Source organism: Triticum aestivum, chromosome 4B (genome assembly GCF_018294505.1).
Source record: "Triticum aestivum cultivar Chinese Spring chromosome 4B, IWGSC CS RefSeq v2.1, whole genome shotgun sequence".
Taxonomy (NCBI): Eukaryota; Viridiplantae; Streptophyta; class Magnoliopsida; order Poales; family Poaceae; genus Triticum; species Triticum aestivum.
This window is the reverse complement of record NC_057804.1, coordinates 142,842,063-142,984,810: the sequence shown is the minus strand read 5'-3', so window position 1 is coordinate 142,984,810 and position 142,748 is coordinate 142,842,063. Positions and strand designations below refer to the sequence as shown.

The window sequence follows — 142,748 nt, the reverse complement described above, 5'->3', positions numbered from 1 at the left end:
TATGTCCTAGTATTTTAGAAAATTGATTTGGTCCAATTTTGCAACAATTATTTGGTAGTTCCTTCACAAAAAAACCTCCTTTTAGGCACTCGGAAAATGAAAAATGGTTTTTTCGTCCAACGAAAATGAAAACTTCCTTAGGCAACATTGTTTGCCCTTCCAATATGCACCCTTGTGCATAGTATGATATCATTTGAACAAACTATGCCATGAATGTGGCCATAAGATTGATCATTTGGCTTGAAAGCCATGAATCTTCACACTTGATAGCTCGTTTCTGAGAACACTTTTTTAAAATAATGACCGTATTACAAGTTTGTTATTTTTCCTGGGAACTTGGCCACATATAATGACACAATGCGAAGGTTTCCTAATTTTTTGAATTTTTTTGAATTTTTTATGCCCGTTTCAAAATGCGGTCAAAACGGCGGGAATGACCGTTCCTAGCTAGTGGTTGAATCTTGGAATTTTTTTGGCGTTTCTCTGATTAAATAGGTACTTATGTACCTAGAAATGATTTTTGGAAAAAATAAATAGCAAACTATGAGGCACCTACAGTTCAAATTTGACCCGCTTCCAGCTGAATCGGCGGGAATTTGTCTTTTTCACCAGAGGTGGATCAAAACTTTTTTCACACAACCATTTTGTCAATTGTGCATTAAATATGTCCTAGTATTTTAGAAAATTGATTTGGTCCAATTTTGCAACAATTATTTGGTAGTTCCTTCACAAAAAAACCTCCTTTCGGGCACTCGGAAAATGGAAAATGGTTAATTCGTCCAAAGAAAATGAAAACTTCCTTAGGCAACATTGTTTGCCATTCCAAGATGCACCCTTGTGCTCAATATGAGATCATTTGAACAAACTATGCCATGAATGTGGCCATAAGATTGATCATTTGGCTTGAAAGCCATGAATCTTCACACTTGATAGCTCATTTCTGAGAAAACTTTTTTAAAATAATTACCGTATTACAAGTTTGTTATTTTTCTTGGGAACTTGGCCACATATAATGACACAATGCGAAGGTTTGCTAATTTTTTGAATTTTTTTGAATTTTTTATGCCCGTTTCAAAATGCGGTCAAAACGGCGGGAATGACCGTTCCTAGCTAGTGGTTGAATCTTGGAAGTTTTTTGGCGTTTCTCTGATTAAATAGGTACTTATGTACCTAGAAATGATTTTTGGAAAAAATAAATAGCAAACTATGAGGCACCTACAGTTCAAATTTGACCCGCTTCCAGCTGAATCGGCGGGAATTTGTCTTTTTCACCAGAGGTGGATCAAAACTTTTTTCACCCAACCATTTTGTCAATTGTGCATTAAATATGTCCTAGTATTTTAGAAAATTGATTTGGTCCAATTTTGCAACAATTATTTGGTAGTTCCTTCACAAAAAAACCTCCTTTCGGGCACTCGAAAAATGGAAAATGGTTTTTTCGTCCAAAGAAAATGAAAACTTCCTTAGGCAACATTGTTTGCCATTCCAAGATGCACCCTTGTGCACAATATGAGATCATTTGAACAAACTATGCCATGAATGTGGCCATAAGATTGATCATTTGGCTTGAAAGCCATTGATCTCCACACGTGATAGCTCGTTTCTGAGAACACTTTTTAAAAATAATTGCCGTATTACAAGTTTGTTATTTTTCCTGGGAACTTGGCCACATATAATGACACAATGCGAAGGTTTGCTAATTTTTTGAATTTTTTTGAATTTTTTATGCCCGTTTCAAAATGCGGTCAAAACGGCGGGAATGACCGTTCCTAGCTAGTGGTTGAATCTTGGAATTTTTTTGGCGTTTCTCTGATTAAATAGGTACTTATGTACCTAGAAATGATTTTTGGAAAAAATAAATAGCAAACTGTGAGACACCTACAGTTCAAATTTGACCCGCTTCCAGCTGAATCGGCGGGAATTTGTCTTTTTCACCAGAGGTGGATCAAAACTTTTTTCACCCAACCATTTTGTCAATTGTGCATTAAATATGTCCTAGTATTTTATAAAATTGATTTGGTCCATTTTTGCAATTCCAAGATGCACCCATGTGCACAATATGTGATCATTTAAACAAACTATGCCATTCCAAAATGCACCCTTGTGCGAAAAACACAAGAGAAACAAATAGAAAAACACAACTACATAAGCTTGAAAAAGTATTTGATGTGCTCCACATGTGCTATGATTGTGAATTATAAAATTGATGTGCTCCAAATTTGCAACCAATATTTGCTAGGTTCTTTATAAAAATATCATTTTGGACACTCGAAAAATGATTCTCTTACAAAAAACTCATATCTTAGAGCGCTTTTTTAATGATATTAACAATATTCCAAGTTTGTTATTTTTACTGAAAAGTAGTTCATATTTGGTGACACAATGCGAAGGTTCTTTATTTCCATATTTTTATAAATTTCTTAGGTAGTCAAATAACAGACATGATTCAAAATCTTATTTTCAATCGATTATGACCAATTTAAATGGTCTTAACATCATCAAAGGGGATACTCTGTTCTGATTGGTCTAAAATCAGCTCACGCAAATCATGGCTTAAGCACCGTCGGATGCGCCCGGATCCAACGGCAGCCCACGCCCCCCTCGTCTCTCTCACCCCCTCCCGAATCACCCTCGTCCTCGTCCACCCACCCACCCACCCACGAAACCCTTCTCCCAATCGCCGCCGCCGCCTAGATCCAATCCAAGTCAGAGCCCCCGGCCTCCTCCCTCCGGCGGAGCTCGACCCCCACCCCCCAAGCGCCGCTGCTCCACCCTCTCCCGCGCCCCTCGATCCCAGATCCCCATCTCCAAGTCACCCTCTCCCTCCCTCAGATCTCGATCCGCCGCCGCCCACCATCGACGACCCTCACCATAGACGAGATCGAGCTCCTCCCTCCCTCCCGTTCTCCCCTAGCCTTATCCACTCCGAGCCAACCAACCACCCACAGAGAGTTCCACAGTTGGTTTAGGGTAGCAGCAGAGATGCTGTGGTCCAGATCGCGGGGTGGTGACCCGGCGGCCGGAGAGCGGACTGCTGGGTGTCGCTCCGGCTGCTCTCTCTCCGTCAGCGCCACTCCTCCGCCCCACGGTGGCGACCTGAAGCTGGTGCCGACGGACGGCACGGTCCACGATGCATCCACGGGAGTCGACATCCAGGACCGAGGACGCGGGCTGCACAGGCATGGCATTCCGGTGGAGGTGAGCCGGCCCACGACAGCCGATGGGTTCGAGGAGGCGAGCGTGGCGCGCGACGGGTACCACCTGCTTCCTCCGCTGCCGCGCCACCCGTTGCTGATGCGGGGTCAGATGGCGTCCGCGCGGGCAGGGTCCGGGCAGTCGGCAGCGTTCTGCCTCCCAGCGGTGAACGGGCTGGTGGCGTCGGCACCGACTGGAGGGCGAGCAGGCGGCGGCTCGCCATCAAGGTCACCCCACCCCCTCTTCGATCTGCTCTTCCTCCTTTCCCTTCCCTTCCCTAATGCGCGCCATTTTCTTCCTCATGCAGGCAGGAGGCCGGCAACACGGTGGTGATGACACCAGCGTTCAGCGCGGACAATCCCTGCTTGATTCGGACAGGCTCGAGATACACCCATCCCTCGGCTGTGCTGCTTTTCCCCGATTTAGGTAAGGCACTCAATGCCGTCTTCCACTCTCTCTGCTCGAGCTCGCCAGGCACACCTAACTAGACTACATCAAGAAGGTCCTCGACGAGAAGGAGCAGCACATGGTCAATTGCTTAGGCCAAGACATCTTACACTGTTTTCCTAGCTAGGTGTAGAACACATTGCTAATTGTGTGCAAGTTCAGTAAAATATTGCTGGATCTGCTGGACTGAACTGCATCCACGTACATAGTCAAGACAAACCCTTGACCGCCCACAGAAGAAGTGCGAAAAAATTACATGAACAACCCAGATCCAGTGACACATTGCATTAGCCAGTCTCGATGTGCAATCATATAATATACTCCAAGCATCACACGGTACACTGCAAAATGGTCTATACTCTTTTCTGAACTAGGGGACTCTGACTGAAGTGGGCTAACTGAAACCGATTTCCGTTGCCATCATACAACATGTGGTCTATACTCTTTTCTGAACTCAGTGACTCAGACTGAAGTGGTGCTAACTGAAACTGATTTCCACTGTGTTTCAGGCGCTGAGCAACGGGAGATATAAGAGAGTGTGGCACCACACCGTGGTGAACTCGGACAGGCCGAGGATGTTCATCGCCTCCTTCCTCTGCGCCATGGTGCTGCTTCTCCCCGACTTAGGTAAGGCAATCAAAGCCGTCATGGGCACACCCTCTTGTCTTAGGTTTCGTCTGGTTAACCATCGGTGTTAATTACTACTGCTCATGAGCCTTGTAGTATCGTTAGTGATTTTGGGAATTTATGTACTGATGTGCTGCTACTTTTGGAATTATTGCCTGGTGTATGTCTGAACAGTACTGATGCGTTTGCAGTGCGTGAGTGTTTTTCTTTTTCTTTTTTGACATCTTGTTTGTGGTGCCTGAATCTATACTGCTCTGCTTGGTTATCGTATAGTCTAGTAGTATATATCCATTTGCTGTTACTGGATTCCATGTCTAGTGTTTTTTACTGTTCAGATGCTTTCATCCATTCCGGCTGTACTTTATGTGCATACTTATTCTACTAGCAAATTCTCTGTAAGAAGTAGTTCAGGCTGCTGTGATGCGAAAATGAGACATATGTGGCATTGCCATTTTTTAAGCTTGCATGTTGTAGCTAATTTACCTGTTGATCAAATATACACATCCATATCCCTGCAAGTAATATTTACATCCATGCATATATCTGCATATCATCCATTGTGATCGTACTTTATGTGCATAGTTAGCATGTCCATATAGTGGCACCACCGCAGCAGCAGGTAGTCTGTCCATATCCACCTCCCTCTCCCTCTGCTCCCAATCCTTTTTATTAGAATATACTGTGTACATTCTGAACCCCATAATGTGACACAAGTATATGCACATGCTATGGTTTAAGTGTTGCTAGTGTATGGTAAATAGGTTGAGCACCCACCGCTATTTGATGCTATTTTGTTTACGATTCTGTTCCTCTATGCATGTAATCTCCAGATCATGCTCAAGCATACACACACGGTTGATTTGCATGGAACGATTACTACTAACTAAAGAAGGAAGCAGACTTCTTCACATAAAGGAAGACGTCTGTTTTGGTAATATAAACAAATAAAAAAAGATTGTTTGCATACAATTAGATCATTCTCACTTATTAGTTGATGAGTTCAAAGTATGTAGAATTTTTAGTTCTCTGGTTATATTATAGTCAGAATTATACCGTGTGCATGATTTTATCCATTGCTAGTACTATGGATAGAGCTTTGTGTGTAATCTGGAGTTGTTCTTGTTATTGTTCTATCCATTTTATTGTTCTATCCATTTTATTATACTGTGTGCATGATTGTTCCATTGCTATTGCATGATTTTATCCACTGTTCGCTCCAAACTAGGAGCTTGTTCTATATTATTCTATAATGAATCAACTAATAATCTGGAGTTGTTCTTGTTATTGATTGCTGGTACTATGGATAGAGCTTTATGTGTTTATCATTCTATAATGAATTGTCCTTTACTCCATTTTACTCCAGTTTTTCTAATTCTTAGCTGATTCATGTAACAGGGCGATCATGGAAGGCATGCAGTCGTTCTGTTAGCCCAGTCCTGACTATGGCCGTCCAGTGAGTCCGGCATTTGATCTCTATCGAAGGATCTCCATGTTGAAGAAGAAAACACTTGTAGAGCTTGTAACATTACTTGGAGAGCTTGTAAAGTACTGTAGAGCTTTGCATTTGTAGAGCTTGCAAAGCATTGTATATGTTGAGCTTGTATTACGTGTCATTTGTTGAGCTTGTAGTGAATCTGGCTATGGTTATTTGAATTATTATGTGTGCTTTCTGCTTGCCTATTTAAATACAGGTTATTTTCTTACTATGAAATTCAAATATAATGTCAAATTGAAATATGAAGAATCTGAGCCTAATAGCTGGGACCCATTTATCAGAACCTGACAAGTGGGACTTGTTTGACTAATGGACCCATTTCATAAAAAAAGAAAACTAAAACTGCTGGTACAAAAAGGCCTTGGCCCAGAAAATAAAAAGGCCGAATTGTAGGGCTTGGCCCGTGTAGTTCACCAAAATTAATATGAGAAAAAAACACAAATAGGCCGAATTAATGGGCTAGGCCCATGTAGAAAACCGAATTGGACCGGGCTGAATCTTGTGCCACATCAGCTTGCCATGCTGGATGCCTACGTGGCCTGGGGAGGTTGCTAGTGACCAAAACGCCACAGTAGGAATATTTTGGTCGTAAATGTCTTTGACCATTCGAGAAGAAAGGTCGCTATAGTCAGTTTACGACGCCCAACTTTTGACCTTCTGTTTTTGGTCACAAAAAGGTCATAAATGGAAATTTATGACCTTTCAGTGACCAATAGTGGTGGTCATAAGTTGACATATTTCTTGTAGTGCATGTTCGCCTCCACACCTCCAGGCCAGCTACCTGGTCTCGTAGAGGAGTGAGGATCTTAACCGGCTGGCTTCCTCCACAACGCCCACAAGGTGTTCCACAGTTTGCCCGCAAGAGGTACACATGGACTCCGACGATGAGTACTTTTTTCACAATTTCATTTACGGTTCGGATGATTCTTCATCCGATGATGAGGATATTATGGATGATGCTTCGGTCTTCCATGACCACCTTAGTAGGCTGTGGCCGATCTTCAGGGGCTCGATCCTAGGGCATACTCTGGCGTTGAATTACAACTAAGAGAGAGCGGCCATTGCCTACTTTGGAAGGACGACTTCGAGACCCCTAAATGGATCTTCAAACACCACCTATTCTGGCACCGTTTCCAGATGGCTAGACATGTATTCAACCGTATCCGGGAGGGGATGGTGGCATACAATAACTATTTTGAGTGCAAGGAGGATGCCCTGGGAAAGATTGGATTATCCTCTTATCAGAAATGCACTACAGCTATTTAGATGCTTGCATACGGAGTACCCGGCGATCTCATTGATTAGTATGTCTGAATGAGTGAGTCCGCGTGCCTAGAGTCCATGTACAGGTTCTGCAAGGCTCTGGTAGCAGTGTTTGGCCCGAAGTACCTGAGAGAGCCAACTGCTACAGGTATAGCCCAGTTGTTGGCGATCAATGCTAGTAGAGGGGCTTTCTGGGGATGCTTGGTAGCATAGATTGTATGCATTAAGAGTGGAAGAACTACCCTTCCGCTTGGTAGGTGCAGTATAGGGGCCATGTCAAAGCTTGCCCTATCATACTTGAGGTCGTGGCTTCACAAGATCTTTGGATTTGGCATTCTTTCTTCGGCATGGCTAGATCTCACAACGACATCAACATGCTTCGGCGCTTGATACGTCTCCAACATATCTATAACTTTTGATTGTTTCATGCTATTATAGAAATCTTGGATGCTTTATATATGTAATTATATGCTATTTTATATCATTTTTTGGGACTAACCTATTAACCCAGTGCGAGGTCCTCTTTTTTTGCTTGTTTTTTGGCTTTTCAGAAACATAGTACCAAACAAAGTCCAAATGCATTGAAACTTTACGATGATTTTTTTGTACTAGAAGGGACCCTAGAAGGTTCGGGAGGAGGCCAGAAGACATACGGGATAGTCATGAGCTCACCCAGCGTGCCCTGGGGGTGGGTCGCGCCCTTTGATCTTGTGACTCCCATGCGACACCGTTTGACTTTGACCTAATTCCATCTCTATAAATTCCCAAACCAACAGAGAGCCACCCGAAACACTTTTTCCGCCGCTGCAAGCTTCTATTCTTACACAAATCCATCTGGAGGCCTTTTCTGATACTCTGTCGGAGGGGGAATCGATCATGGAGGTCTTCTACATCATCCTTGTTACCTTCGATGATGCGTGAGTAGTACACCACAGACCTACGGTCCATAGCTAGTAGCTAGATGGCTTTTTCTCTCTCTTTGATCTTCAATACAATGTTCTCCTCGATCTTCTTGGAGTTCTATATGAGGTAATCTTCTTTTGTGATGTGTTTGTTTGGATCTGATGAATTGTGCATTTATGATTGGAATACTTATTGAAAGTAATTGAGTCTTTCCTGAACTTTATTATGCATGATTTTTATAGCCTCTAGTGAAAACTACCTTAATCATATTATAAAATACAAAAATACCTTTCTACAATTTATTTACTTTTATTTTATTTGGAATTTATCTATCTATCTATCTATCTATACAAGATTTAATCCTTGCAAGTAACGAGCTCAAGGGGATTGACAACCCTCTTGCCCGTGTTGGGTGCAAGTATTTTCTTTTGTGTATGTAGGTGTTGTTCATGAGGCTTTGCGTGATTCTCCTATTGGTTCGATAAACCTTGGTACTCACTGAGAGAAATACTTATCTCTATTGTACTGCATGTCCCCTCCTCTTCGGTGAAAATCCCAACACAGCTCACAAGTAGTACCGCTCTTTGGTGTTTGCAAGGCTTGCAGAAGGCAACTGCCCGGAGGTCAATGTTGAGATCGATGGCCACCACTAAAACAAAGGATACTACCTAGCTGACGGTACCTATTCTCAGTGAACTACTCTTTTGAAGACAATCCCCAACCCTGTAGGAGAGAAGAGTGAGATATTTTCCCAAGCATAAGAGGGTGCTAGAGTGGATGTGGAGCGTGCCTTCAGTGTTCCCGAATCTCGTTGGGTCATCATTTGGTATACTCCTAGAACTTTGAGCACCAAGAAGTTGTGGGAGGTAATGACCACTTGTGTGATCATGCACAATATGATCGTAGAGAACGAGCGTTCATATGAAATTTAGGATCAAGGGTTTTAGTTCCAGTGAGACAATGTTGTGCCTAAGCATGGAGAAGCGGCATTGTTTGCACAGTTCACCGCATTTCATCATCAAATACGTGACTGAGAAACTCACATTCAACTTCAAGATGATATGGTTGAGCATATGTGGGCTCACGTTGGCAACCAAAAGATGTATCAGATATCTTTTCTTTCAAATGCATTTTTTAAGGAGAATGATCCCCGGACTCTGCATCTTGGCGATGCATGCAGTCACTTTATTAATTATTCACAAAGACATTACAAAGTAATACATTAGCAAGTCTGAAGCCACCATCTCGGCAACATCTGTCGCTACTCCTATCCACTTAATGAAGGGGTGCCGAAAATCCGAGCCAAATACCAAACAGACTTCGCACTAAAGCCTAACATCTAAAGTCAGAGGCCCCAACCAAGCCACAATGTCGTGTCTGGGGCACACACCAGTCAGGCGCACTCTCAGAGGCACCCACCGCGTCTTCCACCTATCCATCGTCAGAACAGGAACTAACGCATCGACCTTGCTGATGTCTATTACACAACCTTTCTTCTTGTGTAGACTCTGTTGGGCGTCCAAGCGCGAAGTTTTGTAGGACAGTGGAAAACTTCCCTAAAGTGGATGACCTAAGGTTTATCGACCTGTGGGAGGTGTAGGATCAAGATGCTCTCTCAAACAACCCTGCAATCAAATACAAGAAATATATTGTGTCCCTGACACACCCAATACAATGCCAAATTGTATAGGGGCACTAGTTTAACAAAGAGATGGTGATACAAGTGTAGTATGGATAGTAGATATAGGTTTTTGTAACATGAAATAATAAAAAATTAAGGTACACTACAAAAAAAGACACATTCGTGACATTTTGGGCCGAACAAATTTTTTTCTGTCATACTTATGACACTTCTATGACAATAATTGTGACAAAACCCGGTATCATCATAGATGTGGTGGGCTCCTACTTCTATGAAAAAAAATCATGATAGAAAATGGGATTTTCATCCTGGGCGGGCTGAAGACACAACTGCATGACATTCTTTTAGCCGTCCATGACGGAGAAAACTGTGGTAGAAGCAAGGGCGAGGAAAATATCGGGGTGTTCCCGGTTACAGTGGGTGGTCGGGGCCGAGCGATGCACGGAGGTTTGCGCATTTCTCTCATACACGCATGCGCACGGGTGCGATGCATTGGGCTCTAACTGAACCCGAGCGAGGCGTTCGCCTACGGAACCCGAGCGATTGCACTCTAGGCTAGGCGTTACTGAACCCGAGCGATCGATCGATGGCTGTTAAAACCCGATCGAGCGATTACTTTGCTACTGCTGCTAACTAAAGCCGATCGATGCTGCCTTTGGATGAACAGTGAGCATTGTTGGGGGGTAGATGAATAGTTCCTGGTGGGGGGTTGGATGAACAGGACCCCGTGGTAGTAGAGGTCGTTGCCGCTGGATGAACAGGACCCCGATCGAGCCGGTTGGGGGTGGATGAACAGGACCCCATGGAGGGCTGGATGAACAGGACCCCATGGAGGGCTGGTTGAACAGTAGCCGGTGGAGAGCTGGATGAACAGTAGCCCGTGGAGGGGTGGTTGAATAGGACCCCGTGGAGAGGGCTGGTTGAACAGTAGCTGGTGGAGGAGCGCGCGGTGGAGGCTGGATGAACAGGAGCCCGTGGATGAACAGTCGCAGGTGGACGCTGGAGGAGGTCGACGGTGGATGAACAGTAGCCCATGGAGGCTGGAGGAGGTCGACGGTGGAGATGAATAGTATTCCATGGAGTCCCGTTTTGAGGTACGCCACCCCCTCCCGATGAACAGGACCCCCGTTTCGACCGTAACGCTCCAACACAAGTCCATTTCCTCTGTTTTGTGGTATGCCACACCCCTCCCGATCAACAGGACCCTGTTTCGACTGTAGGAGGTCCAACAGAAGTCTGTTTCCTCTGTTTTGCGGTATGCCAGACCCCTCCCGATGAACAGGATCCCGTTTTGACCGTGGCCGGTCGAACACAAGGCCGTTTCCTCCGTTCTACGGCATGCTAGGCCTCGTTTCCACCGGCTGTTCCGCCCAAGCCCTCCAGATGAACACGACGACGCATTCCGTTCCGACCCAGCCGGTTGGCTTCCCATCAACATGACGATGATGCAGTTTCTCCATTCCTACCTAGCCATGTACATAAGCCCTGGCCATACGTATGCGCGAGTAGGCGTTCAAGACCCCGCCCGTATGTATGTACGTGGCCGTATTTTCTTTCTTGCACCCTGGCCGTTGTACGTACGTGTACATGCTACGTGCGCGCCTCTACTACGACGCGTGCGCGCCTCTACATAGACCACTATGTACGTACACGTTCGCGACCAGAATGACAACGCTACGTATGCTTCGACCAGGTGGGTCCCGACTGTTAGGCACTTCCTTGCGTGAGAAGATGTAGCTGGTGGGTCCCAACAGTTAGGGGGCGAATCGTTTGTTTTGCCCGTAATATGGACGCACTTCTTTGCATGTGAAGATGTAGCTGGTGGGTCCCACTAGTCAGGGGGGAACATTTTTTCCGTGAAATACGGTGGCCCGTCCGGTGTGTCCTTGCTGTCAGGTGGAGGAATCATTATTTTGCGCGTAATAAGGAGGCACTTCCTTGCTGTGGCCATGGACCCAGCTGTCAGCCTCTCCACGTACAGTACTCTTCTGATGAAAGTCATTCCTTGACCATGTTGACCACACCGCACTGAGAGCACCAGGGCGATGGACGACGGCGAGGCCTAGGAAGGGGACGACATGGAGCCGGGGAAGACTCGGCAGTGGAAGCCCGCGCGGAGAGGAGTACGAGGGTTCACTGGTTCGGCCGCGGTGTGAGGCTGTCGTCGCCGCAGAATAACAGGGGGTGTGGGTGAGTAGAGGGATACCTTGGCCAGTGGTGGGAGTAGTAGGGGCGGTGAGGCCTGCGTGGTAGCACAGCCGACCACGGGAGGCGGGAGCAGACGGTCCCGCCGGCGCTGGATTTTGCGGCTGGAGCAAGAAGATCATAGATTGAAGAAACACGACGATCGTTGGATTGACAACTAATGGTTACATCTGCTAGAATCGTTTGTTGACGTATATATTAACTAAAAAAATCTTGCATACGCGCCAACTTAATAGGCCCACAAGTCAGACCATTCCCTATTTTTTTAATAGTTTATATATAGCTCATTGCAACTTCTTATGCAATTTATTGCATTCCGTTTTTTTTTGTTGGCTAGGGCTAGGGTTAAAAATTTAAACGAAATTTCGCATATTTCTGTGGGTTCCAAACTATTTTTAATACCAAAATGTCGAGCCAGATTTAAAGTACTTTGAAGATATATTTAAATAAGGTTAAAGCCTAGTGAAATAGGAATCTGGAAATGTGAAAAATTCAGAAATTATAAAGTAATTGCCAATTTGTCATCTGTTTTTATATTTACAACCCATTTCATATTACTTTCAAGATTTGTAGGTGTTTTGAAAGAGTTGCAGCCCATCAGGGCGTAGAAAAAAAAGTAGGCTTGGATTGGGTATTCTTCAGAAAAAATAAACTGGGCTCATTTTCACAAAGAAAAAATAGCTGGGCTGGTCATATGGTGATCATAAAATATAAGCCCGGGTTAGACGGGCCACATCCCAGTTGATACCCTGCTCCATCTCAACAATAACAAATTTTTTTTTGCTCGAGCAGCTACGTCCTAGGTGTCAGTCGATCTTGTGCCGTTCTCTTGTCTATTGACTATATACGCTCACAATGTTGTGGGTCCCAGATGTCAGGAAACCACTAGGAGGAAGTATTTTCTTTTTCCATACGCTGACATGGTGGGCCCCTACTGTCATCCTCTCCACTTACTTTTGCTGATTCCTGTTGTTTGTTGACCATGTTGAAAATGCGAGAGGGCGGCACCGCGGCGAGCGCACCAAAGCGTGCGGAGGACGACAACAAGGCCTCGGACATCGGCATTAAGGATTTAGGAGACGGTGGGGCAGTGATGTGTGCGCTGAGGTGCAGCCAACCGTGGGAGGCGGAAGCAGGCAGCCCCACCGACGCTGGTTTGGTTTTGGCGGCTGGTGGAAGACATGACTGAAGAAACACGACAAATTTTAAAAGCAGCAGGAGTGCTTAACAACCTTAACTGAAACCAGTAGGGGCACTTAACAACCATAGCTGAAAGCGGTATGAGTACTTATACAGGTTCAACCATACAAAGCACGCCCGAACAGTGCTACTTTGCCTACAGTTAATGAAGGGTGAGGCTGCCAAGCCCGAGGACAAGGCCCAGGCGCCACCCCGCGCATCCACAACATTCTAAAAGCAGCTTCATCTCGCAATGTGGTCAATAAACAGGATATTCGCTTTAGAGCCATGGAAAAGCAGGAACATAATCTTCTGTCCTATTCTCCAAGATGGACGGGCCTTCATTATTTGAGACCACCCATGAATAAGTATCTTTTCACCTCCAAGGGGAATGGAGTAGGTCGACATAAACATCATATTGTGACCAAGCGCAAGTCTGACCCGACCATGGTCAGGCATCTGTATAGGAACAATAGAACTGGGCAGTTTCTGTTTCAAGAAGATCAAAGTTGTAAAGCTGTGTATAAGCAATAGTTTATGAACAACATATATAACAGAAAACAGCTCGTACCATAAGTTTCTCGACACAGTTGGACCTGTTCAACGAGTGCAGCAGTGGCACACATATCCCACGTGGCCTTCCACATTGAAACGCCCCACAAGGACCTCAAGACGATCAATAAAGTGTAGGAACTTGTGGATGTCGTCCCAGTCAACTTCAGTGCCATCAGTAACAGCCGAGTTCTTACAGAATAACAAACGAGCAGCCTGCTTAACTCTGAAAAAACCTACACGTGCCACCAATTATAAGAAAATATTAGTTAGAAGTAGCATCTTCGTGAGAGATTCGTTGCTACTTCTAAAGTTAAATTGTGATTAGTTAGACAGAATAGGTGGATTAAGAAGTAATCGAGGCAACAAGCAAGAACCAGATACAAAACTAACATGGATGAACAATTGGAACGACGTCGGGGTGGAAGATCGCAGTGAAGATGAGACCAGGTTCTGCTATTTCCATCAACATTCATGCGCCAACTTTCAGTCCGTAACACTTGAGAAAGTTTATCCAAGTTCGGCCATAAAAAAAGCAGCGATCTTCTTGGTTCATGAACCCAACTCGGAACTTATATCCATGGCTTGTCTTCACTGTGACCATTAAACTGGTGTATTCAGTTATGGCAAGGCCGAGCATCTTGAGTACATGTGTTCTGGCAGAGCAAATAATGCACTGCAGGAAAAATAATATGAGAACACAATGTATTCCCTATCCAAATCTAGAAATAATTTCCTCCTTCACGTTAGTGTTGACCATCGTACTAGTACCTTTTATCCAAATATAGCAATCCAAATTTCCAAATTAGTCGACAGCATGTTCAAAAAACCCCACCCTCCCGGATAGAAAAGAGGATTCTAGGAACATACTATGCGCGTTTTAAAATCCCGTGTTAGGATGAGAAGGAACAAGTGTGGTGTCTCGCTGAGGGCACAGAAACCTGTAGGGTCCTTGCACTTTGGGCACTGCAAATGAAACACACTAGATTCAGTAGGAAGAAAAATGCATCAACGGTGGCGGCTGCCATCCTAGGATTACCCGCGACCAAGGGACTTGGATTTATCGGGGATGGATGAAGAATTCATACCTGGTTCTCCATGAGAAAACCCTATGCAATCGCCAAGAGGGGTTTTTCTCTGAACAAGTAGACAAGGGAGACGGGGATTCAGGACCAGTGAAATCTTGCCGCTTCGTCCGTCCAGCTTACTGCTAAAGCTGGAAAGGTGGGGGTTTTTGTGATTTGACGACTCATTGGGCATTACTGCGGCGCTATGACCGGGGTGTGTCTACCGTGCAATTGTGACATCTAATTTGGTGCATATGGCACATGGACCCCATTGCTAGATGCCCCACATATCAGCGAAAGGAAGTAGAAAGACAGGAGTAACTAGTTACACATAAATATATCTTTGACAGAGAGATACTCCCTCTGTAAAGAAATATAAAAATCTTTATATCACAACTTTATACATAAGAAAAATCAAGGGGTATATATAACATATATATATATATATATATCTTTTATATCACAACTTTATAAAAAACAGAGTTTTTTAACACACTATAGACGAGTTGGTGATGATGGTGTGCCTGCCATCCTGAAATATAGGCCGTCTGATTTATATCTGACGGATAGGAAGGAAACTATGGTAATTTTGCAAAAAGGTACCCACACACCTCTCCACATTTGCAAATAAGGCCTTCCCTCGTTCATCCTTTTCTCTCACAAGATAAAATACTCATACAAATGCATCTTGATGTTACATGCAACGCACAGGCATTATGGGGGTTCAGTTGAGAATATAATATTCAGACAGGCTCATAGTTCTGGACTTTGGGCCACAGTCCGGTGGGCCTACATGTTTGGGGGACCATGTGTTCTATCTCAGCACTTTTCATATTGCAAGCGATCGATACGTCGCTGGTTTTAGATGCTGTCGCAAGGCGAATGCACAAAATTGAATAAAGCACGGCAGCTGTTGGAATGAAATCGAACGACAGTTCCTAACCAGCAATCAGAGGTGCAATTCTATCAACAATATACCATGTGATAAATAATACTGTCGTACTACTTATACACACAGGACACTTGTTTCACCATGCCAGATTATTACATCAAAATCTCTCAGAGGATAGATCAGTTTGGCAGTTGTGTGCTGCTACTAAAGAATTTCAAAGTTGATTTGGACCAGCTCTCCTTGCCGAGAAAGTTCGATTTTGACATCATCCCCTACCGCAAGATATGATTTAGATTTGAACCTTGACCATCCTTTAGCATCAATCATCATGCGACCATCCTTTGTACATACGGTATATTGAGCAGGTTCATTCACACCAGGGTTGCGCATGGTAAGAGAAACTTGGTCAGATCGCCCGGATTGTTGAACAACTCCCTTGTTGCTCTAAGAATTCTTTGTTTGCAAACAAGAAGACATACACAAACACTTAGATCAACACAGTGAATCATGTGAAACAACATGGAAAGAAAAAAGAACGAAGCACTTGGGCGGCCAATGCTTACAAGAAGGTGGACATGTCGGTTTTTGTAAGGACTTTGATATACGATGTGTGAACTGCAGCCCAGTCTGTTGCTGGTGCAACTGCTCATTCGTTTGCCGCTGCACGGGCCGGAGTACATGCAAGTGCAAGTGTTGGTGCAGGTGCTAAAGCCGTTGCTGGTGCCCGTGCCGGTGCGACTGGTAGTGCCGCTGTTGTTGCCGGAGATGGTGCTCCTTGTAGAGCTAGTGCCGGTGTCAGAGCAGGTGCCAGTGTCGATGCCCGATCCTCTGGTAGATCAGCCTGATCCGCTGACGCGGTCGGTGCCCAATCCTCAGCTGGACCAGACTGAGCTGTTGCCGCTGTTAGTGCTAGAGTAGCTGCCAGTGCCCGATCCATTGCTGAACGTGGTAATGATGTGCGAGACAGCGACGATCGTGTCTGGTCTGCTATGATCAGCTTTCTAACTTGACTAGGCTCCGTGACCGTGATCCAGTTTTTTTCTTCATTTCTTTTAAACACGAGAAGGACTAATTGTGGTGTTTTCGTTAAATCAAACTGCAGTTCATCATCGGGATTCAGCTTGTACTCAGACAACAGACTGATTCAATTTTTTCCAGTAATATAAGTGATGGGTAGTGCCTTTGTTACTGACACGACATAAGAAGTGAAACTTGGAAAAATAGCCATCGTAGAGCAAACCAAACGATTTATTCTGTGATGAATGTCACATGGCAAAACCTGCATCGTAAAATTGTAGGAAAAGAAAGAAAACATGACATTAAATTAATAAGATTTAGACAGTAAATCAATAAGATTAACTTGATGTGACACGAGTGAATCCTTACGAGGAAATCACTATGTTGAAGTACTAAATAGAAGATTGATCGTCCAAGTACGGGTGGCATGCAGGGCCCCCGCCTACTCCCACAAGCGGCATAGTTCAAAGGTCGTGACAAATCGTGTGGACCAAACATCCATGGGACTGGAAATCCTGGTGGGTGCGATAAACCCTGCAATGCATAAGATATTGGAGTGTAACCATAACTGATAAACCGTCCTCACAAAAAAGATGATCTGGATACTTCAAAATATACAGACTGAATTGAGTGGACAGACATTAACATAGACTGTTCTCAGGACTCACCACACACCAAAAGCGGCAGTACTAAACAATACAGGGTTCACAAACACAAATCAAGTACTGAATAATAGTACTTACTACAGACAAGCAAAGTTGCACTAATTAAACTCTGAGACTATTTCTTGCCACCGACCTACGGGATGAACCCCGCATAACTGACTAGGCCATGGACTTCGTGAGAGATGTCTACCTGCACCATCACCATCTCGTCAACCTTGGAGAACCTAACAGAGTGGTCTTTCCACTCATAAACATGATGATGAAGACAGGCCGCATCAGATTTGTCGGGAAGCTTTACAAGAACCACACCCTTCGTAATCGAAGGCACAGCCAGGAAATTGTTGTGGTCAAGTACAGCCTCGAGAACACGCCTGACAACAATGCTACATGAAAACACTAGTTCAGGACACGTGGCGACAAGGACACAACAGCTGGATAGTTTAGCAGTAGAACTCATCCTCAGGTCTTCCAGTTCACACGACATGACTTTGAGAACTTCATTTCCACCGCGGACCTGGTTCTAATTCAAACAGAAACCATATTTTATTACTACCTCCGTTCAGAAATATAAGATGATTTTCGATATTATACTCCATATATGACTACATATACGCACAGAAATGAGTGAACAAAGACACTAGAACATGTCTTCAAAGGCATGAGAGCAGAGGGATTACTTGCAATATCCATAACACAAGTTACTGAGGCAAATATACCCTCTTCAAAGGTAGCATTGATGTTCATAAAGTACTCCCTCCGTCCCAAAATTCTTGTCTTAGATTTGTCTAGATACGGATGTATCAAGTCACATTTTAGTATTAGATACATCCGTATCTAGACAAATCTAAGACAAGAATTTTGGGACAGAGGGAGTAGTTGAAAGTAATCTATAAGAAATCAGTGTCAACCTCTCGCATGTTTTGGTCAAAAGAGGAATTTAGAACCGTCATTTGGCACACAAAAATCACATGCAAGATCACCCAGAAAGTTGTACTACTAGTACTAGTACTGCGTGTTAGATGAAAAAACACGATCAAGATCGAGAAAAAGATCGTCAAGAAGAGATATTACCTGGACTTGCTTAATGAGGGATCCCGGAGAGGGGGGCTTGGACAGGGCGATGGCTTTGAGCTTGTCTGCGGTAGTCTCGGCGGGGTGCTTGCGCTTCTTCGTACCATGAGCCTCGACGGTTTTGGCCAGAGCCATAGACATCACGTCGGCCGGTGCTCCAGCGTCCATCCAAGAGAGGAAGCTGAGAGAGAAGAGTGAAATGAGGAACGAGATGAGGGAGAAGCGAAGCGAGTGGGGGTTTTCTTCAAGAGAGGAAGCTGAGAGAGAAGAGTGAAATGATGGTTGCTTCGTCCGTCCAACTTACTGCTGGAAAGGAGGGGGTTTTGTGATTTGACGGCTCATTGGGCATTACTTCGGCGCTTTGATCGGGGTAGTCTACCGTCACTCTACTACGGAGTAATTTAGTGCATGGCTGGTGGACCCCGATGCTGGCTGTCCCACACGTCGGCGAAAGTGAGTAATTTAGTGCATGGCTGGAGGAGGATCCGCACGGTAGAGCGTGTCCACTGTTTTTCTGAAGAAAAAAATGATTACAGCAAGCGTTTCCACTCTTACGATGGAGGAGTGCGAAACACGGCAGCCATTTGAACATACACAGTGCTCCTACTACTAGGCATGTGCAGTGGTTCATACGTCAGTACTACATAATCTTGTTGCTAGTGTAGTAAGATATGACGATAACAAATGATGTTGTGCGCATGTCAACTATATGAACAGTAATGTAGTAACATAGTACCACTTTTTCGACTGTACGGTCGAGAATGAACGGTGAGATCAATGTTAACAGAACTAGGTCTACAGCGCACAGAGATTACGGTGCTACAGTACTCCACGAAACATGAACCATATGAAGCACGAAACAGTGTTAGGCAGGGTGTATGAAGGGTGCACGGGATGGGAGCAAAAATTCCCTTCTCGGCCCACTTTTGGGTGTTTGGGCAGAGTGCATGAAGGGTGCATGAGTGAACACTAGTAGGTTAACACAAATACACAAAGAGGGACCAACTATATTGAGATGAGAATGCAACCAAACACACCCACACGCTTTGTGCTACAATGACTGTTTGATCCAACGGTCATGTTGCGACGAGACATGGACATGCCCATGCAGAAGGCGCCTAAACACCACTGAAGTCCCTCTGATTCTCGAGGCGCATGATGTTGGTGATGCAGGGTGCAACCGCCCACAGAGCCCGCTCCCGGCCGACGGGAGCCAGCTCGTCAAAGACGGCGTCCAATGGCATGAATGGATTCCGGTGATGGAGCCTGAGAGGATTCGCCCGACAACAGCGACGGCAGCCCACAACCTCTCCTTGTCCAGCTCGGCACCCACCATCGCGCGGAGACGGCTCAGCTCCTTGGAGATATAGGTGAAGAAGGAGACTGGGTCAGTAAGCCATAGCTCGTTGAAGTCGACGGGGTGGTCGAACGGGTTTAGCCCGACAACCGGCATGGTTGCGCTGGCACGATGGTAGGCATCGCGAAGCCGCAACACGTGCGTGGCAACTTGGTCCACCAAGTGGCTGAGGCGATCCTGGACCTCGTCACGATCAGCCCGCTTGCGCTCCAGCCGGCTCCCCGGACGGCGTATCGTATCTCCCGCTTTCTACAGCAACGCTGCCGATGCCTCGAGCATCTATGTGGTGGATGCCTACCGCTTTTGAAGCTCCATGAACTCCCGGACATAACAGAGGAGCATGGCACTCCTCTCCTCCTTGAGCTCAAGGAGCTCCACGTCCTTGGCCCTGAGCTTCGCATCTTTGGCTTGGAGCTCCTGTGTCAGGCACCTCACCTCGGACTCCGCGATCTACTGCGCCGCCATGGCACCAGGTAGAAGCAATGGGGAGAGGAAGCAAAGGGGGCGAAAGGGCTGAAAGGCAATGCAATCTATGGGAAGGCGGAGGGAGCCAGCTGAGAAGCGGGGAATCTTTTGGTTTTCACCATGGGAAAACACCAGTCGACGACTTCTCACATCAGGGAGCAGTGGGTTTTACAGGCGGAGTCATCGTGACTAATTGCTGCCGCGCCTGCTCCCATCAATCAAAAAATTAAAAATCCTGCCGCGCCTGCTCCCGTCAATCAAAAAATTAAAAATCCTGCCGCACCCAAAAAACTAGAGCAACGTCGCGGTGGATATTTAAATTTACCTGCCGGCAAGGAGATAAAAAAGGGGTGAAAAAATGTGGCGGCGGCCTAGCTAATCGGTCGCACTAGCCCAACTAGCTAGCCACCGTGCTTCACTGATGTACTCGGCGGGAAAGGTGGTCTTTCGTGATTTGACGACTCATTTACTTGCTTCGGCGCTACGACCGAGGAGGACCCAGAAAACGCGCGGTAGGGCGTCCCACGTCTCGGCAAGGAAGAATATATGCGTGCACCACCCAGGAGGACCCCGAAACCATGCGGTAGGGTGTGCCACGTCTCGGCACGGAGGAAAAATGTGCGTGTAAAAATATACTGTATCAGACGTAGTACCTATGGTTCGACCTCGGGACCCAGCCAGTCGGTCGAAAACACCCCACTAGCCACATAGCTTCATCATGCTAACGTGGCACGGAGGATAGGTGTGGTTAGCTCCGTCTCGACCAGCCACAACGTCTCTTGTTCTAGGCGATTCTTCTATTTTCCAAGCTTTTTTTAGTTATAATAACACCACGGCAAGCTAGCGCCGCTCTTCGTGTGTGCCCGTGCAAAGGTTAGACGATGGAGAGGAGAGAGAGATCACAGACCTGGGACCCACCAGTAAGTGAGTCAACGGTCATGCACGTGTTGACGAGGCACTCCCTCTACTCTACTCAACGTAATACTGTATAAAATCAAGTTATGGGACAAAGCCAACAACCGTTGTTGTTTCAGGCTATCGACTTACGCTTTGTAGTCCAGGTTGCCAGTTCGAATCTCGTCTTTCAGATTTGTTAGTTTTAGGTCCAAATTTGATTAATGACAAGTGGGACCCCCGTGTGTTGTTCCGATATTTCAGTGTAGGATGGTTTTTTTGAACAAACACTTTGCGCGGTTAGACAAGTAACGGCACGAGTTACACGTATTTTGCAAGTTTACGAACAAAAATGACAGCGGCATAGAATATCACATCCACCCCGCAGCTTAGATGCTATGGTGATACGAGTTTTTACATCGTTGGAAGTGAGATCCAATGGCTTGGGAGTAGTCTTTGTAATTATGCGCAATTTCCAAACTCTCCAAAGGTTTTTTTGCAAATAAAACATTCAGGCCTCGTGTGTGCCGCTGCATCTTGGATCCAACGGCTCCCCGTTGCTCATATTAGGTGCTCCCCGTAGCTTAATTACCCGCTACGGTGATACGAGCATCTAGGTCGTATGATCAGTGATCAGATGGCACATGCGTAGTACTTGTACTTTCTGCGCAATTCCCAAACTCTCTCAGCCGTATATTGCAAAAACATTCAAACCTCCTACTGTTGGCCGTTAGATCTCATTGAACTTGTATCACCATAGAATCTACGGTGCGGGAGCACCTCATATTCTCCCGTGCGAGAAAACATAAGGTGCTCTCGCAGCTTGGATGCTACGGTGATACGAGCTTCGAGGTTGTTTGATCTGAGATCCAATGGCATCTGAGCAGTCTTTGTGCTTGTAAGCAGTGGCCGAACTCTTTGGGGGCTTTTCTGCAAAAACCATTCGAACCACCGAGGAGTTGTTGGGTCACAAATCCAACGGCTCCGAAGAGCTTGTATCACCAAAGCATCTAAGGTGTGGTAGCACATGATATTCTTACATACAGGAGAATATGATGTCCTCCTTCATCTTAGATGCTACGGTGATACGAGCTTCGAGGTCGTTGGATATGGGATCCAAGGGCATCTGAGTAGTTTTTGTACAAATTGTGTGCAATTCTCAAACTCATCAAGGTTTCCTGTAAAAATATTAAGACATCATGTGAGCTGCTATATCTCAGATCTACAAGCTCCAAGCAACTCGTATCGGCATATAGCATCTAAGGTATGGGGGCACATGATATTCTCCCGGGGAGGAGGGGTGGGGGTGCACAACCAATCGGTGTTTGGGAGGGTGGGGAAAATATAATCTAAACAACCATAAACAGAGCTTCACAATTTTATCTAAGGTCGAGGGGTAAACCCCCGACAATCTACATAGCTCCGCCTAAACACAACATTTGCATGTACTGTAGTACTAGACTTAATATTCATGTTTCAGTTTCCTGTTCATTTTAAATATTGAACCGAGGACCATGCATGTCTTACATTTTACTCCCTTTGTTCCTAAATATTAGTCTTTTTAGAGATTTCAAATGGACTGGCACATACGGATGTATATAGACATATTTTAGAGTGTAGATTCACTCATTTTGCTCCGTATGTAGTCACTTGTTGAAATATCTAAAAGACTAATATTTAGGAACAGAAGGAGTATTTTTGAATTCGTGTCATACATGCATGGTTTGAAAAAATAGATGGACTATACTTATTGGATTGTTGTTGTGTTCGTGTGTGTGTGTGTGTGTGTGTGTGGTCATATGCTTGATACATACAAAGTTTTCTCACCACCATATTGTTCATCTTTTAAATTTGAATTTGCAATGAAAAACTTACTAGGGATACCATGAAATGTGAAATCCACGTTGAGATCACTATATCACAAACTCACTCTAATTCAAGAACTCGTCATAAATCAATTACCACGTTGAGATTAGTATTTGCAAGGAAAATACGGGCATTGTAATACACATAGATTCGTTCGGCAATTTAAAAGATTCCTTTCGTATTCTCGAATGGTAGGACCCAATGGCGTACCAGCCAGACCTTGGCTCGTGTTGATCCTAAAAAAACGGGCTCGTGTCCTTCTGGTGGCGTGCGTGGTATGCACATTAGGCAACCCCAACCAGACGAGCCTCCGCGTTTCGAGTCGAAATATCTGGTGGCCAGAATTCCAGCCCTAGGAAATTCCCCTTGTGTCCCCGGTCCATAATGACTACCGATGAACAATGGAGGGATGCTTTAGTAACTATACAATGTTACCTACCGTGCCGAGCACGGTTCAATTCCCTCGGTCGCCGCTCCCCAAGGTCACCCGTCAACTGCATTGCCTAGTACTACTACTACTACACCAGGATGAGCACAAAATTGAGCCCATTTGTTCGTGCCTAGTACTTGAGTTAATATATCAGGCAATGCACTAGTACAGAGGTATTATCCTTTTACTCTGTGTATATAACTTGTCTGAAGTCTAACTATGCAAAATGTTTGACCAAATCCTTTCTTAAGAAATACAACAGGACAGATGTATGGCTTGAAAATTTATTGCATGATGCAGGTTATGATATTGTTTCGAATCCTGGATTTTAAATTTCAGAAAATCCAAAACTAACAAGAAATTCATGAAACTGAGCATGGTCACGTGATATGGCACAAATATTCCTTCGTAATTTTTTTATTCAATTTGAGACAAGCTGCTTATGACAAGTTGCACAAACGAAGAGCCAAGGTATTTTGGAACAAAGACATGTCACGTTAAGGTGAACGCTTTCACTATTGAAACCGTGGGCATTTATGTGCCGCCACGAGTCCCGCTTCTCATCGGCAAGTGCCGTCCGAGCAAGCGCGTGAGTCGACGGGAGGCGTGCGAGCAGACCACTGCACAGGCTCACTAGGAGGCAAGCCCTTTAACCAGGCTCTGCCGCCCACCTTTGTCCCAACTGCTCCCACTTTTAATGTCGCCAGCGCCGCAGTTTAAAATCAACCCTGCACTACCAGGTATCGCTACAGTCTTCTCTCTTCCTCTCTGATTCTCCTGTCGTCTACCTCCAACCAGCCTGACCTAAACATACGCCATGCCGCATCACGATGGTCTGCCCTTAGTCTTCCAGTTTCCTAAGGAAGACACCCAGCCGGAGTCTCAAGAACATAAGGCGCTTTGGGACGAGCTTGAACCGGCCTTGCGGGAAGACGCCGCGCCTGTCCCCGCTCCCGTTCCGGCTCCTGCCGCCCCGACTGTGCCAGCGCCCATCCCCATGGCATTGATGGTCTGGGAGCCGCACATTGTCACCGAGCTTGATGCCACGGGGTTCCACGCGGTCCCCGCCGACTTTCACATGCCCGTGCACCTGCCAGCGCATGCGCCTTCGCGTGCACTGTCGCACATGCCCGTGCCGGTGCCCGTGCACCTGCCAGCACATGCGCCTGCGCATGCATTGACGTGCGCGCCCATGCCAGTGCCCGTACACACGAATGTCTCGGCTGCGCTGTTGCCAACGCCTGTCCCCGCGCGGGTGCCAGTGCCCCCTCAGCGGAATGGATGGCCGCCGTCGATTGCTTCCTTACACTAATGCCAGTCGCCTCCTCCCGCCAGTTGACTCGCTCCTTGAGACCGAAGTCCAGAACATTGTGGCCTTCCTTGAAGCTTGGACCAACGTCCAGGAGTACGCCAACAACGGCGCAAGACGCCATCATCACCGTCGCCGTTGGTCAGTGGCCCGACAAGACACAGAGCACGGCATAGGAGCCGCTTCCCACCGTAAGATGCCACCGCCGCCGCTGTGTAATATAAATTTGCCATGAAAAACATTCGGATTGCCATGCTTAAAATCCGAACGTTTATCATTTCCGTTTATTTTAGATCGACCATCATATGAATGTAAAGTCGGAGTCAGACTGAATGAAATCTATGGTTTGATCGATTGAATGTTCTGTTAGAGCCGTATCAAATTAAATATAAAACATCATCAAGCCACATGTATTCCTTATCATCCAACGACCTAGACTGCTTCAATGTCGAGCGCTCAACACATTTAGCGTGCAGTTAATTTCATGTCAAAAATAGTGCTAATCACATAATAACACGCAAATAATATCCTACTTAATATCCGCATGCACTTAATATACTTCCAAATTAACATGCATTGCACGTACACATTGACTAGTGCTACTAGTACGTGAAACTGGTGCCGTAACTTGTGAACACGTCTAGATATGGTCAACGACAACATCGCCCGCGAGTTCTTCGTGTTTGCCCGTGCGTCTAAACGCAGAAGGGGAGGAGAGAGAGAGCACACATGGAACCCACCAGTAAGTGAAGGTGAATAGCACGTGCTAACGAGCCGGTCCCACTAATGTACTAAAAATAATATTACATGTTATCCATTAAATAGGCTGTGGTAATATAAAAACATTATATGAACAAAGGGGGGTACAACAAACATTGTTGTTCTACGTATGTTGCCTATTGACGTGCGGCTTGAAGGCCCTGGTCGCATGTTCGATCCTCGTCCTTTATTTTTTAATTTGTATATGGGTCCAAATTTGTTTCATGACAGGTGGGCCCCTCGGTGTGTAGTTTGTAGCACTTTAATTTGTGGGTCGAAATTTGTTCCATTCCAAGTGGACTATCGGTGTGTAGTTTTGTAGCTTATTTATAATAATTAAAGAGAACAACAGAGTTTTTTGCAATAATACCATGGTGCGACGTTGAAGGCGAGAAAGGACGTGCGAGAGAGCGATGACCGAGCCAGAGGGAAATCAACTGGGGGAGGTGCGGGGGTTGCAACGGTGTTTGGAGTAGTTGTGGGCCGAATGCTACGAAAATATAATCTAAACCGACCGGAATAAATGCCTACACAAATTAATCCAAGGTTGGAGTGCCCCTCGCAATGTAAATAGCTCCGGCTTTGCGAGGGATGGAGAGGTAGCTTCAATGTGTGGAAGATACGGCGTGAGAAACCGAGGTCAATCGAGAGACATATAGATAGAGAGACAAAGTGAGTGTGGTCCGACATTCATTGAAAAGATATATATGCTCTGGAGAGATATTGTTCGATTTAGCTTTTGGGAAGGGTGAGGGCTGTAAGATAGAGCTTGAGAGATGATCCAGTCACAGACATGTAGATATATTTTGTGTGTGGGAGGAAGCAAGGTCAATCGATTACATATATAAAGGGAGAGAGATTGAGCGAGTGTGGGTCGTCGTGCAATCGAAAGAGTGAGACGGGTTGGCGAGAGTGACCTAGAGAGACAATGTGCGTGAGAGAGTATACAATATGAATATGTCGAATTGGGCTCAAACATTGAGATATATCGTTTGTGGCCGAGAAAGAGCGAGGTCAATCGAGACATAGAGAGAGAGAGGGGGGAGAGAGAGATTGAGCGAGCGTGGCCCGCCATGAGGTCGAAAGAGTGGGGGAGGCTTGGATGGACTGACCTACATAGACAATCTACATGAGAGAGTATAGAGTGTGTCAATCAAGGAACAAACAGGGAGATATATCATTTGTGTGTGAAAGAAAACGAGGTTAATCGAGACTCGGATAAAGAGAGTGAGATTGAGCGAGTGTGGCCCGCTGTGCGGAAGAAAGAGTGAGACAGTCTCGAGGGAGTGACCTAGATAGACAACGTGCGTGCGTGCGCACGAGAGGTTGGGGGCTAGATAGGCAATGCATGTATCTAGCGCGAGAGGGTGGAGGAGGGAGAGGGAGAGAGAGAGAGCTCGGCATGGGGTGCAATGGCGGGTGTGTGAGGTAAATACATTTGGTAACAGAGTGGAAAAAGGGGGTTGTGTAGTTGAGAGAGTTAGAGATCGAAACATGGAGAGAAAGAATGAACATGTGTCGGAGACTGATAGCTTCCTAAGGTGGTTAGGAGAGGAAGATTGACTGATACAGGAAGTATGTAGCGTCTGTGCCGGGGGGTGGGGCTAAAAACAACATTTGAATGTATATAGTACGAGACTTAATATCGATGTTTCAATTCGGTGTACATTGTAAGATTTGAACTGAGGACCATGCATATGGGTAATTATTTCGAATTCGTGCCATACTAGGCTTGGAAAAGTTGACATTGACTCGATTGTTGTGCTATTTTGTAGGTCATATGTTTGAATCCATCCAAAAGTTTTCTCACTACCATGGTGTTCATTATATATGAATTTGTATTAAAAAGTAGCGTGGATACAGTGAAATGTGAAATCCACGTTAGAACTGGAGATCGCTATGTGACACACACACTCTAATTCAAATAACTACTTATGTGACACACACTCTAATCCATGTTAGTGTGGATACCGTTTAATTTTTTTCAAATAACTACTCATTAATTAATTTATAGTATCTTGTTTCAAATGACTAATTATTTTCAAGGAAACCATGGGCATGGTAATACATACAGATTCGTTTGCAAATGAAAGAAGATACGTTTGCATTCTCAAATGTAGGCGTGCCAGGCAGACCAGGGTCGTGTCGTGGTGGTCGCATGTGTTGGACGGACGCTTAGCACCCAGCCACTCACCCCGTCCCTCCCTCCCCCCCCCCCCAAAAAAAAGGACGACAACAAAATAAGTTTGCGCTTCCATGTTTCGGATTGAAATATCTGGCGGCCCCAATTCCAGCCCTGCAAAATCTCCCTTCTCCATTGTCCCCTTTCGCGCCCAGATTGCTCAAATCCCTAATTCGCCGACAACCCAAGCAAAGTTAGAATTGCCCCTCATCTCGTCTCTTTCCCCACCTCTGTGCCAGATGACGACGACGAAGACGACGGTCGCGCTTCACCACTGCACCGGAGCTACCTAATCTACGCCCTCGTCCACCGCACTGGGTGGTCCACGGACAACGTCGGCCACCGCAACCGACGTGCCTCACAGACACCGACTTCCACCGCATCAGATGCGCTTCACCGACGCCGTCTCCCACCTCACCGGGGCTACTTCACCGAGCACATCGTCGCACCTCCGCCCTCCGAGGCCGTTGGGGCTTCACCAACGGTCTCGTCCACCACATCGTAGCGCTCCGCTGCCAGTCAAGATATGCATCCGTGCGGAGCCAGCCAGCGCATCACCCTCAACGGCTCTGAAGTGACCCGCACTCTAGCTAGGCGAGCATGCCCAAACGCCGGCCCGAACTAGGTATCCACACATCACTCCCTTGTGCACTGTTTCGACGATGTTTGGATATCCTTTCACTGCTCTCTTAGCTTACATGCCTATGCAAATCTGACTTTAACTCTTATTTCTTCTGGAGATATCATCTAAACAAGCAAAACCATTTTTAGCGAAGCATGACAGCGCTATGGGATCTGGTACACATCCTGCATGCCCGTATAACCTTGTAAGTATATGTCCTCCGGTACAACAGCAAGGTCGATTCCTCTTATTTGATCAACCATTCGCCGTGTCAAAAATGCAGAGGGGGTGCAAGGAGCACAAGGCCTGCACATCCAAGCAACTGGTAACATGGACTTGTACATGGAACATCCCAAGCGCAAACAGAGCTGTAGTGAGCCTGTACAATGAGCTAGCGTAAGTCCCTGCATTTCATTTAATTTATACTGGCATGCGTGTATAAATTGTGTGCGGTGGCGGATCCACGAATTCAAGTTACTAGGGGCGAACATTTAACTTAAAAAATACGAAGGCACTTGCACTCCAGAAATCAACATAACTTGAGAAATGTGAAGCTACATGCACTTTGAAAGCCAGCTAATGATCCAAAGTAGTTCAGATTATAAAACACTAAATGATGCAAGCACCAAAAAACACAAAATGCAACATGGTGTACAAGGACTACAAACATAGTCTGTACCTGCTTGAATTATTCGTTCTCTGGCGGAAAATATCGAAGTGTAATTGCACCTATAACCAGTGCGCAAACTGCATATCAATATATCTATCCTGCACAAGTATGCCAATAGTTTCAAACAACAGATTAGAAAAGTATTTATGCTACGTTGTCATGATACGGGGACTTTCTGGTAGATGGCCTCGACGTTTCCTCAAGCCATGAAAATGTACTATAATTTGCTTGTCGTCAATGCCTACAAATCTCTATGTCTCTCTCAACATAGCAGATCATCGCTAGACACTAAATCCTTCAAAGGGAGCTTGCAAAATGCTTGCATTAGATTCCTCATTAGACACTATATGTTCATCACCAGGAGCATGTAAAATGTTTGCATCAAATCCTTCATTAGCAGTCTATTCATTAGACACTTCAGGCTCAAGAACAACATGAGCTTGTATGTTTGCACCAGAAACTTGATTAGATACATCAGATTCAGTCATTTCAGTATTGATTGGGGGAGATATAAAATAAGCAGAAATTGGTTTCATTTTCTCATAGATTCCCTACATACAAGCAGTTTTACAACACCGTCAGGTTTAACTATTGGCCAGAAATTGAATAGTTTAATTAGATATAATCAGGGATGTGATGTACCTGCTCGTTGCACATGCTATTCTTGCAAGCTGCGACTGTCCGTTTGCACAAGCTCGATGCCATGCCCGTGTTGCTGCCGCTGCCTCCCACGTAGACTACACCCAGGGTTGGATCTTCATCTTCTTGTCCTTCCGTTCGCTTGAAGCCCAGCGACCGCCCTCCAACGAGGGCGCGAGGAAGTGCTGTGTCGGTCTATCCAGCGATGGCTAGGTTAGGAGCGAATCAGACTGTAGGCTGGAGCGAATGAATTGGGATTTTCCTGCTCTTGATCGATATGGGAGGCACTCGTTTGGGCCGCGAGCCTGCTATAGGGACTGCCTTGCACTTATGTTATTGTCCCATCCAAATTGAAACATTTTTCTTCATCTTTTACATTGACTGCTCGTGCGTTGGGATGAACAAAACTAGCTTGGGCCAACCTGGACGACTCAAACTAGGTGCACACTTTCCACCCACCAGAGGCAGCCGCCCATGCCAGCCCCTATGGTGGCATCGCCCCTTTTTGCATGTATGATTGGGGTAGTGAAGAATATTCCAGTGGCGCTTTTGATTTACCCACAGAATGGTTGAATTGCTTGTTTCTATGAACTGAGTTCGCCAATAATGTGAAGGATGCCAGTCTTTTCATCCTATCATAGATTGCTTAGATCTTGATATGCCAAATGTAATCGCATGAAATATACAGTAAAAGCCAGTGTGATGTGTGTGGCTACAACTACTCTGACTACATGTCCTCACATAACATATCAAGGACGCACCATCTTACCAGATTAACCATTCGACTTACCAATGCAGTGTGGGAAGAAAGAAGTATTGGGACTGCGTATCCAAGCAATTGATGCCATAGCCTCCTTCGTAGAACCTTGTAAGCAAAAAAGAAGTTGCATTGTGCATGTACAAAGAGCTAGCGTAAGTTCAGTTACCTGCTTCTCAAAATTTTAGTTAGCCACTTATTGCAAAATTGTTCAATTATGTTGCCTGGCTTAATTTAGTTTGCTACTAATTACATAATGCCATAGCCTGTTAATCCTATTATAGATTGCGCCTATCTATGTGTTTGATTGTAACGCCCCGGATGCAACTTTCCATATTCGTAACTCCGACTCTTGCCATTTCCGGCTATGTGATTTATTATTTCCTCCATGGCTGGGTTTTTGTCTCTTGTTTTGCATTTTGTTCTTGTTATGCATCTCGTCTCATGTCATCATCTGCATTTCATCCGCATGTTTTTCAAAACTTGCATCCGTTCGGGTTCCGCCGGTTCTCTCCGTTGTCCGTTCGGAGTCCAGACACACTCGCACGCGCCCGCGGCACCTCCGAAATATTATTTTATTAGTGGCATAAAAATGTTCTCAGAATGGGTTGCAACTTGTCGTGCGGTCTTATTATAGTGTAGACAGGCCGCCTGCCAAGTTTCATCGCATTCGGAGTCCATTTGATAGCCCAACCGTCATCCGTAGCGGCACCGTTGCCGGTTTAATCGTCGGACGTTTTCGGTATCCGGAGACTGCCGCCGGGCTGCAACCTCTCTTCTCTCCCCTCAGCCTAAGCCCTCTCTTCGCAGCCCACTTAGGCCTACCTAACACCCCCTCCGCTCCGGACCGTCCGATCGAGATCGAACGGCTCCGAAACGGAGCAGAAACCCCCCTAACCCTAGCCCCTAGCCTATATAAACACCTCCCCATGCCATTTTTGGCCTTCTCCTCCCTCTTCCTCATTTTCCGCGCCCCCCAGCCTCCTCCCGCCACTTGGCGCCGCCGCCACCGTGCCCCGGGCCAACCAGAGCGCGACACGTCGCCTCCCAGCACCCCGCGGCCAACCCCAGCGCGCCATGTGTCCTCCCCTCGCCTTTCCACCGCCGCAGGCCCTGTGAAGCCCATATGGAGCCCGCGCCAGGCCCGGATCCTGCAGCCGCAGGGCGCTCGAGCCGCCCCGCTCCTCCCACTCGATCAGGGGATCGAGAGCGCTCGCCCGAGCCGCCATGCTCCTTCCTCGTCCCCGCCTCCGGCCACGCCGCCGACGATCGCCGGCACCTCCAGGTCACGCCGCCGGGCCCCCTCACGCCCTCTCTTCCTTTCCCCCGTCCTGCCTTCTCCTCTCTCTCTCTCCCTCACCCGTTCTCTCTCTCTCTCCGTGGACAGCGCCGCCGCAGGAGCTCCCGTCATCGCCCGGCCTCGCCACCATCGGGAACGGATCCGGCCGGACCCGATCCGCTCGGATCTGGTCGGGGCCCCTCCCGCCTCGCCTTGCAACGTCGGCTCCTCTCGCTGGAGAGCCAGCCACTGCCGCCGCCATGTCTCTGCTCGGGACGAGCAGAGCGCAGCCGCCCGCTCGCGTTGACCGCGGCCCAGCGTCGCCAGCAGCCCGATCCAGTCGGCCCGCGTGGGCCTCCCCAGCGCCCCGGCCCAGCCAGCGCCAGGAGGGCCCAGCCTCCTCTGCGGCCTGCCCGCACCGCCCTCAAGCCAGCCGGCCGCCTCCACCCGACCTGGGCCTCAGCCCATGGTGAGCTGCCTCCAGCCCAGCACGCTTCCTCACCGACCCGGGCCCAGCCTGCAAAGTGAGCAGTTTTCCCCAGCCCAGTTCCGCCAGATTCAGCCCACGTGTTTTTTTTTCATGTCTGCGATTTTATCATTTATCCCAGGATTAACAGATTTTCAGAAAAACCCTTGAACCTCATGCATGTAATAACTAATTAACCGTGCATCGGAATTAAACAAACTTTACATGTAAATGCTCAGAAAATTGTGTAGATTAATAATATGCCATTTTCACCCATGTTAAAATTGTTTAACATGCTGTTTGTGTTTATTTTGCATAATGCCATGCTAAAACGATTTATTTCATAACTAAATAACCGTAGCTCGGTTTCAATTAAACTTTATATGTAAATGGGGTGGAAAAATGCCTAGTTTAACATGGTCCACTTTATGTTTCTGTTTAACAACATTAAAATTGTGTTTAGGGCAGAACAGTACCAAATTCATTTTATGCACATGGGGATTTTCCGGACTTGTTGTTTGTTACTTCCGGCCTCATTTAAATTTGCCTAGATAGGTAGTTTCATTATGTTTCACCCCCTTGCCATGCTAATAACATTTAATATTGTTGGGTACATAACCGAGAGCAAACTAAATAATTGCATGTGGTGTTTTGTCAATATGCAACTCATTGCATATTGAGCTCCATTTAATTTGTAGTATTGTGTGTTGCAGTTTGCCATGCCATGCCTCTTTAAACCGGACATGCATCATACTTGTTTGTGCATCATGCCATGTTTATGCTTGTGCATTTACCATGTTGTTTGTTTCTTTCCGGTGTTGCCTCTTAGTTCCGGTAATGTTGCGATTGTGAGGATTCGTTCGACTACGTCCGCTTGTCTTCTTCATGGACTCGTTCTTCTTCCTAGCGGGATTTCAGGCAAGATGACCGCTACCCTGGATCTCACTACTATCATTGCTATGCTAGTTGTTTCGTTCTATCGCTATGCTGCGCTACCTATCACCTGTTTATCAAGCCATCCCAAATTGCCATGAACCTCTAACCTTTGACACCTTTCCTATGCAAACCGTAGTTTGGCTATGTTACCGCTTTTGCTCAGCCCCTCTTATAGCGTTGCTAGTTGCAGGTGAAGTTGAAGATTGCTCATTGGTGGACAGGATTTGGGTTGGGATATCACAATATCTCTTATATTATTATAATGCATCCATATACTTGGTAAAGGGTGGAAGACTCGGCCTTTTGCCTAGTGTTTTGTTCCACTCTTGCCGCCCTAGTTTCCGTCATACCGGTGTTATGTTCCCGGATTTTGCGTTCCTTACGCGGTCAGGTGATTTATGGGACCCCCTTGACAGTTCGCTTTGAATAAAACTCCTCCAGCAAGGCCCAACCTTGGTTTTACCATTTTCCTCACCACCACCTATCCTTTCCCTTGGGTCGGCCAACCCGAGGGTCATCTTTATTTTAGCCCCCCCCCCGGGGCCAGTGCTTGTCTAAGTGTTGGTCCGAACCGAGCGATATCCGGTGCCCCCTGGGCAACCAGGGTCTATGCCAACCTGACGTCTGGCTCATCCAGTGTGCCCTGAGAACGAGATATGTGCAGCTCCTATCGGGATTTGTCGGCGCATCGGGCGGCTTTGCTGGTCTTGTTTTACCTTTGTCGAAATGTCTTGTAAACCGGGATTCCGAGTCTGATCGGGTCTTCCTGGGAGAAGGTCTATTCCTTCGTTGATCGCGAGAGCTTGTCATGGGCTAAGTTGGGACACCCCTGCAGGGTATAATCTTTCGAAAGCCGTGCCTGCGGTTATAGGCATATGTGAATTTGTTAATGTCCAGTTCTAGATAACTTGACACCAGATCCGAATCAAAACGCATCAACCGCGTGTGTAGCCATGATGGTCTCTTTTCGGCGGAGTCTGGGAAGTGAACACGGTTTCTGGGTTATGTTTGACGTAAGTAGGAGTTCAGGATCACTTCTTGATCATTGCTAGCTTCACGACCGTTCCCTTTGCTCTCTTCTCGCTCTTATTTGCGTATGTTAGCCACCATATATGCTTAGTCACTGCTGCAGCCTCACCATTTTACCCCTTCATTTCCCTTTAAGCTTTGCTAGTCTTGATACCCATGGTAATGGGATTGTTGAGTCCTCGTGGCTCACAGATTACTACAACAACAGTTGCAAGTACAGGTTCATGTGATGATCATGACGCGAGAGCGATGCTTGCTTGCGTTGAGTTCTTCTTCTGCTTCTTCTTCGATCCGGGGATAGGTTCCAGGTCGGCAGCCTGGGCTAGCAGGGTGGATGTTGTTTGAGTTTCTGTTTGTGATTCATCCGTGGTCGGATGATGCTCTTATGTATTGTGATGTTGTATTCATGTGGCATTGTATGCCTTATGTATGTATCCCCATCTATTATGTAATGTTGATGTAATGATATCCACCTTGCAAAAGCGTTTCAATATGCGGGTCTATCCGTGGTGGGACCTTCGAGTTCCTTTTGGATAGGGTCGCATATTGGGCGTGACATTGATACTTACTGTTAAGAATTACTTGTTTGCCTGAACTTAAATAGCTACTTGTTTGTTTAACTGCTTTGCTGCTGCAACAACCGGTTACAATGATGTTAATAACTACTTTTCAGCATCCAATTGAAACTCTTTAATTCCTTGTTTGTTTAACTGGTTTGCTGTTATAACTCCTAGTTGAGATGTTTTTGTAACTTCAACTTTTCTGAATCTAATCGGAACTTTAATGGCAAAACAGGTTAGCCCAAGATCAAAGAGCAAGGTCCCCATGGACGTTGTATCATCCCACAGCAGTGGCACCGGCCCAATCGTGCATTATGAATTGCCAACTGTTGATGCTCTAGAGGCTAAACTAGTGGTAGAAAGAGATTCTGCTTCTGCACTTAGAGATGAAGTTGACATGTTGAGGAAGCAAACAACACAATCACAAGCAGTACTCAAGACAACCATTAAATATTTGGTGGATTTCAAAATGAAGCAAGCTGAGACTGACCGCATTGTTAACGTCCTGAAGGAAAAAAGGAAATTAAATTCCCACTTGGTAAATCATAGGTGAAATGTTCTTTCCATCGTTGAATAACCTTTGTGTTGTTTGTTCATGTAATCAATCAAACCATTTGTTTTAGAGATCATGTAATAATTGTTTTTTGTTTTTTGGTTTGTAATTTTATTTAAGCACAAGTCTGTATTAGTTGATAAGACTCAGAGACATTTCATTTTGATTGTTGTGCCAGACCTACAAATATGTTGGCTGAATGTGCATTCAGCAATAATAGTAGTATAGATGGACCATAAGTGGCACGCATCGAAAAGGGCCAAGATGTTGTAGTAGCTTGGCTAAAAAAGGATGTTGTTCTAGCAAAAAAAAGTACAACGATCTGGCTTATGTATGCTAGTTGATATTATTGATCCATATACTCTATAAGTGTTTATATGTCTGTTAGTTATGTACATTCTTGGTTGATTGACTCGGTATTTGAATCTTGATACATCACTTGTGTACATATCTAAATGGGAGTACACATTATGCTGCATGTGACATTTGAGTTGGACATAAAGTGTTTCAAATATTCGAATTCACCTTAAACTGGATTCTAGCTTCTGAATTTGAGTATCGGCATTTGTAAATCATATTCATATATGACAGTGGAATACATCTTTGTTGTGCTTTTGAAGATATATAAAAACACATAGAATGATTTATAAAGATTCGTAGAAGAATACAAAATGGATTCGAATTTAGCTGCCAGGGTAAACATGGATGCTTCTTGTCCCAAAATTCGAAAGAAGCGACAACATGTCCACTCCCACGTCGGCTACCTGAACCCAAGTGTTTGGGAGATGGAAATTACCGTCTACCCATTACACGGACAATCCATCGGCCCGATTTCCACTGCTCTCAATAGGGGTAGGTTAGTAATTTCAATTAGATGTGACACGACCTCCTCTGAGCCCATTCCGACATGGTGGGCGACAAACATGGGTGGCAAAACACATTTGATTCAAGCTCGTCCGAAAGACCTCTATTTCACCCTCCATTTCCCCTTCATACACGGTGGGCGGCAAAACAAACTCGACTCGGCCGAAATCAATGTAGGCAAATATTTTCAATAGGGGCAGGTTTGTAACTTCACTCAGACATGACACAACCGCCCTACCTGTCAGCCCCGTTCATACACCATGGGCGCCAACCACCCTCTCCTCCCCTGAAATCGCTCTGGGCAAATATTGGCGAGATGCGAGATTACCGTCCTATCCCCAACCGACGAGACGTCCAAATTTTAAACGGGGCCTAAGTTCATAAATTTCCCATATTTCAGACAGGCGCACCCCAAAAACTTGGTTCCCCATACCTCTCCCTCAATTTTACCATTCATACATCGTCCGTGCTAAAGCACCATCCACACACCAGCCTCCTCCATCCGCCACCCCATCCATCGCCGCCGTCCTCCACCCCATCCAGCACCACCTTCCTCCACCATGTCGGAGCACCTACCAAGACCGCGTCGTCCACTGCTAGAGATGGACGTTTCTCATCCACAGCGACAGACCAAGAGCCTTGCATCGCGTCCTCTCACTTCATCGGCACCGTCGTCCTCTTTGCCGGGGTCGCTCACACGACCTTCTCTTCCACCGCAACGGGACTTATCCACCGATGCACCCGTCTACCGTTGCAGATCTGCTTCAACGCCACCGACAGCCATCGCACCCCCAATGCCTACATGACACCGCAAGAGAGGTGATACTTCATATCTCCTCAACTTTTTGATCTCAACCAGAAAATAGATCGTAACTTGGTTGCTCTACTTTCTTTTCAGCTCTTAGAATTTAGTTCTTAGTTTGAAGCAAACAATGGATGCTAAATATCATTTCCCCGGTTTGCAGCTTCAAATCTGCCATGGCACAGTCCTAATACGGTTTAATTGATCATGCTTAGGGTTTAATTGATCATGTTGGTTCCGTGGCGGTTTCTTTAATAGAAATCGGAGGGGAAACCCTCATTTTCTAAAAAAATATGCTTAGGGTTTCCCCCTTTTATGATCACTATACAATCAGAATACGTGCTTCATGTCATAATAGCACTACTCCACCCATCAAGCTAAACAAGCTTAGTTATTCAAATACAAATCTGACATTATTAAAATAGAGTCGTTTAATTGGTCAGCTAAATGTTCCTAATTTAGTTTCAAAAATGCATGTACGTCGCTCGGGTGTGTATCTCTACAGGGTGCCCACGGTAGGCCGCGGCCCACCCTGGGATTTTGGGTCGTCCCAGGCCTCGATTCCCCTCTGTTGTGTTGCGCGCTTCTGATCTCTACTTGCCCCAGCCGCCTACCTCGCTGGCGACTTGCCGTCCCCGGACGGCATGATTCTAGGAGGAGACGTCGGACTAAGAGGTGGTCAGGAGCCGCTCGCCCAGCATCGTCACCGCTGCCCGGGCGCGCCGCCATGCCTACCTTCCCAGTCCGTTCAGGGCTCAGGAGTGCAGCAAAGCCAACCCTATTTATCCTGAGATACGTCCTCAACACTAAGCAGCCACTCCTGATCACCCATTTTCTAATTGATTCATTACTCATTAGGCAGGACTGTCATTAGGGTTTGTTGTGTGCTGAGTGCTACCTACACTTAGTGGTTCAGATGTATTTCAGTAAACTTTAGTACCTGTAAAGTTTGTAGGGTTTCAAAATTCCGGCCCTAGGAACAAACACTAGTCATTTTGGATTGTTGATCGTAGTGACATTGACCCAGATTACTACTGCAAGCCAGGTTTGTTGACAATTTTACTTGTCTTTCTTACTCATTCGATATAATATTAAATTATTCACGTCGATTAGTTGCAAACAATAAGTGCTAGACAAACTTCTTGATTCAGATTTTGGACGGTCTCTTACTGCAGTTACAATTCTGCATACTTGTCGTAGTAAGCTCATAAGTAAATGATTGATTCACTACATCTATTCTTGCCTTGTCATATTTGTTGTCAATATTCTTTTAGGGTGGACCACCCTGTTTCAAAATACTGGAACCGTAGACATGAGTGACTAGTATTTCTATGTGTGATCTCTTCCATCATGTGTGGGCAACGAACACTACACTGTATAGAAAGAAAGTGTCATTTCCAGCTTTTACATAGGCTTAAATCTTTTACATGGAATACAATCTGCCTACTTGCTTTATGTCGCACTACCAATACTCCACCCTTGAAGCTAAACATTATTCCACTCATAAATTCCTTAGTTTATTTGTTCAAATATGAATTTGATATGATTCTAATGTTCCTACTTCAGTTTTGAAATGTGTGTCTGCCTGTTATAGAGACATAAGGGGTTTGTATTTCTGTGTGTGGTCTGGTCAGCATGGTTGGGGGTGAACTTTGCATACGCAGGGGTTTATAGGGAGACACTCTTTGAGTTGAATCTGCAATGCAATCCTGAAAGAACATGCAGTGCCCCCATGTTTGGTTTTGGTAATTGATGACCATCTCTATGGACTAATGGTTGCCTTGAGTTATATTTGAAGGGTTTGTCCATAGGCTTTTCTTGGAGTCCATTTGTTGGTTTCAAGGAGAGTTTGTGATGACCAAGGTGCTATTAAGGAATTATCCAAAGATTGGTCTTACATCATCTAAATGAGATCAAGACTAAGTACATAGAGTATTTCAAGTTGATCAACACACAAAGCGTAGAAGATGTACCGAGAGGGATCAAGCGGTCCCATGGTATGGTAAGCATTGTCAATTATGCTTTGTGTACTAACCCATGGTCTTTGTGAGAGTTCTATGTGGGGTTAGGTTATCTTCCATGGGCTTGCGTCAAGAGGAAGATCACATACAACCCATGGAGGATGACATCAAATCAAGGTTGTGTTGTGCAAGTTCAAGTGGAGCATCACGAAGAAATCATGCTTTTAGCTTGCGGTCCATTATGGTACCAATGGACTTGTGAAGATGTGCCAAAGAGTGGCTCACCCATAGTGGAGTATGGGGGAGCAATCAACTAGTCTTCATCGAGCGAATGCAATCAAGAAAGGTGGTCCAACTTGAGGGAGTCAAGATCGTCATCATCTAGCTCAAGTGGACTTCGTGCAACTCAAAGGTTTGCCCTTGATAGATTTTATATTTTACCGGTCTCATGGTGATAGTTTGGAGACCGGGTTATAGGATCGATAGCCATACTATCAAGGGGGGCTCTCAAGTGAGTAGCTTGATCGTATCGTTCGTCGAGAGCTCAAACCGTTGCATCCTTGCATCATGTTTCTTGGTTCTTGTTTTATTCTCTTTGTGAGTCTTAGAGCTTATGTTCATCTTGATGACAAGCTTGAGTTCATCGAAAATGGAGTTTGCATGCGTCTTCTATGATGTTTTCGGTGTTGGAGGTTTTACCGGTCTTATTCGAGGAAGGGTTCTCATCATTTTATTTTGGGACTTTTCTCATTTGCTTATTATTGGTATTTCTATCAAGATTGTTTTAGCCCTTGTTGCTAGCTTTCCAACAAACTTGGTTTCGTCAAATTTGGAGTCCGTTTGCAGAAGTTGTGGTAGTTTTGGTGTTCTGAAAAGGCTGCAGCGGTACTACCGCGGGTAGCAGCGGAAGTAATTTTTTACTACCGCTCTTGGGAGCGGTACTACCTCTTGGAGCAGTACTACCGCGGCTACTTCCGTGGCTACTTCCGCTCGTGACCAAAAACTCGTCACAAGTCCAGCGGTGGTAGGCACGGATGTAATTTTTTAGTACCGCTCGCAAGCAGTAGTACCGCTACCCTTAGCAGTAGTACCGCTAACCCTAGCGGTAGTACCGTGAGGTCAAGCGGTACTACTGCTCCAATGGTTCTTCTGGCCTTTTTGCCTCCTCGCTGTTGTGTTTCGAAGGGGTACTACTGCCCTAGCGGTAGTACCACTCCTTGGAGTGGTAGTACCGCTTTGTGCGGGCTGTGAGCATAACGGTTGGATTTTTTCCCACCCATAAAAGGGGGTCTTCTTCTCCATTGAACCTTATCCCTTGAGCTCGTGTTCTTCCCCCATTGTTGACCTTCTTAGAGCTTGCTAACTCTTAATCCCTCCATGGATTCTTACTAGTTTTTGAGGGAAAAGAGAGAGGAGATCTAGATCCACATTTCCACCAATCACTTTCTCCTCTATGTGAGGGGAACTCCTTGGATCTAGATCTTGGAGTTCTTGGTGTTCTCCTTCTTGTTCTTCCTCTCCTTTTCTTCCCTGGCATTAGTTGCTTCAGTGGGATTTGAGAGAGAAGGACTTGGGCACTCCGTGTGCCCTTGCCATTGCATTTGGTGCATCGATTTGAGTTCTCCACGGTGATACGTGAAGTTAGAAGTTGAGAAGCTTATTACTCTTGGGTGCTTGGTGCCCTTGAGCTTGTTCCTCTTGGGTGCTTGGGCGGCCTAGACGGTTGGTGGTGTTCGGAGCTCAATCATTGTGGTGTAAAGCTCCGGGCAAGCGTCAAGGTCTCCAATTAGGTTGTGGAGATTGCCCCGAGCAATTTGACGGGTACCGGTGACCACCCCCAAGGGTTGCCAAAGTGTACGGGTTCGGTGACCGCCCCCAAGGGTTGCCAAAGTGTACGGGTTCGATGATCGCCCCCAAGGGTTGCCATTTGTACGGGTTCGGTGACCGCCCTCAAGGGTCCCTTAGTGGAATCACGGCATCTTGCATTATGCGAGGGCATGAGGAGATTACGGTGGCCCTAGTGGCTTCTTGGGGAGCATTGTGCCTCCACACTGCTCCAAACGGAGATTAGCATCCGCAAGGGTGTGAACTTCGGGATACATCGTCGTCTCTGCGTGCCTCTGTTATCTCTTACCCGAGCCCCTTTACTTATGCACTTTACTTTGTGATAGCCGTAGTGTTCCTTGTTATATATCTTGCTATCACATAGTTGTTTATCTTGCTTAGCATAACTTGTTGGTGCACATAGGTGAGCCTAGTCGTTTTAGGTTTTGTGCTTGACAAATTAACCGTTAGGTTTATTCCGCATTTGTTCAAGCCTAAACCGTGATTATTTTAAAGCGCCTATTCACCCCCCTCTAGGCGACATCCATGATCTTTCAATTGGTATTAGAGCCTCGTATCTCTTTGTTGGGCTTAACCACCTAGAGAGTAAAGATGTCGACTAGCTCTGACACTCTTAGTTTCGATGGCACAAATTTTGATGTTTGGGTAATTCGCATGCTTAACCTCTTTAGGGTCATGGACCCAAATTTAGAGCGAATTTTAGATATGGGTTTTTCTCCTCCAAAGGATCCCCAAAGATTATCTTTAGAGGATGAGAAAAACTCTTATCTCAATGCTCAAGCTTCTAATGTGCTTTTTGATGCTTTGAGCAATGTAGTTATATTTCAACTCATGCCGTTCCGGGATGCTCATGAGTTATGGACAAAGCTTCAAGATAAATATGGTGTGTCCAAGATTTGTGGGTATGATTGTTCTCCCTCCACCTCCGGTCGTATTGTCTTCTCAACTTCTTCTACTTCACCTACATGTGGTTTGCCACAAGGTAATGATATGGTGAGTAGTGTTGGTCATTGCAATGATGATAGTATGCTTACTGTGGATGATCCTTAATCACTATATTATTGCAATGCTTCATCTTTGGACTCTAGCACTTCGAGCACTCCAAATGTTTCACATGCTTGTGTTGATAGTCCTTGCATATCATGTACAAATTTCTTGACTAAATCCCATGATGATATGCTTGCTATGTCTTGTTGCCATGATAAAAATGCATGTATTTCCTCGAGTTGTTGTGCTAACAATGTAGAGGAAATCCAACACTCCATGGAACAAGATGTGGTCTTGAATGGTGCTTCAAGGGATCCTACATCATCATCTATTGCTTTTTGCCTTATGGCTAAGGCGTCAAAGGTATCTCCTACTTTGTACCCCATTATGTCTCTTGATGATTATGTTGATGCTAATGATGATGAGGATAATGATGAAGAGAATGATAATGTTGCCTCCTTAAAAACTAAGGGGGAAATGATTTTTAAAGCTCTTCATAAAAATTAAATTGCTCGTTCCAACTTCATGGAAATAATGTCCATTGCCATTGATGGCAAGAAATACATTGAGGAGTTGGAATCTCATCTAGAGGAGCATGAGGTCACCATTGAGAAAATGGAAGCTCATGGGCGTGATTACGCTAATGAGAATGCGGACCTCTCTCAAGCTCTTGAACTTGAACAAACCACCAAGGAATATCTCGAGGAGACTTTTGCTCTAGAATTATCTAGAGTGAAGGAATCTAATGATAGAGCTCTTGAGGTGGCCGATGTTTTTGAAACTAAAAATGCTAAGCTTGAAGTTGCTCATGCTAGACTCATTGAGGATTTTGAGCACCTCGAAAATGGCTCAAGGGTCATCAAGGGTGAGCTCATCAAACTCACCGAGTCTCATGCTCAACTTAAAGCTTCTTATTTAAAAGAGCTTGCCAAGTTGCCTTCTCCTCTTGTTGTTAATGATGATGCCTGTGCTACTAATTCTATTACTTGTGAAGCATCCATTTTGAAGGAGAATGTTGAGCTACGGGCTCAACTTGAGGTGCTATCTTGCAATTATGGGAAATTGGAAGAAAGTCATGAAAATCTCTCAAGCTCTCATGATGATCCTCTAGTATCCCATAGTGTGCTAAAGATATCTCATGAGGCCATGATTGCTAAGGTAACATCTAGTGAGCCTCATGTGGATACTAGCACTACTTCTAGTCAAAATAGTATATTGCCATGTGCTAGTCCTTGTAATTCATCTACTCACAATGTTGGTACATCTTGTGATGAATTTCTTTCCTTGCCTTGTTGCTCTAACGATGAAGCTTATACTTCCTCTAGTACTTGTGTTGAGACTAACCATGTAGAGGAAATCAAAGAGCTCAAAGCCCAAGTCACTTCTTTGAAGAAAGACTTGGAAAAGTGTCATGAAGGGAAATCCACACTCAACAATATCTTGAGTGTGCAAAAAATCCCCCAATGACAAAGGTGGACTTGGATTCAACTCCAATAAGAAGAAGAAGTCCAAGATGAACAAAAAGAAGGGCCAAGAACAAGTCAAGAATTCGGCCAAGATTGTTTGCTTCAAGTGCAAAGTAGAAGGGCATCATGTTAGATCTTGCCCATTGAAGAAGAAGGCCATTAGTGTCAAGCAACAAGGGAAGAGGGCACAAGTTCAATCTCATGCTCAACCTCAAGTTGAAGAAAGGCCACTTCCCAAGAAGACTCAAGCTAATGCTTCTCTTGTGGAAAAATCAAGTGAGAAGAAAGTGAAGAGTAGACGTTGCTACTTATGTCGTGAGAAAGGTCACGTCGCTTCTTCATGCACTAATGGTAACTTATCCAACCCAATTATTATTGATGATATCTATTCTCTTGGGAAGGATAAGGTTGGCAATGTGTTTGCCAAGTTTGTTGGTACTCAAAGTGGTGTCAAGAAAAGAACCATTTGGGTAGCCAAGCCTATTGTGACTAACCTCTTAGGACCCAACTTGGTTGGGGACCAACAAGCTCAAACTTGATCAATAGGTGTTTTTGGAGGTCATTGGAGACTTGTCTACATTATGAATAATTAAGGGGACTTCATCTTTCTTGTTGTCTCAAGCCAAGTCAATTGGGTTGTCAAGCTTCTATCTTATATCCAATGTGCCTCCTTGCGGTAACTTATACTTAAATTGTTTACATTGAAAGTTACTTGCACCTTTGCATGTTTTGGTTTCATTCCTTGCATGTGTTTGTATATGTTGTTCTTCCAACTTGATTATCTTGAGCAATCAAGTTTATGTATGTTGGTTTGCACATCATGTACGTGTTGTGTCATGCGTTGAGCCTTTTGCATCTTGTTCATTTCTTAGTTGGCTCTTGTGAGAGATTAATGGAATATCCCATTATGGGGAAGTGATGTGCTTTGTGCACCTCACAATCCTATATATGTGTGTACATGAGTAATACCATCTAGTATTGATATTTCAAGATTATCTAGTCGCTATGTGGTATGTCTTCTCATGAGAAACTCAAATTCCAAATTGTCCATTAATTATCTTTTGTTGGATCGTTATTTTTCCTCTTGTTTATCTTTAATTGGTATCACATTATGGGGGAGTAATATGCTATGTGTATATTACTAGCCTAGAAAATGTGTACATTTGAGATATTTTCACCTAGAATTGATATTGTAAATTATCTTGTTCCTAGGTGGAATGTTAGCTCTACAAGTTGCAATTTGCTTTTTGTTTGGTGTGAAGATGATGTCGGATATCCTTGCTATCTACCACCGGGAATTATTTCCAAATACTCCTTGTCTTTTGACAATTGGTACTCACTTATGTGTGGTAGAAATTATTGATCATCTTTACATTGGCCTGTGCTTTTATTTGCTTTATCTCTTGCCTAGGATTGTGTCAACTCCCATTGTATTCCATACCACTTGTGGATCTTGTTAATTTCTTGACCTTGTCTAGTGTTTTCTAGATATAGTGAAAGTGGTGATCCCACCTTGTGCATTTTGTATTCAAATGCAAATTCTCTATAATGCACTAGTCTTGGGGGAGCTATCCTATTCTCTATAAAACACTCATCTTGTGATCCTTATCAAGTGTGTGTTTGTGGAAGGCAAGCCATTTCTCTTTGGTACTTTGTACCATCATGAAACTTTGTAGAGGGCTTGGTTTGTTTGGAACCATTCTCTCTTTTGGGAGTTTGACGTCTTTCTTTTTGAGTGTATCAATGGATATCTCATTCCTTGATGTATCTTTTATGGATATCCTCCAAGTGTTGATTTATTCATTTGGTATCTTTTCTTTGCTTGGTATTTCTTTGTCTTTTGGTCTTGGTTCTTGAAAGTCTTGAGCATGCATATTTACTTCTTGGAGTTTCTTTGGCATGCTTTCTTTCTTTGACCCAATAGATAGGGGGAACTCCACCAAGTCTCAAATTGGATGAGATGTGCATAAAATTCATTTCCTTCTCTATATGCACATATTTACGTGGAGTTTGTCCTATGTATATTGGTGTTTCTAACTCTTTGGTCCCAATGAGTTTGGGTACCATTTTGTTTGTGTTGTTGTTCTAGGAACAAGTGGAGATGCATTGGATGCTCGGCTCACTCATAAGAAAGGTGTTGTCACCATGTGCTTATTGGAGTCAAGCTAGGATGATCAATGAACTACTTTGTACCTTCAATTGGTATCTACTACATCCTTCCAATGTTGTCTCGGTAACAAGTATCTTCATATATCTCATGCACACATTTCTTGCATCAACCTTGTGTAGGTTGTATCATGGCATGTTATCCATTCTTTCTTGTGATACTTGTTTCCTTTCTCAAAGCATCCCAACAATGATGTCTTGTTGCTAGTTGTGATGTCTTTGATGTTCGTGTGGTTGGAATTCATTTATATACAATAATACCATATCTAGCCATGTGCTATGCTCTCAAGCAAATATCTTATTGGTATATGTATGACTTCCTTTTGGATATCTTGTTCCTTCATGTTGTAACTATTTCGGGTGTACATCCTTCTTTGTAGATATATATCATCATGATTTCGTCTACCTAGAACATTATACACTTGAGAGAAATTACATCTCTAGATGATATCCTTTCTTTCATGTCCACCTTGTCTCTCTTTTGTTATTTCTTTGGTGGCTCCGTGAAAGCTTTTGCCTTGAGTGCGTGTCGTATCTCATTGCATCTTGATGCACTCTTGTGTGGTGAAGATTTTTTTTCCTCATGCTTATCTATACGAGGCTTTTGCCATCTTAATTGGTATCCCTCGTCTTGATGAGGACTTCATCTTCTTTCTTCACCATGGGTGGTCGCAAGCTTTGTTGCTAATTCTCTTTTTAGTGAGCTTGTGAACCCATTTGCTAGTTGGGTGTGTGTGGGGAGGACATGTCATGCACCATGTATCTCATTTATCCAAGACTATGTTGATGCTTATGCTCATCCTTACATTAGTCTTCTCAAGTGCATTGCCTTGACTCACACACATCATTTTGATTGATCACTTTCTTAAGTTGCCTCTTTTACTTGTTGCTCAACCATGTGTTTGTTCCAAGTACTAGGCTTTGTTTCCTATATGCTCACTTGCACTTGTTGTAAGTTTCTATTAATTTTGGGGGAGCTATGATCCTATTTTTTGCACTTTGTATCCAAATACAAATAGTCTTATGCGTGCACAAATCATGGGGAGCTTCTCTAGTTTCTTTAGAACACTCCTTTGCTCATATCATAATATCCTTTATTCATGTGGGTCGTAGGATCTTTGGTCTAGTTGGTTCAATTGATATCCTTTGATTGCTTGCTTCAATTGGTATCGCTTGATTGCTTGAGTGCTTGTTTCTCTCTTTGTTATGCCTTTGTGGCATATCATTCTTTTGGCAATCTTTGGGCCTCAATATAGTTTGTCTTCCACCAAGTATTTACCGTTGGATATGTGTATTGCATTCCACTCTCAAGTTGAGAAATACACAATTTATGGAGGAACACAAGTTATATTGGCCTTCTAAGCCTTTCGCTCATTTTGGCAATCGATGCCAATGGGGGAGAAGTTTCAGAGAGTTTTGTGGAGAAGTTTAGAGAGTCATATCTTCTTGCTTTGGTTTTGTTCCTAAGCTTTTGCATCTCATGCACATACATTATTGTTTCATGGTATGGTGATGCATAATTCCTTATATAAACTCTCTTGAAAGTGATTGTCATCAATTACCAAAATGGGGGAGATTGAAAGAACATGCGGTGCCCCCATGTTTGGTTTTGGTAATTGATGACCATCTCTATGGACTAATGGTTGCCTTGAGTTATATTTGAAGGGTTTGTCCATAGGCTTTTCTTGGAGTCCATTTGTTGGTTTCAAGGAGAGTTTGTGATGACCAAGGTGCTATTAAGGAATTATCCAAAGATTGGTCTTACATCATCCAAATGAATAGAGTTGGAAAGATTCAAGGTTGATCAAGACTAAGTACATAGAGTGTTTCAAGTTGATCAACACACAAAGCGTAGAAGATGTACCGAGAGGGATCAAGCAATCCCATGGTATGGTAAGCATTGTCAATTATGCTTTGTGTACTAACCCATGGTCTTTGTGAGAGTTCTATGTGGGGTTATGTTATCTTCCATGGGCTTGCGTCAAGAGGAAGATCATATACAACCCATGGAGGATGACATCAAATCAAGGTTGTGTTGTGCAAGTTCAAGTGGAGCATCACGAAGAAATCATGCTTGTAGCTTGCCGTCCATTATGGTAGCAATGGACTTGTGAAGATGTGCCAAAGAGTGGCTCACCCATAGTGGAGTATGGGGGAGCAATCAACTAGTCTTCATCGAGCGAATCCAATCAAGAAAGGTGGTCCAACTTGAGGGAGTCAAGATCGTCATCATCTAGCTCAAGTAGACTTCATGAAACGCAAAGGTTTTCCCTTGATAGGTTTTATATTTTACCGGTCTCATGGTGATAGTTTGGAGACCGGGTTATAGAATCGATAGCCATACTATCAAGGGGGGCTCTCAAGTCAGTAGCTTGATCGTATCGTTCGTCGAGAGCTCAAACCATTGCATCCTTGCATCATGTTTCTTGGTTCTTGTTTGATTCTCTTTGTGAGTCTTAGAGCTTATGGTCATCTTGATGACAAGCTTGAGTTCATCGAAAACGGAGTTTGCATGCGTCTTCTATGATGTTTTCAGTGTTGGAGGTTTTACCGGTCTTATCCGAGGAAGGGTTCTCATCATTTTCTTTTGGGCCTTTTCTCATTTGCTTATTATTGGTATTTCTATCAATATTGTGTTATCCCTTGTCGCTAGCTTTCCAACAAACTTGGTTTCGCCGAATTCGGAGTCCGTTTGCAGAAGTTGTGGTAGTTTTGGTGTTCTGAAAAGGCTGCAGCGGTACTACCGCGGGTAGGAGCGGAAGTAATTTTTTACTACCGCTCCTAGGAGCGGTACTACCGCTTGGAGCAGTACTACCGCGGCTACTTTCGTGGCTACTTCCGCTCGGGACCAAAAACTCGTCACAAGTCCAGCGGTGGTAGGCACGGATGTAATTTTTTAGTACCGCTCGCAAGCAGTAGTACCGCTACCTTTAGCAGTAGTACCGCTAACCCTAGCGGTAACACCATGAGGTCAAGCGGTACTACTGCTCCGATGGTTCTTCTGGCCTTTTTTCCTCCTCGCTAATGTGTTTCAAAGGGGTACTACTGCCCTAGCGGTAGTACCGCTCCTTGGAGCGGTAGTACCGTTCTGTGCGGGCTGTGAGCATAACGGTTGGATTTTTCCCCACCTATAAAAGGGGGTCTTCTTCTCCATTGAACCTTATCCCTTGAGCTCGTGTTCTTCCCCCATTGTTAACCTTCTTCGAGCTTGCTAACTCTTAATCCCTCCATGGATTCTTACTAGTTTTTGAGGGAAAAGAGAGAGGAGATCTAGATCCACATTTCCACCAATCACTTTCTCCTCTATGTGAGGGAACTCCTTGGATCTAGATCTTGGAGTTCTTAGTGTTCTCCTTCTTGTTCTTCCTCTACTTTTCTTCCCTGGCATTAGTTGCTTCGGTGGGATTTGAGAGAGAAGGACTTGGGCACTCCGTGTGCCCTTGCCATTGCATTTGGTGCATCGGTTTGAGTTTTCCACGGTGATACGTGGAAGTTAGAAGTTGAGAAGCTTATTACTCTTGGGTGCTTGGTGCCCTTGAGCTTGTTCCTCTTGGGTGCTTGGGCGCCCTAGACAGTTGGTGGTGTTCGGAGCTCAATCATTGTGGTGTAAAGCTCCGGGCAAGCGTCGGGGTCTCCAATTAGGTTGTGGAGATCGCCCCGAGCAATTTGACGGGTACCGGTGACCGCCCCCAAGGGTTGCCAAAGTGTACGGGTTTGGTGACCGCCCCCAAGGGTTGCCAAAGTGTACGGGTTCGGTGATCGCCCCCAAGGGTTGCCATTTGTACGGGTTTGGTGACCGCCCTCAAGGGTCCCTTAGTGGAAATACGGCATCTTGCATTGTGTGAGGGCGTGAGGAGATTATGGTGGCCCTAGTGGCTTCTTGGGGAGCATTGTGAGAGAGAAGGACTTTACTTTGTGATAGTCGTAGTGTTCCTTGTTATATATCTTGCTATCACATAGTTGTTTATCTTGCTTAGCATAACTTGTTGGTGCACATAGGTGAGCCTAGTCGTTTTAGGTTTTGTGCTTGACAAATTAACCACTAGGTTTATTCCGCATTTGTTCAAGCCTAAACCGTGATTATTTTAAAGCGCCTATTCACCCCCCCCCTCTAGGCGACATCCATGATCTTTCAAATCCATAGATAATCTGACTACTTTTTATGTTTTCATGAATCTCAGATTCTGAACAGCATCATAATGATTATGAGCTTGCGCGCATGAAAAGAATAAAGCAGAACAATGCCATGGCTGTCAAACTTGGCATTAAGGGACTGAAATCAAGTCTGGATGCAATGCAATGCAAACACTCTCCACCTACAGTTTCATGCTCAGAATATGATCCTAACAGTGATTCTGAGCTAGAGGGAGACCTAAGTCAATGTAGCTCCCTAGTGGAGGAGTCAGAGGCAGATGCCCTATCTTATTCATCCATCAAGGTGCTTGCTCTAACTTTCCAAGGTTATATTGGTCGCACATATCTTGCAACTGATGCTTTGCATTGCTTCTATACTTTGTTGCACTGCCATTAGCTTAGTTTACACATCGTGTATGTGAATACGCCCTGCCTATCCATTTTCAGTACATATTCCATCTGTCATCATACCATATTTATCCATTCAAATGTTGTTCTTGTGTATATGACATTCAAAAGGAAGAGGGCAATTGCTGATCGCAGAGGAGCACAAGCAAAGTATTTGGAAAAGGTAGTGGCACCTGATAAATCAAATAGCCCATTAGGTGTAGTTGCAATATCACCTGACCCACAAAACACCCCAACTCTAGCAGACTCTTGCCCTACTACACTGGTCATTTCTGATGCCCCAACTCAGCTGACCCCAACTGCAACAAGATGATGCCAGTTGACATAACACCAGCTCTACGATGCAAAAACCCCATTCCAGCAAAGAGTACACCAAATCCAGTTGCCAAATCCCTTTTCGAACAAGAGAGAGCCCCAATTGCAGCAAATAGGACCCCTGCTCCATTTCTTCCCAGTTTAGAAGAGGAAGCTTATATTGTTGTCAGTGACTTTGTGCGCATCTTTCCTTCATGGAAAGATTATACCACAGACACAGAACAATTTCCAGTCTTCCTCCGCAACTTACGCATAAGTAATGTACTAATGTTATTCATGGTAATTACTGCATATGTTTCTGTTGACAGAAGACACAATATTTCATTCTTTTAAATAGGAGAGGACCAAACTGGATTGTGAAGATGAGAAAGGGTTGGTTTCGCTTTTCAAGCACTCATTGATGAAGTATCGTTCCTACCTAAGGCAAGCGCACTTTGATGGCAAGCCTCTAAACAAAGTTGTTGTAAAGTCTCCGGTGCTACATTTATCCAACGGTGACTGGAATAATCTTGTTACGCATTGGTCTCGTCTGCAGCGTAAGGTACTGTCTGTGATATCACATCATAATTTGAACTACATTTCTGCATTGCCTTAACGTCTCACTTGTACCAAAACTGTTAGCAAAAGAACATTCATTCTCAAGGGATCACGGAATCTCGCAACTATACTGCACAATGCATTGCTCTTGTGAGTACCTCTTGCCCTGTATGACCATACTTACTTTCATAGTTGTTTGATTATGTAGCATCACTGCACATGTTAGCCTTGTTATCGTCCATTTGGTGGACATTATAAGATCTGTATGGACTCTGAAATAAATTTAGGATCAACCCAATGATTTTGAAGAGGTTTAGCTCTGCAGTCCTCTTGTAAGGACTGAACGTCGTCTATCACTGTACTTATATTAACAGCTACTCCCTCCGTCCCATAATATAAGAACGTTTTGTACAGTACACCAGTGTTCAAAACACTCTTGTATTATGGAAAGAGGGATTGGTTCATTGTGTAGCATTCTGCATCTTATCTCCCTCGCTCACCATTTACTAAAAAAGATCAGATCTATATTTAATCTTACCAAAAAGTAGAATACACAGACAATGCTAGTGCAGAAGTGTAGCCCATTGCTCTTGTCAGTACATTTTGTCCGGTAACGCTTGTACTTCTAGGGATTGGTAGTTGATTATGTAGCATCAATTTGCATCTTATCTTCATTATCGTCCATCCCTTCTAGTATTATCATATCTATAATTACTCTCTACAAAATGTAGAGTACAGGCAATGCTTATGACGAAGATTCTGTGCTGAAATTCTTGAGTTATCCTTCCCTTGACATGGAGAAGGGCATTATAAGCCGGTGTTAACTGTTAATGTAAGTCAGTCCTTCTAAAGCCTTTATACTCAATAGCTGTTTAATTTGCTCATACTCCCTATCGTTTACTGTTGTTTAGTTTGCTGTTTCTATCAAAATGCATGTTCGCAAGAACCGTAAGTTCTAAGTTTTACTTGTAAAACCAAATTCCTTATTCATACCATGCACATTACTAAATACTCCCTATATGTATGCTTGTTTTTGTGGATCTATAATCCAGTGTGTGGTGAACCAGCCCACGTTTGCACCTTGTCATCTCCTGTTTTATCTTACTGATTTGGCTGATGATATGAACAACATGCCATGCACATTAACCAAAATAGATACAATGATTGTCTTTGCCCTTCATCTATGCTTGTTATGTTGACATGGTAATCCAGTAGTGTGGTGAAGCTCGCCGCATTATGAACAATGCCAAATTATGCTATTGATATTTTGAACTTACTCTTTATTTTCTAATTTGAATTTGGATGGAATTGACAACATAGTTATCATCTTTCTTTATACACGTGCAAAACCTGTCATCTCTCTGCTTGTTTCAGGGTGATATGCCTGATGGCATGCACAAGTCTGCTGAAGGCTGTGAGACAAACCCAACATATATTGCAGCAAAGAATGCAAAACATCTTGAAGATAGCGAGACAACCCCAAAGTCTTGTCTTGATGCAGTGTTCAAGTTACTTGAGACTAGCAGTCGGACAAGCTCATAGATTTCGTTGTCTGAATCAGTTCGACTTCTTCAGTCCCAAGTCCTAGCAGAAAGGCATTCTGCAACTCAACTTCGACTTGAAGTCCTATCTCTAAGAAAGATTGCGGAGAACACCAATGAGAACCTCATTGCTAAACAGCTACATCTGGAAGCTATGACCGACATGCTAGGCCGGTCTCACAGCCTTGCTTAGAAGCTTGTGCAGGAGTTCCCGAGCAATGCTAACCTTTCTTGAACTGTCTTTGAAGTGGTCTCGGTTCAGTATTATTTTGTTACGCTGCAATGGTGCCCAGTTTTTGTAATCTGCTTCTTCGTTGCACTTTATGATCACTGGTGCCGAACTTCGATGCCCAGTGGATGTAATATACCATAAATCCTTTATCGTATAGTGTAGGTTTATTCTTAGTTACTATGCCGTAATTTCTTTATTGTATAGTGTAGGTTTGTTCTTAATTCCTACTAGTTACTGTCGTCATTCGCTATCTGAAAAAAGCTGATGTACTCGACCGGGCCGAAACATTCACCTCTAATGGGCCTGGTTTTTAGCGGGCCATAATTGGGCCAACCTGCAACTTTCTTGGGCCCGAATGATTGTGGCCTTCACACTTTGCGCCAGGCCCACAACTTACTCCGGCCTATATTCGGCCCAAATTTTAGTTGGGCCGTTTGTGGACCCGGCTCTTAGTTTGGCCCAGGTAGCGTTGGGCCATTAACAGGCTGAATATTCTACTGGCATGTTACAACCCAGATGAAACCATGGGCCTTTAGCAGGCCTAAATGCATGTTGGGCCTCAATTTTCACTAGTCGTCGACGGGCCTTCAGCAGGCTGAAATATAGACCGGGCCTCTTTGGGCCCAGTTATATGACGGGTCGTTACCAGGCCGAAAGATATCTCGGGCCTTAGTTGTCCCACTGATATCATGGACCTTTAAGAGGCCGAAAGCTTAGAACAAGCATCAACGGGCCGAATTATATGACAGGCCTTTAACAGGCCCAAAGTCATGTTGAGCTGAACTATTGTCACCTTTATCACGGGCCGTTAGTGGGTCGGATGTCGCGTCAGACCATATATGGCCCATGGGCAGCACGGGCCATTCCCAGGCCGAAAGACACACCGGGATGAAATGGGCCCATGTCTACATCGGGCCTCTAACAGCCCGAAAGTCACTGGGCTGTAATTGGGCCCAAATATTTGGCGAACAATTAACGGGCCAGATCTGGCTTCGGGACGTAAATGAGCCTTTATTAAATAGGTCGTTATTGGACTGGCCCACTAGTGCCTGAGTAAGTACTACTGGCCTTTGACTGGGCCGGCCTTTCTAACCTATATGGGCCTCTGTTGGGCCCTGCCACATGTCGACGTATCATAGGCATGTATCCTCCAATGGACGGGCGACATCTGGCCCACTGACGAGCTGACACATGTTTCCTCTGGCCAATCAGAATTTTACACGTGGAAATTTCCCATTGGTCTGGGCTGTTAACGGGTTATCGGATCCAAAACCGGACCTAATAGCTTAACGGCGTTTCATTACGGTGGATGCCACATGTCGGTCACCCTTGACGAAAGCACTTCTGTGACACGCGATTTATCATCATGGAAGTGGACACTTACATAATGATAATTTTGGTAATGTCATGGAACACTTCTACGATAGCACAGGTATGACTATCTTGATTCTGTCATAAAATCATCATGGATGTACATGCATGACAGAAAATGCGACTTACTGTGACAAACACATATCATCACGGAAGTGTATTTTTTTGTAGTGGTAGCAAGTAACAAAAGTGAGCACAGACGGTATTGCGATGCTTAGAAACAAGGCTAGGGTTCATACTTTCACTAGTGCAATCTCTCAACAGTGCTAACATAATTGAATCGTATAACAATCCCTCAATGTGCGACAAAGAATCACTCTGAAGTTTCTATCAGAGAATGTAGGACGAAACCGTGTATCGACCTATGTGCCTAGATCACCCCCAATGTCACCACGGGAATCCGCAAGTTGATTACTAAAACATATATCAAGTGAGTCAATATAATACCCCATTGTCACCAAGGGTATCCATATGCAACACATACATCAAGTGTTCCCAAATCCAAAATATTCAATCATAACGAAACCTCAGAGAGCAAGACTCAATTCATCACAACAAAGATAGAGAGGGAAGAACACCAAAGGACCGACTATATTAACAAAGCCCATGGTACATCAAGATCATGTCGGATCAAGAACATGAGAGAAAGAGAGAGAGAGAGAGAGAGAGAGAGAGAGAGAGATCAAACACATAGCTACTGGTACATACTGATACATCTCCAATGTATCAAAAAAATTATTGTGTTTCATGCTATTATATTATCCATCTAGGATGTTTTATATGCATTTTGGTACTATTTTATATCATTTTTTGGGACTAACTTATTAATCTAGTGCCTAGTGCCAGTTGCTGTTTTTCCTTGTTTTTGACTTTTTTAGAAAGGAATACCAAACGGATTAAAAATTTATCATGATTTTTCTTGGACCAAAAAAAACTCAGGAGACTAGGAGAGGAGGCCGGAGTAGCCACGAGAGGGCCACAAGCCCTCAGGGCGCGCCCCAGGGCCCCCCCCCCAGGCTGGTGGGTCCCTCAGGACTTCCCTAAACCTAATTATTTCTCCCTAAATACCCAAATACTCCATCTACATTAGAAGCATCCAGAAAAATACTTTTTCACTGCCGCAAGCCTCTAACCTTGTGAGATCCCATCTTGGGGCCTTTTCCGATACTCTGACGGAGGAGGATTCGATCATGGAGGGCCTCTACATCAACCTTGTTGCCCTACCGATGATGTGTGATTAGTTTATCACAGACCTATGGGTCCATAGCTAGTAGCTAGATGGCTTCTTCTCTCTCTTTGATCTTCAATACCATGTTCTCCTCCATGGTCGTGGAGTTCTATCCGATGTAATCTTCTTTTGTGGTGTGTTTGTTGAGATCCGATGAATTTGTGGATTTATGATTAGATTATCTATGAATATTATTTGAGTCTTCTCTAAATTCGTATATGCATGACTTAAATAGCTTTGAATTTCTCTCCGATCTATTGATTCGGTTTGGCCAACTAGATTGATCTATCTTGCCATGGGAGAGGTGCTTTGCGATGGGTTCAATCTTGCGGTGTCCTCACCTAATGACAAAGTAGGGGTAGCGAGGCATGTATTGTATTGTTACCATTAAGGATAAAAAGATGGGGTTTATATCATATTACTTGAATTTATCCCTCTACATCATGTCATCTTGCTTAACTCTGTTCTTTTGAACTTAATACTCTAGATGCAGGAAGGAGTTGGTCTACTTGTCACGGACGTGATGCCTATATTCATGATCATTGCCTTAGATATCGTCATAACTATGCGCTTTTCTATCAATTGCTCAACAGTAATTTGTTCACCCACCATATTTTTTCTTTCAAGAGAGAAGCCTCTAGTGAAACCTATGGCCCTGGGTCTATTTTCCATTATATATTTTCAAGTCTATAAACCAAAAATACAAAAATACCTCGCTGAGTTTTATTTCATTTTTTTATATTTATCTCTATAAGATCTCACTTTTGCTCGTGATCGTGAAGGGATTGACAACCCCTTTTTCGTGTTGTGTGCAAGTGTTTGTTAGTTTGTGCAGGTGCATCTATTGGAGACTTGCTTGTTCCTCCTACTAGATTGATACCTAGGTTCTTAACTGAGGGAAATACTTATCTCTACTTTGCTGCATCACCCTTTCCTCTTCAAGGAAAATAACAACGCAAGCTCAAGTAGTAGCACATACCCTCAGCCCCGAGGGTGAACTACTTCCTCCTCATCATGGAGACCGCAGGGATGATGAAGATGGCCACCGGTGATGATTTCGCCCTCCGGTAGGGTGCCAAAAAAGGCCTCCAGATGAGATCGCTTCGGAACAGAGGGCTTGTGGCGGCGGCATTGAAGTTCTAGGTTTCTTTCTGGGGTTTTCTATATTTATAGGAATTTTTGGAGTCAGTTTCACATTGGGGGCCCACGAGGGACCGAGAAGCTCAGACGGTGAGGCCTACCCCCCCAGGGCGTGCCCCATGAGCTAGTCGCTCCCCTGAACTTCGTCTCGCCCACCTCTCAGGCTTCGGGGGTCTCTTCTTGTCCATAAAAAATCAGCGTAAAGTTCCAGCCCACTCCGAGAACTTTTATTTCTCCACAAAAATAACAGCATGATAGTTCTGCTAAAAACAACACTGGTCCAGGTTAGTTTCATTCAAATCATATAAAATTGCAACAAAACCATATAAAATTGTTACAAACATGGCATGAATACTTCATAAATGATAGATACGTTGGAGACGTATCACTTGCTAGGCCTGCCGTCGACGCCACCATGAGCCAGACAGCGTCGTCCTCCTGCGTGAGTCCGTCAACCCGCATCGGACGCCGAGACTCCACCATGCCATGCAGCCGAGATCCGCCGTCATCAATGCGGAGGATGAAACCCCGCTCCACCACTAGGCTCTTTCAATTAGCACCTGCTCCAAAATGATGCCCCCAAGAGAGAGAAGGACATCCAAGATGCCGTCATCATCTGATCCGGGAAGACCTAGATCTAGGGTTTCCCCTGGAGCATCCCAAGTGTGGTGTTGTGACCTGCAACAACGATGCCTCAAGAAGGGAACGATGTCATAGATGCCGCCATCGTCTGCCATGACCGTAGACGACGCAATTTTCACCAGAAGTCGCGTCCCCCCGGTCCCGCAGTTGACTGGACCTGTACAGAGTCTTGTCGTGAAGACGAAAGCCACTATCAGCATACCCACAAGGAACCTCCAGCCGCCCCACACTGGTCCCTCCACGCACCCCCGGTTGGACAAAACCATGTCGAGGCGGACCTGGGCGTGACGCCAGATCCACGGCTTCCGCCGCTACCCATCTCTAGACACAAATTCCACGAGGGGATCAGGCCGCCGCCTTACAGGGAAGGGGCGCCGCCATACCTACTGCTCGCAGATCCAGCACCCGAGTCGCCCCTGCCGCCTCCGAGAGATCCCGCAACACACCACCTGACCTAGCGCTTTGGTGTCGGGCCCGCTGCCACTTCGGACTTGGCCGGCTGCAGTGACGACAAGGGAAGAGACGTGAGGGGGCTGGCGGCGCTAGGGTTTGGGTCCCTTTGCGTCGCCCAGGGGAGGCGACGCGAGGGGGTGAGACTAGATAGGAGGACGGAAGGAAGCAAGGCTATTGGGACTATTACATTTTTATTTGGCTTGTAAATTATGAGTTATTTATTTGGTTGTCTTTTCTGGGTATATTTATTTGGTTGTCAAACTATGAGATAATCGTATTTTGTCTGAATTATGTTAACTTGGGCCAAATTCTATTGGTATGTTGCAAAAAGAGCAAACAAAGGCCGCAAACCGGTCGCGAGGACAAAAATGGATCCACGCGTTGGGCGCAATGGCCGATCCAAATGGACGAAAAGCGGACAAAACGTGCGATCTGTTTGAATCTGCGCGTTGAAGTTGCTCTTAGCATTTAGGTAATTTTCCTCCGTCATTGTTTGTCAAACATTAACCGCATGCGTTCATTGTTCCCATAAATTTGAGGAGACCAACCTAGACGCGCCTTCATTATATATTTCCATATACTGGAGGAGTCTAAAAGAGACGGGTGTTCATTATTTCATTCTTCCTCCGTTCATTTTTACAAGTCGTTTTAGACAACTGAAATTAAATTGTTTTGCATGCTGTCTTAAATCTCTACAGGGTCTTATGGATGTGAACAGAGGGAGTAGTCGCAAAGTCATATTGAACGGTTCCGTGATGTACCGGTAGATCCTACACCGGCTGTTTACTCCGCGATTCGTGTAGTGCTGGCCCACGTCCATGTATATCATCTTTATTGTGTGTGAAACTGCCCGTATTTGTAATAAGCTAGGAAAGTGGCCGGCCCCCACAAACCACTTTGTGCCAGATTTACATTTACTGCGCCGCTGTAACGGGGACCTTCCTCCCGCTCTATTTCCCCCTTCTCTTCCTTCTTCCTCCATCCTGTGATTCCCTCAATTTTTTTTGAAAGATCCGGTGCTGCTGGCATTTCATTGATTTAGAAGGAAGAAGGCGGAAAACATTGTGATAAAGTGATCAGGTGGGCGGTTAGAATAGGACCCAAAGAAAAAGAAAGAGAAGGCATCGCCTGGTCAGGAACTAGCAGAGGTCATAAGAAAAGCCTCTAGGTTACAATTTCCCGACTATCCCCGAAGGGGCTCATGAGTTGTTTGGTGCCAGCCAATCACCATTGATCCAGGGCACACCGCACAGCAGCAAGAATGTGAGGGGGGCGATGGAATCTTGCCTCTGAAGATCGCCTCGTTTCTCTCCTGCCATATCTCACAGGTGATCAACACGATCATGGACCTGATCCCCCTCCGCGCCTCACCTGAAGACCGTGCGATGATATCCCTCACCGTAGCGGTGGTGCTGCTGCCAGGTCTCCAAATGTTCGGGTGGAGGGCGTCGCAGCCGGTCCAGGCGGCCGCAGCAAGTCAGACCGCCCTGGAAACGGTGCATTCCCAGAACAAGTGCAGAGATGATTCCAGGTGCCTTGCACACAGGCCGCAGAAGTAGCTGTTCGGCCATCCTCTTCTTTGCAGCCTATCATTGCACCATAGGCGATCTTGGTGGAGCAGCCAAGAGAACATCTTCGTTTTTGCCGGCGCCCACGCCTTCCAGAAAAGTTCTATGAAGCCCGGCCTTCTGGACATGTCATTGAGCCAGGTAGGCGGAGGTCATGGTGTAAGTACTAGAGCTTGACGCCATCCACTGAAAGGCGTTCGGGACCCCAGGCTCCAGAGCGATGCCTGCCTAACCAAGAGCCCGCCAAAGGCCGACGAATTCCACCACCAAGGCGACATGATTGCCATGGCAGAGATTAGCAATCCATCGGTCGTCGAGTAGGGCCTCGGCCACCATCCTATTTTTCCTCCTGACGTGCTGGAAGAGTGCGGGGAAACGCCTGTAGAGCGTCCCCGTAGGTAGCCAATTTGAGCGCCAGAAGATTGCCCATCGGCCATCGACCTTTGTGCAATCCTCGAAGAGCCGCCGGTCAATGTCGTTGCAGGGAGGGTCCGTGCCCACGCATGGTGTCTCCAGGCTGACCCAGGCGATCCAGCTTAGTGGTCGCGGCGGTCTACGATCCAGCATGTGGTCGCGGTGGTCAACGCTCTTGTTGCAGCTTCCTCAATCTTCTTTTTTTTCTAGCTACCATGGATTGAAGCTGAATCGCGGTGGAGTTGTTCATACCACAAATCTTGCTCCAAGTTGGTTCAAGTTCTTCCATGTTAGTATACAGATTCATTATGCGAAAGTGTTGCTGCTTGTAACCCTAAAGCGGCAAAAAATACCTTGATTCTCTTTAACTTTTCATTTAGAGAAGGATTTTCAGTGTTAAAAAGTTCTTCATGAACATGATTTGTTCCACCTTTACCATATTTAGATTGAACCTCTTCATGTTCATCATTGTATTCGTCGAAATCGTTCCTTTAAAAAAATCGTGTACATCAGGTACAAGGTTATGTAATAATTCAGATATCAATATTATGTGAATATAAATATACTCCCTCCGCCCCGAAAAACATGTCGTGGGCACAGTTCATGGGTAATTTTGCAAAAAAGCCCTCGTAATTTTAAAATCGTCTGAAAGAAGCCCCTCCGCCCCTGTCTTCTTCCTCCGTCGTCGATACGGCCGGCGCCGCCCAGCTACCGCCGTCGTCGTCATCGCCGCCCATCAGGAAGTGCTCCGCCGCCGTCGCCAAGTACCTGCTCCGCCGCCTCCCCCGCTCAGACCTGCGTCACCGCGATCCCCTCCCGCCTCGATTACCTGCGGGCGTCGTCGGGACCTCCGGCCACGTCCTCCTCGAGCTCGCGGGCGTCCACCTCGAGCTCCAGCGCATCCTCCTCAAGCTCCAGCGCATCCTCCTCGAGCTCCCGTGTGTGCGCCGCCGCAATTCCTCCCGGCTGCGATCCCCTACGGGCGTCGCCGGAAATTGCCTCCACGATCCGGTGGACCAGGAGCTCGCGCGCTGCCTCCTCGATCTCCCGCGCGTCCTCCTCAATCTCCTGCGCGAGCCCGTGCAACTCCTTCTCCTCTGCCCGCGCGCCCGTGCGGCTGCTTCTCCCCTACCGCCGGTGGAGCTCCTCTGCCCGTACAGCTTCTGCTCGTCTACTAGTACTGCTGCTGCTCGTCTGCCGGTGCTGCCGCCAGAGCTCCTGCTCGTCAGAAGAAAGAAGGTACCGTAAGGAGTTGCTCCTCTGCTCCCTGTGCTGAATATGATCAGTGTACTGTAAGGAGTTGCTGCTCTGCTCCTGTTCATCAGGAAGAACAATGTTAACTGAATATGATTAGTGTTAACTGAAAAAAATCAGTAGATATCAGCAGAGCAATTATGATCTGAACAAACACTGTCAAGTGTAAACTGTACTCCAGGGAAAGGTATGGAGTGGATGTGGAGTGTAAACTGTCAAGTGTCAATTATGATCAGAGTATAATTCAGCCAGCAAGTGTCAATTATGATCAGAGTATAATTCAGTCAGTCAATGGGAATTTATAAAGCTCTTTATCTTCATCTTGCTCTGTTATGGGGACATGGCAGACCAAAACCTCACAGTTTTTAGGATTCATTGGTCTCCAAACCTGAACAATAGAAAGCAACTTGGTGTTAGGATCGACAACCACCACTACCAAAATTCCTATTCGGCCTAGTTGTAGTTGTAGATCCAAACCAAACAGACTACTCGGCGCCATGACGCAAACATGTGCCTAACAGAAGATGGGAATTGATGATAGTCAACATCTTTGGTAAACCAGGCATTAGATAATCAACTTCAAGAATTGTGTATTTTGCATGCTCCCCTTCCACACACCCGGACTAACCATAACCAGGTTTCTATCTAGAGATCAGACGATCATATATTTTGTCTTATTTAAAGCTATATAAGAGAACCTTCTTTTTTAGAAAGAGTTGATAAGAGAACCTTCTTTTGCCTGCAATTTCCATTGTACATTTACTATGTCGGGGAGTAGAATTTTCCCCGACATGTCTGAATGTCAGATCCATTTTACGAAGCTGGCTTATCAAGCTATATCAAGGAATGTAAGCTTTTCTTTAAAAAAGGAATGTAAGTTGAATAGCATGAACCAAAGCAAAACTCTAATAGAACTGTCCAAAACATGACACATGAAAGATGTCTAATAATCTAATGCAGGTCACAAACTCCATTGTTAGGTTTACATACAGGAACCCAAATGATGCTGAATTGCTTGCTGACTACGCTGATTATCAATTGCGAAAATCGAATCACAATCTGAAGAGTCAGTCAGGTGTTTGTACTGAAGGAGTAGGCTGAAGATGATTACAGTTTACATACAGCACAGGAAAACACAAGCTTGCACAGGCTGAATAAGGCACCACCTCACAAGATGTCATAATTTTGTTAAATATCTAAACTCGGCCATAATTCAGTTGAACATGCAAGGAAACATTTAACTTGTGATGTCAGTGAAAACATCACCAGACTGTTAAAATTCAGTTAAAAGATCTATACCTTGATGCAAACTAAAGGGAGTAGGTTAACTGATTTGGTCCTGTGGCTGGTCAAACTATACCATGCCAAAGTATTTCCTGTAGAGAGAAAAAACAAAAATAAGCAAACATAAATTGATTGTAATGTGTTGTAGTTTCACTAGGAGTAGTTTATATGCAAAGGTAATAAATCAGTTTTGATTCTATTGACAGGAGTATATTTTTCTTGACACTTTTCTACCACAGGCATGCAAAGGTAATAATTTGGATTAATTTTAGTTATTTGAATTAATTTAGAATATTTGGATTTATTTCAATGAGGCATGCTAATGTCACAATCAGTATACTTTTAAGGTTAGTGGCAAGCAAGGCCTTTGCTAATCTGTATGCTTGGCAAGCAAGGCCTTTGCTAATCCCATATCATCAGTTAGATGATACTCCAAATTGCAATCTACTGATGATATGAGATTATCTTCTACTGCAATTGCAATCTAGCTTTAGTAAAAAAGCAAGAGTCCCTTGTATGGAGTTAACTGAAAACTGAACATGTTCTAAAGTTTTGAGTAAGCTGGAGCGGTACAAAAGCAAGTCTAAAGTTTTGAGTACATGCTGTAAAAATTTCTACTGAATTTACTCCATGTTCTAAACAGAGTACTCCTATATTAATACAGCAATCTGCCATAACTACTCCATGCCAGAACTACTCCATGATCTTGAAATCTGAAGTCCAAGAAATCTACCAGAACTACTCCATGATGAGTACTCCAGGCCATTGTCTGAGACACAATTTGAAATTTGCCAACACAATTTGTTCTACTGGATCTACAGTAAATAAATTTGAGAGCACATTTTCTTCAGTCCCTCACTGACAACACAAATTTTTTGGATGCATTCAACTTGAACATGGAGTATTTTCAGCAAAAAAACTTGAGTATGGCAGCATTTTCTGCAAAAAACATCTTGAGCATGAAGTATAAGGGGTATTTTCACCAACTTAGAGAGAGTATTTGAAAATTTGGTCACTACAGGACCACTACACTACTCCAGGTCACTACTATTCAGAAACAAACTTGGAAAGGTAATAAATCAGTTTTGATTCTATTGACAGGAGCACATGAATAAGAACTCTGTCTAAACATTCAGTTTATACGTCAACATTAAACTATCTAAATACTCATGTACAGTACTGTGCCATTCAGTTTATTGACAGGAGTATTCAGTATGCTATTGACAGGAGTAGTAGTATCTCAACAAGCAGTACTCGCTGCTATGGTGCGGCCATGGATGCATGAAACAAGTTTAAAAACAAATTTAAATGATGCTGTGATTCAAAAATTAAATGGAAAAAGCTCAAGATGATTAATCATGACTACTGTCACATGACAGATTACTCCTGTACACTATTGTACCATTTTATAAGTGCAGACTAGTTCTATAAGTGCACACTAATTCTAGAAGTGCAGATGTTTAGTTGTGACATTATACAGGAGGAATATTCAGTCTAATTCAGCAGTTGAGAATGCAGTTGTTTAGTGCAGTTGAAAATGCAGCAATTCAGGAATCACCTGAATCAATTCAGACCACTGTTGAAGATGTCCTTGAACTGCCACTCCTTCCACCTGAAGATGTTGCCACTCCTTCCAATCACAAACTTTCAGACCAAAGCACACACAGCAATCCACCAGAAGATGTCGCCACTCCTCGAACTGCCACCACACGCGCCCAATCGTTGGCCTTGAGCGAAGCCGCCGAAAATCGACCTACTCAGTCACCATTAACCATTGCTAAGTTTCAGAGTTCATTTCAGAAAAGAAAAAACGAAGTTTCAGAGTTCATTTCAGAAAAGAAAAAATGAAGTTTCAGAGTTTGGAGTTGGGATGGATGGGGTGAGGGGCGAACCTGGGCTTGCGCCGGCGGCCGCCCTCACGGAGTCGCCGACGCCGCTTCTCCCCGGAAATAGAGTTTGCGGCGAGCTGAGGGGCAAACCCCCGGTAGCCGCACGAAGACGAGCTCACGGAGTTGGCTCCCCACCCCGCAACGCACAGAGGGGTTAACGCATGGAGACGAGCTCGCTGACGTCGCCCATCGGCTTCTCCCCGGAGACAGAGCTCGCGCCGCCGCTCCAGTCACTGGCTGCGCCGCCGGCTTGTCCCTATCCTCGAATGCCTGTAGAAATCAAGGATGATGAAGAAGAAATTGGGTGGACATGGCCCGAACAATCCAAGAAGATAAAAGAAGAAATTGTATGGGTGCAGTAGATCAAAGGGAGGAGAAGGGGAAAAAGGAGACCTTTGACTCCGGCGGGCTACTTGGTGAGCTCCTCCACCTGCCTCTTTGCAATCCGCCGAGCAGCCGCCGCGCCAGGAATGCGAGAAAGGAGGGCGCCCCGCTGCCGTGCCCCGGTGAGGTAAACACATGGTCGTCGGACAGGAACGGCAGGAGGATCGACAAAAAAATGCGTGCTTCACGTTGGGGAACGAGGCAGGGAACGAGGCAGCGTGGGGCGTGAGGCGGGAGGGGTGGTGGCAGTGGGGGCGGCGTGGGGCGGGAGGAGCGGTGGCGGAGAGGGGCGCCGGGGGCGGCGTGGGGCGGGAGGAGCGGTGGCGGAGAGGGGCGGCAAGGCGGCGCCCGTCGTCGGGTTCGGCCGGGAGAGAGTGAGAGCGAGAGCGAGGAAGAAGAGGGACCTCGGGTTCGGTCGGGAAAACATGGAGGACTAAATTGCAAATATCCACTCGCGACATGTTTTTGGGGACGGAGGGAGTACCATCCTATTCAGAGAGAGAGAGAGAGAGAGAGAGAGAGAGAGAGAGAGAGAGCCCGAAATCAATATTTCTGTGACCAACCAACACAGTCTGGGGGCAGAATCCCATGTGAATCCAATGACCGGAGAAAGAACGGAGCCAAAGATTATGGGTTCATGGCGACGCAGAAACTCCTAATACACAATCCACATAGCCATCGACGATTCATCGGGTGCGAGTAAAACACCGTCGATCTTGAGTGGCGATGCACAATCAAATCTTTGTACCTGCAGAGCCAAAAATACAAAATTAGATAAGGAAAAAAGATGAAATCAGATTGATTTGGAGCTACACATGATCAAACTGAGATGGTTCTGGAATGGGGAGCGATAATAGGAAGAAGATTCAAGTCAGGAAGAAGAGAATACGAAGAGGAAGAGTAAACGGGGACAAAATAATCTGGTTGATTTGCTGCAATGAAGAGGCGACGTTTTTTTTATTTAGGGAATAATAAAGAGGCGAGGTCAAACGAAACGCTCAGGTAAATTTGTGGTGGGCCACAGGGAGCTACTTTTAAGCCCACGTACACAAACTTGGCTGGAGTAGATGAGAAGTCGCTTCCATAGCCCACATGCAGAAAGGAGATTTAAACACCCCTCTAAAAAGGAAGGAGAAATAAACGATCCGTAGCTTGGGCAACAACTGATGGCGAAAAAGGGGTGACGTGGCTGCACTTAACATTGATGTGGCACCATGATGATGTGGACAACGTGCATGGTGAGAGAATAGGGTATAGTGGGGAGCAACTTCTTAAGAATGATAGATTCCAAATTTAGCATGGTTGATACGCAGGTTGCTGAACAAAGCTTCAGAAATGAACAATGTGAAGATTTTTCAGATGCAAGAGATGTTCTTTCTCAACCAAATCTTAGGTTCAAAACAAGTATATTTATATTCACATAATATTGATATCTGAATTATTACATAACCTTGTACCTGATGTACACGATTTTTTTAAAGGATCAATTTCGACGAATACAATGATGAACATGAAGAGGTTCAATCTAAATATGGTAAAGGTGGAACAAATCATGTTCATGAAGAACTTTTTCACACTGAAAATCCTTCTCTAAATGAAAAGTTAAAGAGAATCAAGGTATTTTTTGCCGCTTTAGGGTTACAAGCAGCAACACTTTCGCAACCCTACTCGACGACCGATGGATTGCTGATCTCTGCCATGGCAATCATGTCGCCCTGGTGGTGGAATTCGTCGGCCTTTCGCGGGCTCTTGGTTCGGCAGGCATCGCTCTGGAGCCTGGGGTCCCGAACGCCTTTCAGTGGACGGCGTCAAGCTCTGGTACTTACACCATGACCTCCGCTTACCTGGCTCAATGACATGTCCAGAAGGCCGGGCTTCATACAACTTTTCTGGAAGGCGTGGGCACCGGCAAAAACGAAGATGTTCTCTTGGCTGGTCCACCAAGATCGCCTATGGTGCAATGATAGGCTGCAAAGAAGAGGATGGCCGAACAGCTACTTCTGCGGCCTGTGTGCAAGGCACCTGGAATCATCTCTGCACTTGTTCTGGGAATGCACCGTTTCCAGGGCGGTCTGACTTGCTGCGGCCGCCTGGACCGGCTGCGACGCCCTCCACCCGAACATTTGGAGACCTGGCAGCAGCACCACCGCTACGGTGAGGGATATCATCGCACGGTCTTCAGGTGAGGCGCGGAGGGGGATCAGGTCCATGATCGTGTTGATCACCTGTGAGATATGGCAGGAGAGAAACGAGGCGATCTTCAGAGGCAAGATTCCATCGCCCCCCTCACATTCTTGCTGCTGTGCGGTGTGCCCTGGATCAATGGTGATTGGCTGGCACCAAACAACTCATGAGCCCCTTCGGGGATAGTCGGGAAATTGTAACCTAGAGGCTTTTCTTATGACCTCTGCTAGTTCCTGACCAGGCGATGCCTTCTCTTTCTTTTTCTTTGGGTCCTATTCTAACCGCCCACCTGATCACTTTATCACAATGTTTTCCGCCTTCTTCCTTCTAAATCAATGAAATGCCAGCAGCACCGGATCTTTCAAAAAAAATTGAGGGAATCACAGGATGGAGGAAGAAGGAAGAGAAGGGGGAAATAGAGCGGGAGGAAGGTCCCCGTTACAGCGGCGCAGTAAATGTAAATCTGGCACAAAGTGGTTTGTGGGGGCCGGCCACTTTCCTAGCTTATTACAAATACGGGCAGTTTCACACACAATAAAGATGATATACATGGACGTGGGCCAGCACTACACGAATCGCGGAGTAAACGGCCGGTGTAGGATCTACCGGTACATCACGGAACCGTTCAATATGACTTTGCGACTACTCCCTCTGTTCACATCCATAAGACCCTGTAGAGATTTAAGACAGCATGCAAAACAATTTAATTTCAGTTGTCTAAAATGACTTGTAAAAATGAACGGAGGAAGAATGAAATAATGAACACCCGTCTCTTTTAGACTCCTCCAGTATATGGAAATATATAATGAAGGCGCGTCTAGGTTGGTCTCCTCAAATTTATGGGAACAATGAACGCATGCGGTTAATGTTTGACAAACAATGACGGAGGAAAATTACCTAAATGCTAAGAGCAACTTCAACGCGCAGATTCAAACAGATCGCACGTTTTGTCCGCTTTTCGTCCATTTGGATCGGCCATTGCGCCCAACGCGCGGATCCATTTTTGTCCTCGCGACCGGTTTGCGGCCTTTGTTTGCTCTTTTTGCAACATACCAATAGAATTTGGCCCAAGTTAACATAATTCAGACAAAATACGATTATCTCATAGTTTGACAACCAAATAAATATACCCAGAAAAGACAACCAAATAAATAACTCATAATTTACAAGCCAAATAAAAATGTAATAGTCCCAATAGCCTTGCTTCCTTCCGTCCTCCTATCTAGTCTCACCCCCTCGCGTCGCCTCCCCTGGGCGACGTAAAGGGACCCAAACCCTAGCGCCGCCAGCCCCCTCACGTCTCTTCCCTTGTCGTCACTGCAGCCGGCCAAGTCCGAAGTGGCAGCGGGCCCGACACCAAAGCGCTAGGTCAGGTGGTGTGTTGCGAGATCTCTCGGAGGCGGCAGGGGCGACTCGGGTGCTGGATCTGCGAGCAGTAGGTATGGCGGCGCCCCTTCCCTGTAAGGCGGCGGCCTGATCCCCTCGTGGAATTTGTGTCTAGAGATGGGTAGCGGCGGAAGCCGTGGATCTGGCGTCACGCCCAGGTCCGCCTCGACATGGTTTTGTCCAACCGGGGGTGCGTGGAGGGACCGGTGTGGGGCGGCTGGAGGTTCCTTGTGGGTATGCTGACAGTGGCTTTCGTCTTCACGACAAGACTCTGTACAGGTCCAGTCAACTGCGGGACCGGGGGGACGCGACTTCTGGTGAAAATTGCGTCGTCTACGGTCATGGCAGACGATGGCGGCATCTATGACATCGTTCCCTTCTTGAGGCATCGTTGTTGCAGGTCACAACACCACACTTGGGATGCTCCAGGGGAAACCCTAGATCTAGGTCTTCCCGGATCGGATGATGACGGCATCTTGGATGTCCTTCTCTCTCTTGGGGGCATCATTTTGGAGCAGGTGCTAATTGAAAGAGCCTAGTGGTGGAGCGGGGTTTCATCCTCCGCATTGATGACGGCGGATCTCGGCTGCATGGCGTGGTGGAGTCTCGGCGTCCGATGCGGGTTGACGGACTCACGCAGGAGGACGACGCTGTCTGGTTCATGGTGGCGTCGACGGCAGGCCTAGCAAGTGATACGTCTCCAACGTATCTATCATTTATGAAGTATTCATGCCATGTTTGTAACAATTTTATATGGTTTTGTTGCAATTTTATATGATTTGAATGAAACTAACCTGGACCAGTGTTGTTTTTAGCAGAACTATCATGCTGTTATTTTTGTGGAGAAATAAAAGTTCTCGGAGTGGGCTGGAACTTTACGCTGATTTTTTATTGACAAGAAGAGACCCCCGAAGCCTGAGAGGTGGGAGAGACGAAGTTCAGGGGAGCGACTAGCTCATGGGGCACGCCCTGGGGGGTAGGCCTCACCGTCTGAGCTTCTCGGTCCCTCGTGGGCCCCCAATGTGAAACTGACTCCAAAAATTCCTATAAATATAGAAAACCCCAGAAAGAAACTTAGAACTTCAATGCCGCCGCCACAAGCCCTCTGTTCCAAAGCGATCTCATCTAGAGGCCTTTTTTGGCACCCTATCGGAGGGCGAAATCATCACCGGTGGCCATCTTCATCATCCCTGCGGTTTCCATGATGAGGAGGGAGTAGTTCACCCTCGGGGCTGAGAGTATGTGCTACTACTTGAGCTTGCGTTGTTATTTTCCTTAAAGAGGAATGGGTGATGCAACAAAGTAGAGATAAGTATTTCCCTCAGTTAAGAACCTAGGTATCAATCTAGTAGGAGGAACAAGCAAGTCTCCAATAGATGCACCTGCACAAACTAACAAACACTTGCACACAACGCGAAAAAGGGGTTGTCAATCCCTTCACGATCACGAGCAAAAGTGAGATCTTATAGAGATAAATATAAAAAAATGAAATAAAACTCAGCGAGGTATTTTTGTATTTTTGGTTTATAGACTTGAAAATATATAATGGAAAATAGACCCGGGGCCATAGGTTTCACTAGAGGCTTCTCTCTTGAAAGAAAACATATGGTGGGTGAACAAATTACTGTTGAGCAATTGATAGAAAAGCGTATAGTTATGACGATATCTAAGGCAATGATCATGAATATAGGCATCACGTCCGTGACAAGTAGACCAACTCCTTCCTGCATCTAGAGTATTAAGTTCAAAAGAACAGAGTAGCGCATTAAGCAAGATGACATGATGTAGAGGGATAAATTCAAGCAATATGATATAAACCCCATCTTTTTATCCTTAATGGTAACAATACAATACATGCCTCGCTACCCCTACTTTGTCATTAGGTGAGGAAACCGCAAGATTGAACCCATCACAAAGCACCTCTCCCATGGCAAGATAGATCAATCTAGTTGGCCAAACCGAATCAATAGATCGGAGAGAAATTCAAAGCTATTTAAGTCTTGCATATATGAATTTAGAGAAGACTCAAATAATATTCATAGATAATCTGATCATAAATCCACAAATTCATTGGATCTCAACAAACACACCACAAAAAAGATTACATCGGATAGAACTCCACGAACATGGAGGAGAACATGGTATTGAAGATTAAAGAGAGAGAAGAAGCCATCTAGCTACTAGCTATGGACCCATAGGTCTGTGATAAACTAATCACACATCATCGGTAGGGCAACAAGGTTGATGTAGAGGCCCTCCATGATCGAATCCTCCTCCGTCAAAGTATCGGAAAAGGCCCCAAGATGGGATCTCACAAGGTTAGAGGCTTGCGGCGGCGAAAAAGTATTTTTCTGGACGCTTCTAATGTAGATGGAGTATTTGGGTATTTATGGAGCAAGAATTAGGTTTAGGGAAGTCCCGAGGGACCCACCAGCCTGGGGGAGGGGCCCTGGGGCGCGCCCTGAGGGCTTGTGGCCCTCTCGTGGCTACTCCGGCCTCCTCTCCAAGTCTCCTGAGTTTTTTCTGGTCCAAGAAAAATCATCCTAAAGTTTTAATCCGTTTGGTATTCCTTTCTGAAAAAGTCAAAAACAAGGAAAAACAGCAACTGGCACTAGGCACTAGATTAATAAGTTAGTCCCAAAAAATGATATAAAATAGTACCAAAATGCATATAAAACATCCTAGATGGATAATATAATAGCATGAAACACAATAATTTTTTTTGATACATTGGAGATGTATCAGTATGTACCAGTAGCTATGTGTTTGATATCTCTCTCTCTCTCTTTCTCTCATGTTCTTGATCCGACATGATCTTGATGTACCATGGGCTTTGTTAATATAGTCGGTCCTTTGGTGTTCTTCCCTCTCTATCTTTGTTGTGATGAATTGAGTCTTGCTCTCTGAGGTTTTGTTATGATTGAATATTTTGGATTTGGGAACACTTGATGTATGTGTTGCATATGGATACCCTTGGTGACAATGGGGTATTATATTGACTCACTTGATATATGTTTTAGTAATCAACTTGCGGATTCCCGTGGTGACATTGGGGGTGATCTAGGCACATAGGTCGATACACGGTTTCGTCCTACATTCTCTGATAGAAACTTCAGAGTGATTCTTTGCCGCACATTGAGGGATTGTTATATGATTCAATTATGTTAGCACTGTTGAGAGATTGCACTAGTGAAAGTATGAACCCTAGCCTTGTTTCTAAGCATCGCAATACCGTCTGTGCTCACTTTTGTTACTTGCTACCACTACAAAAAAATACACTTCCGTGATGATATGTGTTTGTCACAGTAAGTCGCGTTTTCTGTCATGCATGTACATCCATGATGATTTTATGACAGAATCAAGATAGTCATACCTGTGCTATCGTGCAGCCAATTTGAGCGCCAGAAGATTGCCCGTCGGCCATCGTGCACTATAACCTTTGTGCAATCCTCGAAGAGCCGCTGGTCAATGTCGTTGCAGGGAGGGTCCGTGCCCACGCATGGTGTCTCCAGGCTGACCCAGGCGATCCAGCTTAGTGGTCGCGGCGGTCTACGATCCAGCATGTGGTCGCGGTGGTCAACGCTCTTGTTGCAGCTTCCTCAATCTTCTTCTTTTTTTCTGGCTACCATGGATTGAAGCTGAATCGCGCCGGAGTTGTTCATACCACAAATCTTGCTCCAAGTTGGTTCAAGTTCTTCCATGTTAGTATACAGATTCAGTATGCGAAAGTGTTGCTGCTTGTAACCCTAAAGCGGCAAAAAATACCTTGATTCTCTTTAACTTTTCATTTAGAGAAGGATTTTCAGTGTTAAAAAGTTCTTCATGAACATGATTTGTTCCACCTTTACCATATTTAGATTGAACCTCTTCATGTTCATCATTGTATTCGTCAAAATCGATCCTTTAAAAAAATCGTGTACATCAGGTACAAGGTTATGTAATAATTCAGATATCAATATTATGTGAATATAAATATACTTGTTTCGAACCTAAGATTTGGTTGAGAAAGAACATCTCTTGCATCTGAAAAATCTTCACATTGTTCATTTCTGAAGCTTTGTTCAGCAACCTGCGTATCAACCATGCTAAATTTGGAATCTATCATTCTTAAGAAGTTGCTCCCCACTACACCCTATTCTCTCACCATGCATGTTGTCCACATCATCATGGTGCCACATCAATGTTAAGTGCAGCCACGTCACCCCTTTTTCGCCATCAGTTGTTGCCCATGCTACGGATCGTTTATTTCTCCTTCCTTTTTAGAGGGGTGTTTAAATCTCCTTTCTGCATGTGGGCTATGGAAGCGACTTCTCATCTACTCCAGCCAAGTTTGTGTACGTGGGCTTAAAAGTAGCTCCCTGTGGCCCACCACAAATTTACCTGAGCGTTTCGTTTGACCTCGCCTCTTTATTATTCCCTAAATAAAAAAAACGTCGCCTCTTTATTGCAGCAAATCAACCAGATGATTTTGTCCCCGTTTACTCTTCCTCTTCGTATTCTCTTCTTCCTGACTTGAATCTTCTTCCTATTATCGCTCCCCATTCCAGAACTATCTCAGTTTGATCGTGTGTAGCTCCAAATCAATCTGATTTCATCTTTTTTCCTTATCTAATTTCGTATTTTTGGCTCTGCAGGTACAAAGATTTGATTGTGCATCACCACTCAAGATCGACGGTGTTTTACTCGCACCCGATGAATCGTCGATGGCTCTGTGGATTGTGTATTAGGAGTTTCTGCGTCGCCATGAACCCATAATCTTTGGCTCCGTTCTTTCTCCGGTCATTGGATTCACATGGCATTCTGCCCCAGACTGTGTTGGTTGGTCACAGAAATATTGATTTCGGGCTCTCTCTCTCTCTCTCTCTCTCTCTCTCTCTCTCTCTCTCTCTCTCTCTCTCTCTCTCTCTCTTTGAATAGGATGGTACTCCCTCCGTCCCCAAAAACATGTCGCGAGTGGATATTTGCAGTTTAGTCCTCCACGTTTTCCCGACCGAACCCGAGGTCCCTCTTCTTCCTCGCTCTCGCTCTCACTCTCTCCCGGTCGAACCCGACGACGGGCACCGCCTTGCGGCCCCTCTCCGCCACCGCTCCTCCCGCCCCACGCCGCCCCCGCCGCCCCTCTCCGCCACCGCTCCTCCCGCCCCACGCCGCCCCCGCTGCCACCACCCCTCCCGCCTCACGCCCCACGCCGCCTCGTTCCCCGCCTCGTTCCCCAACGTGAAGCACGCGTTTTTTTTGTCGATCCTCCTGCCGTTCCTGTCCGACGGCCATGTGTTTACCTCACCGGGGCACGGCAGCAGGGCGCCCTCCTTTCTCGCATTCCTGGCGCGGCGGCTGCTCGGCGGATTGCAAAGAGGCAGGTGGAGGAGCTCACCAAGTAGCCCGCCGGAGTCAAAGGTCTCCTTTTTCCCCTTCTCCTCCCTTTGATCTACTGCACCCATACAATTTCTTCTTTTATGTTCTTGGATTATTCGGGCCATGTCCACCCAATTTCTTCTTCATCATCCTAGATTTCTACAGGCATTCGAGGATAGGGACAAGCCGGCGGCGCAGCCAGTGACTGGAGCGGCGGCACGAGCTCTGTCTCCGAGGAGAAGCCGATGGGCGACGTCAGCGAGCTCGTCTCCGTGCGTTAACCCTCTGTGCGTTGCGGGGTGGGGAGGCAACTCCGTGAGCTCGTCTTCATGCGGCTACCGGGGGTTTGCCCCTCAGCTCGCCGCAAACTCTATTTCCGGGGAGAAGCGGCGTCGGCGACTCCGTGAGGGCGGCCGCCGGTGCAAGCCCAGGTTCGCCCCTCACCCCATCCATCCCAACTCCAAACTCTGAAACTTCATTTTTTCTTTTCTGAAATGAACTCTGAAACTTCGTTTTTTCTTTTCTGAAATGAACTCTGAAACTTAGCAATGGTTAATGGTGACTGAGTAGGTCGATTTTCGGCGGCTTCGCTCAAGGCCAACGATTGGGCGCGTGTGGTGGCAGTTCGAGGAGTGGCGACATCTTCTGGTGGATTGCTGTGTGTGCTTTGGTCTGAAAGTTTGTGATTGGAAGGAGTGGCAACATCTTCAGGTGGAAGGAGTGGCAGTTCAAGGACATCTTCAGCAGTGGTCTGAATTGATTCAGGTGATTCCTGAATTGCTGCATTTTCAACTGCACTAAACAACTGCATTCTCAACTGCTGAATTAGACTGAATATTCCTCCTGTATAATGTCACAACTAAACATCTGCACTTCTAGAATTAGTGTGCACTTATAGAACTAGTCTGCACTTATAAAATGGTACAATAGTGTACAGGAGTAATCTGTCATGTGACAGTAGTCATGATTAATCATCTTGAGCTTTTTCCATTTAATTTTTGAATCACAGCATCATTTAAATTTGTTTTTAAACTTGTTTCATGCATCCATGGCCGCACCATAGCAGCGAGTACTGCTTGTTGAGATACTACTACTCCTGTCAATAGCATACTGAATACTCCTGTCAATAAACTGAATGGCACAGAACTGTACATGAGTATTTAGATAGTTTAATGTTGACGTATAAACTGAATGTTTAGACAGGGTTCTTATTCATGTGCTCCTGTCAATAGAATTAAAACTGATTTATTACCTTTCCAAGTTTGTTTCTGAACAGTAGTGACCTGGAGTAGTGTAGTGGTCCTGTAGTGACCAAATTTTCAAATACTCTCTCTAAGTTGGTGAAAATACCCCTTATACTTCATGCTCAAGATGTTTTTTGCAGAAAATGCTGCCATACTCAAGTTTTTTTGCTGAAAATACTCCATGTTCAAGTTGAATGCATCCAAAAAATTTGTGTTGTCAGTGAGGGACTGAAGAAAATGTGCTCTCAAATTTATTTACTGTAGATCCAGTAGAACAAATTGTGTTGGCAAATTTCAAATTGTGTCTCAGACAATGGCCTGGAGTACTCATCATGGAGTAGTTCTGGTAGATTTCTTGGACTTCAGATTTCAAGATCATGGAGTAGTTCTGGCATGGAGTAGTTATGGCAGATTGCTGTATTAATATAGGAGTACTCTGTTTAGAACATGGAGTAAATTCAGTAGAAATTTTTACAGCATGTACTCAAAACTTTAGACTTGCTTTTGTACCGCTCCAGCTTACTCAAAACTTTAGAACATGTTTAGTTTTCAGTTAACTCCATACAAGGGACTCTTGCTTTTTTACTAAAGCTAGATTGCAATTGCAGTAGAAGATAATCTCATATCATCAGTAGATTGCAATTTGGAGTATCATCTAACTGATGATATGGGATTAGCAAAGGCCTTGCTTGCCAAGCATACAGATTAGCAAAGGCCTTGCTTGCCACTAACCTTAAAAGTATACTGATTGTGACATTAGCATGCCTCATTGAAATAAATCCAAATATTCTAAATTAATTCAAATAACTAAAATTAATCCAAATTATTACCTTTGCATGCCTGTGGTAGAAAAGTGTCAAGAAAAATATACTCCTGTCAATAGAATCAAAACTGATTTATTATCTTTGTATATAAACTACTCCTAGTGAAACTACAACACATTCCAATCAATTTATGTTTGCTTATTTTTGTTTTTTCTCTCTACAGGAAATACTTTGGCATGGTACAGTTTGACCAGCCACAGGACCAAATCAGTTAACCTACTCCCTTTAGTTTGCATCAAGGTACAGATCTTTTAACTGAATTTTAACAGTCTGGTGATGTTTTCACTGACATCACAAGTTAAATGTTTCCTTGCATGTTCAACTGAATTATGGCCGAGTTTAGATATTTAACAAAATTATGACATCTTGTGAGGTGGTGCCTTATTCAGCCTGTGCAAGCTTGTGTTTTCCTGTGTTGTATGTAAACTGTAATCATCTTCAGCCTACTCCTTCAATACAAACACCTGACTGACTCTTCAGATTGTGATTCGATTTTCGCAATTGATAATCAGCGTAGTCAGCAAGCAATTCAGCATCATTTGGGTTCCTGTATGTAAACCTAACAATGGAGTTTGTGACCTGCATTAGATTATTAGACATCTTTCATGTGTCATGTTTTGGACAGTTCTATTAGAATTTGCTTTGGTTCATGCTATTCAACTTACATTCCTTTTTTTTAAAGAAAAGCTTACATTCCTTGATATAGCTTGATAAGCCAGCTTCGTAAAATGGATCTGACATTCAGACATGTCGGGGAAAATTCTACTCCCCGACATAGTAAATGTACAATGGAAATTGCAGGCAAAAGAAGGTTCTCTTATCAACTCTTTCTAAAAAAGAAGGTTCTCTTATATAGCTTTAAATAAGACAAAATATATGATCCGTCTGATCTCTAGATAGAAACCTGGTTATGGTTAGTCCGGGTGTGTGGAAGGGGAGCATGCAAAATACACAATTCTTGAAGTTGATTATCTAATGCCTGGTTTACCAAAGATGTTGACTATCATCAATTCCCATCTTCTGTTAGGCACATGTTTGCGTCATGGCGCCGAGTAGTCTGTTTGGTTTGGATCTACAACTACAACTAGGCCGAATAGGAATTTTGGTAGTGGTGGTTGTCGATCCTAACACCAAGTTGCTTTCTATTGTTCAGGTTTGGAGACCAATGAATCCTAAAAACTGTGAGGTTTTGGTCTGCCATGTCCCCATAACAGAGCAAGATGAAGATAAAGAGCTTTATAAATTCCCATTGACTGATTGAATTATACGCTGATCATAATTGACACTTGACTGGCTGAATTATACTCTGATCATAATTGACACTTGACAGTTTACACTCCACATCCACTGCATACCTTTCCCTGGAGTACAGTTTACACTTGACAGTGTTTGTTCAGATCATAATTGCTCTGCTGATATCTACTGATTTTTTTCAGTTAACACTAATCATATTCAGTTAACATTGTTCTTCCTGATGAACAGGAGCAGAGCAGCAACTCCTTACAGTACACTGATCATATTCAGCACAGGGAGCAGAGGAGCAACTCCTTACGGTACCTTCTTCCTTCTGACGAGCAGGAGCTCTGGCGGCAGCACCGGCAGACGAGCAGCAGCAGTACTAGTAGACGAGCAGAAGCTGTACGGGCAGAGGAGCTCCACCGGCGGTAGGGGAGAAGCAGCCGCACGGGCGCGCGGGCAGAGGAGAAGGAGTTGCACGGGCTCGCGCAGGAGATTGAGGAGGACGCGCGGGAGATCGAGGAGGCAGCGCGCGAGCTCCTGGTCCACCGGATCGTGGAGGCAATTTCCGGCGACGCCCGTAGGGGATCGCAGCCGGGAGGAATTGCGGTGGCGCACACGCGGGAGCTCGAGGAGGATGCGCTGGAGCTTGAGGAGGATGCGCTGGAGCTCGAGGTGGACACCCGCGAGCTCGAGGAGGACGTGGCCGGAGGTCCCGACGACGCCCGCAGGTAATCGAGGCGGGAGGGGATCGCGGTGACGCAGGTCTGAGCGGGGGAGGCGGCGGAGCAGGTACTTGGCGACGGCGGCGGAGCACTTCCTGATGGGCGGCGATGACGACGACGGCGGCAGCTGGGCGGCGCCGGCCCTATCGACGACGGAGGAAGAAGACAGGGGGCGGAGGGGCTTCTTTCAGACGATTTTAAAACTACGAGGGCTTTTTTGCAAAATCACCCATGAACTGTGCCCACGACATGTTTTTCGAGACGGAGGGAGTACATAATGGCCGGTCCTCATCTTGCTCAACCAAACCAAAGCTCTCATGTGGCAATTTTTGAGATGGTCTCCCTTCCTGCGGAGCACGACCATCCCCCCTATCTCCTGGATCGAACCGCTCTCAAAGGCCAGCCATGTTGTCGCCAGTCGATCGAATTGCCAACAGAAGAGAATTGGTCTGGGCGAGTAACATGTGTTTGAGCTAACGTGTACTTTATTTATTATGTTGTCATCATTCATAAAACTTCAGTTTGCCTTCAGCACTAGAAAATATATATTCTATGGGGTAATCTGATCTGGGTGTGTTCTGATTCTAAAACTTGAAATCATTAAAATTCAAGAGATGACAGATTGAGCGACGACTTCTATTTGGTCATTAAGCAACCTTCAGTTTGCCTTCAGCACTAGACAAATTTTATTCTATTTCCTGTTGAAGCACGAATTGGAATATACAAAGACACACATTTTGCTTATCGAGGTTATAACTCCATCTATGGACCAATCCATGGAATCATAAATCAATGTCTTCTCTCTACCTTTCATCCTTAGAGGCCAAGAATGTACTATCATCTTGAAAGAATATTTCCCTGTGTATGATGCCAATGTTTATTGGTTGATAAATTCATAGTGATTACTGAACTGTTGGCCATGGGTATTTCTTATGACAACACATATATAGATCTTGGCTATCTGTTAAACAGAGAAGCTAGTCAGCCACAAATTATATTAGGTAAAGACCAAATGCTTAGTATCATTTATTTAAATATTTTCGTTTGTACTGTTAGGTGCCATTAAAAATATTTGTTATGTTTGACACCACTTTGCTTATTTATCAGGTCATGTAGAGTATTCTTTTGCGTAAAAGCTCATTAGACACAATTTGGTTTGTACAATTAGACACACCCTTTTTTACTTGCACTAAATACTTGCTATTTCCGAACAAGATATGTTCAAATTTCCTTTAGTCCGTACTGCCCCATGGTCAATTGGTATAATTCTATTTGTTTTTAATTAATTAATTTCCACTATTTAGTTTGGATTATTACTATTGAACAGTTGAGAACCATGGTTGTATCAAATTTTATTTAAACTTTGTGTGTTCAAAATTTCCGCAGCAACGCGCGGGGTATCATCTAGTAATATATAATTAGTATAGTGGGACGTGGAGTTTCTGCTCCCGGGCTCATCTGCACCCGCCCTCAGAAAAAAAATCAAAACAAGTACTAGAAAAATTTAAAAAAATCTAATTTTTATGTGTGGTAAATAATTTGATGCGTGAGGTCCGCTCCAAATTTCAACTCATTTGGACATCTGAGCAGCGCTCGGCAAAAAAGACAAAATCGGGGTACGTAAAAAAGTTTACTATTCATGCACTATTCTGATTCGATTTGTCTTTTTTGCCGAGAGCTGATCAGATGTCCAAATAAGTTAAAATTTGAAGTGGACCTCACGCATCAAATTATGTACCACACAAAAAAATTGGATTTTTCTTGAATTTTTCTGATATTTGTTTTGATTTTTTTCTAAGCGGGAGCAGATGAGCCTGGGCACCGAGTTGGATTTTCGGTATAGTAGTACGGTGACATCATCGTAATAAAGCATGCTGGAAGCTTGATTCACTTGTATAAAAAATAATGAGCTATATAAAATTATACCTTGATGTCAGATAAGTGTTTGGGTCTTGGACCATTGTTAAAAGATCGCATTCATACATTGATTATCATAATGCATCCTGATTAAATTGATTTTATAGGAAAATGAGTTATAGATGCCGAATCATACACATAGTACCGATAGATATGTGAAAATATTTCTACATAATATGACATGTGAAATATGATGAACTTCTTGGTTAATGAAATGGAAAAATTTGTTGAAAAACAGAAGTAACAAATTTGTGACGAGTTTTTGTTGGCGAAGCACTTTCATAAATAAAGTAATTGGAAAACATACATATAAGAACAGATTTGATAAAAATAAATAACTAAAACAAGTTATCCAGTAGTTGTAACTAGTTGTTGAATGTAGAACAAGAAGTATAGGCTGTGCAAACACAATGCATTGATTGGTGCACCACCAGGCACATATATATATATATGAGTACAGAGGGAGGCCATAACCTCAACTATACAGATAAACTAGGAGGTGGGCCCAAGACACAATATACGCGTACACATATATTCAACACCCCCTGCAGTCAAAGCGGCGCCGGAGATGCAGAGACTGGAACGGAACTCCTCGAAGGTGGAAGTCGGCAGTCCCTTAGTCATCACATCGTCGAACTGTGGTGCGGTCGGAACATGGAGGACCCGAATACGTCCAAGGGCCACCTGCTCACGCACGGAGTGAATGTCCAGCTCAATGTGCTTAGTCCGGTGATGATGAACGGGATTGGCGGAAAGGTACACCGCAGAGACGTTGTTGCAGTAGACAACAGTAGCCTGGGAGACATCATGATGCAACTCCTGAAGTAGCTGTCGTAGCCAGGTGCACTCGGCGACGGCATTGGCCACAGCTCGGTACTCAGCCTCCACGCTAGAGCGCGAAACCGTAGGTTGTCGCTTGGAAGACCATGAGACGAGTGAAGGATCGAGGTAGACGCAGTAGCCAGAGGTGGACCGACGGGTGTCAGGGCAGCCGACCCAGTCCGCATCAGAGTAGGCCACCATCTCCAGAGAAGTAGACGCTGTGAGAGTGAGCCCAAGAGCCATCGTGTCGCGGATGTAGCAGAGAATCCGTTTCACGAGGGTCGAATGGGAGTCACGAGGGGCGTGCATATGGAGACACACCTGCTGAACAGCATAATCAAGATCCGGCCGGGTGAGAGTAAGATACTGAAGAGCACCAACAATGGACCGGTAGAATGGAGCATCCGATGTGGGCGAGCCCTCGAGAGCACAAACCTTGGCCCTCATGTCAACAGGAGTAGCGACAGGGTGACAGTTGAGCATGTCGACACGCTCAAGTAGCTCATGCGCATACTTCTGCTAATGAAGAAAGAAGCCGTTGGGTCGCTGAACAACCTCAATGACAAGGAAATAATGTAGAGCGCCCAAGTCCTTGATGGAAAACTCATCATGCATTCAGAGAGTAATCTGCTGAAGAAGGGCTGCGGAGGAGGCCGTCAGGATAATGTCATCGATGTAGAGGAGCAAATATGCAGTCGTGTTGTCGTGGTGATAGACAAACAACGAGGCATCCGAGCGAGTGACACTGAAGCCCAGTGTCTGAAGAAACCCGGTGATACGCTGGTACCAGGTGCGAGGTGCTTGCTTGAGCCCGTAGAGAGAGCGGGACAGCAAACACACATGCCCAGGAAGAGATGCATCGACGAAGTCGGTCAGCTGCTCACAGTAAACCTTCTCCTCAAGATGGCCATGAAGGAATGTGTTGGAGACATCCATATGATGAACCGGCCAGTCTCGGAAACCGCCAGCTGGAGAACAGTGCGGATCGTGCCCGGTTTGACAAACAGTGCAAACGACTCAGTGAAGTCGACACCAGCGCACTGCCGAAAACCACGGACCATCCAGCAGGCCTTGTAGCGCTCAAGTGTACCATCCGAGCGGGTCTTATGGCAAAAGACCCACTTGCCGCTAATGACATTGGCGCGAGAAGGCTAAGGAACCAGTGTCCAGGTACGGTTCCGCTGAAGAGCGTCGAACTCTTCCTGCATCGCGGCAAGCCAGTGAGGATCACGAATGGCTGCTTTGGCGGACGTAGGGATCAGGGACAACTCAGTGGTGGAGGCAGCAAGGAGATACTCATCGCTGGAGTACCGTAGACTCGGGGCAATGAATGTCAGCTCGAGCCCGAGTGACAGGGCGAGACAGCAACTCCGGGACAGCCGGCAAGCCGGCTGGCGAGGCGGCCGGCTAGGCTGACGAGGCGGACGAGGCAACCGACGAAGGGAAAGCCGGCTGGCAAGGCCACAGCCGGCGAAGGGGCAGTCGGCGAGCCGGCTGGCGAGGCGGCCAATGAGGCAGCTAGCGAAGGGGCAGCCGGCGAGGCGACTGGCGAGGCGGCCGGCGAAGGGACAGCCCGCGAGCCGGCTGGCGTGGCAAGTGGAGAGCCGGCAGCCGGCGAGGAGGCAGACAGAGAGGGCGCCAGCGACGAAGCTGACGTGGATGGCGACGATGTCGTGGGGGTGTGAGGGACATCTCGTCCCACGGCGCGAGAACCGCCAAAGCCCGAAGGCAGTCCGAGAGCCGCACGGGGCCGTCCACCTGACGGGAACGCCAAAGGGCCGACGGTGGCTGGCGGTGACGGGGCGACGAGAGGTACCTGCTGCTGAAATAGAAACACCTTCTCATCAAAGTAAACGTGTAGGAAGGTGAACACACGATGTGAGACAGGATCATAGCAGCGATAGCTTTGGTGTTAGGTGGGTAGCCGAGAAAGATGCAGGCGATGGAGCGGGGTGCAAGCTTATGAGGCACAGTGGCGGTGATGCTAGGGTAGCAGAGACAGCCGAAGATGCGAAGCTCATCATAAGAGGGTGGTGCACCGAAGAGGAGGTGATGAGGTGCAAAGTTCCCGCGAGTGCGACGGGGTCGGATGTTAATGAGAAATGATGCGGTGGCGAGAGCGTCAGGCCAAAAGCGCGGAGGCACTTTGGCATAAAAAAGGAGGGTCTGAACTCAATCGTTAAGAGTGCGAAGGACATGCTCAACGCGACTGTTCTACTGCGAAGTGTACGGGCATGTGAGACGAAAATTCGTTCCATGTGTGGTGAGGAGAGTACGAATAGATAAGTTGTTGAACTCCTTCTCATTACCGGTCTGGAACATGAGAATGGGACGACCAAACTGCATGAAAACATAGGAGTAGAAAGCCGCGAGAGTGGAGATGACATCCGACTTACGACACAACAGGAAGGTCCACACATAGTGAGAAAAATCATCAAGGATAACTAGATAATAAAGATAGCCCGTATTACTTGCAACAGGAGAGGCCCAAACATCACTATGAATTAACTCAAACGGGTATGTGATACGTCTCCAACATATCTATAATTTTTGATTGCTCCATGTTACTTTATCTACTGTTTTAGGCAATATTGGGCTTTATTATCCACTTTTATATTATTTTTGGGACTAACCTATTAACCGGAGGCCCAGCCCAGATTTGTTGTTTTATGCCTATTTCAGTGTTTCGAGGAAAAGGAATATCAGACGGAGTCAAAACGGAACGAAATCAACTGGAGAAGTTAATTTTGGAAGGAAACCAACCAGATGGGCTTGGAGTGCACGTCGGGGGATCCCCGGGCTGCCCACAAGGGTGGGGGGCACGCCCCCTACCTCGTGAGCCCCACGGAGGTCCACCGACGTACCCCCTGCACCCATATATACCTACGTACCGTAAAACTTCCAGAATAGAAAATAGATCGGGAGTTCCGCCGCCGCAAGCCTCTGTAGCCACCAAAAACCAATCGGGACCCTGTTCCGGCACCCTGCCGGAGGGGGATCCCATCATCGGAGGCCATCTTCATCATCCCGGCGCTATCCATGACGAGGAGGGAGTAGTTCACCCTCGGGGCTGAGGGTATGTACCAGTAGCTATGTGTTTGATCTCTCTCTCTCTCTCTCTCTCTCTCTCTCTCTCTCTCTCTCTCTCTCTCTCTCTCTCGTGTTCTCTCCCGTGTTCCTCTATGGCACGATCTTGATGTATCCCGAGCTTTGCTATTGTAGTTGGATCTTATGATGTTTCTTCCCCTCTACTCTCTTGTGATGAATTGAGTTTCCCCTTTGAAGTTATCTTATCGGATTGAGTCTTTTATGAGAACACTTGATGCATGTCTTGTCGTGATTATCTGTGGTGACAATGGGATATCATGTGCCACTTGATGTATGCTTTGGTGATCAACTTGCGGGTTTCGTGACATTAGGGAACCTATGCATAGGGGTTGGCACACGTTCTTGACTCTCCGATAGAAACTTTGGGCACTCTTTGAAGTACTTTTATGTTGGTTGGATGAATCTGAGATTGTGTGATGCATATTGTATAATCATGCCCACGGATATTTGAGGTGACAATGGAGTATCTAGGTGACATTAGGGTTTTGGTTGATTTGTATCTTAAGGTGTTATTCTAGTATGAACTCTATGATGGATCGAGCGGAAAGAATAGCTTTATGTTATTTTGCTACGAACTCTTGAATAGATAGGACAGAAAGGATAACTTTGAGGTGGTTTCGTACCCTACGATAATCTCTACGTTTGTTCTCCGCTATTAGTGTCTTTGGAGTGACTCTTTGTTGCATGTTGAGGGCTTGTCATATGTTCTATCTATGTTATTATTGTTGAGAGAACTTGCACTAGTGAAAGTATGAACCCTAGGCCTTGTTTCCTGTCATTGCAATACCGTTTACGCTCACTTTTATCTTTAGTTACCTTGCTGTTTTTATTATTTCAGATTACAAAAACTTATATCTACTATCTATTTTGCACTTGTATCACCATCTCTTCGCCGAACTAGTGCACCTATACAATTTACCATTGTATTGGGTGTGTTGGGGACACAAGAGACTCTTTGTTATTTGGTTGCAGGGTTGTTTGAGAGAGACCATCTTCATCCTACGCCTCCTACGGATTGATAAACCTTAGGTCATCCACTTGAGGGAAATTTGCTACTGTCCTACAAACCTGTGCACTTGCAGGCCCAACAATGTCTACAAGAAGAAGGTTGTGTAGTAGACATCAAGCTCTTTTCTGGCGCCGTTGCCGGGGAGGCTAGGTAAGTGAAGGTATATCTTTAGATCTTGCAATCGAATCTTTTTGTTTCTTGTTTTAGCACTAGTTAGTCTATAAAAGAAAATTACAAAAAATGGAGTTAAGTTTGTCTCATACGCTTCACCTTTTTAATATCTTTCGTGAGTATGATGGAAAGGATAATTCTGCTCAAGTGCTAGAAGAAGAAATCTCTAAATTGTTTGGCACTAAATCTTTGAATGATGAGCATGATTGCAATGTTGTTAGTACGAATTCTTTGAATATCCATGATGCTAATGATGATTGCACTAGTTATGATGAAAATGCCTCCTATAAGCATGTCAATTTTTGTGGAGTGCATTGGGCTTGCAAGGACACACCAAATAGGGAAGATAGATATTGCAAGAGGCATAAGTACTTAGAAACTAAATGGTTACAAGAAAGGCTAGATGCATGTGCTGAAAATTTATTTTTTCTTAGCCATACTTGTGAACTTTGCAATGAACGTGATCATTTTAGTATCCAATGCAAATTGTTTCATGATTGTATCGTCTCCAAAAATTGTGATAATTTGATTACCCTTGAGCATCATAATGAGCTGAGTTTGCTCTTGGGTTATGAAGAAATAAAACGTATAACTAAGATTATTCCATAATTTGCCCTTGATAGAATTCTTCATTTTGATCTAGAAGAAATTTATATGTATTGTGCGGTGAATTGCATCGAAAATCCTTATATTGCCAATTACCTAAAGAAAAGAAAGCAAATGGAAGATGATGAGAATACTAATGAAAGGGAAGAGGCTTCCCAATCTCCTCCTATTATTTCTTATGATGAATCAGGTAACGAGGAGGAGCTTTCTATTCAACCAATCTCATCAATAAGGAGCTCAAAGAGGAAGTTTGAACCTACACATAATGTGAAGAAGAAAAAGGAAAGAAGGAGCAACAAAGGTAAAAAGGTATCCCTCCCAAATGATGTTGCTCCTACTACTACTTGTGATGATGATAATTGCTATACTATTGGTGCTATCCATATTTTTAATGATGAGAGTGATTATGCTTATGATATGAAAGGGCCCAAGCTTGGGAAAGCTATGTTTGATGAGGATGAAATATTTGAGAATACATTTGCTGGAATTAATGTTTGTCCCAAGCTTGGGGATGCTATGTTTAATGAAGATGATATTTTTAGCATCCCAAGTTTTGATATGCAAAGTTGTTATGATGATAGCATGCCTCCTACCTATGATGATTATATTGATGAAAGTGGGTTCGGAAGAGGGTCAACTTTAGGAAGTAGTGATCCCACTATTTTGGAGGATGTTGAATTTTATTGTGATGAATATGAAAGTGGATTTGGAAGAGTGTCAACTTTATTTAGTAATTCCACTATCTTGGGAGAGGTTTCAATCGATTATGATGAGAACGAAGTTGCTACTTATGATGATTATTGTGATGAAACTTATGCTATAAAAAGTAGTGATGATTATATTTACAAATCTTGTCATGATTATGATTACCCTTTTTCTGAACATTACTCTTTTAATGTGGAAATAATTTTTAGTGCTCAAGTCTCTTATGATACTCCCACTATTATTCATGAGAAGAATTTTGCTTATGTGGAGAGTAGTGAACTTTCTATGCAAGTAGATCATGAAAAGAATGCTTTAGGTGCTGGTTATATTGTTGAATTCATTCATGATGCTACTGAAAATTATTATGAGGGAGGAATATGTGCTTGTAGGAATTGCAATAATGTCAAGTTTCCTCTTTATGTGTTGAAAATCTTGAAGCTATGCTTGTTTTACCTTCCTATGCTAGTTGATCCTTGTTCCCATAAGTTGTTTGCTCAAAAAATCCCTATGCATAGGAAGTGGGTTAGACTTAAATGTGCTAGTCATATGCTTCATGATTCTCCCGTTATGTTTCAATTCTTATCTTTTATGTGAGCATCATTGTCATCATCATGCCTAGCTAGAAAGACATTAAAGAAAAGCGCTTGTTGGGAGACAACCCAATATTTATCCTTACTGTTTTTTTGTGTCCACATGATTATGCTACTGCAGTAATCATGTTTTATAGCTTTTGTTTCACTAAAGTGCCAAGTAAGACCTTTAGGATAGCTTACGGTGATAGTTGTGTTGATCCTGCTGAAAATCAGAAACTTTTGCACCCAGTAAATTAGTTTTGTTAATTCACAGAAACGTTCTTATGATCTAATTCTTTTTGCTTTGGATTGGTATACGAATTTCTTAGGACTTCCTAATTTGATAGGATTTTTGGAGTTCCAGAAGTATACGTTTGACACAGATTACTACAGACTGTTTTGTTTTTTAAAGATTCTGTTTTCTATGTGTTGTTTGCTTATTTTGATGAATCTATGAGTAGTATCGGAGGGTATGAACCATAGATAAGTTGGAGTACATTATATATTACACCAATATGAATTTAGAATGAGTTTATTACAGTACCTAAGTGGTGATTTTATTTTCGTATACTAACGGAGCTTACGAGTTTTCTGTTGAGTTTTGTGTTGTGAAGTTTTCAAGTTTTGGGTAAAGATTCGATGGACTGTGGAATAAGGAGTGGCAAGAGCTTAAGCTTGGGGATGCCCAAGGCACCCCAAGGTAATATTCAAGGACAACCAAGAGCCTAAGCTTGGGGATGCCCCAAAAGGCATCCCCTCTTTCGTCTTCGTTTATCAGTAACTTTACTTGGAGCTATATTTTTATTCACCACATGATATGTGTTTTGCTTGGAGCGTCATTTTCTTTTGTTAGTATTAGCTTGCTGTTATTTATAATAATTTTTTGCATCTTTTTTTTCAATAAAGAAGTCAAGGATAGCCTTTTCCATGCTTATTTTGCTAGTATACATGTTGCTGTTTGAAAATAGAAAGTTTACCGCTGTTACAAAAATTCCCTAGAAAAGTCAGAGAGTGGTATAATGTTGAATCTTTTTGCATATTGAGATCTGATAAATTTATTACAGTGGAAATTTTAGTTCATAATTTTTGGAGTCAGAGAAGTATTGATACTCTTGCATTCTTTACAGACTGTACTGTTTTGGCAGATTACTATTATGGTTGCATTGTTTGCATATGTTTGCTTGATTAATGATTCTATTTGAGGATAGGAGTATTAAATATGCAGATGAATTTAGCATGCAATGTTAAATAATTATTTAAGTGATTTGTTACAGTAGAAAATGATAAGGTTTTGCATTGGTTTATACTAACCTATCTCACGAGTTCTTGTTGAGTTTGTTGTGAATGAAGCTTTTGATAAAAAGAGAAACCATGATATGAGAGGATTTAAGGAGACACAAAAGCTCAAGCTTGGGGATGCCCAAGGCACTCCAAGATAATATTTCAAGAAGTCTCAAGCATCTAAGCTTGGGGATGCCCCGGTAGGCATCCCACCTTTCTTCTTCAACAGCTATCGGTTAGTATCGGTTGAGCCTAAGTTTTTGCTTCTTCACATGAGTTGTGCTATCCTTGCAATGTAGTTTTCTTTAGCTTTGTTTGATGTTTGAATAAAGTATCAAGATCTGAAATTATTAAATGAGAGAGAGTCTTCGCATAGTTGCATAATTATTTAGCTACTCATTGACCTTCACTTATATCTTTCGGAGTAGTTTGTCATTTGCTCTAGTGCATCACTTATACATTTTAGAGCATGGTGGTAGTTTTATTTTGAAGAAATAGATGAACTCTCATGCTTCACTTAAATTATTTTGAGAGTCATTAATAGCATGGTGATTTTCTTAATATTAATATACTTGGTGTTCGAGATATGTGAAACTTTCTTTTGAGTGCGTTGAATACTAAGATAAGTTTGATGCTTGATAATTGTTTTGAGATATGAAGATGGTGATATTTGAGTCATGCTAGTTAAAGTAGTTGTGAATTCAAATAATACTTGTGTTGAAGTTTGTGATTCCCGTAGCATGCACGTATGGTGAACCATTATGTGATGAACTCGGAGCATGATTTATTTATTGATTGTATTCCTTATGAGTGGCGGTCGGGGACGAGCGATGGTCTTTTCCTACCAATCTATCCCCCTAGGAGCATGCGCATAATACTTTGCTTTGATAACTTCTAGATTTTTGCAATAAGTATATGAGTTCTTTATGACTAACGTTGAGTCCATGGATTATACACACTTTTTCCCATCCTTCCACCTTTGCTAGCCTCTCTAGTACCGCGCACTTTTCGCCGGTATCATACACCCACCATATACCTTCCTCAAAACAGTCACCATACCTACCTATCATGGCATTTCCATAGCCATTCCGAGATATATTGCCATGCAACTTTCCACCGTTCCGTTTATTATGACACGCTCCATCATTATCATATTGCTAGCATGATCATGTAGTTGACATTGTATTTGTGGCAAGGCCACCATTCATAATTCTTTCATACATGTCACTCATGATTCATTGCATATCCCGGTACACCGCCGGAGGCATTCATATGGAGTCATACTTTGTTCTAAGTATCGAGTTGTAATTGTTGAGTTGTAAGAAAAATAAAAGTGTGATGATCATCATTATTAGAGCATTGTCCCAAGTGAGGAAAGGATGATGGAGTCTATGATTCCCCCATAAGTCGGGATGAGACTCCGGACTTTATAAAAAAAAGAGGCCATAAAAAAAGAGAAGAGAAAGGCCCAAATAAAAAAATGAGAGAAAAAGAGAGAAGGGACAATGCTATTATCCTTTTACCACACTTGTGCTTCAAAGTAGCACCAAGATCTTCATGATAGAGAGTCTCTCATTTTGTCACTTTCATATACTAGTGGGAATTTTTCATTATAGAACTTGGCTTGTATATTCCAATTATGGGCTTCCTCAAAATGCCCTAGGTCTTCGTGAGCAAGCAAGTTGATGCACACCCACTTAGTTTCTTTTATAGAGCTTTCATATACTTATAGCTCAATTGCATCCGTTGCATGGCAATCCCTACTCACTCACATTGATATCTATTGATGGGCATCTCCATAGCCCGTTGATACGCCTAGTTGATGTGAGACTATCTTCCCTCTTTTTGTCTTCTCCACAACCACCCTTCTATTCCACCTATAGTGCTATATCCATGGCTCACGCTCATGTATTGCGTGAAGATTGAAAAAGTTTTGAGAATGTCATAAGTATGAAACAATTGCTTGGCTTGTCATCGGGGTTGTACATGATTTAAATATTTTATGTGGGGAAGATGGAGCATAGCCAGACTATATGATTTTGTAGGGATAACTTTCTTTGGCCATGTTATTTTGAGAAGACATGATTGCTTTGATTAGTATGCTTGAAATATTATTATTTTTTATGTCAATATGAACTTTTGTCTTGAATCTTTTGGATCTGAATATTCATATCACAATTAAGAAGATTTACATTGAAATTATGCCAAAGTATCACTCCGCATCAAAAATTCTTTTTTATCATTTACCTACTCGAGGACGAGCAGGAATTAAGCTTGGGGATGCTTGATACGTCTCCAACGTATCTATAATTTTTGATTGCTCCATGCTACTTTATCTACTGTTTTAGGCAATATTCGACTTTATTATCCACTTTTATATTATTTTTGGGACTAACCTATTAACTGGAGGCCCAGCCCAGATTTGCTGTTTTATGCCTATTTTAGTGTTTCGAGGAAAAGGAATATCAGACGGAGTCAAAACGGAACGAAATCAACTGGAGAAGTTAATTTTGGAAGGAAACCAACCAGATGGGCTTGGAGTGCACGTCAGGGGATCCCCGGGCTGCCCACGAGGGTGGGGGCGCGCCCCCCTGGGCGCGCCCCCTACCTCGTGAGCCCCCCGGAGGTCCACCGACGTACCCCCTGCACCCATATATACCTACGTACCCTAAAACTTCCAGAACAGAAAATAGATCGGGAGTTCCGCCGCCGCAAGCCTCTGTAGCCACCAAAAACCAATCAGGACCCTGTTTCGGCACCCTGCCGGAGGGGGATCCCATCACTGGAGGCCATCTTCATCATCCCAGCGCTATCCATGACGAGGAGGGGGTAGTTCACCCTCGGGGCTGAGAGTATGTACCAGTAGCTATGTGTTTGATCTCTCTCTCTCTCTCGTGTTCTCTCTCGTGTTCCTCTATGGCATGATCTTGATGTATCCTGAGCTTTGCTATTGTAGTTGGATCTTATGATGTTTCTCCCCCTCTACTCTCTTGTGATGAATTGAGTTTCCCCTTTGAAGTTATCTTATCGGATTGAGCCTTTTATGAGAACACTTGATGTATGTCTTGTCGTGATTATCTGTGGTGACAATGGGATATCATGTGCCACTTGATGTATGTTTTGGTGATCAACTTGCGGGTTTTGTGACATTAGGGAACCTATGCATAGGGGTTGGCACACGTTCTTGACTCTCCAATAGAAACTTTGGGGCACTCTTTGAAATACTTTTATGTTGGTTGGATGAATCTGAGATTGTGTGATGCATATTGTATAATCATGCCCACGGATACTTGAGGTGATAATGGAGTATCTAGGTGACATTAGGGTTTTGGTTGATTTGTATCTTAAGGTGTTATTCTAGTATGAACTCTATGATGGATCGAGCGGAAAGAATAGCTTTATGTTATTTTACTACGAACTCTTGAATAGATAGGACAGAAAGGATAACTTTGAGGTGGTTTCGTACCCTACCATAATCTCTACGTTTGTTCTCCGCTATTAGTGTCTTTGGAGTGACTCTTTGTTGCATGTTGAGGGCTTGTCATATGTTCTATCTATGTTATTATTGTTGAGAGAACTTGCACTAGTGAAAGTATGAACCCTAGGCCTTGTTTCCTATCATAGCAATACCGTTTACGCTCACTTTTATCTTTAGTTACCTTGTTGTTTCTATTATTTCAGATTACAAAAACTTATATCTACTATCTATTTTGCACTTGTATCACCATCTCTTCGCCGAACTAGTGCACCTATACAATTTACCATTGTATTGGGTGTGTTGGGGACACAAGAGACTCTTTGTTATTTGGTTGCAGGGTTGTTTGAGAGAGACCATCTTCATCCTATGCCTCCTACGGATTGATAAACCTTAGGTCATCCACTTGAGGGAAATTTGCTACTATCCTACAAACATGTGCACTTGCAGGCCCAACAACGTCTACAAGAAGAAGGTTGTGTAGTAGACATCAGTATGATGCAACATGAGAAGAAGCCCTAAATAGAAGACGAGCATGTTTGCTGAGGCGACATGCATGACACGAGTGGTCCTCGATCTTATTACACGTGAAAGAAAAACTCTGAAATATGTGACGAAGGGTGGCGGGTTTAGGATGACCCAAGCGAGTGTGCCAAATATCCACTCCGGTGGCGAGAGCGACGGGGGCAACAGAGGTGGTGGGGGTGGTGGAGTGGACCGGGTAGAGCTCATCGGGGTTGTCACATCGGTGGAGTACCATCCGGGTACGAGCGTCCTTAACAGAAAAATCACACTCATCAAACTCAACGGTAACAGGATTTTCACGTGTAAAAGAACGAACAGAGACAAATTTTTTAATAAGATCAGGAGAAACTAAGATACTAGATAATGACAATGGAGTAGAATTAGATGGAAAAGATGCATGTCCTATATGAGTAATGGGAAGGGAGGAACCGTCACCGACGGTGATGCAAGTGGAAGTGTGGACGGGATAAGAGGTGTGGAGGTTACCGGGATGCGTCGCCATGTACACGGTAGCTCCAGTGTACATATACCAGTCGCTGCCGCCGGTGTAGGTGAACGATGAAGGAGCGGAGTGCAGGGCCACCAAGAGAGCCAGGTCCCACGGTGCAGGTTGGAGGGCGGGCTGCTGAGGCGGGACCGTCAAGGGCAAGGGCTCGTAGGGCGCCGCATAGGTTGCAGCGCAGCGTAGAACGCCTAGTGGGATGGAGGCCGCGCGCCGAGATACCTGGGGCAGGGGTGCGGGGAACCGGCATGTAGTAGGCGTGGACGACGCCGGTCCATGGGTTCTGGCCGACATACCACGGGGTCGGCTGGTACTGCTGCTGCTGGGGACGGGCCACTCCTCCCTGAGCACCCGCGCCCTGGTGCTACTTGCGGCCTCCACGGCGACCGCCACGGTGGCCCCTTTTAGCGGCCGGCTGGGGCAGCGGGAAGGGGGCAGCCGGTGCCTGCGGGAAGGCGGGCGCAGGCGGGAGGGCCGGCGCGGGACGCGGCGGCGGCGGTGCCTGGCCCCCGTGGGTGCCTACGACGAGAGCGATGTGAGTCGCCCGAGTCCGGGCCATCTTCATCCCTCGCTCCTCCAGCTTGAGGTACGCCACCACCTTAGCGAAGGTAGGATCCGGGATGAGGGTGAGATTGGAGGCGGCGTTCCCAAAGTCCTCATTGAGGCCGGCGGTGAGGGTGCTGATGAGGAGCTCGTCGCCGATCGTCTCACCGAGATCGCGGAGCTCGTCGGCAAGATTTTTGAGGCGCATGCAAAAATCGTCGATGGACGAGGCAAGCTGCTGGCACCCGTAAAACTCGCCGTGGAGAAGGACCTTGCGCTGCAGTTTGTTGTCGGTGAAGAGGCCGTTGAGCTTGGTCCAGACGGCATAGGCGGCGTCATCATCATCCACCACTGTGTTGAAGAGGTCGTTGGAGATGGTGAGGTAGAACCAGCGGATGATGGTGCCGTCGAGGATCATCCACTCCTCGTCATGAATCATGAGGCTCGAGTCCACGGTGCTGTCGACGTGGTCGTGGAGTAGGTACTCGCGAAACACCAAGGAGAAGTACCGCTTCCAAGCGGAGTAGGACGCGGTGGATTGATCAAGCTTCACCGGAACGCGCTCGTGGATGTTGAGATCGTGGACGAGGGTGATGTCGGGACCGGCGAAGGGGTTGGAAACGGTGGAGGAAGAGGAGCTCATGGCGCGGCGTGGGAGGTGGAGACGGCGCGGGTTAGGGTTAGCATTTGAGGCGGCTCGGGTGAGGTGGTGCGGGTGAGGAGGCGACGCGGGTTGGGGTGAGGGGTGGGTAGAGGAGGGAGTACGGAAGCGGGAGAGCAACGGCAACTGGCGGCAGCGGCGGCTAGAAGGCCAACGGCGGCGGCAGGTGGCGGCGGCAGGTGGTGGCGGCGTGAGGTGGGCAGGGCAGCGGTGACCGGCGGTGGTGGCGGCGGCGCGGAGGGCGCGTGGCGGCGGCGGCGAGTGGGAAGGCGGTAGTGCGGAGGGCGCGCGGCGGCTAGGGTTAGGTCGACCGACCTGCGATGGATACCATGTAGAACAAAAAATATACGTTGTGCAAACACAATGCATTGATCGGTGCATCAGACACGTATAAATATGAGTACAGAGAAGGGCCACAACCTCAACTATACAGATAAAATAGGAGGTGGGTTCAAGACACAATATACACGTACACGTATATTAACACTCGATCTATAACTAAGCAGATCCATACCTGTTTGCAGTACCTGTAACTAGTTGTTGGATCTATAACATGGAAGAAATACTTGGAGGGGTTGAATCTTGAAGCTGATCTATAAGCGGCTCGAGTATCTCACTATGAAGAAATGGAGAAGAATGGAGAAGAAGAGATGTAGTACAAATCTGAAATCTAGCAGAGGAAGAAGCAGAGGCATGGAGGCGAACTGAGAAAGAGAAGAGCGAGGAAGAAGGAATAGAAACCGCGTCCTGCAGATATTTTCATTTTCGCTTTGAGTCAATAAGATGCACCCCAGTTGCGAGCATCGGATATTGCAGACCATATATGTCAGAAACGTCAATGGTATTTCGTATGTACGAATCCCTCGCACCAATCTTGAAAATGCAACGGACGGCTCGAGATCTACCGCTACATCATGGAACCGGGGAATTTTCCTGATCGAGGGAGTAGTATATTCGAGGAGTGAAGAGTCTGAATCCGTATCTTGGAGGAGTCGAAACGATAGGCGTTTTCGTTTGTTTCCATATATATATTCGAGGGATCCGAATTAGACTTGCATTGCTCCCATATACACACAACATGTACTAGTACAATATAACACACAGCATGTACAGCATAACACCGCGGAAGACGCAGAGCTCGACATATAGCTAACCAATGGCTACGCCTGCTACGACGCTCGGGGAGTCGCTGGCACACGTATCCGCACGAGGATCCTCTACCGTTCGGCAGCCTGCCGTTCTACCACTGACATGTGGGCCTGTGGGAAACCTGGCCCACATGTCAGCAGTCCAACGTCACCTAGCGCACGGCAGAGGAGCCACCTCCCACGTATCCCGTACGTCGTATGCCAGATCGTCTGCCCCGTAGGAATTACCCCGCAAAAAATGAAAAAAGCAGCGTCCCATGGCGGCTGCCGCTGGTGCTCTTGTACAAGGCCTACTGGTCGGTGCTCTTCCTCGTCAAGTCCTACGCCTACACGGAACTGTTCTTGCCGCGCACGCCGGTGACCGTCCTCGAGAAGCTCCGCGACATAGGGGGCTACAGCTTCGGCGTAGGCGTTCTGGATCTCATGGTGTCCACGGTCCTGGCCACTGCGGTCAAGGACACCCGTGTCTTGGCCGGTTGCATCTGCATCGTGGCTGTCTTCATCGCCGGGCTCTTGGCGTTCTGGGTGTGGCTTGCTCGCACATACGGCGCGTTAGAGTCTTCTACCGTACCAGCAGCAGGGCAGTAGCCTCCACCAAGCAAGCAAGAGGAACCCCGGCGGGAGGAGGGAAAGAAAGATCAGGGGAAGAAGCGGGGTATCTTGCCTATCTAAAAGACTTGTAATAAATATTTTCATGTTTCTTTGATTTTACTCTTTCTCTTCCTTTTTACTCCCCATATTAAGTTTGTAAGTCAAATTTTATAAAAAATTGGCCAGATCTACATTGAAAGTTATCAGCCTCTATAAATTCAAATGGTTACAATATAAAAACATGTTCTATGATGAGTGTAAGGATCTTGATTTATCTCTATTAGTGATACATCCAATTTGAGCAGGCAGACATCGACCTTGGGATAAAGAAAATGCATGAATCTCAGCACCCTGGATTGTGTGGAGGATAATTTAGACGAGACATCGCTAAATCTCACCTAGGATTGTGTGGAGGATAATTTAGATGAGACACGCTCTATATGCCCTGACCACGCTCGCTATGCCCTGCTCCGCTCCACACCGCGCTCCCTGACCACACTCACCTGGGCTCGCCGGCCACCGCAGACCCGCACTATGTCGGCGGAGGGCGCTCGCGTTGCCGCGTCCAGGGGTCCCACGCGAGGGCGGGATTGGCGGCGGCGATTCGCCCGAATCCGCTCGAGGCGGAGCACTTGGGGGCGGCGAAAATCAGAGCTGCTGATGGAGGGAGGAGATGGAGCGGCGGCGGATCCGGAGATCCGTCGGCTCCTTGCGGAGGTGGCCCGGCGGGAACGTGCGGCAAATCATGCGATGAGGGCGACGGATCAGGCGTCGCAGGCGTTAGCTGTGGCGCGGATAAATCTCGCGCTTCGGGCGATGGCGAACACCACCGAGCTGGAGCGAGCCGCCATCTTTAGTCTGGGGCAGGAACTTTCCCCTGGCCTGATTCTGCATTGGGCGGAGGAAGAAGCGACCTCGACTTCGAGACAGCAGCGGCGGAGATGGAGGGCATTCCGAAGAGCAACGCGGTGATGGAGCTCATTTCTTCTGAGCTTGGATGTAAGTCATGTTCTCCCTCTGTTGTTTCTTACAAAAGTGAGGCTGCTGCTCGCCGGAGAGCGACTTCGCCGCCGCCGTTTGAAGTTGCTCCTCCGAGGAGACTGGTCAACGCGGTGGTGGTTGGTGGGTTCTGGAGGGGCCGAGAGGTCAGTAGAGGGAGAGAGAATGACAATAGGACCCGCTGCCCTACTGATAAAAGGAAGAGCATTTTCCCCAATTTGCTCCAACCTGCCAAAAGCGTGCTAGATCCCAATTCTCCTAGGGTTCGTCGGCGGCCGCGTCGCCCCCATCCTCATCCTTCTCCTTCTCTAATCTGGGTTAGGAAGGACAAATTCTGGAGTGGGTGCTTTACTGCTGCTGATTGTTATCCCACTGGTGCTACTGCCAAACACCAAATTCCCATCAAATTTAGTTTCTCGACTGATTTTTGGGCGAAGCGTGAAAGAAGGGAGACCTACGCGGAGGTGACTCGCAAGATGGCTGGAGCTGCTGCTGGTCAGAGTGGTAGAGGAGGTGGGAGGGGCAACGGTGGCCGTGGGCACACCGAGGCGCGCCCTCCTCCCCAGATCTCCACTGTGCCGCCTGCTGCTCCCCCTGTTCGTCCTCCTATGGTCCAACAGCAACAGCAGATGCAGCAGCAGCAAAAGCACCCTCCCCCCTTTCCATTTATGCTAAGCCTCCTATCTTCCCTTTGGCCTCTAGCTCTTAGATGATCTATCCGCAAAACATGGGGTCGATGTTCCCAGGATACCCTCCTCCTGGTTATCAGCAATTTCCTGCTAATCCCTGGCCTAATCAGCAACAGTTTCAATTCCCGTTCATGGCCCCTAACCAGATTGCTACCATGCAATACCCTCAAGGGATTCAACAACCTGTGACTGCTGGTAGTGGCTCTGGTTCTGAGAATGGTCAAGTTGGTCAGAGCAAAAGCAAGAAGAAACAGAGGAATGCTGCGGGGAAGAAAGCTATGAAGACTGATGCTGGGCTTGCTGCTCCTCAAGTTACTATGTCTGATGATGCTCCTTAATCTTACAATGTAGACCCTAAGTATATTGGGGCTACTTGTTTCAACTGTGGGCTACCCAGACATTATGTGGGTATGTGCCAGATTCCTAGGAAGTGTTTCATGTGTGTTGTTCCTGGGCACCATATGGATGCTTGCCCCCTGTGGTACAAGCCCTACCCAGCAGCTCAGTTCTGGGGTAGTGCTGGGAATGGCTTGGGCTTCTTTCATCTTGAGGCTGGAGAAAAAAGCAACAGTGACTGGCTGAATTTTGGAACTGTGGATCTTGTGGTTATTGAAGAAGGAGAAATTTCTGCTGAGGAACTGGGTGCTTGCTTCACTAGCATGTGGAAAACCAACTGGCCCTGGCAGATTAGAGCCTATGATGAGTCCCAATACCTAGTCAGATTCCCCTCTAACAAGAAAATCACTGATTTAGTTGCTTATGACTCCATCAACCTCAAGAAGAAAGGGGTCTCAATTTCTTTTAAGAATTGGCATGGAGAGTTGCCTGCTTATGACTCCCTGACTGAGATTTGGGTGGAAATTGTGGGTCTGCCTCCTGTGTGGTGTTCTTGGTCTGTGATTGCCCCCAAGTTGCTGCTACTTTGGGTGTCATTACTAACATTGATTGGCATGGGATTTTCAGTAGTTTTTATGAGGTGGTGAGAGTTCAGGTTGCTGTTAGAGACCCTGCATTGATCCCTAGAGACAGACTTTTTGAAATTCAGCAAGAGTTGTTCTTACTCACCTTCAAAGTTGAAGAGGGTGAGCCTGTGGAGTCTGATAACCCCTCTGATCCCCCAGGCCACCAAAATGATGATGATGGGAGTAGCAAGAAACAGGAGGGTGAAGATGAGTTCAGTAATGATGACCTATTGGGAGAGGAGATGGAGCATGACCTTGATAACAGTAGGAAGAACTCCAATTTCAGACCAAGACCTGCCTCGGCTCCTAGTGGGTCTAGAAACAGAACTCATACTATGGATGCTATCTCTTCCCCTGTTCTCTCTGGGGTGGAGATGAATATCAACATCCCTTTGGAGAGATCAGTTTTCTTGAAGATTCAGGATGCTCCACTTACCAAAAGCTACCTGCAAGCTGTTAAGAAAACCCCAGTGGAGAATTGTGGTACTATCCTTCTTCCTGAGTTTGAAGCTGCTTCAAAATATGGGGTGACCAGATCTGAAAATTTCCCTGCTCCTCTTGGGGGGTTAATTCCTTGCCCCTCCCTTACAGCTACCCTTAAAGCTGGGAGAGACAAATGGGGCCCTGTTGTTTCCACTAGGATGAGTGACAGGATCAAGAGAGATGGGAAGCCAGCCCTGGTCAAAGCTCAAGAAATTAAGCAGATGAAGAACTTGGAGACCCCTAGAGGTAATAACCCCAAGGTCTTCCATAATTCTTTTGCTTGTCTAGATAATGATGATCTAATTTCTAAAGCCTTCAATGTTGGCATTGTGATAGGAGATAATCCTTCTCAAGCTAGCAATAATGTTGAAGTTATTAAGAAATTAGAGCTAGATAGATTAGGTAAGTTTAAACAGGATAATCCTGAGGTTTTTCTTCCTGGAGACATTGATGTCACCAAGGAAGATTACTGCAATAATTACAATTTTGTTGCTACTATTGACACTAAAAATGACCACTACTCTGATCCACATATGGAAATGGAGTCTGATGATGCCTATACTTGGATAGAGGCTAAAAGTCAGAGGTCCAAAAAGTGTCGAGCTAAAATTTCCACTAGATTTAGATGATTGATCTATTTTGGAATGTGAGAGGGCTTAATGGCCCTCATAAGATCCCTAAGGTGCAGGAGCTCATTAGGTCTCACTGCCCTGACTTTGTTTGCTTATCTGAAACCAAGAAAACTGGGTTTAGTGTTTCTCGGCTAGAGGCTATAGACTCTAGGAATGGTTTTATCTGGAATTGGCTGCCTGCTAATAACACTGCTGGTGGTTTATTAGTGGGGGTCAAGGAAGATAAATTTGAAATCATAGCTTGTAATGTACTCACTTACAGTATCTCTTGTTTGCTGAAGAACAAGTGTAATAACACTGTTTGGAGGCTTATCTCTGTTTATGGTTCTGCTTATGAGGAATTTAAGCTTGATTTTATTAATGAGCTCCATGACCTCCTAAATAACTGGTCTGGGCCCACCATAGTGGGAGGTGACTTTAATTTGGTTAGAATTGCTGAGGACAAGAACACCGGACTAGTCATCCAGCATTGGGCTGATCTCTTCAATGACTGGATTAATAAATTCAGCCTCATTGAGATAAAGAATGCTGGTAGAAAGTTTACTTGGGCCAATAACCAAGACAATCTAGTCATGGCTGCTTTAGATAGGATTTTTGTGTCTGCTGACTGGGAAAGCTTTTTCCTGCTAGCCAGGTTAAATCTTTACCTAGAATTGGGAGTGATCACACTCCTCTCATTTACAACTCTGATGCTATTTCCATTCCTAAGAATAAAGTTTATAGATTTGAAAAGTGGTGGCTAGAAGTTCCTGGCTTTGATGAGATTGTTCACAAAGCCTGGAATGCTGATTGTAAGTACTCCTCTGCTATTGATATTTGGCAGTTCAAGATTAGGAATACTAGAAAAGCCACCAAGGGGTGGAGTCTCAATTATGAGGCTTCCCAAAACAGGACTAAGCAAACTCTAGTTGCTGAATTGTTTAGACATTCTTGCAGAAACTCAGCCTCTTTCTCCTAATTCTAAAGCTAGAATTAAAGTGATTGCAGGTGAGTTAAATGAGATTTGGAAGAAAGAGGAAATCAAGGCCATGCAGAGAGCTAGGGAAAGGGACATTAGAGAGGGAGATCTGAACTCTGACTACTTTCAAGCCCTGGCCAATCAGAAGAGGAGGAAGAAGCATATTGTTGTGCTAGAAACTGCTGGTGGCCCAGTTGAAGACACTAAAGGTATTATTGATAATGCAGTAGATTACTATAAAAATCTCTTTGGCTACTCTCCTGCTATTAATCTTAAACTTGTTGATGATTTTTGGGATCAGTCTAGCATGGCTACTACTGATCATGTTGAGTTCTTGGAAACCCCTTTTACTAAGGAAGAAATTAAAAATGCAGTTTTTGGCTCATATGCTGAAGGTGCTCCTGGTCCTGATGGTTTCCCTTTTTTATTTTATCAGCATTTTTGGGATCTCATTAAAAGTGATTTGTTTGCACTTTTTAGAGATTGGGAGAAGGGGGAGCTGGATTTGTACAGGCTCAACTTCTCCCTTCTGACCCTTGTCCCAAAGGAACCAAATGTTGTTTCCTTGGACAGGTTCAGACCCCTTGCCATGATTAATTGTAGTTTCAAGATCTTTGCAAAATGTGCTGCTAATAAGCTAGGCCCAGTTTGCAATGATTTAATCTCTCCTAATCAAACTGCTTTTATTAAAGGCAAGTTTATATTGGAGAGTATTGTTTCAGCCCATGAGGTGGTGCATGCTGTAGCTAGCAACCAGCTCCAGGGGTTTTGTTTTAAGTTAGATTACGAAAAAGCTTATGACATGGTGAATAGAGAGTTCCTTTTGGACATGCTTAGAAGGAGAGACTTTGGCCCTAAATGGATGTACAAATTAGGCTCTCTGCTTCACAATGGGTCTGTTGGGGTCAGAATTAATGACACCAATAGTGAGTTTTTTATTGCTGGCAAAGGTGTGAGGCAGGGTGATCCTGTCTCACCCTTGCTTTTCAATCTTGCTGTTGATGTGTTCACTAGAATACTAGCCAAAGCTGCTAATCAGAACATGATTGCTGGGGTTTTTCCTCCTTCTAACCCAGCTGGGGTCATAAGTATGCGATATGCTGATGATACCCTCCTGTTTTTAGATAAGAATTTAGAGCATGCTGGGAATTTAAAGTGGCTCCTTTCTTGTTTTGAGCAACTTTCTGGTATGAGGATCAACTTTCATAAATGTGATCTGGTTCCTATTAATATTGATAGGGATGAGGCTATTAGTTTTGCTCAGTCTTTGGGTTGTAAGCTAAGCTCTTTCCCTATTAAATATCTTGGTGCTCCTCTCCACTACTCTAAAATTAGAAGAGAGGACCTCCAGCCTTTGGTTGACACTATTATTAAAAGAGTAGCTGGCTGGAGAGGGAGGCTGCTATCCTTTGGTAAGAGGTTGATACTGGTGCAAGCTTGCCTAGCCAGCATCCCTTCTTATCTTATGGGGTATATTAAATTCTCCAAGTGGGCTGTTAAGCTTATTAACTCTCAACTGGCACATTGTTTTTGGGATGACTATGAAGGTCATCACAAATATCACCTTGCTAGTTGGGGGTCTCTTACTATGAAAAAGATGTATGGTGGGTTAGGGATTACTGATCTCTCAGATATGAACTTATGTTTGCTTGCTTCTTGGGTCAGTAGATATAGTAGAGATGAGGGTAAGATCTGGAAAAGCATAATAGATGCTAAATATGACACCCAGTCCCCTAACATCTTTACTTGCCCTTCTGCTGGTGCTTCACCTTTCTGGAAAGGTGTTCTCTGGGCTGCCCAAGCTACTAAGTTTGGTTACTCCTGGAATGTTGGTAATGGTAAGAAAGTCAGGTTTTGGGAGGACCACTGGTTTGGGTCGGCCCCTCTAGCTACTCTATACTGGGACTTATATAACATTGCCAATGAGCACGATTGCACCTTAGACCAAGTTTGGGATGGCTCTAACCTTAAGATTACTTTTAGAAGATGTTTTTCTAGTGAGCTTATCTCTTTGTGGTTTGAGCTAGTAGAGATTGCTAAATCCATTGTTTTTTACTTTGGATGAGGACTCGCTTATTTGGGACCTTAATCCCAGTGGGGTTTACTCTGTAAAATCTTTATATAATGTAGTTAATTTTAGGGGTGTGCTTCCCAAAAACACTCCTGCTGTGTGGAATATCAAGATCCCTGCCAGGATTCATATTTTTCTTTGGCTGTTGGTTAATAACAAGATTCTGACCAGAGATAACCTAGTTAAAAGACAGAATGTATCTGACTTTTCTTGTGCTTTTTGTTCGTGTCATGAATCTTGCCACCATTTATTTTTTGGATGTGATGTTATGATTGAATTCTGGAGAAACCTATCTAGGATCACTGGCTACAGTAGAGTAGTCAACATGCTATCCTTGTCAGACTGTTGGCTTAGAGGGGGTAATTTGAGTGCCACAAATGTTGTGCATTCAGCCGGACTCTGGGCCATCTGGAATACCAGGAATGACTTATTTTTTAACCGTGCCAAATGGCTTAACATTCAGGTGTTGTGGCGCAAGACGGCCTCGTACGCTGCACGGTGGGAACCGCTGTCTGTAGACCCTGTTAAGAAGCAAATCCAGAACATGGTGCGGGAGCTGGAGTCTCCGAGCAAAGCTCCATTACCGCTGATGTGGCCGGATCCAGGCTGAGGATCTAGATACTGTTTGTCTTAGTTGATGTTGAGCCTGTGGCTCTGGAGTTAGACAGGGGAGGTGGCTAGTTTTATTTGCCTTCATTTTGGCCGTCTTCCTTGTAATAGCTGGCTCTAGTATTTTTCCTTTTGCTATAGTTTGCGGTAGTGTTTACTTCTGTAGTTTATGCGCTGTCGTCCTATGATGTACTGTACTGGTGTGATTTCTTTGCTTTGCAATGGAATCGGGGCTGGGCCCTCTTCTTCTAAAAAAAATCTCACCTAGGTGAGAATTACCAAATTTGCTTTTTTTTTCTTTTGCTTTTTAGGTGGGCCCCACCTGTAAAAGTGTGGGAAGGGTGAGTTCTGTTTTCCTCTTTTATTAAGCATGGTTCCCCCGTGTAAGTGATAGAGAGAGGGGAGTTTTGTTTCTGTTTTTACTCGGGTGGATCCCACATACAAGTGACATATGAAGACGAGGACAAAATTGTCTGGCAAATGTCCTGTACATGGTCAAAGCTCTTTGACTAGACAGAAACGTCATGAAAAGACATTCATCGTCACACCAATATGGAAGACTAAGTTACTGAACACAAGCCAGGGCTAGATGGGCATTATAGGATCATCAGACAGAAAACCCATGTAATAGTGGGAAACAATACTCCCTTAGATGCAATCTGCTCTTGTATTTTTGTTTACATTCTCAATAAGAAAAAGGAAAACATGCTAGCTATTACATCGATCAGTAATACTACACCACAATTGGCCCATGATGCGTTGACCACTCTCATGGCTGCAAAGTTGGTAGTAACCAGCTAGTTTCTCACGTTTTTTTGTAATCTTAATAATTAAACTTGATAGATACGTCCCGGGATAGACTGTGCCTGCGTGATGAGCAGTAACCAAATCCGATCGTCGGCACCAGCTCAAGGCGACAATGCTGCACAGCAGATGGAGACATCAGAATTCAGCTGAAAGCAATCGAGCTTAACCATGCAAGAGCAGTATGGAGTAGTACTGTATACTGTGCTAGTGAGTGAGTAGTTGACCTGAAGAAGACGAGGTCTTCCAGGAGTCAGGAATCCGGTTCACCACCGGCGGCGTCGGCTGCCCAGCTGCATAGATTCCAAGATCATCATCAAGCATCCATCATGAGTGAGAAAGAGAGAGCGAGAGAGAGAGAGAGATTAATGGCGTTGGCGTACTGAAGCAGATGAAGAGGACTTGAGGCGGGAGGACGACGCCGCAGGCGATGGGGAGGTACATCATGCGGACGGGGTCGATGGGCTTGGGGAGCATGCGGTTCACGTCGCCGAGGATCACCGGGCACAGGCAACGCAGCGACCGGTCGTCCGCCGCCGCCGAGCTGTTGAGGAACATGCCCAGCCCGCCGCAGCACTCGCTCTGCGGGGTCGGCGTCTCCGCCTCGCTCCCCGTCAGGAACGACGCGCACGTCATCAGCCCCGCCAGCGGCGTCACGCAGTCCGTCGGCGCCGACGGCGGCGAGGGCGACGCCCCTCCGAAGCCGCCGGTGCCGCCCACCGGCATGCCAGGGAAGCCGGGCTGCGGGTTCGCGGCGGTGCACGGGGGCGAGATGGGCGCCGGCGGCGCCTGCGCCTGGGACGGCGGCGGCGTCATCGGCCTGCCGCTGGGCGACGGCGGCGTTAGCCTGCCCGCGGACGGTGGCGACAGCCTGGAGCGAGGGAAACCCCTGAAGCCGCTGGGGCTACGCTGCCTTGTTCCCGGGTACCAGAGCACGTGGGCGTCGGCGCGGCGTGCCGCCGCTGCCGCCTCCGCCGGCTGCAGCAGCGCCGCCGCCGCCGCCGCCGCCACCGTGACCACGACGAGCAAGACGAAGGCGGTGCTGCACCTCGACGCTGCCATTGCTACCAAATATGGATGTTTGCTTCTTTCTGGCAAATTGGAGTGTCAAGAAGCGCAAGAGCAAATGCTCACAGGGACGATCGATGTTGCCGTCTTCTTCTTCCTCCTGCCATTTTATATCTCTCTGGATTGCCTCAATTCATGCATGCGCACAAAGATCGTGCATTGTCACATTAATCCTACGTGCTTAAACATTCCATCTTTGGGTTTTCTTGTAAAGAAATGCAAAGCCGTCTTTAGATGTACGTGTTCCTGAGAGAAGAAAAACAAGAGTAGGTGGCACATTAACATTAAGAGCATCTCCAGCCATTGGCATCTCAAGAACACCACCGAACCAAAAAAATTGATGTCTTGAGGGTCACTCGGCGAAATAAAGAGGGCATCTTCCTGGTCACATCCTATCCCAAGCAAAAGTTTGTAAGGAGAATGATTAAGTGGGCCAAGAAAAATGACATATGATGAGACACGATTCGCCGAAACTTCTGTCGACGCCCCCAAGAGCCCCCCAACGCGCCGGGTTTCGTCTGGGTTTGCCGGCGCTTTTTTGACGTCCTGGGAGGCGCTGGGGGCGTGGCTGGGCCGTTTTTCGGCGAAAAACGCCGTCCGAGCCTAAAACCGAGGCTGAAAAGATGTCCTTGGGGGATGGGGGGGGGGGACTTGCAAATTTCATGAAAATTTCATAGGGAAGCCAGTTCAAATCAGACAACACACACACACCAAAAAAAAACAGAAATATTTCATTGTAGCATCAGTAGTCCGGGTTCATCAGATAGTTGCCCGTAAAACTAGTTACACATCTCTGCAAATGATATGCAGTCTGGGAGTGGATTTGGACAGTAGACAATTTTATGCAGCACAGCAGAACAATGCCCAACCTATCCGCCCTACTTTTCCACATAAACAATGAATTAGCATGCTTAGAGCATCTACTGGCCGCCTTAAACCCGTCTCAAACACCCGGGCGGACGGTCAGTGACTAGTAGAAAAAAACTAATCCAGACGAACGTCTCAAAAGGGTCTTAAACGCACGGGCTGACCACCACCCCTCATATCCAGTCCAAATCTAAATCGGATATGGGGAGGCCCGAGCGTGTCCGCCACGTCGGCCTGACAATGGGGTCCTGCACTAAAACACTCTGAAAACCGGCGATCCAAAGCTCGCCTCCTCCGTCAGACCGTTGGCGCCGCGTGGCACCACTCTAGTTGGCCTCGTAGTTCCCTAGCACGGCTATATAAGCCAACCGCTGACACCGGAACCCTACCTGTCCACATTTCCCCCTCCTGTCCGCCGCCGCCGCCACTTCTCAATCGGCGTCCGCCACCACTAGTAGCCATGCCCCCAAGTAAGGAGCTACCCGTATCTAACGAAGAAGCACCGACTGCAGCTCCTTGAGCAAATTCAAGAAAGGCGTGAATCCCGGATCGCCGCAGAGCTACCTCCGAATGCGGTGGATCCGAAGAAGGGCTTGGAGATGGAGGAGGATGTGAGAGACACTAGGGGCGCATATCTACAGGTGGAGCAACAGGCGGTCATTGATTCCCTCCGGTCAAAATCGAAGGCAGAGGCCAAATGCCGCCGTCGACAGGAGCCGGAGACGGAGCACGCGGTGAAAGTGAGTATGCCGCCGTCGACAGGAGCCGGAGACGGAGCACGCGGTGGAAGTCAACGAGATACTCACGCATATGGATGAGGAGCAACGAAGCCCTCCGCCCATCTACCTAGTGCCCAGCACCAACATCATGGATATCTCCGACGACGACGACGAAGCGTAGTTAGCTAGCATGTGTCTATACCTAGGATTTTTTTTGCATGGTTTGTATGGATCTAGGGAATGAAATATGAGAGACTCGGATGCATGGCACCAAGTATGAGGCGTGACCGGTCCTGTCCGCGGACGCGCCCGGTAGCGTCCGCGGGCGTTTGAGGGGTCGGTTTGCAAGTTCCGGCTGTACATGCTCTTACAGAGTTACAGTTTACATGACTCAATTTTCCGCCGTGAAAAGATGGACTACAAGCACACAAAATTCGCGTATTGTTATACTCTATGCTGCTGGCCTGCTACTATTTGTCTTCTTCTATGTTCACCCTTCAGATAGTTACTTCCAGTGTTATATTCGAATTTCCGTGTAGTCAATTTGTAGCCCCTTTGAAATGTGCAGACAAAATCAATGCATCAATGCTGGTGGCAAAAACCTCGTGTCTTCGTGACATACCGTACTTCTGCATTCTCGAACGACTTCCCTGTATTGAGTCGATATCTTAGAAAAGTAAAGGCCAGGCACAAACAGCCTTACTCAGCCACATGTCTTGATAGATTATCAAGAAGCACCACGATACCTATTTTTTAGGTTCCAGATGCATGTTTGGGAGGAACTAGGACGGGTCAGACGCTGCCTGAAGCCTGGCAAGATTTGTCTGGAGCCGTCCCAAATGAAATGCAATGAGAAGCCAGACAAAGCAGAGCTGGTAACAAAAGGTAAGCACAAACCATTAGACATATCTCCCAGGACCCCCAAAAAATGCTGCACAGTTAACACCAAGATATTTATCTGGAAATTTGTAGGGACCGCATGGAATCTAATCGCTGAGAGTTCAATGAAACACAGTCAGATTCCGAAAAGGTGTGTAATTACACAACAAAAAAACAAAAGGTGTACCTTAACTACTCCCTGTAATCCAAATTAATCGACGCAGCTCTCGTGCAAAGTTGTACTAGAGCTGCATCGATTAATTTGGATCGGAGGGAGTACAAAAGAGTGCAACTGGTATGGTGGCAGTAGTCAAGTAAGGTGTGCAGCGAGAGGTCATGGGCTCAAACCCCACCCAGCTCATTGATTATTCCTAAAAGCACATCTCTCAAACGCATCTCTGCGCAGATCCAGCAACCACAAAATCCACTGAGTTATCAAAAATTCAGGCAGTTGTGTTTAGCAAACCCATAAATTGTACTAGTTGTGGAATAAGAAGGGTCAGCAGTAGTTGGCAAAGTTAACCAGGTTTTAACATACAAGTAGAGATAGGTAAAAGGTTTGAAGCAAGATATTTTAAATTTCAGCATGTATTATATATTCAGTTGTGTTCAGCAGTTCAGCTAGCAAAGAAAAAAAAAGCTAGCAAAGAACTCCCCAGACTTTGAACGCTTTGGTGGGAGCATACACACTTTTGAGCAGCCAAATATCCAGACATGGACACTTTTCCAGTCAAAGCATCTTCACACGAGAAAAGTGTATCTTAATTGGGGAATTTGAGGATTTGCCACAGGTTTGTTTGCACTTTGAGGATTTGCCACAGGTTTGTTTGCACTTTGAGGATTTGCCCTAGTTTTCCTTGTCATCGATTATTTGCCACATATTTCTAAGATTCTTGATGATTTGCCCCCGATTGTACAGACCCACAAGAAAATATCTAAAATGCCCTTCGTCCTCATCTTGTCCAAAGTCATGAAGGTAGACGGAAGCTGCACGGCGGCACGGCCGGCTCCGTCTGATCGTCATCGTCCAGACAGGTTGTTGCAGGCGAGGAGTGTGTCGAGGCGCAGGAACGGGCAGGGGAGGCGACTGGGGAGCAACGCGGTGGGCAACGAGAGCGAGGTCACGCAGCCTGTGCGCGCACTGCAGCCGGCGCTTGACCAAAAGCAGGGGCGGTCGTCGTCGTCCGTCCCCTTGGCGAGGCGGCCTAGTGGGTCGATGACGCGTGTTTTGGAGACCACCAGGCACCAGCGCGTGGTCTTCGCCATGGCCTCCAAGAAGAGGACGGGAGGCAAGGAGCAGCGCCGGAGGGGAGGGAGGCGGCGGTGGCCATTGCTGCGGCCCAGGAGGGGATGCGTGCGGGTTGTGGGGTCACACAGATAACAGGAAGCTTTTTCCTATTTGCGTTTGAAGCGAACTTGATGGAATCATAGTGGTTGACAACGGCGGATGCTTTCGCCTGGCGAGCTGCTGGTTGAGGTCGTCGACCTCGGCTTCTCTTTTCAGGTCGTTGACCTCGGCCTACTTGTTCTCGAACAAGGCAGGTTCATGAAGCACGACGGCGAGAGACACGACTGCGAGTCATGGCGAGCCAGCAGGAATACGGATCAACAGAGGAATGGAAATAGTCAAACGGGGAGCTAACTAATTTGGGCCAGTGCAGTTTGGTCACTGATTTTGTATTGCAATTCCATACCGTGCATAAGGGCAAATCATCAAGAATCTGGGAAAGGTGTGGCAAATAATCAGTGACAAGTAAAATAGGGGCAAATCCTCAAAGTGTAAACAAACTTGTGGCAAATCCTCAAATTCCCCATCTTAATTAGTTTCTACCAAAGTATTAGTGCAACATCTGCATCAAGAATTACCTCCCAAGGCACAATCAAACAGACTACATTGCCAAGGAGCTATCTTTGAGAGATTAAAAAAACACATTAAACATACAATATGATATGGTAAGCAGAAATGAGCAAGTAAATGATCAGACATGATTCATACCGGCAATGCATAGAGGTTGACAATGGATATTTTCTTCTCAAAGCTGCTGAAAAGTAATGTGTAAATTCCAGCAGCTGTCGCATCACCAAGCCTTTGAACAATAACATCTATACAGACCTACAAGAAAAACTTTGATTTAGCCAAATTAATAAGACAAAATCAACACGGAAAATGGGCAGCAAAACAAGATAATATCCACATGATTTGCCAATATCAGGCAAGATACTTCTAAAAAAATATGCCACTCGCAATAAGGTAAGTACTCAACAGCAGCAAAAAGCACTCCTCAGTAGCAAATACTGTGTCCGAAATTAGACTTTTTAGGTTACTGATATTTACTTCTATTTTCAGAGAGAAGTAGTTCCCCCGATGCGCCGCAATTAATTAGAAAGGAAAAAATTGAATGCTTAAATTGTCCACTTGACGCCGAGTATCATGTTTCTAAAAGAGATCATTTGATCCCTACTGTAGTGATCCAAGTTACTAAAATCTTCTGGGCCCAGGTGGACAGCTAGTGGAAACCGGTCAAAATGAGAGCAAATGGGTTATATCCCATTTATATGCTATTATCATTTCATCATCTATGGAGACCAATTCATGCCTCATCATGTTTCCTACTGGTTAGCATGCTCAAATTACATAACTCCTTTTTACCTTGGCTGTGTACTTCTCATCCTGTGAGACAACAGTAAATAATAACTCCCTTCCAGGTCTAGTCAAAACATAGGTAGTTACCTGCAATGAAGGAAAAAGATTGGGAAACAACAAATTAGAATAATTATGTGTTTATCGCAGAGTATACCTAAATATAGAAATAAAAACATGAACTCCCTCCGTTTCAAAATACTTGTCGTGGTTTTAGTTCAAATTTGAACTAAAACCACGACAAGTATTTTGGAACAGAGGGAGTAGTAAATACAACAATTAGTAGGTACTCACAAAGTTCACCTAGTACCAAACAACATTCAGTATGCTCTAAATCAGTATTTCTTTTGCCTAAATCAGTGTTGGTACATGAAGAAAATCGGTTGTGGCTATAACCCTTTTACCAAACGAGCATTTTGCAAACCACCGGCAGTATAATGATTTTTGATACATTAATTACAAACAGAACCAGCGCCTTGATTAATTTTGAGTATAACAGATGCTATCATGCATTGGTTCCAGATGCAACTAGATGAAGCTGCACTAATATTCGAACTGAAACGAAAATGAATCCTGCAATTGATGATTTCTCAGCTTATTAACAATAGGAAAAATATACTACAACGCATAAGCTCTTTCATATGAAATCATTTGAGGGTACTAAACCAAAACTAAAGATATAGTGCGTGTGCACAAATTCAATGGCAATGGCTACTCAGCTTTTGCATATGCCTTACCTTTACATGCATCTTTTTCATATCAACAACTAATGGTAGAAAAATGGTACCGAAAGTTCAGTAAGAGTGGCCTGGTCAACCGATACCTTTCGAATTGTTTCAGTGACGGCAACAGCAACCCAAGTTGGCCATACAGCAAGGGCAACCAAATTTGAGGCAGCAATAAATGGAGATGCGCAAATAGCAACTGTTACACCAGCTACTGTAAGGATATGACCCTGAAATAAATACTTGTTCAAATCATACCCAGAAATTGATAGAGCTACAAGAATGGTATAATTACCATAATACCCTCTTCAGATTAGACGTAAAATATCTATGATCTAAACAGGTCGTGCGAACGAAAAGAAAACCACTAATCTACGTTGGTCATTGCAGAATCTTCTAACTACCATTTGGCTAAGACCCTTGTTGATTTATATTGTTTTATTCACTACCAGATATCGTTGTGGAATAGTTAGACAGCTAGTGTCACAGCATGCATCAGTTGGACTAGACTGCACGAAGTTTGTCCCTTGAGATAATAGAAATGCAGAACTCATGGGGTCTCTAATTGACATCATCTCAGTGTGCACAGGAATTAGTTTCGAAGGGGAAGCGTATTGAGATTCCATCACATGATGGAAGGTTTATTTTCTTGAAAGTAATAACCGGGTGTTCCACAAAAAATATTCACGCAAACACTTTACACAGAAAAAATAGCAAAAACTGGAGGTGCACATTTACAAATTTACTTCAGTAATCCTATACTGCAATTTACATTGTGGACGTGCTCATCCTGAAGTGGAAGTTATGATGGATTACTATTGCAATTATGATTTGCATTAAGGAGTGTAAAAAACATTCTTATATTATGGGACGGAGGGGATAGATATTAAGAGAGGTGATGTAAGTTCTATTATATTTACATCTTTTAATAATATGTATACACTTCGACAATGCATTATGGCATAAAAGTTTTTTTTTGTGACAACTTATCTGGGTGATATTCACTTATTCACACTGAAAAGGGGGTAATGAAGTAGAGTAAAACAAGGATAATTTCCAGATGGAAAAAATACCGTCAAAGTGAGCTGTCCGGCAAGAATAAAAACTGCTATAAAGCTATTTATCAGTGCAAATGTTCTCCTTCTGGCAGTTGGACTTGATATTGTAGTAGCAACTATAGTTACTTTCTGGAAAACAAGGAGAAAAGGTCGGGTGAGTAAATGGAGGATCCTTTCTGTACTAACAATTTATTTAAGGAAGCAACATGCTCACAGCATGGCACAACTTATCATCCATGTCATACACAAAAGGAGAACAATCATACCTGAAAGTAAAAGAAGGATGAGACAGCTGCACTCAGCCATAGAAACAGAGATATGTATATCAGGTAGGGCGAGCGCATGATCAGCCAGAAACCTTCAAACATCACAAAAATCCCAGGCTTTGTCTTTTGAGATTGGGAAGGTGTTCTAGGTGAAGTGACCAGTGAAGACATTTCATCACCAAGCTCGGTATTTTGACTTGGTTCTGCTCTGCAGTTTGTAATAAATTGGGATGTCTTAAATTCTCACTTGTGAACACAAAGAAGCACCAACAAGTCAAATAAAATCATTCAGTAACACCTAAAAAATAGTGTGAAAGCCCACCATTGTAAATCCCATTTTTTATCATAAATTGTTGAAACTAATAAAATCATTCCAAGTTAGTCATAAAGTGGACTATTCAGATTTCAGAGCTAGTATTTGCGGCTCAAAGTTCGCTAAGGTTAATCAAGCAAGAAATTTTGTACATAAAACATGCTGGTTACTCATGTCAAAATTAACAGGAAAATGAGTCAAGAACTTGTAACTCATGCCCAGAAGGAATACATACCCTGTTGATGGCAATTCTGTTGAACCATGATTAGCATCAATGCAAATTCCTTTAGATGACAGCGCAGCAAGTTCCATCAAGAGGGAGGAAAATAGGAGCAGAACTGAGGAAATTTTAGTAAATGACATTGCATCCATGAAAAATCAGACAGGAGCTTATAATGTTATTCGGAGGAGCATCCTAGATACGTACAGGGTCCCATCCATGCCATGCTTGCAGCAAACAAAGAACCAAAAAGTTGCCCTAGCGTAGCACCAGCCCCGATAAAACCAAACAATCTTGAACCTGACTGAATCAAGAGAGAGATAAGGATTTGAAAAGAACATCCAAAATGTCTAAGGGGTTGCCGATATATTCTGGTGCAGTTATCAAATGATACCTCACTGTCCATGACATCAATTACCCTTGCCCAAGTGGATGATATTGTAATGAGATTAAGCAAAGCAACCTTCAGATGAAGAGAGTAATTCAAATGGACGATAACTTAAATCTCAAAAACATGGACAGGATCATGTAACAGGAAATGGCTTACCCAGAGAAAGAAGCTTATTCTCACAACTATGTATAACCAGCTATGGTTTCCCCACCCAGCAGGTTTATTTGAACCATCTTCACTTGACTTGATCATAATATTGACAAAAGTAAACAAAAATAAGTTTGGCCCTGCCTTCTTCGATTAGGAAATTTAGAAAGCGAGCAAAGTGGCCGGAGTGCAAGATGGCAGATGGATTCAAAAACATTTTTTCCGGTGTAATATCAGCATGGGATATTTGCAAACTCCAGGGAAACTAATCATGCATACAAAAAAAGAGAAAATAATCCACCATGTTATCAGTGTGTGTTACCTGGGCGGTAGATGGGGAGCCCGGCTTCGAGGCAAGCCAAAGCACAAAAAATACAAGAAGGGATATGCTGAAGAACCTGTGTATCAAAACCAAAGCCTGAAATTGCAGGTACAGGTGATAGGAATTAGCTTGTGTCAGTGAAGGAAAAATAATTGCTAGTCCCTCCATTCCAAAATACTCCCTCCGTCCCATAATATAAGAGTGTTTTTGTGTCAAAAATGTTCTTATATTATGGGACGGAAGGAGTAAGTCTTATTTGAACTAAAACCACGACATTTATTTTGGAACGGAGGGAGTACTGGAAAATTTCAACTTCATAAAATCATCGCCAATTACCTGAATAAAAACAGGGGCTCGTCAAAGGAAAATAACAGAAGCTTATATTTAAAATTGACTTGCAGCCCTAGACATAAACCACATGAAATAGCAGATCATTGCAAAAACATACATTTTTTTCTGCTAAAGTAAATAGGTTCTGGCGAAGGTGTGTGTGTGTTTTAAACTAAGTCCAACTAGGCGTTTGGTTTATAATTCTTGTCTTGGTGGTGTGATGTTTAGGGAAGTACAGTTTTGTCCTGTTGGATCCTTGCATTATTTGCATTGCTTTTGTCTGCTGTGGTTGAATTGTTTCCGTTTAAACACGAGCAAACTGCAACGACCCAAGTGAGAAAGGCACGGACCCTGGACTTGGGGACGGATGGGAGCGAGAAGGCGAGGGAGGCGACGGGGGCGGCGAGGATGGTGAGCACGAGCGAGCCGGCGAAGAGGCCCGGGAGGGCGCCGAGGCCCAGCGAGATGGCCCCCTCGTCCCGCAGCGGCAGCACCACGAAGTAGGCGCTCAGGATCTGCGTCAGCCATGGGGTGAGGATTTTCCGTTCTCCGCTGGTGGCGGAATTCGGAAGGCGGATCCGACGAGAGAGATGGCTTACGAAGAAGAAGGTGGAGGCGGCGCTGGTCAGCGGGGGCATCTCGTGGAGGCGGACGTCCACCAGGGACGCCACCGCCGCCTCGGCGCGCGCGCGGAGCCGGTGGGTCGGAGCTGTCTCCGCCATTCTCCCCTCCGGCCGGTGACCGGGCGGGCTGGGGTTGACTCGCCTCTGCCTCCCTTCCCTCCTTGTCAGCCCCATCATCTCTTCTTCACTCGCGTTGTACTGTTGCTCGTGCTGGGGATATTATAATATTCCGTACTAGTACATTGTAGTATTTGATTGATCGATGCACCCAATGCATTGTCTCTTAACACGGTCATCCTTGTTGAATTGGCAAAGATTTTGATTTGAAATCCTTTCATTTAATTAGCTAGCCCAATTTTTTTGGCACCCTACGCATCCGCCGGTGGGTTATTTGAAAACATTCGCCGTCTGATATGTCGTTGGATTGCGTCATAAATAGCCGTCGGATCTCCGCAATGGGATATGTCGCAAATTGCAATAAGGTAGATGTTGCACAACTCGTTCTACAACAACTGTTTTGTTGCATACCACCAAAGCGTTATTTTTCGCCTGATTTTTTTTATTATTGTCTTCAACCTTTTTTGTAACATAGATGACGTTGCGGGGGGACTTTTTGCAACGGAGGTGGTGTTGCAGATTTTTTTTCGCCTTCATAGTTTCTGCAACATAGATGATTGCGGGAGGACTTTTGCAACAAAGGTGATGTTGTGGATATTTTTTTCCGTCTTCATAGTTTTTGAAGCATAGATGATGTTGCAGGAGGACTTTCACGACATAAATAATGTGACTGGAAAGATAATGTTGTCTGCGATGTGAATTGAGAAATTTCTGCAACAGAGATGATGTTGCACAGAAGGACTTTTGCAGCAAGGCCCTTGTTGCGGAAAGTATAAAAAAACATTGTCAGCCGGAGCGACGACAGACAGCAGGAGGGGAGGCCGGAGCGGTGCAACTGGGCCAACGGTGGCTGGAGCAGAGCTCGGGCGTGCGCGCTCAAGCGACGGCCATGGTTGCGTGCGGACACAGGGACACGGGGAAAGGAGGAGTTGTAAAGGAGGAGGAGAAAGGATGGCCAGCGGCGGCGTCCAACGATCACCGGCGGCGGACTCGAAAGTGCGGCTTGCAGCAGTGTGCAGGTTGACTGGCTTGCTGCGGCGCTTGTGGCGTGTGGCTGTCCTGAAGCACGGCTGCAAGTGAGGGTATGAGCGAGATTGACAGAGGAAGACATGGAGCGGCTATCTGGACGGAGAAAATAATAAATACTCCCTCCGTCCCAAAATAACTGTCTCAACTTTGTACTAGCTCTAGTACAAAGTTTTACCAAGCTTGAGACACTTATTTTGGGACGGAGGGAGTAGATGAGAAGGATGAAGAGTAGATAAGGTTAAGAATGACACGTGTTGAACATTGGAGGCGGCGGACGCAGTGCATGTAATCCACTGGGTGGTGGGAATCTTTTCCCTTTTCTATACTGTGATATTCGAGGCTCTAGACAAAAGAAAAGGCAAGACTCCCAAAGAAAAAAAGTCTTAATAGGATGATTTTTGGAATTTTAACACTATGGCCTAGCTATAAAGGGAAGAAAAGAAGTGAAAACTAAGAAGATGAGCCACAAAAGATCAGATCATTAAATTCACTCCACCGAAAAATGAGTTAAGAGGGAAAGTAACCTTCACAACTCGAGCTCAAATGAGCTCTGGTGAACAATAAAATCAATTTTTTTGTAAGAAAACTGATTTTTTGTGACAAACATTTACAAATGTTCTAAGAGTTTGCAAATTTTTATTATGAGATCACATTTGTGGAATTCATGGCAAAAAAAGGTAAAATCGGTTCTCCAAAATGCTTTGGAAAGCAGCATTTCCAGAGTATTGATTTTGTTTTTGCCATGCCTTCCAGGAATGTGATTCCATGACGAATCTTTGCAAGCACTCGGAACATTTGTCACAAAAAATCAGTTTTTTAAAATTTTATTTTTTAAATTTATTTTGTTGTTCACCGTTGAGCTCGGACTGAGAAACTCTGCATCAAGCTAAAGAGTCATTTCTTAGGTAAGATAAAACTCCACTCCTTTTTAATTACAGTGCTACATCATCATTTTGCCTATAATAACGTGCTAAGAGACGAGCATTGGAGTGCCCTTAGATTCTTAGGCTGCCTGTAGTGGGTAGTATCATAAGTTAGTGTTGTGCATAGTATCATAGATGTATCTTATAGATGATCTTATGTATTGTCATGCAAATATATAGTGGTATAATATTTATTATGATAGGGTATTATAATATGATACTCAAATCTTATTTTATTTTATTCTAAGTTACCTCATCAAAATTGTCTGGTTGACATGGATAATAGCACTAGCTATGATACACCCACTACGGGTAGCCATAGTCCAAAACGTTGGTGCTACTATAGGGTAAACATGATTTGACCAAAAGTCACTACCCATCTCTCTTCGCTCACATTGCATGGTTGCTTGTGCTTGCGGTCAAGATATTATTGGATTTTATTTGGTTGCATTTTACCTACTCGCTCCATGTCTATATATAAAGTCGTTTCATATTTCTATGTCTAATTTTGATCATTAATTTTACCAAAAAAGAGTTACATGCAATAGAAAGCATGTCATTGAATGCACATTTCAAAGAACTTTCTGATGATATATTTTGGATGACATCTAATCTATATTTTGTTGACCAAAATTACAAGTCAAAATTTGACATGGAAAACAAAATGTCTTATATACAGAAATGGAGGGAGTACAACATTTTGTTCTACTTCTCTTCCGAGCTTGTAAATGATATTGGTTTGTTCTTTTCGTGGAGCCCTTCACTCAAGAAAAAGTTCAATGACATAAAAGAATCGTCATGGTGGACTCAGCTCTGTGCTACTACCTCCGTCCTGGTTTATTGGCCCCTATTGTAATCTGTGCCAAATTTTGATCATAAATTTAACTAAGAAAATGTTCATGCATGTCACAAAAAATAATATCATTGAAAACTATGTTCAAATACAAATCCAAGTATATAATTTTTGTTGACATGCACACATTTTTATCAGTTAAATCTTTAATCAAAATTTAGCACAAATTACATAGGGGACTAGTAAACCAGGACGGAGATAGTACGTCACAGGAGCCTCGTCCCGTCATTGGTATTTGTTTCATCTAGACAGTTCAGAAAATCATGTTGCCGTGCATTTATTAACGTGTTTTTAATGTAGAATACCAATGTTTGGAATAGTGTGCTTTTTATTTTTTATGGTACTACAAAGTTGCCAAAGTTTTTCTAGCCAAAGTTGGCCAATCCATTGGCAAATAAAACCTCAACCAAAATTTGGCCAACTAAACTCTTTGGTAGGGCGATTCACTTGTTCAACGGCCAAGGGGACAGAAAATCTACTCTTCACAGACCGAAATCTGATCGTCAGAACAAGGCATATGACAAGATTAAAACATTGATTTAGTAGACAGACTGAAACTCGATTTAGTATCTACAGTTGTTCAGATGCCATTACAAATTAAAACATTGACCAAGTAATAAGTACAACACGGCTTCAAATTGACATAATATACTGTTCGTCATGCCGCTCCCTTTATAATACAAAGCATCCACAGAATGCAGGAGCAGCACAAGGCAACAGCAAGTTGAATTTTAGACACCTATGTACAACAAGAAGAACTAGTGCATTATGTTCCCTCCGGGTTCACGCGGCTTGGTGTAGCCTTTCTACCTTCATGCATCACGCAGCAAACCCTCCTCGGAGAATGACCCGACCACCGTCTTTTTGCCGGCATCACATGCTTGGACGATGGTGCATATATCGTTCTTCTCGAGGAACTTCTCTCCGTTGACCAGGATGAGAGGGATGTATTGCAGGACCAATCGTTTGCACTGTCGAATAAGAAAAATATCAAACCCGGTGTGTGCTACATATTGAACATTAACTGAAGAAGCCAAGATATCTCCTTTGCGCATATTTTGTTTTTAAAAGATGAGCCAGATATAGCTTACCTGCTGCTCGTGACCTTCGATCTTTTTGCACTCCTTGAGGAGAATTTGAATTATCTCGAACTACAGATATCACATGGAAATTATTAAAGGAAGACACAAGGTAAAGGTGAAGGCACAGATGATGCAAGTGGAATAAAGGAATTACCTCAGCATCGGGATCTTTCAGTTTGGACAAAACTTCATCCATGAGGTGGTGGCAAAACACACATGTGCTCTCACTTCTCACACCAGACAGAAGAGCATTGTCCCTGCAGAGGCCATTTCGTTTGCAGAACTCTTCCGGCTTGATCTCAGCGATCTTGGCAAATAAGAGAGTTGCATAGGAGTCCACCAACTCAACACACTGCAGAGATAGAATGTCCATGCTTAAAAGATCTATAAACTATTTCTGTTTAGGGTATCTTCTAGCATGGCATTTATCAAGGAAATATAAACACTATGCATGTATATCTTTTTATCAATCTTTTTACAGTGCCTAAAACTCAGTATGTACCAAATTACAAGCCAAAGTGTTCAGAATTACTACCTTCTTTTCCAACGAGAATGTCTGAGAACAAGCTTCATGAAGGACCTCCATCATCTTATCTTGTGATTGTTTCTGACTAAGATAGCTAAGAGCTTCATCTGTAAACTTCTCGCAAGCTGGGCATAGTGGGCTACCCCTCTCAACACGAACGGGAGTTTTGCTCGAAGTTATCTGATCCATCAAGATTTGATCAGGGTCTCGAGCCTCCTTGATATCAAGAAAAACTGGAAACAAATAAATCAGATGTCACTGGCCAGAACAATTGCGGACACAAGGAAAAATATATCCATATGCCTGAATCTTCTAACACTGCCACGTTATGCAGTATCACGGTTGTATCTTGTTCATGCACATTCCCCATCTAAGCCTTGAATTACAGAAACGAACAACAGTATATGAAAGAATACAAAACCAAGCATCAACATATACTGGAAGTTGACGATGTTAACAATGAAATTGGCTATCCAAAGTCTATGCTTATAGAACCATGCATGATTTACAATGCAAATGCAAATCATATCAAGGAAGCAGATGAAAGATATGACAACTTCAATTTAGACAACAATACTGGGAACTCGCATAAGATGATTTCACAACAAGGGTATCCTTAATTCCAGTTCTAATTCCAACACCAACCTAAATAGCTCACCACCCTCCATCAGCTGTGCGCAGAAAAAATCTTAAGGGTGCTTCCCGATTTACATGTTCTTAAGGGTGCTTCCCGATTTACATGTGGGAGCCACTGATGTCGATTTAGAGATGAATAAACAACATAACTAGCATCATGGGATTGGAAAGGGCTGTTGTGTGAGATATACCTGTGCTCCGGCCTTGTGCGGCTCCCAGGCTGACCAGCAGCAAGAGGAGTAGGAAGAACGGCAATCTCAGTCCCAAACCCATCGCGCGATAGGTACTGTCGTTGACCTGCAAAAATAGGAACCAACACATACGGAATTAGCAAATCTATCAATCAATTTTGATCAGGAAACCGCAGGAAAACGAAAGGGGTGAATCAGTCTCATGAACAACAGCTGAGCCTGTAATATCTCCGCCAATTTCAGAAAATTTCACATAACAAAGCCAAAGACGCAAAGGAGCCACGAAACCGACCGGTAAAGCCGATCGAGTCGACCGGGCCGGGTCAACAGAATCATCAACAGGAGGAGGAAGCGGATCGATCGGAGAAGGCGCGATGACACCGAACGAATCGGAAAGCTCGAGCAAGGGGGGGTGGGGGAACGCCGCGATCCAAAATCTGAGGCTCACGGGGAGAAACGAAATCGGAAGCAAGCAGAAGGGATGATGAGAATCAAACCAACCCTGCTGTTGGGGAATCGAGCAGGCAGCCGCCGGGAGGAGCAGGTGGTGGTGCGTCGGGGTCGTCCTGATCTTTTTTCTGCTTTTGTGTACGTATCGTGTATAGCGTGCTCGCGATTATAGAAATCTGATGATGGGGCTAGCTAAATAGGGCGTGGGTGGGGGTGGGTGATTGATCTCGCTTCGCCTTCGGAGTTGGGTTAGCGTGGAGGGAAGAAGTTGAGACGGTTAAGCAAGAGTAACTGCTTGTTATTATTATTGCAAGTACCACTATCATTACTATGCGTATATTAATATATATTTTTTAAAAAGGGGATTCCCCGGCCTCTGCATCAGATCGATGCATACGGTCAATATATTTTACTTGTGGGAAATGTCATACGGAAACAAACATTCGGCGGACACCGATGAAAACCACGGGAAAACGGTGTTTTAAACTTGGGCGCTGATTCTCTCTAAAAAAAACTTGGACCCTGATCTGCGCCGGTGCGCCGGCCTAACTGTTGGGCCGATCAAGCACCAGCCGTTCGATGCGCGAGCCAGGGCCGTCAGATCCGCGCGAGATCTCCCGAGAAAATCGTCCCGCACCCGTCCCTCGCCGCACCGCATCGCAGGCCACCCCCCGCCGGCGAGATCCCCCCACCCCCCAAGAAAATCGTCCCGCACCAGCCCCTCGCCGCACCGCACCGCAGGCCACCCCCGTCGGCCGTTGATCTCACAGCAGGCTACACCTCGCCGCCCCCGCCCCCTGCAGATGGGAGCTAGCCACCTCCACTGTCGGCCGCAACTGGGTGATGAAGCCGTCGCAACTCCGTCGCCGCCTGCCATCGACACATGCAACACTCAACCGCGGTTGCAGCTAATCCTTGAACGGATGTAGCAAAATTCAAAGACAGTTGTAGCAGAAACGCCGCCGGAACTCCTCGCCGCGCTTGAAGCACCATGACCTTGTAAATGGATGTAGCAAAATACGTCGCCAATAGTAGCAAAAAACGAGGCTGTTGCAACAAAAATGTCGTCCTCATCATCGCCGGGCACATCTCAGTCGTAAAAAAAGCACACATGGCCTTATGAAAAATGGATGTAGCAAAACACACAGACGGTAGTGGCAAAAAATTGACATGGTTGTAGCAAAAATGGCCTCCGTCGCCGTCGCCGGTCGCAAAAATGGCCGCCGTTACAAAACCAAAAGACAGTTGTAGCAAAAATTTAGGCTGCTTCCAGCAAAATTAAAATACGGTGGTAGCAAAACTTAGTCTGGCCTAGCAAATCAAAAAAAGATGGTAGCAAAAAATGTCTCCGGTTTCAGCATCTCGGGACTCTGGTTCCAGCAAAACAAAACCCGGTTGCAACACCGGAGCCTCTCCCGTCTCCACCTCCGACAACTGCTGGTTGTAGCAACCGTGGCTGCTCGTTCCAGCATCGTTGGACTCTGTTCTAGCGGCGCCGGGCCCATGGGTGGCAAGCTCCTGGCAGGTAGCGCCGCAATCCCCCCTTTGTCTCCCCCAGAGCAGCGCCAGATCCTCCTGTGAAAAAAGGCATCCCCCATGGCCGGGGGCCTCCCTACCTGCCTTGCCAGAGAAGGAAAAGGAATGGAGCGGGGGGACGGCGGCGCGACTGAAATGTGCTTTGAGGTGGTTTCGCGGCAACGCGGGGAAGGAAGAGAAGAAACATGGCGCGGGAAGGACGCGGCTGAAGGTAGGAGATGAAGTGCATGGGAAGAGATAAGGCAGGAAGAGATAAGGTTTGGGTTCACCAAATACACGCCTCTTCGCGCGAGGGGCTGCTTGAGTGGGCGCACGACGCCAGCGTGGCGCGTGACCGGCCGGGCGTTCGGCCGGTGCCCCGGCCCCAAACATTTACCTTTAAAATTTAAAAAGATAAGGGTTGTAAGAGAGTGATGTTCTATTGCCTTGCAAAATTTCAAGTTAAAACACTTTACGAGATATGAGCTATGAAGAAAAAAATCAGCATTATATAGTTCCGAACAGTTACATCACTATTCATTGTTGAATTTGCCTTGTGTTTTCACTTAAAATTTCACATGAAAATAGAACATCATCCTCTTAACACCCCAGATTTTTTCCAGATTCTTTTAGAACTTTCAAACATGATTTTCAAGTTTTCTTTCATGTTGGTTTTCGTATGATATTCTCACCACATATTTTACTTCTACAAAGAATGCTCAAGTACTCATCTCTTGGGTTTTAGCGTGTGAGAGTGTACTATGTGTCATTCGTTTGCGGCGTGCCTCCCGTCGATGGCTCCCTGGCGAGCCCTCATCCATCCAATCTCCGTGGGCGCCCCACACTTGGCCGCTACCTCTCAGTGGTGGTTTTCCGTTGCGCTCATGTGCACCATCATGCACGCTGCCCCAAGTGTGCCGGGTGCGCCTAGGTCCACCTGTTAGCGTCATCGACCCCTATCGGGCTATTTCACTCGCACTGGCCGGGTGCGCTCGTGCGTGGAGCCTGTCTGATTGTGCGTGCGCTTGTCGGGCAACTCAAGGTGTTGGCTGGGAGCTTGGTGGTCAGAAAGGGCTGCTCTAATGTTGGATGTTGGTCGGCTGCCATCTGGCTCCCGTTGCCCTGGACTTGCGTGTGTCGTTTAGTTCGTTTGTGTGGGGGCGTTTGATGTTTGGCCCACCGGTAGAGGCGGCCATCATGAGTGGGGTCTGCCCAGCTGTGCATTGATGTCCCACAAGTGTAGGGGGTCAAGTGTATATCTTTTGATAGAGTAAATTGCACAAAAGTATCACAATTGGGGCATTAGAAGCAGATTGGTATCAAGATTGGTAATTTTTACATGTCAGTACTAAGATTGGGGCCAGCCGTTGCAAAAAAGACTAAAAGTGTGTTTTATACGTATTGACAGAAAAGCTGACCGGTTGGGCCCGCCCGTCAGGCGACACGCTGGCCAGTGCGCGCGTGCCCGCGCACTGACTGGGCGCTGACTGGGACGAGGCCGGCTCGCACCGTTTAGGGCGCGGCTGGTGCGGTCGAGCCACACCCCGACCCCGCTCTGCCCTCTTCCTTCTCCTCCTCGCCGGCGGCTGCCTCCCCGCCCGCCCCGCCGCCCGCCACACCACGCCACCGTAGTCATGGATCGAACTGCTTAGGCGCTGTCACCTCCACCGCGGCTGCTCGTCCCTCGCGCCCTCCTCTCCCCCGCGGCTGCTGTGCCCTAGGCGACGATGGCCTCGGCTACTCCGGCAGGCGACGATGGCCAGGGCGATGCGAGCGGCGGCGACCTCCCCCGCTTAGGCCTCGATGGGAGTGGTTGCTACTCCAGCTCGGAGTACAGTAGCGAGGACGAAGATTTTGCGGAGCCGGCGTTGTCGATGGAGCAGAGGCTGAAGATGGCGCGAATTTGGTTGGCCAACCCTAGCACCGCCCATCAGTGGACTCATGGCATCGGTGGTGTTCTGTAAGTGTTCCATTGTTCCATCTTTGCAAACTGAAATTGGGGATTAGGGTTAGGGTTTACTGCCTGGTTTACTGTCTGCATGTTTAGCACTCTAATTGCTAGTTCCTAAGTAGAGCAGAGAAGTATATTGGATTACATGAGTCCTAACTAGAGCAGAGCAGAGCAGCATTAGTGGATTACATTGTTATTTCTTAGTCCAAATTGTCAGAGCAGCATTAGGTGTTACCTAGTTAGAGCAGAGCAGAGCAGAGAAGCATAGTGGATTAAATCATTCCTAACTAGAGCAGAGCACCATTAGTTAACTTAAACAAAGCTTTGTTTATATGTTAACTTAAGCAAAGCTTTGTTTATATGTTAACTTAAAAAATTCCTAACTAGAGCAGAGTCCAAATTATATGTTAACTTAAACAAAGCTTTGTTTATATGTTAGCCTATCTGTTAAGTAAAATTGTTTATTAACCATTTTTTCTGTTATTTCATTTTGCAGTTTGTATGATGACATTTTGGATGTTAGGTTCTATTTTGATGCTTCAGAAATGTTTGAGTTGAAGCTCTGCAGTTCAGATGTAACATACCTGAATATGATTGCAGTGATGGAAACCCAAGGATTTAGTGAATATGATCTGCTGTTTCACATTGAGAATCCACAATTAGGGGAGAAAGGATTGGAGATGGTAGAGTGTAATGCTGAGTTGCAATTAGTAAAGAAGCAGGTTGAGGAGTCTAAGGTCTTAAATTTGCTAGTGAGGGCATGTCCACCTCCTTGCAGCCAGTTTGAGAGGCAAGAATTATCCACTGTTGTGTATGAAGAGCCTGTGTTATATGATCTCAGTGAGGCACCCATCTATGCTGTTAATGAAGAAGGAGTTGCATTTGAAAGTCAGAGTAGTAGCTACAGTGTAGCTCATGGTACTGGTCTTTGCACACAAGAGAGCAAGAATGTAAAAGGAAAAATGAAAGCTGTTATGGAAATAGAAGAAGAAGAGGGATATGTTGGCAGTGGTGGTTCTGATTGTGAAGGTGAAGAGGACATTGATGTACCACCTTTTTATATGGGTGATGCTGATGACATAGAGATGGCTGAGGGAAAGAAACAGAAAGAGTATGATGAAATGGAAGAGGAAGAAACAGATGATGAAGAATCTGAGGAGGAAGAAGTTGTGCATTATGAGGGTGACACAGAGGTTGAGGAACCTTTTCAAATGGATGAAGATGACAAAGTTGTTTCACAGGATGTAGAAACTGTAATTGTACATGAAGAGAAGAAGAAGAAGAAACAGAAGCTTCCAGTTAGGAGAGGGCCTACAACAAGGTCACATTCAAGTGTAGTATCAGAGGAGGAACCTGATTTCAAACCTTCATCTGATGAAGAAGAGAAAGGATTGTTGAAGGAGGCTGATGATGATGGTTTTGAGCCATTGTCATTTGTGCTGCCAAAGAAAAGGAAAAGCAGGGCAAAGCAGAGGCCTCCTAGAAAATGGTACAATGAGAAAATGGATGCACCACATGAGCAATTATGTCTACACATGTGTTTCTTGGATCAACATCAATTCAGAGAGGCTTTGTTGAACCTACACATCACTCAAGAAAGAAACTTCAGATATCATAGGAACTCAGATCAAAGAATAATTGTAGAATGCAACCAAAAAAATTGCAACTTCTTTATGGTGGCAGCAGTTATAAAAGGTGAAACTACTTTTGTAATTAAGAAGATGAGAATTAAGCACACTTGCCCTACTAGTACAGAGACAACAAGGGTAAGTGCCAAGTGGCTTGCACAGAAGTATGAGTCACTGTTCAGATCTGATCTAACAACTGGCATTCAGACTTTGATTGATGCTTGCATGGAGAAGTATGGTGTGGATGTGCCCAAGTCAATGGCATATAGAGCAAAGAACATAGCTATTGATGCTGTGCTAGGAGACCACAAGAAGCAATACCCTAGGTTGAAAGACTATGCTCAGACAGTGATGGATACAAACCCTGGGAGTAGAGTAGTAGTCACTACTGTAACTCCAACACCCACTGAAAAAATCCCCCATCCAGGTCCAAGATTCCATGCTATGTTCTATTGCATCAATGGAGCAAGGGAGGGGTTTCTCAAGGGGTGCAGACCATTCATTGGTTAGTTTGTTCACCTTGTGCATTAGTTACATATTGTTTCATCTTGAAATGCATTTGAATGTTTTAAATATTGAATTTGCTTGCTCATTCAGGTGTTGATGGGTGCTTCATTAAGTTAACTACTGGTGCTCAACTACTTGCTGCCACTGGTAGAGATGGCAACAACAATATATACCCACTAGCATTTGGTATTGTTGGGCAAGAGGACACACCTAACTGGTGTTGGTTTCTACACCAACTTAAAATCTGCCTAGGAGGAGAAGAGGGACAGTTTGGTCCATATACAATAATGTCAGATAGACAAAAGGTATGTGCTTGCATCTTATGTCCTTGTTCCTATATGGTTGTTTTGTGCTAGATAGTAGCTTAGCTAGTTTAATTGTGTGTCCCAGGGCCTACTAAATGCAGTGAATGCTGTCTTTCCTAAGTGCAACCAAAGGTTCTGCCTTAGGCATATCTATGCAAACTTCCAAAATGCTGGGTTTAGGGGGGAAGATCTGAAGAAGTGTATGGATAATGCTGCCTATGCATATAGTGAACACAAATTTAACATTGCAATGAATGACCTTAGAGCTGAATGTCAGGAAGCTTGGGAGTGGCTTTGTCAAATACCCAAGAAAACATGGGCAAGGCATGCATTTGACACAAACTGCAAGACTGACCTTGTAGTTAACAATTTGTCTGAGGTGTTCAACAAGTATGTCCTAGATGTTAGGAAGAAACCAATTAGGACAATGTGTGATGGAATAAAGGATAAACAGATGATGAGGTGGCATAGGAATAGGGAGAGTGCAAAGACAGCTAGATGGGACATAACACCCCATTATAGTGAGAAGCTAGAGGTTGAGAAGGAGAGGGCCAAATATTGCAAACCAATTCAAGCTGGTGTGAACTTGTGGCAGGTTACAAGTGGGCAGCAAACCCATGCTGTTGACTTGCAAGTGCACACATGTGGGTGCAGAAAATGGGACCTCAGTGGCATCCCATGTAACCATGCCATCTCAGCAATCAACAAGGGCAAAAGAAAACCAGAGGATTATGTCAGCAAGTTCTTCAAGAAAGAATTTTATGTGGCAGCTTATGAACCAATGATCTATCCAGTTCCTGGTGAGCATGACTGGACAAAGACCCCTGGTCCAGACATTGACCCACCTGCATTTAAAGTGAAGAGAGGAAGAAAGAAAGAGAAGAGGATCAAGGGGAAATTTGAAGTTCCAAAGCCTAAGGACACATCAAGAATGGGGACTATAACATGTGGCAATTGTGAACTGCAAGGACATAGGTACACAAGCTGCCTCAAGCAGTTGAAGCCTGAGCTGGCTTTGAGGAAGAACAAACATGTGGTGATCCTCTTATAAGTGGTTTTCCTTCTTGTATATTCCATTTTTTAAGTACTTACTCATTTTCCTTCTTGTTTATGCAAGCCTCTTGCAAGGAATTCCAATGGTGGTGGTGCTGCTACTACACCAGCAACAACAACCTCTCATGCAGCTCCTACAACAACACCAACAGCTGGGAGAGGAGCTGGGAGAGGAGCTGGAAGAGGTGGTGGTAGAGGTGCTGCAGCTGCAGCTGCTGGGAGAGGTGCTGCAGCAGCTCAAGCTGCTGGAAGAGGTGCTGGGAGAGGTGCTGCACCAGGTGCTGCAAGAGGTGTTGGGAGAGGGAGAGGTGCATTCTCTGCCCCAAGACAATCTGGTCCCTCCACATCTACTGCTCCCTCCACATCTGTTGCTGGGAGAGGTGCTGGTGGTAGACATACTGGATGGGGGAGGTACTTCTATGCAAGTGGTAACTAGATACTTCATGTGGTGGTGTACAATGTCATCTTTGCTTTGGTGGTGTACTTTAAGAATCAATGCCATATATGGCTTTTGTTGATGTGGATGCAACTTATGAGTGAATGCCTGAAATGGACTATCTTGATATGCTAGAGTTATTGATTATGCAAGCTTGGATGGTTCTTTTTATGATTGATATGTTGTTATGATAAAAATGGTTCTTTTTATTATTGATATGTTGTCTATGCTCAAAATGGTCCTTTTTATGTTGTCTATGTTTTGGTGGCTCGGGGTCGATGGAACCACCTAAAGCCATCAACTAGGGTCTAGGGTGTCTCGGGGTCGACGGAACCACCTAAAGCCATCATTTCGGGTTTTGGTGGCTCGGGGTCGACGGAACCACCTAAAGCCATCAACTAGGGTCTAGGGTGTCTCGGGATCGACGGAACCACCTAAAGCCGTCATTTTGGGTTTTGGTGGCTCGGGGTCGACGGAACCACCTAAAGCCATCAACTAGGGTCTAGGGTGTCTCGGGGTCGACGGAACCACCTAAAGCCATCATTTTGGGTTTTGGTGGCTCGGGGTCGACGGAACCACCTAAAGCCATCAACTAGGGTCTAGGGTGTCTCGGGGTCGACGGAACCACCTAAAGACATCAACTAGGGTCTAGGGTGTCTCGGGGTCGACGGAACCACCTAAAGCCATCAACTAGGGTCTAGGTGGCTCGGGGTCGACGGAACCACCTAAAGCCATCAACTAGGGTCTAGGTGGCTCGGGGTCGACGGAACCACCTAAAGCCATCAACTAGGGTCTAGGGTGTCTCGGGGTCGACGGAACCACCTAAAGCCATCATGTTGGGTTTTGGTGGCTCGGGGTCGACGGAACCACCTAAAGCCATCAACTAGGGTCTAGGGTGTCTCGGGGTCGACGGAACCACCTAAAGCCATCATTTTGGGTTTTGGTGGCTCGGGGTCGACGGAACCACCTAAAGCCATCAACTAGGGTCTAGGGTGTCTCGGGGTCGACGGAACCACCTAAAACTATTCCTTTTGCAAATGCATTTAAGCATTTAAGCATCACTCTAACATATGTAACTATTCCTCAAATGCATGTAACCATCATTTTCAGTCTAACATAAGCAAATGATACTAACTGGAGTTCAACATATTATAGGAATACACAACCATTGTTCACATTACATAGTGGAGTTCAAATGCACAATCCATCCTTTTCTCACAAAAGGATGAATAGCATATTAGTAGGTACATAAACAGCCAGAGTTCACAATTAGTTCTAGAACCATACATTACACTACCATAATTCTAAGTTACTAGGCCATTGCACAGCCATCCTTCCCAAAAGGTCTGCAATGCCCACTAATCTTAATTCATCTTGTTCAGTTCTCCAAGATGGCTTGGATCCCCTTGATCTTCTCCTTCAGCTTCTCCTCTGCCTTCATGAGCTCAGTAATCTTAAACTCTTACATCTGCTTCTCTTCTTTATGGTTTTCCTTAAGCTTCAGCAGATCAGCAACCTGGAACTTCAACTCTAGCTTCTCTTGGGTGAGCTTCTCCTCAAACTTTGTGAACTCTGCATTCTTCAGCTCCAAATTCTCTTGAGCCTCAATCCTCAATTGCTTCTCTTTCATATTCTTCAACTTGAGGTTTTGGATGGCAGTTGCTTGAGCACTTGTCAGGTTGCACAGGATTTCAAACTTCTGTTGAAGCTTCTCTAGAGCTGCATCTTTCTTTGCCATTTTTGCATTCATACCAGCCACCAATTCAGCTCTGCATTGGTGCTGATATGTGACAGCTGACTGCAGATAACTGAAATCCACAACCCTATCCTGCTGAAAGTCCACAAGTTGATGCACATCTTTCACTAACTTGTCATATTGTGCATCCAGCTTCTTATTTTCTTCTGTCAAATGGTGAATAGTTAAAGAACTTTGAAGATTATCATCCACCCTAGCAGACTTGCTCTCTTCAACCATTGACCAAAGCTTCAGCAATGCATTCTCCATTGTTGGGGGCCACTGCTCATCAACCCACTGAACAAACCCACAATTCTGACCTTCCTGGAAAAATAACAAGGCAAAATTTAGTACAATACAACTACTAATAGTAGTAAGCAACAGTTAGTTCATGCCAGTAGCTAATGTTGGTACTGACCAACACTGAATTTGCACATCCATGTGCTAAGCAAGAGGGTGATCAGTATATAATTAGCAGAGTAACACTACATTCAACTTTGCATAATAACCAACTTACAATTGGCCATTAATATAATGGAATCCTACATTAGCCTAGCTAAATACACTACATTAGCCTGCAGGAACAAACTAGCTAATGACAGTACCTACTATCAGCAGTAAGCAACAGTTACTTATTAAGAGTCACACATCAGCTAATGGCTAATGTGAGTACTAAGCAACATTGCATACAACAGAGCATTCATGTGCACACAACAGAGCATGCTTGAGCCTATATTTAGCCTAAATGCACTCTACTGACCATAATATTCACCATTCCTACAATGAGCACTACAGTATGACATATATGACTAACAAAATTACCAATCACATAACTGAATAACAATTGGCAAACAAGACTATGTGACTTCCAATGAACATATCCTGTGCATAATCAATAAGGCAAGAAAATTACCGGCTCTGCACATGCTAAGAACCTTCTCCCAGTCATTGTTCCTTCAAATGCAACAAGCCTCTCTGATGGCTTCCCATGCTTCTCGCACAGCACTATCAGATCTAGCTCAAGACCATTGTAATCCGGGTCCTGAAGAGAGAAAGGCACCTGCCCAAGCAAAATCCAAGTTAGCATCATGTGCAGAGGACGAGGACAAAGCAAATCAAACGAAATCCTCACAGCAAAGACCACCTAGACAGAAAAATCCCAAAATTTTCCTAAACCTAGCCCTAACCCTAGCTCCAATGGAGTAACTGACCTGATTGAGCCCATCGGTGGAGGTTTCGGAGTGCATGTACGGGAGGCTTGAGTTCTCGTCGCTGCTCTCGTCTTCAAAAACCATGGCTGCGGCAGCGTCGTGTGGCGTCCGGCGGGGGCGGGCGCAGCCGACGGCGAGGCAGAGAGAAGGAAGAAGAAAGCAGAGCAGAGCGGGGGGAGTGAGCGGGGGTGTGGCTCGACCGCACCAGCCGCGCCCTAAACAGGAGTCGGCCTCGTCCCAGTCAGCGCGCGGGCACGCGCGCACTGGCCAGCGTGTCGCCTGACGGGCGGGCCCAACCGGTCAGCTTTTCTGTCAATACGTATAAAACACACTTTTAGTCTTTTTTGCAACGGCTCGCCCCAATCTTGGTACTGACATGTAAAAATTACCAATCTTGGTACCAATCTGCTTCCAATGCCCCAATTGTGGTACTTCTGTGCAATTTACTCCTTTTGATAAGAGCATTGATCCCACTAGTTACAAAAAAGTACTAAGCACAAAATAGCAAAGGTGTCACTACAAGTACAAGAAGGTCTAATCGTTTTATGTTTCATGGGTGTAATGAAATAATGGAACGTGAGCAACAGTAAAAAGTAAAAGAGTGCAACAAGTGACCTAATCCTTGATATTGCCAAGGACAAGCCGGTTGTCTTACTTATGATGATCAAACATTATTGAGGATGGAGGGATAATGACATAGCTGTCAAATTTACCATATCAGTAGCATTGATTGTTGTTGCTTATCCAATGTTGTAGGGATAAATAGAGTGTGAGCGTGATGCTAAGCCCGGTATCTACGCTGGAAATCCCCTACTCAACGACCCCCAATGCTCTTCAGCTGGTGGTGTAGCCATGGCGGTTATCTGGTTTTACTTTTCTGCACTGCTCGGGTTTAGCCTGAGTTCCACTCTGTAATAAGTTTGGAGCGCTCTCTGGACACCATTGTGTCATTCCCTTCCTTTTTCGCGTGTTTTGTATGAACTTGTACTAAGACCCACTTTATTTTTTGAGCTTCTATGCAATGGAGTCGGGGAAGCCCTCCCTGTTGATCTAAAAAAATATTGTAGGTATATAGCCTAGCATAATGTGTACCAAAAAATTGAATAAACATACTTATGATTGCTCTCCCAATAAATTACTCAAATATTGAGATCTATTAAGGTAAATATCCAACAATAGCTATGACTTCTTCTAGGGTCACTATTCACTATTTCAGCTCGAACGGGATAAGGGTACAAATGTAGGGCATTAGAACCTAAAATTGTACATCTCTAATTATTACAAAAAACTTTTTGGAGCACCCGAGAACAATTTTGTGTCGCTTGATGATCATGTGGTTGAGGATTTGCCATGGCTAGGGGCAGACAAGAATGAGATTATGTATGCGCCATTCACTAAGAAAGAGGTGTTTGAGGTGATAGCACAATTGAAGAATAATAGGGCACTAGGACTGGATGGTTTCCCAACAGAGTTTTATAAGATATGCTGGCATATCATTAAGGGTGACCTCATGCCCATGTTCCATGACTTGTTTAATGGCCAACTTCAACTCTTTCACCTAAACTTTGGAACGATAACGTTGTCGCCGAAGAAGGAGGAGGCAGTTTGTATTGAGGAGTTGTGACCGATATTCCTGCTTAATGTGAGCTGATAACCCACAAGTATAGGGGATCACAACAGTTTTCGAGGGTAGAGTATTCAACCCAAATTTATTGATTCGAAACAAGGGGAGCCAAAGAATATTCGCACGTATTAATAGCTGATCTGTCAATTCAACCACGCTGGGAGAACTAAATATCTACAAAAGAGTGATCGGTAGCACAATAATATGGTAATTTTATAATAGTAATAACGATGGCAACAGTAATAGTAGCAGTTTTATAGTGTTTGTGACAGCAGCAGTAGCAATACTAACTTAGCAAAGATCAATATATGAAAACCTCATAGGCATTGGACCAGTGATGGATAATTATGTTTGATGACATTCATCATGTAACAATTATAACCTAGGGCTACACAAAACTAGCACCAATTCATCAATGTAATGTAGGCATGTATTTCTTATATAGTCATACATGCTTGCGATAAGAACTTGCATGGAATCTTTTGTCCTACCCTTCCGTGGTAGCGAGGTCCATATGGAAACTAAGGGATATTAAGGCCTCCTTTTAATACAGAACAAGAACAAAGCATTAACACATGGTGAATCGATGAACTCCTCAAGCTACAGTAATCGCCGGAAAGAATCCCAATTATTGCCACCTTGGGGGTATGCGGATCATAACACGTAATAGGTGCATATAACTTGCAAGATAGGATCAAGAACACAAATATATTCATGAAAACATAAAGGGTTCAGATCTGAAATCATGGCACTCAAGCCCTAGTGATAAGCATTAAGCATAGCAAAGGCATAGCAACATCAATCTCAAAACATAGTGGATACTAGGGATCAAGGCCTAACAAAACTAACTCCATTACATGATAAATCTCATCCAACCTGTCACCGTCCAGCAATCCTACGAAGGAATTACTCACTCCCGACGGTAAGCATCATGAAATTGGTGATGGAGGATGGTTGATGATGACGGCGACGTTGAATCACCTTCTCGGGAGCCCAAAACAGACTCCAGATCAGCCCTCCCGATGAAGAACAGGACGTGGCGGCGGCTCCGTATCGTAAAACACGATGATTCCCTCTCTTTGATTTTTTTTCTGGACGAATATGTACTAATGGAGTTGGAGATATGGTTGCGGGAGTTGCCAGGGGGCCACAAGCCTGTCAGGCGCACCCTGGGGGGTGGCGCGCCCCCTGGGCTTGTGGCACCCTGGTGGCCCCCCTCTGGTATTTCTCTTCACTAGTATTTTTTATATATTCTGAAATAATTCTTCGTAAATTTTCAGCTCCATTTGAGAACTTCCATTTCTGCACAAAACAACACCATGATAATTCTGCTAAAAACAACGTCAGTCCGGGTTAGTTCCATTCAAATAATGCAAATTAGAGTCCAAAACAAGAGCAAAAGTGTTTGGAAAAGTAGATACGTTTGGGACGTATCAACTATCCCATGCTTAACTCATTGCTTGTCCTCAAGCAATTCAGTTGACAAACTGAAAGTGATAAAGAAAAACTTTTACAAACTCATTTTGTTCTTGTGGTTGTAAATATACTTAACTAATGTTCAAGTTATCAGCAAGGATTATGAACTAACCATATTCATGACAACATTTATGTCTCACATTTACTCATACCAATGGCATAACCAACTAGCGAGCAATAATAAGATATCTCGGATGCTAACAATTTGTCAAGACAATCATGATATAGTATGATAACTTGGTATCTCGTTAGCCCTTTCTGAGACCGCAAAAAATAAGTGCAAAGTACCTCTGAAGTTCAAGCAGCGACTAAACATTGTAATTCATGGTCAGGGACGGAGCCAGAAATTTGGCATAGGGGGGGCGAGTTCCACGCTTGAGCTCTACTAGACTAATGAGCTAAAAATTGAATATTTAGAGTGTGAAAAAAGGCTAAACTTGAACTCATGTTTTCGTTGATGTTTGGTACACCACAAGAAGACAATACAAATTGTCCACTTTGACAAGACAAAATTAGATCCCAAATTAGTTATATAGAAAATTTTGGTACACCATACTATAAATAATTGATTCCAAGTCCAATTTTCATGTCAATCAATCAACGATTGTTCTTGTTAAACAAGAAAAAATAGAGATTAGTATACGAGGTTAATAGTGAGACTGAACGTACCAGAGAGGCCTGAACGAACGGCATGCATCATCATGTACGTGAACAAACCGCGTCATGCTTCCTCTAATTCTCTGTATGTTGGTTAACGACAAATGATCGATTGCGGGTTTCAATGCTTGGACGGTTAGATGCAAGTGCCCTGGCAAATGTTTTCCATTGTTCTCGTATCCTAGTTATCTTCATATCTACACAAGCATATTTGGACAATAATTAATCTCAACTATTTGTTGTTTTGAATGGCACAAACCACACAGATTTGAACAAATTAAAGATCAAGAGATGAACTAAAGGAGTAAGGATTAATTGTCCACCTATGCAGCGATGGAGGATCTTGTTTAATCCTCTTCTAGTTTCTGATTGGAAACTGGAGGAAATTCGCCCTGGCGGCGATAGGCGGAGACTCGAGCATGGAACGGGTAGAAGGATCTCCTCTTGTTGTTGCCGCTCATCTGCGCTTCTGGTCTGCCGGCGAGTGGCTGCCTGTCCCGGCGTCCCCTTCCCTTCTGCCCTTCTTGATGGCGGTGCGATGGAGACTCCGATAGATCAGCAGGCCCCTTGCCGCTGCATGCGTCGGTTTAGATCAAAAAGCGGCTAAATGAAGGGGTTAGCGATTGTGTTTTTAGAAACAGGAGGTTAGCGATATGTGCGTGACTACGTGCGTAGTCCAACTTGGGCTGACATTTTTCTTTCTTTTGTGCTTTGCCTGAAATGGGATTGGGCTGTACATGGGCTGAGAGTTGAGGCTTAACGTTAGTTGCAAAGGCTGAAAGAGATAGGGGGGGGCGACGCACATTACTGACAGTTATGGAAGCCAAAAAATCAGCGATCAACTCATCCACATCAAGGTACGACTCGATCGATAGGGGGGTCTCGCCCCCCCCCTCGCCCCCCTGAATCCGTCCCTGTTCATGGTACAAAAGATCCAGTCATGTCACACTCAACATTAACTATACTTAATGCATAAGAATGACAATAGTGCTTTCCAACTAGTGCTTAAATGAGAGGGTGATGACTCAATAATAAAAGTAAAATAACATAAAAGTAAATGGATAAGCCCGCTACTGTTATGATTGTGTTTTTTATGTTTTAATTAGTGTTTGTGCCAAGTAAAGCCTTTGGGATCATGTTGGGTGATAGTTGATTTGATCTTGCTAGAAAACAGAAACTTTTGCGTCCAGTAACAGAATTGAAAATTCACACAAGTGATGAAAACTTCTGAATTTTTAAAAATAGATTGATATAACAATTGCCTACGTTGTCCTAATTTTTCAGAATTTTTGGAGTTACTGAAGTATGAGTAAAAATCGCGTCTTTACAGATTGTTCTGTTTTTGACAAATTCTATTTTCATTGCATTATTTTGATGAATTTATGGATTGTATCGAAGGGTATAAGCCATGGTAAAGTTAAAATATAGTAGGTATAGTGCAATAACAAAATATGAATGGGTTTGCAACAGTACTTAGAGTAAAGATTGGTTTTCTTATACTAACGGATCTCACGAAGGTTTTGTTGAGTTTTGTGTGATTGAAGTTTTCAAGTTTTGGGTGAGATTGAGATGGATGAAGGAATAAGGAGTGTCAAGAGCCTAAGCTTGGGGATGCCCCATGGCACCCCAAGGTAATATTCAAGGAGAATCAAGCAACTAAGCTTGGGGATGCCCCGGAAGGCGTCCCCTCTTTCTTTTAACGACCATCGCTAATTTTACTTGGAGCTATATTTTTATTCATCACATATCATGAGTTTTGCTTGGAGTGTCTTGTATTATATGAGTCTTTGCTTGATTTGCATTTTAGTTGGTCATAATCATCCTTGCTAGACACACATTTTTTGAGAAAGCCATACTGATGCTATGATTTGTTAGAATTGCTCTATGTGCTTCACTTAAATTTTTTGAGCTATGGAATTGCTCTAGTGCTTCACTTTATATCTTTTTGAGCACGACGGTGCCTTAATTTTTGAAGAAATACTCTCATTCTTCACTTATATTAATTTGAGAGTTAGTAAATTTTTGAAGAAATTCTCTCATGCTTCACTTATATTATTTTGAGAGATGATGAAAAAGTTTACTCATGTTCATGTTCTTCACTTAAATTTATTTGAGAGCTTGTTATAAGCAATGGTAATATATTAATCTAGTCCCAAAGTGATAGATATTCAAGAGGGATATAATAAAAACTTTCATGAAGATCATTGGATAAAATAAAATTGATTCTTTGTAATAGTTTTGAGATATGATGATAGTGATATGTGAGTCATGTTGGTGAGTAATTATTCTTTAGTAAATAATTGGTGTTAATGTTTGTGAATCCCTATGCAAGCATGATAGTTATGCAATAAAATTACATCCTACTTGTGGTGCATTATTCGGTGTTAGTTATGTTTAATGCTCATTTGTGAGAATTTTCATTTCTTCGTTGGTTGCTTCTCAATGTATTTGCTAGCCTTTCCTTCTACTAAGTAGGAATACTACTTGTGCATCCAAAATCCTTAAACCTAGTTATGCCATATGAGTCCACCATACCAACTGAAGGAAATATGCCCTAGAGGCAATAATAAAGTTGTTATTTATATTTCCTTATATCATGATAAATGTTTATTATTCATGCTAGAATTGTATTAACCGGAAACTTAGTACATGTGTGATAACATAGACAAACAGAGTGTCACTAGTATGCCTCTACTTGACTAGCTCGTTAATCAAAGATGGTTAAGTTTCCTAGCCATAGACATGAGTTGTCATTTGATGAACGGGATCACATCATTAGAGAATGATGTGATTGACTTGACCCATTCCGTTAGCTTAGCACTTGATCGTTTAGTATGTTGCTATTGCTTTCTTCATGACTTATACATGTTCCTATGACTGAGATTATGCAACTCCCAAATACCGGAGGAACACTTTGTGTGCTACCAAACATCACAACGTAACTGGGTGATTATAAAGGTGCTCTACAGGTGTCTCCGATGGTGTTTGTTGAGTTGGCATAGATCAAGATTAGGATTTGTCACTACGATTGTCGTAGAGGTATCTCTGGGCCCTCTCGGTAATGCACATCACTATAAGCCTTGCAAGCAATATGACTAATGAGTTAGTTACGGGATGATGCATTATGGAACGAGTAAAGAGACTTGCTGGTAACGAGATTGAACTAGGTATTGAGATATCGATGATTGAATCTTGGGCAAGTAACATACCGATGACAAAGGGAACAACGTATGTTGTTATGCAGTTTGACCGATAAAGATCTTCGTAGAATATGTGGGAGCCAATATGAGCATCTAGGTTCCGCTATTGGTTATTGGCCAGAGACATGTCTCGGTCATGTCTACATAGTTCTCGAACCCGTAGGGTTTGCACGCTTAACGTTCGGTGACGATCGGTATTATGAGTTTATGTGTTTTGATGTACCGAAGGTAGTTCAGAGTTCTGTATGTGATCACGGACATGACGAGGAGCCTCGAAATGGTTGAGACATAAATATTGATATATTGGACGACTATATTCAGACACGGATGAGTTCCGGGGGTCACCGGATATTTATCGGAGTGTCGGGGGTTATCGAACCCCCGGGGGATCTAATGGGCCAACATGGGCCTTGTGGTAGAGAGAGGAGAGGGCCTAAGGCTGTCCCCCCCCCCTTGGGAGTCTGAATTGGACAAGGAGGGGGCAGCGCCCCCTCTTTCCTCCCTCTCTCCCTCTCCTTCCTTCCCCCTTCCTCCTTCCTAATTGGACTAGGAAAGGGGAGTCCTACTCCCACTAGGAGGAGGACTCCCCCTCTCCTTGGCGTGCCCCAAGGCCAGGCCGGCCTCCCCCTTGCTCCTTTATATACGGGGGCAGGGGGCACCCTAGGACACACAAGTTGATTATTGATCTCTCTTAGCCGTGTGCGGTGCCCCCCTCCACCATAATCCACCTCGGTCATATTGTTGCGGTGCTTAGGCGAAGCCCTGCGTCGGTAGCATCATCATCACCGTCATCACACTGTCGTGCTGGCAAAACTCTCCCTCGACACTTTGCTGGATCGGAGTTCGTGGGACGTCACCGAGCTGAACGTGTGCAGATCGCGGAGGTGTCGTACGTTTGGTACTAGGATCGGTCGATCGTGAAGACATACGACTACATCAATCGCATTGTCATAACGCTTTCGCTTTCGGTCTATGAGGGTACGTGCAAAACACTCTCCCCTCATGTTGCTATGCATCACCATGATCTTGCGTGTGCGTAGGAAATGTTTTGAAATTACTACATTCCCCATCACCAACCTATATGCGGTATTTCCTTGCGGTTCCAAGTAAATTTGTATGTGGCAACTCTAGTTTTCAAAATGAATTCCTTTTTGTGTGTCATACCGCTCATGAAGCAACAGGGGGTGGCCAATATATTTCCATGCTAGATGTGTTATTCTCAAGATAAGTGTTTATTCACTTGTCATTACACAAGAGTGTGGCGGTAATAGGGATGCTCAGTCCTGAAATGAAAAAGAAATTTACTTTATGTTGTCAAATAATAAATTCCTTGGAAAGTGTTGGTATGGAAGGCACCCGTGGATACGGCTAGCCATGTATTGTGAAAGAATGGTGGAAAAAGGAATAAACTTTATTTTATGTTTGGGAACCGCTTATGATGTATCTAGCATGGAAAGTATTGGAAATTCTCAGTCGTTTTCGTTTACGAAAAAAGCATGCCTCTCAAAAAAAATTGATCTCTAAATTTAAGCTTTGAGCTCTGGCACCTCTACAACTCCATACTTCCCTCTGCGAAGGGCCTATCTATTTACTTTATGAAATTTTTAGTTTTATTTGAGTCTCCATCTTCTCTTGTAATGCACCAACTAGGGAGCACTATGATCATACTTGTGCATTGGATGTAGCTAATATTCGAGTGTGCTCCATGAGTGGATCAACGATTGAGCATGATGGGCCAGGCATAAATTTCTTTAGTGTTGACGTTTTAAAAGACATGGTTGCTTATTGATATGCTTGAGTACTAAAGTCTTCATGTCAAATATAGACTATTACTTTGAATCATCTAAAAGTCCAAATGTCCATGCTACAAAAGAAAAGAATATGTGATGAACATGTTAGGCAGCATTCCACATAAAAAATTCTACTTTTATCATTTACCTAGTCGAGGACGAGGGGAATTAAGCTTGGGGATGCTGATACGTCTCCAACATAGCTATAATTTTTATTGTTCCATGCTGTTATATTATCAATCTTTGATGTTTTACATTCATTTTATAGCAACTTTATATCATTTTTTGGGACTAACCTATTGACATAGTGCCTAGTTTCAGTTGCTATTTTCTGTTTGTTTTTTACTTTGCAGAATATCAGTACTAAACGAAGTCCAAATGCAGCAAAACTTTTTGGAGATTTTTTCTGCCCAGAAGAAAACTTGGGAGCCAAGGAAGTGCACGAGAGAAGGCCCATGGGGCCCACCACCCACCTGGGGGCGCCAGAGGCCCCTGGCATGCCCTGATGGGGGTGGGGCCCATGGAGGTCCTTTCCACCGCCTCTCAGCTCTATAAATACCCAAGTATTCCAGAAACCCTAGGGGAGTTGACGAAACACAATTCCACCTGCCGCAAGTTCCAGAACCACAAGATCCAATCTAGAGCCCTATTCTGGCACATTTCTAGAGGGGAACACGATCACAGAGGGGTTCATCATCCTCATTGGTGCTCCTCTGATAATGCATGAGTAGTTCACCACAGACCTACATGTCCATAGGTAGTAGCTAGATGGCTTCTTCTCTCTTTTTGATTCTCAATACAATGTTCTCCTCGATGTTCTTGGAGATCTGTTTGATGTAATGACTTTTTGCAGTGTGTTTGTTGGGATCCAATGAATTGCGAGTTTATGATCAGTTCTATCCATGGATATTATTTGAGTCCTCGTTGATCTCTTATATGCATGATTATTATAGCCTCGTATTTCTTCTCCAAAACTTTGGTTTGGTTTGGCCAACTAGATTGGTTTTTCTTGCAATGGGAAGAGGTGTTTTGTGAATGATTCGATCTTGTGGTGTCCTCACCCAATGACAGGATGGGCAGTGCGGCATGCATGTATCATTGCTATTAAGGATAAAAAGATGGGGTCTATTCCTACATGAATAGATCTTTTCTACATCATGTCATCGTTCTTATTGCATTACTCCATTTCTCCGTGAACTTAATACACTAGATACATGCTGGATAGCGGTCGATGTGTGGAGTAACAGTAGTAGATGCAGGCAGGAGTCAGTCTACTAATCTTGGACGTGATGCCTATATACATGATCATTGCCTTGGATATCGTCATAATTATTTGCTCTTCTATCAATTTCCTAACAGTAATTTGTTTACCCACCGTATGCTATTTTCTCGAGAGAAGCCACTAGTGAAATCTACGGCCCCGGGTCTATTTTCTATCATATTGTTTTCAGATCTAGTATTCCAAAAACCCAAAAATACCTTGCTCACTTTTTCTGTATTTATTTTATTTTGTGCTTTTGTCAGATCTATTTATCCAATCTCATACAATTTTATCTATCTCATTACCGAGGAGGGATTGACAACCCCTCTTACGCGCTGGGTTGCAAGTATTTGTTATTTATGTGCAGGTTCTGTTTACATAGTGTTGCTTGGTTCTCCTACTGGATTGATAACCTTAGTTTCATAACTGAAGGAAATATTTACCATTGCTATGCTGCATCATCCTCTCCTCTTCGGGGAAATACCAACACAGATACAAGCAATCATCTCCCCCTCCCACCCCCACCCCACCCCACCCCACAGCTCAAACCGCCGCCGCCTCAACCACATCTACGTTCTGCCCGAGTCTCATCGATCCAGTCCGGTAACCCACCGATCCCTATCACGGCCCCGACCCGATTGCTTAAATGGCGCCTGCGAAACATCCCCATGCCTCCAAATCCCCACCGCCCCTACTCCAGAGCATCGTTGTGTAAGCCCAACCACATATCATGTGGAGGTCGAGGAGCTGATGGCGGTCGATGGCATGATGGCCGTTGTGCGTGTCGACCCAGAGGAACACCTCACCTCCGCCTCCGCCGATTTGGGGCGGACTCTGGCCCAGATGAAGTGCCCCAGCAACTACCCCTCAGGATTTACCAAGTATGAACTTACCAGTTCAATCTTACTAATACCAGTTGCAATGGCTATGTTTTGTACGGTTGATGTATTAATCATGTTGTTGTAAACACGCCTAACCCGTCTTAGCTATTTTCCCTAGATTTTTATAGACAACTGGCCCATTCTCTGCTCTAGTAGCACTTGCCTTGCGATATTTAACTCTGCCAATTACATTTTTATCAGTACCAGTTTCAATGGCTATACTAGGTTGTCTGTAGTTAAACGTGCCTTGTTTATTTCAATGCTACACATAGTGTGATGTTCAAGTATGAACTGTCCAGCTCAATTTCACCAATATCAGCTACTAACTTACAATACATGACTTAGGATACTGTTAAGCCTGTTGTAATTAACAATTCTATACATTTTTTAATTTGTCCCTTTGCTACCGTGCTACTTTCCGCAATGAAGATATCACTAGAGATACTATCATTTTAGTTCCATTTGCTATTTTTAGTGGATGCTAACCATGTTCTAGTTAACACACCTTTCCATGTACTTACGCAAGGCCATAATGGGTGGTATTGTTGTTTGCCGTCGAGCTTAGATGCATCCCATGTTTTATAGTATTTTACATCATTTGTGCAATTGTAGTTTAGCTTGTAACAATTACTTGCTTCTTGTAGGTACACATGTCAGCGGCACTAATCCACGCTTCGACCCGGAGAAACACCTTGTCTCCGCACCACCGACTTGGGGTGGGCTCTGGCCCTGATGAAGTGCCCCAGCAACTACCCCTCGGGATTTGCCAAGTGTGAACGGACCAGTTCAATCTTACCAATACCAGTTACAATGGCTATGTTTTGTACGGTTGATGTATTAAGCATATTGTAGCAAACATGCCTAACCCGTCTTAGCTATTTTCCCTACCTTTTGATAGACAAATGGGCCATTCTCTGCTCTAGCAGCACTTGCCTTGCAATGTTTAACTCTATCAATTTCAATTTTATCAGTACCACTTTGAATGGCTATACTAGGTTGTCTGTAGTTAAAGGTTCCTTGTTTATTTCAGTACTGCACACTGTGTGATGTTCAAGTATGAACTGTCCAACTCAATTTCACCAATACCAGCTACAAACTCAAACTTACAATACTTAACTTAGGTTGTTGTTAAGCTTGTTGTAGTAAACAGTTCTATCCATTTTTTAATACATCCCTTTTCTACCGTGCTACTCTTTCGCCATGAAGGTATCACTACAGATGTTGTCCTTTTATTACCATTTGCTATTTTTGGTGGATGTTAACCCTGTTGTAGTTAACATTGTCTTTCCATGTACTTACGCAGGGCCACAATGGGCGATGTTGTTGTTTGCCGTCAAGGTTAGATGCATCCAATGTCTTATACTCCCTCTGTTCCTAAATATAAGTCTTTTTAGATATTCTAATATAGATTACAGACAGAGCAAAATGAGTAAATCTACATTCTAATCTAAACTATGTCTATATACATTCGTATGTAGTTTATTTTGAAATCTCTAAAAATACTTGTATTTAGGAATGGAGGGAGTAGTGTTTTACATCATTTGTGCAATTGCAATTTAGCTTTTATCATTTACTGGTTGCTTGTATACATATATCAGCGGTATTGATCCATGCTTCGACACCTTTTGCGCATTGGCAATGAGATATTCATGAACAAGCGTCAAGTGGTGAAACTAAGAAAGATTGTTAGGCGAAAGAGACGGGTGACGGGAATTAAACTCTTTATTTACACTTTGTCCAAGACAACAGTGAACTCTAGGATGGTAAGTAATGTGTTTCCTTTTCCTCCTGCCCATAATGAGTTACTCTATTAGACATGAATATTTGAAAGTTTTCTCTTTTTAGTGGTTTCCAAAGCAATTTACTTATGATTAACTTGCAAACTACATGACCGGAGTGGAGGCAACTAAGGTTAAATTATATAATTCATACTACCATGATAGTCACTACTGCAGGATGCTGCTAACATGACACTACGATCAGAGACCCTTCGACGAAACTGTATGCGATGCAATAATCACAAACATTGGTATAAAAAACCCCGTCAAAAAAGGTGCAAAACGTTTGCGATGACGGATGCATCAAACACGGTTCAGATTTTAGTTGCGTGTGCGATGCAGGGCATACGGTTCAATTCAATTAACTGTTTGCGATGAGGAGGAACAAAAGAAACAAGCAGCCAGATGAAGGTGTGTGCGATATACAACATACGGTTCACTCGGATGAACTGTTTGTGATTAGACAACACAAAATAAACGGCCAGCCAGATCAAGGTATGTGCGATATACTGCATGCGGTTCACTCGGATGAACTGTTTGAGTTGAGACAAAAGAACAGAAACGGTTCAATGTAATAAGATGTGTGTGATATGCAGCAAACAGGTTTGTAATCAGAAATGTGTGCGAAGACCGATAATAAATTAATAACACAGACGATTGCTGCTAATTAGACGTGTGTGTTGTGCGAT

General features: G+C 44.7%; 7 protein-coding genes and 1 long non-coding RNA gene across 15 annotated transcripts; 3 read left to right on the top strand and 5 right to left on the bottom strand.

Annotated features, from left to right (window-relative positions):
• Positions 1-59,540: 59,540 nt before the first annotated feature.
• Positions 59,541-64,782, bottom strand: LOC123091518 (uncharacterized). Of its 2 annotated transcripts, XR_006443229.1 has the most exons (6): positions 63,888-64,782; positions 63,498-63,764; positions 63,164-63,358; positions 61,621-61,697; positions 60,477-60,709; positions 59,541-60,381 (listed from the first exon to the last, which is right to left on the bottom strand). It is a non-coding gene; the product is annotated as an uncharacterized lncRNA (long non-coding RNA). The 2 variants fall into 2 exon arrangements; XR_006443228.1 differs by having other exon boundaries at positions 59,541-60,709; positions 63,888-64,779.
• Positions 64,783-72,372: 7,590 nt separating this feature from the next.
• LOC123091517 (uncharacterized) lies at positions 72,373-77,343 on the top strand. Of its 3 annotated transcripts, XR_006443227.1 has the most exons (6): positions 72,385-72,845; positions 72,969-73,234; positions 73,374-73,568; positions 75,035-75,111; positions 76,025-76,258; positions 76,354-77,343. XR_006443227.1 is itself a non-coding variant. In XM_044513053.1 (5 exons), exons 1-3 carry the CDS (start codon positions 72,393-72,395, stop codon positions 73,477-73,479), a joined length of 825 nt encoding a protein of 274 aa, XP_044368988.1. In that variant the 5' UTR covers positions 72,373-72,392; the 3' UTR covers positions 73,480-73,568; positions 75,035-75,111; positions 76,354-77,343. The 3 variants fall into 3 exon arrangements, 1 of the variants encoding a protein (XP_044368988.1); XM_044513053.1 differs by lacking the exon at positions 76,025-76,258 and having other exon boundaries at positions 72,373-72,845; XR_006443226.1 differs by having other exon boundaries at positions 72,389-72,845; positions 76,025-77,343.
• A 17,585-nt stretch (positions 77,344-94,928) lies between these two features.
• LOC123091514 (uncharacterized) lies at positions 94,929-102,274 on the top strand. 2 transcript variants are annotated; one of them, XM_044513050.1, is made up of 3 exons: positions 94,929-95,467; positions 99,221-99,400; positions 101,726-102,274. In XM_044513050.1, the coding sequence occupies exons 1-3, from the start codon at positions 95,410-95,412 to the stop codon at positions 101,788-101,790; spliced, it is 303 nt and encodes a 100-aa protein (XP_044368985.1). In that variant the 5' UTR covers positions 94,929-95,409; the 3' UTR covers positions 101,791-102,274. The 2 variants fall into 2 exon arrangements, with proteins under 2 accessions (XP_044368985.1, XP_044368984.1); XM_044513049.1 differs by lacking the exon at positions 94,929-95,467 and adding an exon at positions 95,772-97,847.
• A 222-nt stretch (positions 102,275-102,496) lies between these two features.
• Positions 102,497-103,833, bottom strand: LOC123091513 (leucine-rich repeat extensin-like protein 5). Its single transcript, XM_044513048.1, has 3 exons — positions 103,059-103,833; positions 102,903-102,968; positions 102,497-102,793 (listed from the first exon to the last, which is right to left on the bottom strand). Exons 1-3 carry the CDS (start codon positions 103,735-103,737, stop codon positions 102,780-102,782), a joined length of 759 nt encoding a protein of 252 aa, XP_044368983.1. The 5' UTR covers positions 103,738-103,833; the 3' UTR covers positions 102,497-102,779.
• Positions 103,823-113,467, bottom strand: LOC123091512 (uncharacterized). 3 transcript variants are annotated; one of them, XM_044513046.1, is made up of 14 exons: positions 113,221-113,467; positions 112,972-113,136; positions 112,292-112,387; positions 111,979-112,065; positions 111,826-111,894; positions 111,639-111,735; positions 111,447-111,549; positions 110,899-111,106; positions 110,648-110,761; positions 109,673-109,804; positions 108,859-108,939; positions 108,205-108,321; positions 106,076-106,201; positions 105,671-105,979 (listed from the first exon to the last, which is right to left on the bottom strand). In XM_044513046.1, exons 1-13 carry the CDS (start codon positions 113,419-113,421, stop codon positions 106,112-106,114), a joined length of 1,560 nt encoding a protein of 519 aa, XP_044368981.1. In that variant the 5' UTR covers positions 113,422-113,467; the 3' UTR covers positions 105,671-105,979; positions 106,076-106,111. The 3 variants fall into 3 exon arrangements, with proteins under 3 accessions (XP_044368982.1, XP_044368981.1, XP_044368980.1); XM_044513047.1 differs by lacking the exons at positions 105,671-105,979; positions 106,076-106,201 and adding an exon at positions 103,823-103,989; XM_044513045.1 differs by lacking the exons at positions 105,671-105,979; positions 106,076-106,201 and adding an exon at positions 106,210-107,929.
• A 3,217-nt stretch (positions 113,468-116,684) lies between these two features.
• Positions 116,685-119,316, bottom strand: LOC123091516 (proactivator polypeptide-like 1). 2 transcript variants are annotated; one of them, XM_044513051.1, is made up of 6 exons: positions 119,103-119,316; positions 118,602-118,707; positions 117,784-118,007; positions 117,403-117,600; positions 117,258-117,317; positions 116,685-117,137 (listed from the first exon to the last, which is right to left on the bottom strand). In XM_044513051.1, the coding sequence occupies exons 2-6, from the start codon at positions 118,681-118,683 to the stop codon at positions 116,979-116,981; spliced, it is 723 nt and encodes a 240-aa protein (XP_044368986.1). In that variant the 5' UTR covers positions 118,684-118,707; positions 119,103-119,316; the 3' UTR covers positions 116,685-116,978. The 2 variants fall into 2 exon arrangements, with proteins under 2 accessions (XP_044368986.1, XP_044368987.1); XM_044513052.1 differs by having other exon boundaries at positions 118,894-119,185.
• Positions 119,317-122,173: 2,857 nt separating this feature from the next.
• Positions 122,174-126,550, top strand: LOC123090030 (uncharacterized). The gene is made up of 5 exons (XM_044511521.1): positions 122,174-124,650; positions 124,743-124,957; positions 125,043-125,932; positions 126,075-126,421; positions 126,501-126,550. The coding sequence occupies exons 1-5, from the start codon at positions 123,063-123,065 to the stop codon at positions 126,548-126,550; spliced, it is 3,090 nt and encodes a 1,029-aa protein (XP_044367456.1). The 5' UTR covers positions 122,174-123,062.
• Positions 126,551-127,908: 1,358 nt separating this feature from the next.
• On the bottom strand, positions 127,909-129,476 carry LOC123090029 (uncharacterized). Its single transcript, XM_044511520.1, has 3 exons — positions 129,393-129,476; positions 129,095-129,241; positions 127,909-128,505 (listed from the first exon to the last, which is right to left on the bottom strand). Exons 1-3 carry the CDS (start codon positions 129,474-129,476, stop codon positions 127,909-127,911), a joined length of 828 nt encoding a protein of 275 aa, XP_044367455.1.
• Between the last annotated feature and the right edge of the window lie 13,272 nt (positions 129,477-142,748).

Excerpts from the sequence above, each read along its gene's own strand:
- LOC123091512 (XM_044513045.1), bottom strand. The coding sequence starts at position 113,421 with ATGATGGGGCTGACAAGGAGGGAAGGGAGGCAGAGGCGAGTCAACCCC. Across the intron at positions 111,736-111,825 it reads TTGATGTCATGGACAGTGAG|TCAGGTTCAAGATTGTTTGG; the intron begins GTATCATTTGAT and ends CTCTTGATTCAG. Across the intron at positions 108,940-109,672 it reads TCACTGAAACAATTCGAAAG|GTAACTACCTATGTTTTGAC; the intron begins GTATCGGTTGAC and ends CCTTCATTGCAG.
- LOC123090029 (XM_044511520.1), bottom strand. The coding sequence starts at position 129,476 with ATGGTTTTTGAAGACGAGAGCAGCGACGAGAACTCAAGCCTCCCGTAC. Across the intron at positions 129,242-129,392 it reads CCACCGATGGGCTCAATCAG|GTGCCTTTCTCTCTTCAGGA; the intron begins GTCAGTTACTCC and ends TTGCTTGGGCAG. Across the intron at positions 128,506-129,094 it reads TCTTAGCATGTGCAGAGCCG|GAAGGTCAGAATTGTGGGTT; the intron begins GTAATTTTCTTG and ends TTATTTTTCCAG.
- LOC123091513 (XM_044513048.1), bottom strand. The coding sequence starts at position 103,737 with ATGGCAGCGTCGAGGTGCAGCACCGCCTTCGTCTTGCTCGTCGTGGTC. Across the intron at positions 102,969-103,058 it reads AGTCCTCTTCATCTGCTTCA|CTGGGCAGCCGACGCCGCCG; the intron begins GTACGCCAACGC and ends GAATCTATGCAG.
- LOC123091514 (XM_044513049.1), top strand. The coding sequence starts at position 97,361 with ATGGAGCATGACCTTGATAACAGTAGGAAGAACTCCAATTTCAGACCA. Across the intron at positions 97,848-99,220 it reads GAACTTGGAGACCCCTAGAG|GTGAGTTAAATGAGATTTGG; the intron begins GTAATAACCCCA and ends AAGTGATTGCAG. Across the intron at positions 99,401-101,725 it reads CCCAGTTGAAGACACTAAAG|GTGTTGTGGCGCAAGACGGC; the intron begins GTATTATTGATA and ends CTTAACATTCAG.
- LOC123090030 (XM_044511521.1), top strand. The coding sequence starts at position 123,063 with ATGTTTGAGTTGAAGCTCTGCAGTTCAGATGTAACATACCTGAATATG. Across the intron at positions 124,651-124,742 it reads GGGGTGCAGACCATTCATTG|GTGTTGATGGGTGCTTCATT; the intron begins GTTAGTTTGTTC and ends TTGCTCATTCAG. Across the intron at positions 126,422-126,500 it reads AGACATACTGGATGGGGGAG|AATCAATGCCATATATGGCT; the intron begins GTACTTCTATGC and ends GTGTACTTTAAG.
- LOC123091516 (XM_044513051.1), bottom strand. The coding sequence starts at position 118,683 with ATGGGTTTGGGACTGAGATTGCCGTTCTTCCTACTCCTCTTGCTGCTG. Across the intron at positions 118,008-118,601 it reads CGCACAAGGCCGGAGCACAG|TTTTTCTTGATATCAAGGAG; the intron begins GTATATCTCACA and ends ATTTGTTTCCAG. Across the intron at positions 117,138-117,257 it reads TCGAAGGTCACGAGCAGCAG|TGCAAACGATTGGTCCTGCA; the intron begins GTAAGCTATATC and ends CTTATTCGACAG.
- LOC123091517 (XM_044513053.1), top strand. The coding sequence starts at position 72,393 with ATGTCGCGAGTGGATATTTGCAGTTTAGTCCTCCACGTTTTCCCGACC. Across the intron at positions 72,846-72,968 it reads GTAGCCCGCCGGAGTCAAAG|GCATTCGAGGATAGGGACAA; the intron begins GTCTCCTTTTTC and ends AGATTTCTACAG. Across the intron at positions 73,235-73,373 it reads GGCCGCCGGTGCAAGCCCAG|GTCGATTTTCGGCGGCTTCG; the intron begins GTTCGCCCCTCA and ends GTGACTGAGTAG.